Source organism: Orcinus orca, chromosome 1, assembly GCF_937001465.1.
Source record: "Orcinus orca chromosome 1, mOrcOrc1.1, whole genome shotgun sequence".
NCBI lineage: Eukaryota > Metazoa > Chordata > Mammalia > Artiodactyla > Delphinidae > Orcinus > Orcinus orca.
This window is the reverse complement of record NC_064559.1, coordinates 34,568,968-34,693,928: the sequence shown is the minus strand read 5'-3', so window position 1 is coordinate 34,693,928 and position 124,961 is coordinate 34,568,968. Positions and strand designations below refer to the sequence as shown.

At 50.9% G+C, this 124,961-nt stretch overlaps 1 protein-coding gene across 2 annotated transcripts; it reads left to right on the top strand.

The window, feature by feature from the left end:
* The first annotated feature begins 28,514 nt into the window (after positions 1–28,514).
* On the top strand, positions 28,515–92,454 carry LRRN2 (leucine rich repeat neuronal 2). Of its 2 annotated transcripts, XM_049707333.1 has the most exons (3): positions 28,515–28,922; positions 78,936–79,033; positions 88,775–92,454. In XM_049707333.1, the coding sequence occupies exon 3, from the start codon at positions 89,012–89,014 to the stop codon at positions 91,148–91,150; it is 2,139 nt and encodes a 712-aa protein (XP_049563290.1). In that variant the 5' UTR covers positions 28,515–28,922; positions 78,936–79,033; positions 88,775–89,011; the 3' UTR covers positions 91,151–92,454. The 2 variants fall into 2 exon arrangements, with proteins under 2 accessions (XP_049563290.1, XP_049563283.1); XM_049707326.1 differs by lacking the exon at positions 78,936–79,033.
* Positions 92,455–124,961: the final 32,507 nt, after the last annotated feature.

Sequence of the window (124,961 nt, the reverse complement as noted above, 5' to 3'; positions counted from 1 at the left end):
AGCGATACTCAATTCTTTACACGCTTTTTCCACTTCAAGGTTGGATTTGCATCTCCTCTCTCCATGTTTGGAAAGTGTCCCTAATCACTGGAGAATCTAATTACCACTCCTAAGTGAGTTCTCTGTCTCTGTTATGCAGATGTGGCTGAAATTGTGTCAGGCAGGTTTTGTTGCCGTTTTTATCTTTCCTCTGCCATGTCTCCCTACCCGTACCCTCAACCCCTTTCAAACTGGAGTTGCAGTTACCTTTATTTTTTACTGTGAAGGCCCCTGAGGTCCCCAGCTCCCTAACCACTGAAATCGCCTTGATTACCCACTCTGGATCCCAGGAGCCACAAAAGGTCTGCCTCAGGAAAAACAGAAGGAAAAATAAACAGCGTTTAGTGGAATTTATTTTCTTTCTTTCGAGATGCAAATCAGAAGGTTCCAGATGAGCTCTGGGAGCCTCAGTGTGGGGCGGGAGGAAGTTGGCTGTGGGAACAGGAGCAGAGACTGCGGGGGTGGGGGAAAACAGGCCCCTCTGCAGCCTCAGGGGGCACTGATTCTAAGCAGAGTGGGGCGGAGTGGGGGCGCGGGAAGGGAAGCAGCACCAAACCCCAAACTGTTACATTTGCTATTTTGTCTTATTGAAAGTTCCTGGGCCCTCTCTGAGCAGAGACTCTTGGGACACTCTGGCTCATTTCAGCCTTGAAATTATCTACTGGCAGACTTGGCCGTGGAATGTGTGCTTCCCAGGTCCCTAGGAGGGGGCGAGTTCATTGCCCTTGGGATGGTCCAGGACCACTTCCTCAGCTGCCATCTCCTGGTGACCCTGTCTGAGGTTCCATTTGTTCATTCATTCACTCATTAACTAACACACAGAGTGCCTACTATGTGCCAGGCAATATTCCAGGTGCAGGGAATATAGCAATGAACAAATTAGACATGAGCTTCCAATCTAATGAAGGGCGATAGACAATACACAAATGGGTGGATACATTACAGCAGGTGGCAAGGAGTATGAAGAAGAAAATCCAGGATGGAGAGGATAGAGAGTGAGGGAGACGACTCAATTTGGAAAAGGTAGTCAGGGAAGAACTCTGATCAAGGGACATTTGAGCAGAGCATTTTGCAAAAAGTGAGGCTGGAGGTCCAGGCCTGACTCCCCCTGGCCACCCAGATCTTCTACTTGTCTGGATCCGGGGGTGAAAGTGTTGAAGACCCACAGACCTGCCTGGGGGGAGCTCGGGCTCTACCCCAGATAGCTGCGCGACCTCGTGCACGACGGACTCCCAGTAATTCACCTGTTAAATGGGACCTAAAGCGCTACTTGGTGATTAAATGAGATACTGTGTAAGTGTCTGTGGAGTTTAAATCCGTGGACAGTGTGCTAACTTAAAAGCACCTTCTCAGTGCAGGTCTTACAGAAACTTGTGTTGCTTCCTGTAGGGCATAAGGTTGACCCCCTTCAGGAGGAGGTAACTTTTGAGTTGAGAAGGCAGTTAACCCAGGGGAGCGAAGGGGCTGGCAGCCGTGCAGCTGGGGCAGGTGACTGCAGAGGCAGAGTGACAGAGGAGCTGGAAGGGCTGAGTGTGTTAGAGAACATGGTCTCGCCCTTTCTCTCCCTGAGCCCCAGTTCTCACCTTCTCCCCTGAAGAAAGCATAATGTCAGAGGGGTCACCTTGAATGCAATATTTGTGCATATATAAAAATCATTTGCAAATGTGGATCCTTTATTAGTAGTAGCAGATAATTTGTGTCATACCACCCACTGCCTGGACTATCATGCCCTTTGATGACAGAGACCAGATTTTTATTATTTTTATTATCACTTTAAATTTCTGGCACTTTGGTGCATTATGGGTGATCAGGGAATCTTTAATGAATGACTAACCAGTTTTGACACTCCCTTCCTCCCCACTGCTGTGGCATCCACCAAAGGCAGGAGACTCCTTGAAACCAAACAATTTAGGTCTATAACTGGCATGACTCAGAAAAGGATTAAGGGACTTTGGGGATGCAATCCGCCATATGTGACTTCTGGGCAATGTTGGAACCAATGTCCCAAGTTTTCAAGAAGAGAGTGAACTGCAAGGGGCCTCTCTAAAAGAGAACAGATTCATCCCATCCTTACCTCTTATCTGGACTTGAACATGAGAAGCCTAATTGCTGTGATTAGAGAAGAATGAGTCAAAAATTATTCTTCTTTTACAGGGGTATATGTGTGTGTGTGTGTGTGTGTGTGTGTGTGCATTTAAGTTGTGGTTATGGAAGTATTTCTGCAAGTCAAGTATTAGCTGAAGCTAAGAGTTTGTGTTCAGCTGGTTTCCATGGTAACCCATCAGCTTCCTTTGCTTCCCTCTCTCCCCCTCCTCTGTTATGGGTATACTCCTTTTCTAAACAGGAGGGCCAAGATTAGTAAAAGAGAGAAGGGACCCTCATCCACCCCGGCCTCAACTGCTCACAGACATTGTAGCTGAGGAGGTGTTGCTGGAAACCTGAGGTGTCTGCCTGTGGGGCTCAGAGCTGGCGGAGGGACTGATGGGCTCCCTGCTCCACGGTCACCAGCCCCCAGATTCCTGCTCAGGCCCAGCCCCACCCTGATAGCTAGGCTGGTGCTGTAGGCACAACTGTGCCCAGGGACTTAATTACACGCTTGTGATTCTGTTCTTTCCCAGACCAGGTATTGGTTTTTAAAACAGAAGGACAGCAAAGGATTCAGCGGAAGACAGGAGCTGAGAGAGGCAAAGAGAGGGAGAATGACAGACAGACAGGGTCGGTCAAACAGCACAATAACCTTTGACCCTTTGATATTTTGAACAAACAACAGTCCCCAGAGATTACTAGTGAAGGAATAGTCAAAAGACAAGGTCTCAGACTCAGAACAAATGTAGCCTTAGCCCAAACATTTCCCAATTTGCAGGTTACCTATTTTATAATACAAGGTGTATGAACCCATTAAACCTTCCCCTTCCTCCTGCAATGTATATATAAAGAGGGCACCATCCTTTTTTCTTAATATTTTCTAATACAGTTAACTTCTTAGAGCAAGGAGGCACATCCTAAGAATCATAAACTTGAAGTTCTATTTAGGCTAAATGACCATGTGCCAGGCACCACTCTCATGCCATCACATGTGTTAATTAGGTTATTTCATCCCTACAAAAAGCCTGTGATATAGATGCTCTAAGAGCCTTCATTTTACAGAGAGGGAAAGAGAGGCACAGAGAGGTTAAGTAAATTGTCCAAGGTTACACAGAAAACAAGTGGCAGAGCCAGGACTCAGACTCCAGGGTCTGTGTTTATAACCTCTCTACTAATGTGGCTAGAAAAGAACTTAGAGAACATCGTGTTTAACCATCTCACTTTACCTGGAGTAAGGAAGTGACTTACCCAAGGTCATACAGCTCCTGAGCAGCAGATGCCAAGGGCAAGTGCTCAGATAATTAAGCTACAGCTGGTCCCTCCCCTTCTGAAAAAGGTCTGGGGCAAAGATCTCGCCCAGCCCCACCCCTGCTGCCTCCTGTCCCAAGGTTCTTACCCCTTGCTCCCTTGCCTTTGAAGTGTCCCTTGCCGGATGTCCCTGTCAGCCCTACCTGGGTGAAGGGGAGGAGGCTCTGCCCGGCAGTCCTCGGAGAGTGGCAGCACCACCCACCACCCTGCCATCTCTGCCGCGCTCCTCCCTGTCAGATGCCTCCTGGTTCCCAGCTGTCTGTCAGCAGCTGCTCAGGGATATAAATAGCCAGCCGTTGGCAGAGGCAACCCTGGCAGAGAGGGGTGGGGGGGCGGGGGGTGGGGAGAAGATGGAGTGGGGGTGGACAGGCAGTGAAGAGACTCGGGGGTCTTCTTTGGGATCTGAGCCGCTCATCAGAGGGGCTGGTTGAGGCCTGATAGAAGAACGGGAATTGGGGTTTAGCAGGAAGCAGCTAAGCAGAGGCGTGGAGCAGGCCAGCTCTGTCATACATCCCCCGGGTGCCTGGTACAACCTGCATGACCCCAGTTCTTCCCTCTTTCACCTGATTCTTGAGGAAATATAAGGGGAGCTCCTCTCCCCACAGGATTTGTCAGGTGTAAGGAAGCTAATAAAGAGAAGACAGTTCTGGAGCGGACAGGGCTCCTGAGGCCTGATTAAAGCCCAGAGTAAGGACAGAAATAAGAAGTAAAAGGGAGATCTTGGCAAAATTGGGAGGACAAGAAAAGAATTAAAAATTCAACTAACATTTATCAAGCCTCTACCACACGTTGGGTGCTTCCGCACATATCACCCCATTTCATCGTCTCTGTAATCCCAGGGGTGGGCATTCTCTCTATTTTACAGATAAGGACAGTGGGGAGTGAGAAGGAGAAACAAGGAAACACAGGGCTGGCAGATCATCGGGTGCAGTCCTCACTTGCTGCTGAGGAGACACAAGGAAGTTAGGGACAAGCCCAGAGACACACAGCCAGGCAGGGGCAGGGCTGACTGGAGAGAGCTCGGCAGCCCAGCAGTCACGGCACCCTGCGCCCTCCTCCCCGGGCTGCACGTGGCGGATACGGAGTCGGGGGGAGCTTAGATAAAGCTCAGGAAGGGGTTCCCCGAAAGGGGACATTTAACAGACCTATTTTATGGCTTGACAAAGGCTGCCCCTTTGATATCTCTTGGTGTAGGACCGTCTCACACTTCAGTGTACATCAGACTCACCGGCAGGAGGTTGAAATGGAATGCTGAGCCCCCACCCCCACCCCGGAGTTTCTAGATCAGCTAGTGTATGTTTATACGTTTTATTTTCTGTATCTTAAGATGTTTTGAAATCTTAAAAACCCTTCTGGCTGGGGAGAGAGCATGTCCCGGGCTAATCAATTCTTAGAGGTAGCAAAGGGCCCAGCTGGGAACACATCTTCCTTTGATATGCAAACTAACTATCCCAGAGCCAAACCTCTTCTGTTTGGCTGGAACACCCCAAGAGAAAATGCTTCTGCCTCAATCATCCAAGGCCAGGTACCAGGCAACTAGGGACACCCTATCGCTTAGAGCCCACCAGAATTATTCAGGCTAGCCAGTCCTAAACTGTTTACCCTGCCCTGCCCTGCTTTTCCCACAGAAGCCCGGATGAAGGCCGTGGCCTATGCTCTCGCCTCCCTCCTGCCCCTTCTGCTTCCTGACAATGCTTCCTCACGTGACCCTATGCGGCATGCTTCCTGTTTCTAGAAGATGTGAGTATAATAAACATGTTTTCCTGAACCTCTCCTGTGTCTCTTCTTGTGGCTGCACCTGACTCACCATCACATAAAAGAACATAGTTCAATAGGTCTGGGGTGAGCCCTGAGAATTTGAATTTCCAACAAGTTCGCAGGTGATGCTGACGCTGCTGGCCCACTTTGAGAAGGTGGGTTCAAAGGTAACTGGGGAAGGAAAAGACAAATTTGCATAGGGCCCATGAAACTTCTTGAAAGGAACAGGATCAAGTCACTAATCTCAAGTTCAGTAAGTTGTGATGGACTGAGATGTAATAAACTTAGACATCACTGGTGAGGATGGACACCAAGGTCTCCAAGGGAGAAATCCTGAGGAAAGAAGAGTCTAGACCGGGCTACACAGTATGGTCCCCGTACTGGCATCAGTATCCTGTGGGATGAGGTGCAAATTGTTAGGTCCCATCGAAGACCCGCTCATCAGAATCTCTGAAGGTGTGGCCCAAAGTCTGTGCTTGAACAGGCTCTGCAGAATTCTAATACTGTGCCCAATAAAATCTGGGAAGCACTAGTCTAGACTGGTCATCCGGCCTTAATGCTGGAGCTCAGGTTATCTTGGTGGCAGAGTGGCTGATTCTGGCACAGAGTGGTACTGTGTCTAGCAACTCTTCCCTGTCCAGCTACTTAGCTGGTGACCTTTGGGGACAGTGGCTGAGCACACGAGTATACACTCATTTGCGGTATATCAGGAGCCCAAGAGTGGAACATCACTGTGCTGGTCTGTGTAGGAACCTGATCAGCAAGGACATCAAAGCAGCCGTGGAAAAGCACCGCTGGACTGTGGGAGACCACTGTCGGAGCATCATGTCATGAGGCAGTGACAGGAGCGTGGACTGGTCAGGCCCTCCAGTTATCTACTCACCCATCCCTTCCCACTTCACAAGCCCTAGGACTTTTCTAACAATTACAAGGGGCAGGAGTTGTGGAGGAAGAAAGGGTCATCGAGAAAGAGATTCCAGACTTCCTGCTAAATTGGGCAGATGGATGCTTAGAGGATTAACATAAATACTAAAAAATCTGTGACCTGATTTGTACCCTAAGCTGAGGAAGCACATCACACTGGTTATCTTTTGATAAACTTCATATTTTATTTATGTCTCTAACAGAGACTGGTTACTGGTACTTGCAACTGAGAGTTCTGACTAATGGTAACCCGAGGGCGAGGTAAGGAAGGAGGTCTTCTTGTGTGGTGTGCAACCCAGCTTCTTCACCCTGCCCTGAAAGACTGCAGAGTCCATGCACCTGAAGACGATTCCATGAAGGTTTGCTGCAAGAGAGGGTCCAGGCCAGGAGAAGTAAAGATACCCCTCAGTACGAGGGGTGCCCCAGCCTCATCCTGCCTTCGGCACCCACACCCGCTCACACATTCCAAGCCCCCAGGCTACTTCCCACCTCCCGTCTCTGCTTCCATCTTCCACCCTACCCGGATGACAAGTGCCTATGCCTCTTTGAGGACTTGGTTTGGGGACCTTTTCTCAGATTTTCCAGACCTGCCCTGTGATGGTATGGCCATTGCTTCCCAGGCTCCCACTGGACACTATCTGTACTTCTGTCAGAGCACAGACAATCCTGTTTGCCATACTTTAAATCCTAAAAGGCAAAGATTACCTTGCCTTTGTCTTTAGGTTCAGCCCCTTGCAGGGAGAACAAGACCATTACTACCCAGGTGGAATTTATAATCAGGTACGATTTTTATAAAGTTATCCAAATAAGGAATTAAACCCTGAATGATGAGTCTTAGATGCCTGGTATTTTACCAATTAAACTACCAAGACTTTAGCACCTAATCTGACTAAGAAACACCCCTACCTGGGGAGCTCCCTGTTAGATGGGCGAACCCAGCTCCTGCCCCAGGGAACACCAATCTGGTAGGAGTAACACATCTCTTGCCCTCAGGAAGTTCCCAGTATAATGGGTAAATATATTAGTCATGACACTGTTGCCTGCCACTTATGGGTTCCTTTTCCTGTGGTGGGAAATGTGACCCCTAGAAGTCCAAGGCTAAATTGTCCTACAGTTCACAGTCCAGTGGGAGAGTCCCATGTCCTAATATCAAGTCTCAGAGAAGGCACTGTGTGGCCTGGCCAGGTGTCCATCCCTTGGTGGGTGGGGCAGGGTGAGGGGGTGGGCTGGTCAGCCCTACCGATGTACACAGAACAGGTTTGCCATAGGAGAGGGCTCTGGTACGGGGGTGGGAGGGTGGACAGGTAAAAACACTGTCCCCCACTGCTGAGGAAGCTAGACACACAGCCACACCCAGCCCAGATCATAGATGTGGGCATGTACAGCAGAAGCAAGGGCAGATCAATACTCCAGAGTGCACTTAAATGCTGAGGGGGAGCCTGGCATTTGAGGTCAGGTGGCGTTAAACAGGGAATGCTTGTAGGGAGAGGTGAATCTTGACTGGGAATCTGAAGAAAGAGGGCAACAAGTCCCTGGGTCAGAGGTGGCAGAGGGGTCCTTTCAGATGCCTGAGAGCTGGGATGGGGTATGTTGGGGGTGTACTCTGAGGAAGGAGAAGACAATCTCTCAGGGGATGCTGGAGATGTGAGGCCCTAGCATTCCCACAAACTGCGCCCAGGTCCTTTGCCCCGTCCTCCCAGTTACAGCATAGGACACTTTCCCTTCCGAGCTTGGAACCGGCTCTTGGGAATCCACAATCTTGGAAGGACTGGAGAGAAAAATGCATAGCTTTAATCCTTCCAAAGGGAGAGATGGGGCAGGCAGGAATTTAAGTCCCATGGAAATTAGGAATAATGGTGGGGGAGGGGGAATTGAGAGAGAGAAACAGAGACAGAGAGGTGTTTAGCTTGTGAAAGGAGCAGAGTATGGGGTGGGAACAAGAACAGGGGCAAGCCTCACTGTTGTCATGGCAACACAGGCAAATCCAACTGTGCTGTAAACACCACTGTGTTCGAGTCTTTTCCTCAGCCAAAGCCCCAGGACACAAAGGACCGGGACAGCAGAGCCCAGCGTATGAGGATCACCCCCAGAGAGCCTGTGCCCGTCATGTCTGGACACTACCCTGGGCCAGGGGTGTGGAGTGGGCAGGATCATCTGCCCTCCTTTCAGAGGTCACTCTCCCCTTGGAACAGAGGGAAGCCCCTCATGCAAAGTACCTTCATCTACAGAAAGCCATCAAATGGTGTAGTTTGTGCACCCGGAATTGTGGGGCTGTGGGGAGCAGAAGAGGTGTGTCCCATCAGGTGGGTACAGATGGTGGCACAGCTCTGCCCACGCATATCCCATGAAGCCCAGGGCTCATCACCAGGACGAGGGATCTGGTGAGGCGTGGCCCTGCTCTGTCCTCCCTGGGTTGGGGCCTGCGGCTCCCGAGGTGGATCCCTTCAGCTGGCCGGAGGAGGGGTGGACTTAGAGGAAGCTCTGCCGAAGCTGGGAAGCTGAGTTTCCCCTCGCTCCCCTATTCTCCCCACGCCTTGTATTTTTTTGTTCCCTGTCCTCTGCTTATCTTCTTGCAGCTCTCATTTTCTTTCCTGCTCCCTCCCCGCCCACCATGCTGCTCTCCCTCTTCCTCTTCCCCTCTCCCTCTGCTTTAGTCTGCCTTTTTTTTTTTTTAACATCTTTATGGGGGTATAATTGCTTTACAATGGTGTGTTAGTTTCTGCTTTATAACAAAGTGAATCAGTTATACATATACATATGTTCCCACATCTCTTCTCTCTTGCATCTCCCTCCCTCCCACCGTCCCTATACCACCCCTCCAGGCGGTCACAAAGCACCGAGCTGATCTCCCTGTGCCATAGTAGATAGCTTCCCACTAGCTATCTACCTTACCTTTGTTAGTGTATATATGTCCATGCCTCTCTCTCGCCCTGTCACCGCTCACCCTTCCCCCTCCCCATATCCTCAAGTCCATTCTCCAGTAGGTCTGTGTCTTTATTCCTGTCTTACCCCTAGGTTCTTCATGACATTTTTTTTCTTAAATTCCATATATATGTGTTAGCATACAGTATTTGTCTTTTTCTTTCTGACTTACTTCACTCTGTATGACAGACTCTAGGTCTATCCACCTCATTACAAATAGCTCAATTTCGTTTCTTTTTATGGCTGAGTAATATTCCATTGCATATATGTGCCACATCTTCTTTATCCATTCATCTGATGATGGGCACTTAGGTTGTTTCCATCTCCGGGCTATTGTAAATAGAGCTGCAATGAACATTTTGGTACATTTTTGAATTTTGGTTTTCTCAGGGTATATGCCCAGTAGTGGGATTGCTGGGTCATATGGTAGTTCTATTTGTAGTTTTTTAAGGAACCTCCATACTGTTCTCCATAGTGACTGAACCAATTCACATTCCCACCAGCAGTGCAAGAGTGTTCCCTTTTCTCCACACCCTCTCCAGCATTTATTGCTTCTAGATTTTTTGATGATGGCCATTCTGACTGGTGTGAGATGATATCTCATTGTAGTTTTGATTTGCATTTCTCTAATGATTAATGATGTTGAGCATTCTTTCATGTGTTTGTTGGCAGTCTGTATATCTTCTTTGGAGAAATGTCTGTTTAGGTCTTCTGCCCGTTTTTGGATTGGGTTGTTTGTTTTTTTGTTATTGAGCTGCATGAGCTGCTTGTAAATTTTGGAGATTAATCCTTTGTCAGTTGCTTCATTTGCAAATATTTTCTCCCATTCTGAGAGTTGTCTTTTGGTCTTGTTTATGGTTTCCTTTGCTGTGCAAAAGCTTTGAAGTTTCATTAGGTCCCATTTGTTTATTTTTGTTTTTATTTCCATTTCTCTAGGAGGTGGGTCAGAAAGGATCTTGCTGTGATTTATGTCATAGAGTGTTCTGCCTATGTTTTCCTCTAAGTTTGATGGTTTCTGGCCTTACATTTAGGTCTTTAATCCATTTTGAGCTTATTTTTGTGTATGGTGTTAGGGAGTGATCTAATCTTGTTCCTTGGGTCGCACTCTTCCCTCTCCCCACCTGCTTTCTCTCTATTTAAATCGATAGGAAGCCAGAAGAGTAGGTGGAAAAACACCACGCTGGGGACAGCAGGGAGGAACGCTTTAGTGTCATCTTCCTGCCGCAGTAGAAACAGAGCAGAGATCCCGGGAGGCATTATCCCGAGGATGCAGGTCACCTACGCACCCCACCCCAAAACCGGCGTCGTGGCCTGGGCGGCAGGAGACCAAGACTTAGCGGAGGAGAGAGGGGCCGCACCCAGTCCCCTCTTCTGTGTCACCACCCTGCAGCTAACTGCAATCCCAGACCCATGGGAAAACTGGAACTTTCCTAAACGTGGTTCACCTTGGGACTAGCCCCGCAGAAATCCTAGGTATTCTGCATTCGCAGTTTGGCCAAAGCGGACCGAAAGCCTCGTGGACAGCATCGTGTACTGATGAACATGGGAGGGGCAGGAGGCCCAGGTCTCTGCTGTGGGTGCTCCCAGAGTTGAAGGAACCCCCATGCTAGGCCTCTGCGCCGGAAGGCCCTCCAGCTGGGCCTGGCAGGGAGGATGCGGGTCGGTCTGAACGTCTGATGTGGACAGCTTGGTTGGGAAGACTTTCTCTGGAATTGAAACTAAAGGCCAGTAATGAGGAAGGTCCTTTGATTCCCATTTTGCTAAAATAGAAATACTCCTTAAGTTGTAAACCCACCCAATGAGATGGGGACTATTCCTAATGGCCCGTAAACACATTTCCTGAAGCTTACAGATCCTTATCTTTGAGGGGCAACTACCCACCAAGGAGTCCCCCGACACTGGAGAGCTACACTAGATATAGGATAGCCAAAGTGTGTCCCAGGGTGTCACCCTGCCCCTCATAGAAACTGTTGGCCCAAGAGACCCCTCCAGATGCATGCAGACTTGTATCCAGAGTCATATTTAAGTCTCCAGGGTCCTAGAGTATGGACGAAGGGCAGTGAGGAGAGGGACCGTCATGCAGAGAGCCTTCACTCCTGGTCCAGGGCCCCACACTGTGGGGAAATATGGGATCCTGGGTACGCTGGGCAGCAGAGGTGGTCAAGCATCAATCAACAGCATCTGAGGCTTGTGTGTGCATGTGTGTGTGTGTGTGTGTGTGTGTGTGTGTGTGTGTGTGTGTGTAAAATGACTGGATCACATATACCACATAGAAAGAGAAAAAGAGAAGATCAGGATAGCAAGCACAAGTGGTGAGAGCATCCTCTCGATAAGGCCTCAGGGAGCACCTAGCTTCTTTCTGGCATTCACCACAGTCTATACCTGCTGATCGTAACAGTGGTTGTGGTTGTTCTAGAATTCTAGACCTTCTAGAGAACTTTGACTTTCCAGAGCTCTTTCTCATCTATTATCTCATTTGATCCTCAAAGCAATTTCACCGGGATCACTTTCCTAACTTCCTAGATAAAAGCTGAACTCAGAGAGGTTAACTGACTTGCCTAAGGTCACACAGCTTATTAGATTCGATAAAGTACTTCCCGGTTGTTTCCAGTGGGTCAGAAATGTCTTATTTCTCGAAAAGAGATGACGAATTGCTTGGTAGCTCACTGGTCTAAAACACATCAGGTCTAACGTTGGTGTAATACAGCTCAGGAAGTTGCCCCTCAGAACATCCTGGGCTTGGGCCAGGGTGGAATGTGTGGGCAGCTGCCTTGCAGGACAAGAGAGTAAGTAAAAAACTAATATGCCTGGGAAAAAGCAGCGCCTGTAAGACTTGTGTGCTGCACCTCAATGTCAGTTTATTTGCTTATGTGAGTGCACACACGTACACACACACACGTCCCCTGGGCGCCCTCTCCCTGGGCATCCTGGGTGTCCTCTCCCTGCCTACTGGCGTCCCGTGGCCAGGCCTGCTTGAGAGCAGAATCCTCGATCTGAACGAGGGAGCAGCCCCGTCCCTGCTCTCCAGGCTCTCCTCGTGGGGGGTGGCTGTACACACACAGTGGCTCGACACCGGCAAAGAAAACACAAACAAATGCAGAGGAATAGCCCAGCTTCCGGAGCTTTACACAGCCATGCCAGGGCGCGGATAGCAGAAGCAGAGCATGGGACTGGGGGTGCTGAGTCCAGGCAGCTGTGTTTGGGGTTCAGGAACCGACTTTAAGGGTGAGCTCTAGTCGGTACATAAGTCCTGAGGCCCCTCTACAGACAGTCTGCATTGAGCACAGTTGGGTGGGTGCTTAGACACCCCCAGGCTCTGACCCAGGTCCTTAGGCTCTCACTGGGTCTAGGGCAGGAAGGAAAAGCCGCCAGAGACCAGATACTGTCCCTGCCAAGGGGTAGAGAGGAAGCACTTCCCTAGAGGGCTGGGCCAGCGACCTCCTGTGGCCAGAGAAGCTTGGCTACCTGTCCTGGTCGTGCGGAAACCTGCACTGAGAGCCCATCCTCAGTTCCGTCGGGGGATCCCTCTCGGCTAGAGTAACTGGCCTTCTGAACAGGCTGGGAGAGAGGCCACTTCGCAAAGGAGGACACTTAAAGGACGCAGCAGGTCACTGAACTCCTGGAGGCCGGGCCTCCCTGCCGTCTTCTTGCAGCTCTTCCTCCCCACAGGCCTCATTTGAGATCTTCTGGAGGTTGATTTAAATCAAGCTTCACAGAAAAACTCCTACCTTGTATCCCTTGGTTTACGTTCCCTAGGCTCATTTCCTGCTTGTACTTTGGACCACAGTGAAAAGATATAAACATCTCTGTGTTTGAAGAACCTCTGAGGAGCCACAGCCGCTCCCTGGCCCTTCTGTGATTGGGGAAAACACTCGGGGTGTCAGGCACCAGCCTTCCCTGCTGCCTTGCCCGGGGCCAGGGGAGTTGGGAGAGATGGGGTCCTGTCCTGCTTGGGGAGTGCCAGGAGACCAGGGGGGAGGAAAGCTCCCTGCCCCCTGCACCACAGCTGTTTCTGCATTCTATAGCAGGGCACCTAATTTATAAGCTGTTTTTACTGCTGTTGTCGAACAGCCACAAACCAAAGAAATAAGTAGCTGGAGGAACACTGTCTCCGCTCTGCCTGGGCCCTCCCAGTCTCTCTGCAGGGTCAGGGTCTCTGTCTGAAGGGCTGGGGAGCTGAGGTGCTCTGTGACAGACCCTCCAAAATGACCCCCCCAAGCCCCTGTGAGGGGGGAGACACATTCAAGGGGGCTGGTGGGAAACGCATTGAGAGCTGGCTCCCTGCACTGGACACCTCAGCCTCTCCAGACACATGAGGATGTGCCCAAACCTTGCTGCCTCCTGGCTGAGCATACCTGGACTGCCCTGCCGCCCTTTCTCCCCGGTGCTGCTGGGCACAGAAGTGCCAAGCATGATGTGTGGCAGAAGGAAGGCCGTGATGACATTGTCACCCGGGGCTCCATGCTGCCTGGGGACAGCCCGGCCATGGCTCTGCCCAGCCCCCAGCCCTCAGGGCCCATAGTGACAGCACTTGATTATAGGCACTGTGCCCTCATGGGGAACGATGTCTTCTACAAAATGATACCTTAGACTGCTCTGGGGCCCCCTTCTTTTTTTTTTTTTGGGGGGGCCCCCTTCTTATCACGTCTGTGCTGGGCCCATAGTGGGCAGGTGACTGGTACACACAGGGATTAAGCGGTGTGATTCTGGGAGGGAAGGAGCGAGAGCATGTGAAGGAGGCGGCAGGCAGCCAGGAGGGTGCTGAGTGTGAAGGGTGAGGGACCACCCAGGGAGGAGCTGGGAGCACTCCTGTTGGACCCTGGGCAGGAAGGCCGGGGAGCTGGCCATGTCTGACAGCCGCTCTTCTGGGGTGGGTCAAACACAGGATGCGTTTGGTTAGATGTTAAGGCCCCAGCCAGTCTCCCCTGCAGAGAGAAGGGTTAAGGCCTGGCCTCTTCTCCTTAATCACGCTGGACGAGCAGAGGAGAAGGACGGTGTCTCCCGGGGCATCCAGGAGTGTGTCACCCAGCTGAGTACTGAAAACTGAGGTTCCCAGCTAGAGAAGGGGAGACAGCTATTCAAGCCACGGAAAGCTGGGTAGGTCGTGGCTACTCCGTTGCTGAATCCTGTTTGCCATGGCTCAGCACAGATAACAGGTGCAGCCATGGCTCTGAGTCAGGACCACCCTCTCTCTACAGCCACCCAAACCCAAACCACAAGCTCACCTAAACCATTCAGAAATCCCTCTCCCTAGAACTGCCGGCCTAAGCAGCTCCCCTGTTCCCATCCTTTGACCCAGACCCAGACAGAGGTCAGATCAGAGCCCCTCCTGCCCAGGCCAGGCTCTCTCTGCTGATGGCAACTGCACTGTGTTCCACCGGCTGCCCTCACCACGGTCCTTCACTCTTAACCAGCACCACCCTCTACCTTCCTACCCACCTGCCACAGGCCCAGTTAGTCTAGCTTCCATTCAGCAACCTGTGCGGGCCTTCTCTGAGTAAGGAGGATGAGAGGTACTAGGGAAGGAACCCTGAGGGATACCTCATCCCTGCCCTTGAGGGGCTCACAGGAGAGTAGAAAATCCTGGCACGATAGCAGGAGTGATGCCACAGACCATCTAGCTTGACCACCTGATTGTGAGGCAACTGGGAAAATTTAGTGACTTGTCACAGAGCAAGCTGGTGGCAGAGCAAGGGCTAGACCTCTGTGCTCTTTCCAGAATTATATTGTGATATGTATGGATTTGGTGTCAGACAGACCTGGACCTGACTCCCCGTTCTGCCATTTTCTAGTTGTGTGACCTTTGAAAAATTACCCAACGTGCCTGAATCTTAGGTTCTTCCTGTTTAAAATGAGGGGACAAATGCCTTGCTGACAGGGTTCTCATAACTATCAGGGTACGACGAAGCGAAGTGCAAGGCAATGGAACGAACTCAGCAGATGGTAGCGCACGGGAGGCGAACAGTGGAAGAAGGCAGAACGGTAACGGCAGCGAAGGTGATTGTGTGTCAGGGACTCCTTGTGTTCTTTCTGCCATCAATCCTCCAGAGTAAACACCTTTACTTTTCAGGACAGTTGAAGAAAATGAGACTCCGAGAGAGAAAGTAAACTGCCCAAGGTAAGCCAGCTAGCAGGTGGGAGAAGCACCACTGTGGGGTCCACCCTGCAGGCCTGCCTGTGGCTCTCCTGGTCCCTCATATACAATTCCTCTGACTCTCAACCTATGAACATTTATTGAGCCCCGGAGGTTTACAAAACACTCTGGGGATGCAGAGCAGAGTAAGGTGGCATCTTTGCCCTCTAGGAACTTAAAGTTTGGGGAGGAAGGACATAAATATAAAAAGACAACTGATAGTCCAAGTCAATGCCAAATAATTCCCATGTTAATTCTAACCCAGGAGGGATCACAGCGGGTTGGGGTAATCATGGAAGCCTTCACATAGGAAGTAGGCACTCCAGATGGGCCCTGAAGGAGGGAAATGTTCAAGAAAAACAGAAAGGTAGGAACAGACATTCCAAAAGTTGGAAATAGGATGAGCCAATACCTGGAGGCAGGCTGTGTCTCAGTATGGAGAGGGCATACTGAGTCCTGAGTTTACATACCGTCTGTTCATTCACTCATTCATCCCTTTACTCACCCATTTGTTCAACAAATATTTCTTTTCATTGAAGTACAGTTGATTTACAGTGTTGTGTTAATTTCTGCTGTACAGCAAAGTGACTCAGTTAGACATATATATATTCTTTTTCATATTCTTTTCCACAGGATATCGAACATAGCTCCCTGTGCTACACAGTGGGACCTTGTTGTTTATGCATCCTATATATACTAGCTTGCATCTGCTAACCCCAAACTCCCAATCCTTCCCTCCCCTCCCCCCCTCCCCCTTGGCAACCATAAGTCTGTTCTCTAAGTCTGTGAGTCTGTTTCTGTTTCATAATATGTTCATTTGTGTCATATTTTAGATTTCTCAAATAAGTGATATCATATGGTAGTTGTCTTTCTCTGTCTGACTTACTTCACTTAGTATGATAATCTCTAGGTCCATCCATGTTGCTGCAAATGGCATTATTTCATACTTTTTAATGGCTGAGTAATATTCCATTGTATATATGGACCACATCTTCTTCATCCATTCATCTGTCAATGGACATTTATGCTGCTTCCATTTCTTGGCTATTGTAAATAGTGCTGCTATGAACGTTGGGGTCCATGTATCTTTTTTTTTATAAATTTATTTTTTATTTTTGGCTGTGTTGGGTCTTAGTTGCTGCACGCAGGCTTTCTCTAGCTACGGCTAGTCTTCGTTGCAGTGCGCGGGCTTCTCATTGTGGTGGCTTCTCTTGTTGCAGAGCAAGGGCTCTAGGCGCATGGGCTTCAGCAGTTGTGGCATGCGGGCTCAGTAGTTGTGGCCGACGGGCTCTAGGTGCGCGGGCTTCAGTAGCTGTGGCACGCGGGCTCGGTAGTTGTGGTGGGCGGGCTTAGTTGCTCCGCGGCATGTGGGATCTTCCCGGACCAGGGATCGAACCCGTGCCCCCTGCACTGGCAGGCGGATTCTTAACCACTGCGCCACCAGGAAAGTCCCCATGTATCTTTTTTTTGTTTGTTTGTTTGTTTTTGCGGTACGCAGGCCTCTCACTGCTGTGGCCTCTCCCGTTGCGGAGCACAGGCTCCGGACGCACAGGCTCAGCGGCCATGGCTCACGGGCCCAGCCGCTCCGTGGCATGTGGGATCTTCCCGGACCGGGGCACGAACCCGCATCCCCTGCATCGGCAGGTGGACTCTCAACCACTGCGCCACCAGGGAAGCCCCCCATGTATCTTTTGAATTATAGTTTTGTCTGGATATATGCCCAGGAGTGGGTTTGCTAGATCATATGGCAACTCTATTTTTAGTTTTTTGAGGAACCTCCATACTGTTTCCCATTGTGGCTGCACCAGCTTACATTCCCATCAACAGTGTAGGAGGGTTCCCTTTTCTCCACACCCTCTCCAGCACAACAAATATTTCTTGAGCACCTACTCTTTGTCAGGCATTGTGCTAAACCTTGGGGATAGAGAAATGAACAGGGTGTGGATGCTATTCTCAAATAACTCAGTCTAGTTGGCAAGACCAGCGATACAATGTGAAAATAGTAAGGTAGACAAGTTTGAGTGCTAGGGGACCCAGAGGAGTGGTCTTCCATCCATGCCCGTGGAGTCAGGCAAGATTTCTAGAGGAAGTAGTGTCTAAGCTGAAACATGAGGGACACGAATATAGAATGATTTAAAAAACATTCATATTCACCATTATCATAATCGGCATTGTCAAAATAACTTACACTTATTGAGCCCTCACTAAGTACCAGGGGCTAGATAGAGTACTTTACATATATTCTCTTCCACTACTTGTGACATCCCTAGATGCTATTCATTACCCCTATCTAGAGATAAAGAAATGCAGGCTAAGAGTTTTTACAAGGCTTGCCCAAAGTGACATGGCCTGGAAGTGGCAGAGTCAGGATTCAAACTAGGGCAGGTGAGTCTTAACCTTTATGTCCCTAACCATGTACCATACTAGAGGTCAAGAAGAAGCTTAAATCCCATGGCACGCATGTTTGCATACATGTGTACAGGTACGTGTGTGCATGGGTATTGGTTGGGAAGGGTGTTTGTTTAGCCCATTGGAGGATGTTTTCCAGTCTGCCCACAGTACTCCCCAGCATCACTCCAACTGCCCACACCCTTAAGCTCAGACTTCCTGCCCCTGGCCTGGGCTGATCCTTCAGTGTAAACCTGGTGTTCCAAAAGGCCAGAGCACCAACAAGCAAAGGAGCCTCCAGAAGAGACAGAGGCACCTCCTCCTTTTTCCTGAGCTTTCCCCATCCCTTCATTCCCTTTTGAAGAACTGGCCCCAGGAAAAGTAGGGGGCGGGGGCACAGAGCCACAGAGCTGGCTCTGAGTTGTTGCCAGAGCAGCTCAGGTGAAGTCCCACATCTGTTGTCATCAAACTCCTCCAATTAACAAACCAGAACTGTCAATCAGAAATAAATTTATGAAACTCATTCTCCAAAAGAGGTAGCATGGAGTCCCACAGTGGGCTATAGACCAGCTCTGCCATTAACTGTTGCAAGGTCTCAGGGTCTTCACCCACAAAATGAGGGGTTTTGTCCAGGCAAGCCTAGACAGGAGACAGAAAAGGGGGGACATGCACTCCTGGATGATTGTCTACCTTCCTGGGAGCCCCACAAGATCAGGATGCAAAAGATGAGGGTGGGCCTAGATGAGCAGTAAGGAGATGGTGTGCGACCGAGGCAGGACAAGCCTGTGTCTTTCCCTCCAAGAGACTTAGGGTGGGGAGGAAGAACAGAGCTCCTGGGGCTGCTCATGTGGGGTGGGGTGAGGGTGGTTAAATGAATCAAGTCTTAGGATGGCTCTTTCAGCCCCCCCCTACTCTGGACACCCCCTCCCCACACCCCAGGGCAAGCCACATCTTGTATCCCATGCCAACGGCAGGGCGGAGCCTCCGCTCACCAGGAGCGCACCATGGGTTCAGAAAATGCAGACTTGGCCCCAAAATAAAGTGGCAGAAGAAGCAAGTCCTCCGGCAATTGAACTCGGGATCCTCCTTAAACTTGAAAGTGAAGCTGATTAGGCTTAGAATAATCAAATAAACAAAATATGTTTATACTCCTACTTCACAGGGTAGATAATCCACTTAGAATACAATACCCCAAGAGGAGGCATAGGCTGGAAATAGGTAGAGCTCCCAAACCAGATTACAATGATTCTGGGGAAAATGGATTCATTATAGGTTGAAGGGGAGCTGAAGTATTTTAGCTATATTCCTAATATTTAAGAATGCCAGGAGAATCTGGTACTTCCAAACCTATCCTGAACATCGTGCTAGAGATCAAAGGCAGCTCAGGGGCTGACAAACAGTGGTGACAAAGGGTAGAGGTTTTTTTAAAAAACAAAAACCAAACAACAGGAATTGAACACTGGTATAATCCTCAGACCTTATTCAGATTTCACCAATTTTACACGCACTCCTGTGTGTGTGTGTGTAGGTATGTGTGTAATTCTATGCAATTTTATCTCTCGCATGTGTAGATTCATGTAACCAGCACCACAGTCAAGACGCAGAATTGTTCTATTCACACAGATCCTTCGTGCTGCCCCTTTATGGTCACATCATACCCCTCCTCTCCTCTTAAACCACCCCTCCTCCTCATACCCTGGCAACCACTAATCAGTTCTCCATCTGTACAATTTTGTCATTTTGAGAATGTCATATAAACGAAAGCATGCAGCATGTGACCTTTTGAAATTGGCTTTTTTTCACTCAACACAACGCCCTGAGAGCCATCCAAGTTGGTGTATGTATCACTAGTTCATTCCTTTTTGTGGCTGAATCGTATTCTACGGTGCAGATGTACCAGATTGTCTAACCATTCACCCATTGAATGACATTTTGGCTGTTTCCACTCTGGGGCTATTACAAATAAAACTGCTATGAACATTCGTGTACAAGATTTTATGCGAACCTAAGTTCTCATTTCTTCGGGACACACGTCTGGGAAAATGACTGCAGGATCATATGGTAAGTATACGTTTAATTTTTAAGAAATGGCAACTGGGGCAAATAAACAGGCACATCTGGGAAGTGCAAGCACCTTCAGCTCATGGTCAGAGGTGTCCACTAAGTCCAGGCCGGGCCCAGGTGGGAAAGGAACCGATACTTATCGCCCTACAGAGACTGAGACTGCAGCTGACACAGCGGGAAATGGCCAAAAGCAATTGGAAGGAAGAGCTCTCTGGACTCCAAAGCTATCCCAAGCAATCTAGAGAGACCTCAGAAACAAATTTTAAACAGCAAAATAATTCTGGCCTCCAACAAGCCCCTAAACATGCTAGAAAGACGGGCTGCCCAGAATGATTTTCAAGCCATAGCTGTGTCCTGGTAAGTCAGAGCCCTGCACATGAAGAGCACAAGCAGAAGAGCATACCTGTGGGCTTCCCTGGTGGCGCAGTGGTTGAGAGTCCGCCTGCCGATGCAGGAGACACGGGTTCGTGTCCCGGTTCAGGAGGATCCCACATGCCGCGGAGCGGCTGGGCCTGTGAGCCATGGCCGCTGAGCCTGTACGTCCGGAGCCTGTGCTCTGCAGCGGGAGAGGCCACAACAGTGAGAGGCCCGCGTACCGCAAAAAAAAAAAAAAAAAAAAGAAGAGCATACTTGTTCACTAAGCAGCTGTGTCATGGTCCAGCCCCAACCATTCCGCTGGCTCTGCCTCCCTTGACCAGAGGGGCTGCCAAGTGGAAGGCACCAGATCGTTCAGTCACTCCCTCAACAGGCATTTGTTGAGGCCCTACTATGTGTACAGCACTGTGATAGGCTTCTGATTCAACCAAAAGAAACCAGTAGGTGGTCACCATTTGGAGAGAATATTGAGGGCTGTCCCAAGGTACCTTAAGAAAATTAGCATCTCAACCAGCTAGAACTTCTTAACAGAGGGCAGGCTACAGGACATGTGGAGAAGGCAGGGTGTTGGGGACCTTAGGGACAGTGGTTAACTCTTATTGAGTACTTTGTCACCGCCAGTCGCCAGCACTGTGCCAAGCACTTGATAATACAAATGGTCCCTGCCTCATGATGGTTTGACTTAACGATTTTTCGACTTTACAGCGGTGCAAAAGCAATACACATTCAGTAGAAGCCATTCTTCAGCTTTTGAATTTTGATCTTCTTCCAGGCTAGTGACATGCAGTATGATACTCTCTCATGATGCTGGGCAGCGGCAGTGAGTGACAGCTCCCAGTCAGCCACAGGATCACAAGGGTAAACAACTCATCCACTTACAACCATTCCTTACCCTGCAAGCATTCTGTATTTCACTTTCAGTACAGTTACAATCAATTACATGAGCTATTCAACACTTTATTGTAAAACAGGCTTTGTGTTAGAGCATTTTTCCCAACTGTAGGCTAATGTTAAGTGTTCTGAGCACATTTAAGATAGGCTAGGCTAAGCTATGCTGTTCGGTAGGTTATGTTAAATGCATTTTTGACTTTAGATATTTTCAACCTATGATGGGTTTATTGGGATGTAACCCCACTGTAAGTCAAGGAAGATCTGGACTTTAATAGTGTAAGATTCATGCACTATATACTTAATGAATTTCCTACTATGTGCCCAAATGACCGAAGAAGACATTGATTTCACGAGATGGCGGGGAGTGACTTGGACAAGAGGCAAAAGTGTCCCTGAATAGCCCCAGCCTGGCATGGCTGACGCTTTTCTGCTTATCCTGTGCTGGATACTAGGGCAGTGATTCCGTGACTCTCCAATGCAGAGGGGTGGGGAAATTTGATCTCCAATTTGGGACTTACATACAGATTGAAAGAACATATTTAAAATGCTACTACAATTCTAGGTTTGGAAAATTAAAATTATTTTATTTTTATAATAAAAATTAGAGTAAGTAAGGCTTGATAAAATGATCTTAGCTAGTACAGATACAGAGAAAAATAATAATTCTCAAAGAGGGCAAAGTTCTGGGGCGAGATGCTAGAGAATCTCTGAAGGTGTGTGTGCTATTTTTATGCTCATCACAAAGAGAATTTGAGTGAAAAGAAAAAAAATGTATTAGTGGGTTATCATATTCACCTTGACCCTGCCTACTTTCTCAAATAGACCCTCTTCCAACCAAAGTCAGAAAGCACGAGCTTTGGACCACCAATCAGGGGACCTTCGATGCCTCCTGTCCCATCTTTCTTTCACTGATACTGTCCCCTTCCTCCACGAAGCCCTTTGCAATGTCAAGTTGTTCCCCTTTTCTCTGAAGGTTCTACAAAGAAAAAAGCACCTCACATTTTGGAAACTAACAGGAGCCGGCCCTGGCTGAAAAATCCCCTCTTTTGGTGAACCTGTCAGAGGGTCTGTCTGGGTGGTAAGGGTCCTGCCGCATCAAGCATTCCCTTTGGCAAATCTGGTAGCAGAAGGACAGGAAGGCTGGGTAGTGGGAGACCGTAGGGCCTCCATCCTGAAGTACCCATTAAACAGCATCTGGCAGCCCCTAGAATGTTCTAAACCTCAATCAGTGGAAAAGGAGCAAGATCAGCTTCTTTTCTTTGTCCTTAAGAAAAAAAGATACATTCCAGATATTTTCACCGTGATGAAAGAGGAAGAACCGCTGAAGTAGCAAAGGAAATAAATTAACACCATCTCAGCTAAAATCACACATGATTAAAACCTGGATCTGAATGTACTTTCCTGTGCAGAGAGAGCATCTTGAAAATGACATGCGTTAGTCATTAGTCACTCCAGCCTCCCTACTCAGTGTGTGGGGAGATCATCTCTGACACTGCAGGGGGACAGGGGAGGAGAAGGGCTGGGTGCCCGACCCGGGGCCTCAGCTTTCTGTTCTCCCATCTGGAGTCTGAAAGTCCCACTCGTCTGTGACGGGGGCATCCAGGTGAGCCAGGTGCAACTTCTTCCAGTAGCCGTTTCATCCATCTTCCCTTCCAGGGTGGGACCCATCCAGCAGAGGTCTGTGGACCCATCCAGCCTGGGGTCTGTGAAGGGATGTGGACTATTAGCCATTCGTGCGGAAGTACACAGATGTGGCCCAAGGCTCTAGGCTCTCTGCCAGGGTCCTGGCCTGCAAGGAGCCCAGCATTTTGGTCACCTCCTCGGGTCCTGCCTTCAGGCAGATCAGTCTCCCTCAGCTGAGGAAGAGGTGGCGCTAATTTACATCCTCAACTCTCTTCTTTCTCCTACTTTTCTCCTCCTTCCTCTCCTTATAATTTTGCTTCTCCCAGAAAAGAAAAGAAGCCCCCCAGCAAAGAAGATGAGTTTACAGTGCCTGAGGAAAAGAAGACAGAAAAGACTTCGCAAAGCCAAAGGACCCGGGATTCCCACATACAGAGGCTGGTGACCAGTGACAGGCTGTTCTTCATCCCCCCTGAGGTTGAAACAGGAAGAAATGTGGTTTGTGGTAGGAGGAGCAATAAGGATAAAACATAAGGATGACTTTTCTGACAGTGAAGATTTTAATCCCTTTGACATGTGGCTCTCGGGGACTGTGGGATGTCTTCCACGAGAGGCAGAGGAGTTGTAGAGGGGGAAGAAAAGGAAAGAACAACAACAAAAAAACCCAGTGTACTTCGACCAGAGGACATGGGACTGAGTCGGGTTTGAGCTTCTTCCTAGCTGGAGACTAGCTGCTGTGGAGCTCATAAGGACCAAGTGAGACCACACGCTGACCGCTCCCTGCGCAGAATCAGGAGCTTAGAGTCAATTTTATCCAAGTTGCTTATCATGCACGACAATGCCTTGGGACAAGAGAATGGACCAAGCTGACCTCTGCTTGAAGAACCATTTAATCTAGGAATAGGACAGTGTCCAGGCCACGCCTTGCTCAGCCCCCTTTCCTTCCGTCCATTTTAAGGCTTAAGCGTCAAGACGTGGGGCCCAGGATGCTTGCTTCAGGCTGCTTAGCAGGGCTGGCACTAGGGTGAGGAAAGGCGCCTAGAGCCGAAATTTAAGGAGGTGTCCATTCTTACGGTCCTGCATGTGCAGGGTCAGCACCTGAGAGTACGTGCTGCCTTAAATCTTGCTCCCTAGGCAGCTAGCTTGCCTCATTCTGGTTCTAGTCTTGCTGCTCAGCCCTCTGCCTTTGCTGTTCAATGTGTTTCTGGGTGGGGAGCATGTAAGAGCCTTTGATGAAGCTACTATCCCAGGGGGGTCATCTGGACTCATTAGTTTTTACCGATTCACTTCTCTCTAAACCTACGGAGGTCAAATGGAAAGGACAAAGTCAGACAGAGCTGAAATCACCCAATCAATAACACTGTTTGATCCAGGGAACAGCTCAGACACTAACCCCTGCCCTGAGCACTCCAGGGTGGAGACTACCACCCAGGGCGCTAGGGGCTGAGAGGGGCAGGGGGATATATGGGAGGATTTTGTCCTATGCACAGAGAGCATATGAGAAATCTACCATGAGCAAGGTCCTCTGCTGGGTACTCTGGGGAAATAGTAATGAATGATACAGTTCCTCGGGGGAGCTAATAATTTAAGTAGGAAGGCGGGATGCCCAGATAAAATAACTTTTCAGACAAAGTGCAAATGATTGCAAATAAACATAAAGTGGCATAAACAAGACTGTTCCTGCAGAAGGGAAACAGTGGAGTGATCAGAACCAGGGGTGAATGGGAGAAAGCTTCCTGGAAGGAGCTGAATTTTCTCCATGGCTTATAAATTGTGTTTCTCAAAGTGTGGTCCTCAGAATCACTTAAAGAACTGGTCAAAATTGCAGTTCAGGGGCTTCCCTGGTGGCGCAGTGGTTGAGAGTCCACCTGCCGAGGACAGGGGTTCGTGCCCCTGTCTGGGAAGATGCAGAGGACACGGGTTCGTGCCCCTGTCTGGGAAGATCCCACATGCCGCAGAGCGGCTAGGCCCGTGAGCCATGGCCGCTGAGCCTGCGCGTCCGGAGCCTGTGCTCCGCAACGGGAGAGGCCACAACAGTGAGAGGCCCGCATACCGCAAAAAATAAAAATAATAAAAAATTGCAGTTCAGAAGCCCCACTTCAGATCTATGGATGGGATCCAGGAAAGTGCATTTTAATCAGTTCCCCAGGTAATTCTTTTGCTTACACAGTTTCAGAAGCTTCAGTTTACAAAGCAAAAATAGACCCAGGCACTGGCTGCTGGGACAGACCTTAGGAATGATCTCTGGAGAGCCCTGTGAGCTCTAAGACCTATGTTGGAACTAATTCAAATATTGGCAGTAAGACCATAAAGACTTCCTTCTCTGAGAGAAAATAAGAAAGAAAATATAGGGGTCAGAGACAATGCAAAGATAAAAGTACAGGATTAGGATACACGGAGTCCCGGTTTCTTTGCCCTGTCAACCATTTCTGAAATAAAGTGTTCAGAAATGAACACAGTCTGATTGGAAAAGAAGAAAATCACAGAAGTAATGCCATGTGAAAAGGCTGAATTTGAGAAATACTTTACTCTTAACATGTGAGATACCTCACAAGTATCTTCTTTGCAGACTTTGGGAATAAATAACCAAGATTTTATGGAGACCCACGGTAAGAAATACATTGAACACCATGACATAGTACACACATAAGATTTCATGAAACTGGAACAAAAGTGTTAATGAAATATGTTCTATCCTATTCTATTTCATTTTTTTAAAAAGTTCTTATTGTAACTCACTAATGGGTCTCGACCTGCAGTTTGAGAAACACTGAAGTAGACGGGAGGTGAGAGACGGGCACCTTGGGACAAAGTCTTCTTGGCAGCCTACGGGTTACACAATGAGGTGGGTTAAGAGTCAAATGAAAAGGTCTTTGAGGGTCCCTGGCACTGACCTCTCAGGAGGCCTAACCATTCTCCCTCCTGCTTTCAAGTATCTTCTCAAAAATTTCCTCCTCCAGAAAGCCATCCCAGATCACCCTCATCCAACTTCATGTACTCAAATCCCTCTCAAATGTCCCCCATTTGGGCTGTGCATGTAGGCAGCCCTTAATTTGTCTTAAGAGACATATGCACTTCAGAGTTGGCCAGGTGTACCCACAAATGATGCTGCCTGGTTGGGCTGTTTTCAGATTGCCATGGGACACAAAACCCTTGTCCCCCAGCTTCAGACCTCTGAGAGTCTCTCTCTTGCCTAAACAGATTGCGTATGAAGAGAAGGGGAGTCTCTCCAGTCTTCTCCATGGCTCCCTCCTTCCCGCCACAAGAGCATTTCTCCCAGGAATCTTTTGAATACATTACGTCAAACAGAATGGGATTTGGTTACCATATTGCCCAGTTTAGCTGTTTTATATATTCAAATTCAATTTAACAAATACATAGTGCAGGTGTATCATTTACAGTTGATTAAATATGGTATTTATACTTATGCCTATAAAAAGTTGGGCACCAAGACCTTGGTGAGGATTGTAATTTCCATTATCACATTGTTCCTGGGCAAAACCAGATTCAACCTACATCATTTTACCTGCAGTACCTTTTCCAGGAATATAACCCAAGATAAATTTGAGGACTCCCTGCAGTTCCACACAGCTCTGCCATCTGCAGTGTCCTCCTGCCTTTCTGGTTCTCTGTGCTCCAAGGGTGTTTGTGGATCCTGGGAGCTCCCTGAAGGCAGGGGCCAGGGGAAGAGCCAGGTTTTGTGGGGCCCTCTTAAGAAAAAGAACAAATACAAAATTAGGCCCAATGGTGATATTTCTTTAGAACTAGAAAGATCACAATAATTTATGTAAGCCTTGGAAATTCAGATCCCTTCCTTGTGACACCTCTTCGTTCAGTTCACCAGAAATGCCTGCATAAAAATGCTTCCTGTTTGTAAACCGGCCTCCCCTCCTCCCCTCCTCCCCGCAAGTGAACAACCATAAAACTTAAGCTTCATCAGCTTCACCGTGAACATGCCTCTGGCAGGGACCCTGTGTTCTCCTTTCACTGTGGTTCCCCAGTATCCAGAATACAGGGCTCTGTGCTGGCTGAGCCCAGGCAGGAGAGATCAGAGAGTGATGGGCACACCAGGCCAGTGTGTCTCAAAGCAGGGTTCATCTAGCCACTTGAATCAGAATTACCTAGAGAGTTTGTCAAACTGTAGATTCCTGCAGAATCTGACTTTGGGGTAGGACCTGTGAGTCTGCATTTGTTCACACGCTCTAGATGATGCTTAAGCCTGAGGACCACTGCTCTGGGGCCACACTCTCTACCTAGTTCTCTGCCCACAGATGATACAATTCCCTTATCCCTTATGTGTCTTACAGGGTCTGCCACTTAGGAACCAGCAGGGTTCAAATTATGCCTGTAGATCTTAAACTCTCTGAGTCTCCATTCTCCTGTCTGTTAAATGGGGTAAGAGTCAACTCAGAGGATAAAATGAGGGAGATGTGTGAAAAGGCCTGGCATCCAATCGCAGCTCTATAAATTCCCTCCCTTGCCCCCTACCTACAGGCAATCCATTCTGCTCTGCTGGTCTCCACTTTCCTGCATTCTGCATTTGCTAGTCCCTGTTTGCTCTGCCAGTTTCACCTGTCCCTCCATCTGGGCTCAGCTTGAAGCTCAACTCCTCCGTAAAAGCTTTTATGAATAACCCTAACCTATAACAGCCTTTTCTTTCTGTATTTCTACGGCACTTCCTTTGCCTTGAAATGTTAAAATGTGTTTCATATAGTTTCAACTTGTCCCTCTAAGCTCCTTGAGGCCATTATACCCCACAGCAGGGGTGGAGGGTGGGGGCATGGGAGTGGTTTAGGAGGTACAATGAGAACTTAATATGTGCTTATTGAATACATGAAGGTGAGAACCCCCTCTGTGCATACAGAACACACAGACCTTCAAGCCGATTTGATAAAAGCCTCCAGGCATGCAGTTACCACCAGCTGTGCCCTTGGAGAAGACAGAGCCAGAAAGCTCTGTCCCTGTTCTCTCTGAAGCTCAGCTCACAGGAGGCATTGAGCTAAAGCCCTGGATGAAGGAAGGCAGACCAGATGCCACGCCTGGCAGGACTCCCCATCCCTTGGGCTCCACCCCACCTACTCCCCTATGGTTGCTTCTGCAGGCTCTGGTCAGAACCAGAACCAGTAGGGTGTGGCCTGTCATGGACCTGAGCTTGTCACGTCCATTTTGAGTGGTCCAGGTTCAAGGCTCCACTAAGGCATGGGCCTCAGGCAGTTGGCTCCAGCAGGAGACACACTCTCCTAAGCACCGACCAGTGGCGGTGTCCTAGCCTTTCTAAGCCACCAGGTAGCAGCCCAGCACCCGCCTTCAGTATCCTGCTCTCCTTTCCCAGCGTTCACAACGTCCAGCCTGCAAGAGGGGCATCCCCCAAAGCCAAGCCCCTGAGTGGGCTTGCCAGCTCCTGCCTAACACCTATGGAGACTGATATCTTTGCTAAGGGCCAGGATGGAATCTTCCAGAAAGCCAGAGCTGCCCATTTCAGGGGGCAATGCTGGAAGGGCATGAGAACTGGTGGGGGTGGGGTGGATATTCCATACCATTCTTTAGGATGAGCGGTACCCGTACCCATGGACAAATTCTAACCCACTCTGCATCCCTTAGTCCGCTGTTAACTTGGGGGAGGATAACACCACGCAAAGCAAAAATGCTATGCTTATGAGTTGCACCTGTGCTCTAAAAGCTGCTGAATTTCTCCTCCGTCCTCCTGGCCTTTACAAGGGAGTAAGAAGCAATATCAGAAGAGCCGTTCCCTTTCCCCTCTCAGATCCACGTGCTGTGCTCCCTTCCTCTTTCAGACAAGCCTTGCGTGTAAAAGCACGAGAACACCACGGCCCCAGACGCTCAAGCCTCAGCATCTGGCCCCACCCAACTCCTCCCTGTGTGTGTGTGTGTGTGTGCGTGTGCGTGTGTGTGTGTGTGTGTGTGTGTGTGTGTGAAAGGGGCCTCTGGCCACTCTGGAGTTAAAATGGCAGCAGGACTGGAGGGGGTGGGGGATGGCGTGGCAGGCTGACTGGGAGAAGGCGACCGGAGTGGGCTGGGGAGGTTGGGAGAGCCGCGGAGCAGCGAGCGAGAAGCCGGGGGGAGGGGCGCGCGGAGGGGCGCGAGGCGCCGCGGAGGCCTGCTCGCTGCACTTGCGAACGGGCGGCGAGCGGAAGGAGCGCACGATATCAGTCGCCAGCCTCCCGCCGGACGCGCGGGCGCGGCGCGGGTGGGAAGGTGGTTGATCTGCCGGCGCCCTAACCCGGCTCTGCCCCGGGACCACTCCCAGGAAAACTCCGCGGCAGGGAGGCGCCCGCGACCCCACCCCGGCCTGCGCGGGCGGCGCGCGGAGGGAGGGCGGACTGGTCTTCCTCAGCCCAGCCCGGGCCGGAGCGGAGCGGTGCGCGGTGGCGCAGGCGGCGGCCGGCGGCCGGGGGTGAGTGTGCGGCTCGCGACCCGGGGCGCGCTGGCTGGGGGCCGCTGGGCCGGGCGGGCGCTAGGGGAGGGGCGGGCTTCTGCCGCGACGCCCGTAAGGGAGCCAGGGACTTGGGCGGGGAGGCGGCCGCGAGGGGAGAGGGAAGGAGGGCTGGAGACTGGAAAGACGGTTGCCGACTGCGCAGCCTGGACCCGAGGAGGGGGCGCCCAGGCCTGAATCCACCGGAGAGGCCCGAACCGCCGCAAACTGTTGCTGGGCAGAGCGGGGCCCTGAGATGTCGCGGAGCCGCGAGGTGGCAGAGGTTAGGGAGGGCGTGACAGGGGCGGACTCGCCAGGGGAAGCGCTCCAGAGCCCGGGGACTTTCCCTTCCTTGGAGCTTGGGTGTCCAAGGTGGCCTTGGCGTCTGTCCGAAGTATCTGGAACCCGGAGCCTGCCTCTTCCCGGGCGGCAGGGGTCTGTGCGCAGCCTGGGCTGGGACATTCGGGGTGGGGGATGGGCGGGCCTAGGGTTCAGCCTGAGGGCCCCGGGCTCAGCCTGCGGGGCCCGGGAGTGGAAGGCCAGCTCGGGGCCCACCGCGGCACCCAGCCGACGGGAGGGGCTGGCCAGCCACAGGTGGTGCGTCTGTCCTGCAGGCGAAGGGCGGCGTAGGCTCCGGCGGCCCAGCCAGCGGGGAGCCGCCGGGTGAGGGGAACCTGAGCCCCATTAGGGCTGAGCTGAGAAGCTAAAGAGGTGCGGGAGACCTGGACCCTGAGGGTGGGCCCTAGGGTTGTTGCTGTGCTCCCCCTCTGTCCTTGTCCTTTCTTCCCCATCAAAGGAACAGGAAGGAGGATGTCAGCTGGGCTTTGTGCTCTGTTCTTCAGGCTGCCGCAGCTCCGGTCTGCTGGAACCAAGGCAGCTTCTAATAGGGCACCTTGCAGGGTCTGGAGGGGGTGGGCTGGGCGCAGCGCTCAGTTGCCAGAAATGGACCCGTCGGGCCCTCTACTTGAAGACCCCAGAAGGTGCGGTGGTAGAGAAAACAGACAGCCCAGGTCAGGGGAGTAGAGGCAGCTCCCTGCCAGCTTGGTCATCATCATGGGGAGATCTGGGTCTTATCATGCACCCTGGCAGACGGCAGGCTCCCCCTTCCCCGCCAGCTTGGGGTGGGCTCTGGCCCATGTCCTCTTCCTGAATGAGAAGGCAGGGATCCCCTCCCACTGCCCACTGCTCCTTAAAGGTCCCTCCAACAAGAGCACTGGGCATGGGATGGGCAGGGCTGTGTACAGGGCACTGAGGCCCCCTTGCCTGTGGGCCCTGTTGTTATTAGAAAAAAGTCACATGTGGGTGGCCTGACCCACTTTCCTGGCTGGCCAGGTGTCCTTATGGGGAGAAGACGGAAAGAGAACACAGCTAGGGGTCTGAGCCTTCTAGACCACTTTCCTTCCCCTGGGCTTGGCTCACACTGAGTCTCCTCCTTCCCATGCGGGGTGGGAAGGGGGTGTCCCTCTAGACCTGGGATGAGACCTCATTATTTGGAAAGGATGGAACTAAAGGCCTCAGGCTTCAGGGATTGAGACCTGCCCAGGGTCTGGCAGACACCTGGCATCTAGGAGCACCCCCAAATCTACAGCCTCCTCCTGCACAGCCCAACCCAAAGAAGACACTGAATGGCGGGGGGAACTCAGAGGTCTGCTAAGACGAATTCCACCCAGACTGAGACAGCAGGTTTCCTCTGTAACTCTCCACCATTCCTCTCCACTCCCCATTCTTTATTTCCTGTGTCTCCCCCCCTCCTTCCTCCTCCTCTCTTTCTCCTTCACTCTTCACTTCCCCTTCAAGCATTTCTTCCTCTCCCTTTTCCCTCAGACTGCTCTCACTCTTCTCTCACCCTCGTCCTCTCCCCAGACTTCTCCCTCCCTGCTTTCCAGGTCTGTCTCCACCTTTGCCCCGTCTCTTCTATTAACTGCTGCTTCAGCCTCAAGCCAGGAGTGTGCACTTGGCTCCTGGCTCCCGAGCATCCTGACGGTGGGCACACATGCACTGTTAGCTTTGCTGTACCCCCTTTGCAGAGGAGGAGCCTGGGTGGAGGGCCTGGCAGCTGCATTCCCCCTGCGTGACTCCTGTACCTTACCACTTGCCCCTCCTACCTACCCTCTTTTTTTTATTATTATTATTAGAAAGGGGAGAGGAAATCCATTGCTTTTTTAAAAAAATTCATTCATTCAACAATTTATTGAGCACCTACTCTGTGCTTAGCACTATTTTAGGAGCTGAGGATACAGCAATTAAACAAACCTTTATATCTCAGGGCAGAACCAAAGTTGTATCTGGACTTCCCAGCTGATTAGGTCTGTGCTCACCAGGCTGTTTCAAAGACCCACTACTTGTGGGGTCAGTGGGGGATGCGTGTGAACAACCCTAGTAAATTGTCATCTTTATTGTACTGAGTGACCTCTAACATGACAGGCCCATCTTCTTACAGTAAACCAGGTACTGCAAAGCTTACAGACCCAGGGTCATCCTGTCCTTAAGACATTTCTGACCTCAAAGGATGGACCAGTTCATATCTTACCATGTATCTGGGAGGGCTGAGTAGAAGGCCAGTGCTTTAGATGGAGAAGGGAGAAAGAAACATATTGGTTACTGAGTACCTATAAGCACCAGTCTGTCAGGAGCTTTACAGAAATTATCTCATTCAATCCTCCTAATAACCTTCCAAATTCTGGATTATCATCTGCTTTATAGCGGAGGAAATTGAGGACCAGAGAGGATAAACCACTTGTCCCAGGTCACAGAGGTCTCCGTATTGAAATCACTGATTATCTGCAGTTCACTTGGCCCCTATGTCTGTGACATCTGGTAACTTATACAGTTATCTGAAGATTACATTTTAACCAAGTTTTTCAGGAGCATGCCTTGTCGCCTCAGAATATTAAAATATATAAGGATTTGATGAATGGTTGCGTGAATAAGCTTTCTCATGGGATCCGGGAAGGCTTCCTGGAGGAGTTGGGACCCTGGGAGAGGAGGCAGGGAGGGCAGTGGATCTTCCTGATCCCACACAGGTCTGTGACAAACTAGGCAGGCATTCTCTCTCTCTCTCTCTCTCTCTCTCTGTCTCTCTCTCTCTGTCACACACACACACACACACACACACACACACACACACACACACACACACACACACACACACACACACACACACACACACACACAGCATCTAAGTAGAGTTGATGAGAAATTGCCGTTTCCATTCAGGGTCAGTGTGTAGGAGCTTGGTCCATGGCCAGTCTAATGAGTCAACGTCATTGGTGTTCCCAGCCTCCTTGGGCAAGTCTGGATTCTAGAAAAGCTCCAAGGCGAAGAATGGGGGTGGGAGGCTTTCAAGCCTGCGAGAACTACAGAGAAGGACAGGGATAATGGATGGAGGCTGGGTGGGACAGGAAAGGGGGAGAGTGACCTAGGAACAGACAAAGGCAGGAGATAAACAGAAACAAAAACCAGAAAGCAGGAGACATGCACGAAAAGACACAACGGGCAGGACAGACAGTGTGAGGTGGGATTGCTAAGAGAGGATGAATAAGAAGGATGGCTTTATGTGATACTTTCCAGAGGGCCTTGGTCTCTCTGTCCCGCAGCATAGAGGCTGGAACATTCAACCATGTTAGCCTTATGCAGGCCTGTGCTTACTCAGTCAGCCTATCTTTTCTAAGTACCTACTGTGCGTTCAACCCTGTGCTAGGTGCTAGGAACAGAGACAAATCAGGTGTTGCCCCTGCCTTCTAGGAGTCGACAGTAAGAGTACAGATTCTAGAGCCACACGGCTGCAGCTCAGATCCACCCCTTCTAGCCGGGTGACGTTGGGCAGGTTATGTAACGTCTCTGTGCCTCGGTTTCCTCATCTATGAATGGGATAACACTAGTACCTACTTCATAGAGTTGTTGTGACAATTAAATGAGTTCATACATGCACTGAGTTTAGTAAGTGCCAGATAACTATTCTTAAATGGGGGAATCAGTCTTACCATAATGAAACAAGTGCTATAATATAGGGATAAGCAGATAAAGAGGTGACTGTCTCTGTCGGCAGATGAGGAAACGGTCATCAAAGGACATGATATTGGGGCAAGCCTTGAAAAGGAGTCAACCAGGCAGAGGTGGTGGGCCTGGAAACCGTGGGGCCTAGGAATCATGTGTGGAAAGGGGCTGTGTCGTGTGTGTGTTGCCTTCTATAGATAGTAGGAGCATCTCGGACACATCCTACCTCAGCCTCTTTGTTCCCGGTGCTCAGAGCTGAGCTTCCAGTGCGGCTGGCAGGTCGCCCAGAACATCCCCACACTCTCCAGCCTAAAACATTTGGCCTTTGGGCAGGGGACCTGGTACATCCCTGCTGGGATTTGGTCTCGTGACCTTGGCCTCCTAAATGTTCTAAGCCAGCATTGAGCAGTCTCTGCTCCAAACCCAGAGCTGCCATGGCCCTTGTCCTCTGGCTTCTTGTGCTTCCTGGGGACCCAGGAGAAACCTTGGCCTGAGGGACCTGCCTTTTAGGAGGTGAGTTGACCCAGGCTTGGTTTAGAATTCAGTTTCTCTCTGTACATTTCTTCCACCCACACCTTCCCTGCTGCTCAGCATGCGATGGTCTTGAAGTGAATTACAAGACGAAGAACAGGCAGAGGGTTCCTGGGGCACTAACTGTTCTTCGCCTCCACCTTGCACAGTGTAATGGCACTAATTATAGCAGCTGGCATTTACTGAGCACTTACCATGTGCCAGGCACTGTCTATGTGCTTTACCTACATTTTCCCATTAAGTCCTCAAAAAATACCCCATTAGGTAGGTCCTCTTATTATCTCTAATTTAAACATGAGAAAACTGAGACTCAGAGAGGTTCAATAACTTGCTCAAGGACATGTAGCTAGAAAAAAACCAAGGGAGGACTTAACCTTTCTGACCGGTGGGCTCCTCTCCTTAACGCCCCCAGAATCCAGTGTCCCTTGGGCCTGGAGGGTGCTCTGGGGGCATCCTGCCCATTCTTCCCACCCCCTACAGTAAGAAGCTCCCCAAGTCCTGTCCAAGCCAGGGGCTGCCTGTCCCACTTTTGGGACCTTCAGAGAGGGTTTCCCTTCTTTTTCCTCCCAGAGGTCACAGCTCCTGGAGAACCAACATTGTTTCCTCTGCCTCAGCTAAATGCCTCGGAGGCCACATGGAGCTAGTGGCCTCAGAGAAGCTGGACCCTCAGAGTCAGTCCCCAGGGCCGCAGTAGTGGGAACCAATGCACAAGTGACTTCTGGGAGATGTGTTCTCCCAGTGACTGATGTCCCAGTGACTTCTGGGTGGGTGGGCTGCAGACCCCAGATGAGGCGGAGGGAGGTGGGGAAAGCTTGAGATTAGCACTGTCAGTGGGGTGTCTCTAACAAGGGAGAATCCTGTGTCTTGGGAAGAGCAAGTACAATTGTTCCTATTTACAAACATCTCATGGGGCAGATCCTTCAGGAGCAAACATGTGGAAGAAGGGGCAGCAATTATTAGGCAACCAGTACAGGTCCCCCAGGAAAGGCGGGTCTGTCTTCCCTCATTCTACCCCGGGGGCGGGGGGGGGGGGGGGGCGGGTAAGGTAGGGGGAGGAAAGGGGCGAGGAGAGAAGAAAGTCAGGGAAGGTCGTGTTCCTTTACAAAGCGTTCTCAGAATGAGCATCAGAGGCAGGTGACGAAAGTGTCTGTCTTTGGCCTGGGAGGGCAGGGGTTGTAATGCCCAGGAGATGGAGAGACCACAGAGGGCTGGCTGTCGGGCACGCTAGGAACCTAAAAGCTGTGCACACGGAGGGGAGGGACTTGACATGTTACCTTGCCTGGCGGTCACCCCCGCCCCCTCACCTTCTACTTCTTGGACAGAACTCCCAATGGGATGAAGGTCACTGGGGCTCACACAGCTCCAGGCCTCCGAACCTCAAAGTATTTCCCCAGAGCTGGCCCAGGGGTGAAATGGTGGAATCCCACATCTAGGGGGAACCTACAGAATTTCCTGTCCGTTGCCCACCTCTGAGCACAACTGTGCCTCGGCTATCTCAGACCCAGGGTGGGGCTGGGGTCTCTTCATTCAACAAGTATTTATGAAGCCTCTGTGCCAGGCACTGGGCGTATAGATAACAATGAGCAACCAGAGATCTCTAGAGCTTATACTTTATTGTCTGAGGATAGAGTAAATAGTGCAGTTGACCCTTGAACAACACGGGTTTCAGCTGCGTGGGGTTTTTTTCCAATAGTAAATACTACAGCACTACATGACATTTGGTTTGATCTGTGGATACAGAGGAACCGCAAATATAGCGGGCCGACTGGAAATTATATGCAGATTTTCAGCTGTGCAGAGAGAGGGTCATTGCCCCGTTCCCCAACATCGGTCAAGTGTCAACTGTGTATTAGAAAGTGCCAAGTGCTAAAAAGAAAAATAAAGCCAGGAAGGGGGTTAAGAGTGTATTGTTAGGAAGAGGAGACTTTGTAGCTTTGTACAGGGCAACCTCGCTGAGAAGATGACATGCGTAAAGATGAAATGGAGGCAGATGGTAAGGGCACGCCTGGCAGAGGAAACTGCAGGTGCAAGGGGTCAGAGGCAGGGCTGTGCCTGGTGGGTTTGAGGAGGCCAGATCTTGGAGAGCCTGGAGCTGGGGTGAGGAGTTTGTTTCTTCAGAGTAAGATGAGGCTTTGCAGGGTTTAGGGCAGGGGTGATATGATCTGACCTTTTAAAACCCCAAGGTTTGGGCTTCCCTGGTGGCGCAGTGGTTGAGAGTCCACCTGCCGATGCAGGGGACACGGGTTCGTGCCCCGGTCCGGGAAGATCCCACATGCCGCGGAGTGGCTGGGCCCGTGAGCCATGGCCGCTGAGCCTGCGTGTCTGGAGCCTGTGCTCCACAACGGGGGAGGCCACAACAGTGAGAGGCCCGGTACAGCAAAAAAAAAAAAAAAAAAAAAAACCCCAAGGTTTGGGCCATCCATTTCTGCGTTTTACTTGGGTGGCTGGTCAAGAAGTTTTCCAGGCATTGAAGCTAATTTAGTCAATCAGTATTGACCCACCAAGTCCTCACATGATGGGCACTGCCTCCTAGGCAGTGGGGGGGTGGGGGTGGATAGGGGGGAATAAAAAGAAGCATAAGACACACTCGTTACTGGTAAGGAAACCTACCAATCAGCTGGAAAGGCAAAACTTATACTCACAAGAAATAAGGAGGGAATAATACCAGACAGTATTTAAAACCAAGTGCTAAACTGTGTGATTTAGACTATAAATGTTATCAGAACTGTGAGCTCTGTGTGGGAGTATATAGGGAACGTTTCCCCGAGGACGTGCAGCTGATTTGGGCCTTGAAAACCGGGTGGGGTTTGGATCTGCAGAGGGGAGGATTCTCAGGAGGGGAACTTGTGGGTGTGGGGAAGGGTGGCCAGGCCAGGGGAGGGCACGTGGGTGGGAGTAAGGCCGCAGGAGCGTAAGCTGCCCAGGACAGGCACTCTGTCTCTGGAGCAGCCCCTACCCCATCACCCAGGTTTCTCGTGTCCCCTTTATTCTCTCAGGAAACAGGAGAGCAGCCCTGTAGAGAATGGAAACCATAGGCCAGTACTCTGGGCCTCTCCTTTGCAGAGCCAGCTGATCTCTGTCCCTTGAAGCCCTCTTGCTCTTCTCAGGTCCCATTTCCAGCTCTCGAGTTGTTTTCGTAGATGCGCTCTCTTCTAATCTGATGCCATCCACCAGCGCCCACTCAGCCCCCTGTTGTCCGGGGCTCAGTTCTCTGGAATTCCCTTGAGCTCCATTTTTCTACCCTGTCTGCAGCCAGCTTCTCTTCTCCCTTCCTCTCACTGCCTGAGCTCCTCTTTGGTAGGTTACTCCTAGAACATTCCAATTAGTTTCGTGTATGGCAAAATGGAAATGAAATTCTGCCCAAAAGAGCATCCATCCCCCATGAGGGGTGAGTCTCTCTTTCCCCTAGAGAGGCCGCCTGGGTCCTGGGGGTTGGGCTTCCTTCTGGAGTGTGGAGACAGACTGCCCTGGGGTAGAGTGGGAGCATTGGTGGCGCTGTCCCGGCCCCCAGCCAGAGAGCCGGAGCCAAGAGTCGCAAGGGCTAAGTGTTCTGCTCCACGGTCTGCTCTCCCTCCGCTGGGCCCTCAGCAGCCGGAGGAAGGAGGGCCCACCAAGCTCTATCCCCGAGGCTCCCCGGCACAGCCACCTCCACGATGCAGGCCTGAGCCTGGGGCTTGCCTGCAATCCAGAGGAGGTAGAATCAGAGCTGGTTAGAGTCCCTCCTGTAACCATACGCCCTTGGGCGGTTTCTTAGGTTCTCTGAGCCTCAGTTTCCTCACCTATACATCTGGGTTAATAGCACTCACTTCATAGGGTTGCTAACGATAAGAGCTAAGTTGTTGAGTGCTTATGATGTGCCGAAAGCGTTACTGCATTTATCTCACTTAATCCACAGAACGCTGTGCAGTAGATGTTATTTTCCCCCATTTTACCATTGAGGAAACCAAAGCTGAGAAACATTAAGTAACTTGCCCGAGGCCAGCAAGTGGCAGAGTCAGAATTCAGCCCCACATCTTTCTGACTCCAGAGCCCTGGTTCTCAACCACCCCGTTAAACGAGCTAATCTGCGTACAGTGCCTGCTGCAAAGTAGAAGCTCAGTAAATGTTAGTTCCTTTTCTCTTCAATCTCCCCAGGGCCGTACCTCCAAAGAATAGCTTTCTCCTCCTGCATCACATTTCTTCTCCAGGATCCCTTGGGACATATAATAGAAGTAGGAATGGGAATGGTTTATACCAAGGGGGAAAAAAGGGCTGAGAGAGGGTGAGTAATTTGCATAAAATCATAAAACACTAGGGCTGTGATTAATAACTAGAGGGCACCTTTCTCATAAGAATCTGGTTATTCAACCCCACTGGGTTCCAGGCAGTCAGCAGAGAGTATCTTGCAGAGGTGAGAACAGAGGTCATGCTATGTGGGAGGAGAACGTGAGGCCACCATCTCCCCCAGGAGCAAGTGTTGATCACTGTGGGCCTGGAAATGTGCTAGCAGGAAGATTCTAAAACCTGTGCCTTCTGAACTTGGGTCCTGTTTCTGGAGTTTATTACAAATAATCTGGGGGCTCCTCTGGATGGATTTAGGAAGGGACAGTGTTGAAGGTCACGATGTGGGAAGAAGGGCCACTGTCTCAATTTTTTTTTTACTGTCAAATCAGTACACCTTTTGCACCAGGTGCAGTGCCAATGGATGGGGACGGGTAATGGGGAGCCAAGGAAAACAAGGACATGGCCTCGGGGATCACCAGTCTGGTGGGGGAAGATCATTCACATGCAGGCGTGGATGCACATGCACACACAGCTAGCGCCATCTGACCTGACCTGGAAGCGAAAACAAGAACAGATGCATGCAGGGTAATCTGAATGTATGGTTACAGAGGGAGGGGAGAGGAGAAAATTGAGACTGGTGGGTTCTCCACAACAGCCCTCATGCTTTCCTCCCTGGAGACCTCTTTTCTGGTGGACACAGAGACCACCTCTCTGCACACCGCACCAGGACGGCCTAAGCCTGCCAGCGTTCACACTCAATGGGCAGACCCCAGAGTTCCTCTGAATTTCCTTGGGAGGATCCTCCAGGGAGGAAAGGAGGAGTCCAGGCCATAGCATTTAAAACTGATGGCAACTGAGTCCTCTGGTCATGTGGCTTTCAAACATTTCTAGAAATTGATCCATATTTCAAGACAAAGCTATATGTGTGGTAGGCAGAATAACGACCTCCCAAAGATGCTCACCTCCTAATCCCCAGAACTTGTAAATTTGTTATGTTACAGGGCAAAGGGAATTAAGGTTGTGAATCAGCTGACCTTAAAATAAAGAGATTATCCTGGATTATCCAGCTGGGCCCAGTGTAATCACAAGAGTCCTGTAAATGTAGAAGAGGGAGGCAGAAGTCAGCGTCAGAGTGATGAGAAAGACCCGACTGGCCGTTGCTGGCTTTGAAGATGGAAGGGGCTGTGAGCCAAGGAGCGCGGCAGCCTCTAGAAGCTGCAAGAGGCAGGGAAACAGATTCCCCCTTGGCGTCTCCACGGAGGAGCGCGCACCTGCTAACACCTTGATTTTAGCCCAGTGAGACCCATTTTGGACTTCTGACCTTTCAAACTGGAGGTAATAAATTTATGTTGCTTTAAGCCACTAAATTTGTGGTAGTATGTTACCTCAACAACAGGAAATTAATACGGGGTGCTGTAGTTGAAGCAAAGCCAGTGGACCAGAACCCCACTACTTGGCCTCCTCCTGACCCGTGACCCTGGAGGAATCGCTTTCAGAACTCCGAGGCTCTGAAGAACCAGTTTGAAATACACTGTGTCTGAAACACAATCTGGTTATTTTCGCCACGATGAAACCGAGGCCCAGAGAGACGTGGCTTTGTCAGAGGTCACACTGAACTGGTAGACTCAGTCCAGGGCCTGCTCCTGTCCCGTCAGAGATCTCGGGTGCTCACCCGCGTTCGTTCTCATCCGCTTATCCATCTGCAGCAAATGTGTGTGTGCTTTTACCTACGAAGAGCTGGGTGCTGTGCTCAGCACTGGGCAGAAGCACAAGTGAGTTCGACGTTCAGGAATATGGGAGAAAGTGGTTGAGTGCTGGGCCTGCCCTCAGCCCCTCACTGAGGGGCTTCTTCCTCTAGACATAGGCCAGCAGCTCAGGTTGCTCAAGGCTGTCAGCCTCCCTCACCCTGGGGCTGGTCCCCGGGTGGGCCTGGTCATAGCCACCTCCTCTGGGCAGAGATGCAGTTCTATGAAGGGAGGGGGCTTGGCCCGCTGGCCCTGCTGCACCTGCCCTCTTGCAGCACACAGGGCCTTGGGGGAGGGGGGAGCGGAGGTGGCAGAGCCCGGTGCCCCACCTGAAGTCAGCACTCCGCTAGTGCCTTATCTCCCCTCTGCCAGGCGTTTTGGCCTACCCAGCTCTCCCCCACAGCACACCTGAGCCACTGGCCAGCCCCCAAGGCTGCCATCTCCGGGTGTTGGTCTCCATGGCAACCCCACATTTGCCGCTCTGGTTTCTAATGACTTATTGGCATGTGTGGTAATTTGCAGAGCTTGGCAGGCAGAGCTAGGGGAGCTAGTGGCGGGAGGGTGGGGGAAGTGAGGGGGGCTTGGCAGTGGGGAGGACGTTCAAGTTTGGGATGGTGATAGAGACACCCTTTTCTTCCCTCCCCACCCTTCCTATTCCCTGCTGATTAATATCTGCAGTATAGAAGCTGCTTCAGGTCCAGGGCCTCCCCTCTCTGAGGAGCATCAGCTCTCTCCAGGCCCCTGAGTTGGAGACAGATGGACAGACAGATGTCGAGCACAGCTGCTCACCTGTCAGGCAGCAGCAGGCAGGCATGGGGGGCTGACAGCCATGTTCATCCGTGCAGGTCAGACCACTCGTGTTTTCTGACGTCTCCTGCCTGCTCCCTGGGCCCTGAGAACGAGGGTCTCTGCTGGGCCCAGTAGTCTCCCCACCTTGTGGGGAGGGGACAAGGGTGGTATATCCACAGGACAGGTCTTTGCCACGTTTTGGCCTCTCACACGCTCAGAGAACCCAGCTAGGCAGTGGCTGAGCGGGATGCCAGATTGCATAGACAGTGGGTGAGCCAGTCAAGCAATCAAAGGCGGAGAGATGAGCGAGGCCCTGACCCTCTCCACTTCTCTTCAGCAAAGCTTACCCAACCTCAAAACCACTTTCCCAGGGCAAGGCAGCGGGGAGCCTCGCCTGTGTGCCACGCAGTCTTCCACACTTCGCTGCCTCCTCCTTCGCTTCTGTCTCCATCCTGGTCTCTGTTTAGGCAGAGAGGCAGCCTGGTGTGCTGAAAAAGAGCACCATCTTTAAAGTTAGATACGTCTCGGTTAGAATCCTGGCGCCGCTGTCTACCACTTCTTTGACCTTGGACATGTCTCTTAACCTCTCTTTGAGCCTCAGTTTGCTTATCTGTAAAATGGGATTTACATACCCATTTCACAGGGTTGTGGAAGTGAAACCAGCTCACACTTCAATACTTGGCATATAGTAGGCACCAATAAATATTAAAGAATTTAAAAAACAATCTTTTATCTACTCCAATAAATAGGAGCAAAGTGATCAATAATTTAAAAAATTCTGGTGGGCTTGGTAGGGTTTTCTTTTTCTAAGTATTCGAGAATAGTCTTCATTTATTCAGTAAATATTTGCTGAGTATCTACTGTGTACAAAGTACTGGGCCAGGTGCCGGTCTTTCCTAATATTTTATGATTAGGGTGCAGTTAGGTTGCCTGTGCATTCTCTAAGCATATAGCATCTGACAGGAGGTGGAGGGGGAGGCTAGGGAGGGCTAGTGGCAGAGAGAGGGTGGCCCAAGGTCAGCCACATAGTGGATCTTCCATGGATGTCTGAGAAGTGGCTGGCCCCAAGAGAAAGGTCAGCATTGTGAAGGCTCTGTCTGGGTCATGTGCAATGAGACATTCTGCCTGACTCCTCAGAAATGGTGAGTCTGTTTTTAGAGCTGGAAAGTGGATGAAGTGCTCCTCCACTTTCATAAGCTGCTGCTGAGGCTTGAGGGGGCTGCCAGCGATCACCCAGCCACCAGACGGAAGAGGAACAAATGCACCTGCCCCTCACCTGGGCAGCTGAGCGGATCACAGCTCGCTCAGCTGGTGCTGGGAGGGAGGCGAGGAGAGCAAGAGGGAGCTGGGAACTTGGCTTCCATCTCTGCCAGCAGATGGACTTCTGCCTGCAGCAGGAGTCTGTCTGTTCTTCTATCAGCCTCCCCGCAGCCTCTTCCAAGACCGAGTGCCAGAGATGCGCAAACAGAACGTCAGAGACGGCTGGGGCCCTGGAGAGTATCTGGCCCACGCTACCCCGCCCTCTTGTTCACAATATAGCACACAGACACAATGATAGCGGCTCAGGGACTCTGACTGACCCGAGGGCTAAGGGGGGGGGTCAATGTCTCAGCACACCTGTAACCCATCTGTGGCACCCTAACATCGATTGGGGAGCTTTAGTTTAGCCAGTTCCCCCAAGCCTGTCTTTACTGCTGCAAAATCTGAGGCCCAGGGAGGGGAAAGGACTTGCCCAAGGTCACACAGCATGTAAGTGTCATCAGGACTAGGTATACATTTCCGAACTTCTGACCATACACTATATCTATTACCTCTTCTCAAGACTCCTACTTTCTTTTCTGACCTTTCACTCTGGAGAACATACTTAAGGTACAAGGGAATGTAATTTCTCTAAGACCATTATTCCCCTAATCTCATAAAAGTCAGGCTGCATTTCTGCTTCCCCCTTATCATCACCAACCACCCTCTTGTTCAGTGAAGCCTTTGGCATCTGCCCATAGACATCCTTCCCTTTCCAAGTCTGTCCATTGTTTTGGGGGAGATAAATGACTAGATGGGCAACTCACTCTACCCCCAGACCCATCAGCCCCTTCACCAGCTTCCCGGCTCAGCCACTCACTCCCAAGGTCACACCCTAGATCTTGCCGTCACCTGGAAATCACCTAATAAAGCACCCTGCTTTCTGGTCACCACCTCCTGGTTCCCCAGCTTGTTATCTCAGACTCCCACACAGCTGTTTTTTAACCTCTTTGAGACCTTTGGTCCATATGGACGTAGGTCCATTGGGACCTATGTTCTAGATCCTTTGGTCCATTGGCACCTCTGCTTTCTTGCCATCCGTGACCTTCCTCTGACTTCTCTGAGTCCAGATAAATTCCATGTTCCATCACTTTAAGAACTCTCCTGCCAATATCCTAAACTCTCCTGACCCTCTGTCTTTATTGCCCGGTCTGGCAAAATCCCAGTTCCAGATTAATCACTCTGTCTGCTGCTTTCTGCCTGCATCCAGACCACAAGCCTGCTAGAAAAAGACAAAATGAGGCAGGTTGGGACCTCTCAAAATTTGCCATCGCCAACCCAACTTGTTCTTCAGAAGTGCCTGGTGTTCCTACCACATTCCTGTGGTTATCTCCCTCCTGACTCTCCACAGTGACTGTTTCACACCTCCCTCCCCAAAACTCTACCTACGCCCTCACTCTCCGCCGAGGACCTCACCTCCTACTTCACAGAGAAATCGAAGCCATCGGGAAAACACCCTCAACTCGTTTCGCCAAAGCCTCAGACCCAGCTGCCTGTGCACCAGTCGTCTCCCCCTTCCCTCCTGTCTGAGCAGAGGAGGCAGCACTTCCATTGCAGCCCAGTTCTTCCTCCACTTGTGTTCCAGATCCTGTCCTCTGGTCTCCTCAGGAACATCCTTCCCGCCACGCTCAAGCTTCTCCCATCTTCAACAACAACAGAGACCTTCCTCAAGTCCAACTCCACCGCCTGCCGCCTTATCTCCTTTCTTCTTAGGGGCCAGATTTCTTGAAAGAGCTGGCTCTACTAGCTGTCTTCGTTTCTGCACCTCCCACTCCTTCCTCTGCCCCACTTCAGTCTGGCCTCCTCCCCCATCGCTCTACTGAAACAGCTTTCCATATCACTAAGTGCAGGAAACATTTTTTAGTTCTCAGAAGCATTTTTTTACTCCTTTCTGACACTTCTTTTCCCTTGGCTTCTCTGACCCCATATTCCTGGCTCTTCTGGTTATTCCAAGTCTTCTTGGCTGACTCATCCTTCCCTTCTCTATCTTTAAACATTGGCATTGCTTATGGTCTGGTTCAAGGAGTTCTCTTCTGACTGCATAGCTGTCCCTAAGCCATCTCATGAAAGGCTTCTGTTATCAGCCACGTGCAGGTGACACCCAGAAGTACATCTCTAGCCTGCGTCTTTCCCTCTGAGTTCCGTATCCTTATGTCCACCTGCCTAGTTGACTAAGTTGGGAGTCTCAAGAAACTTCAGACTTGGCATATCTAAAGACACAGTCATGATTCTCCTAATCTTCCACTGCCTCTCCACCCGCTGCCTGATCCCCCTTCAGCATTGCCTGGTTTTTGAATGGTACCACCTCAAGCCAGTTCTGTGTACAGGAGTCGTCAACTCTTCCCCTTACCCCCTTATAACCAGTCCATGCCCAGGTCCTGTCTGATCTCTGGAACAGCATCCATGTCCATCCACTCCTTCCCATCCTCACAGCCTCCACTTCAGGCTGCCCTTACCTCTCGCCTGCGCCCTGGAATCCCTTTCTAATTTGGGTGTCTACATCTGCCCTTGCCAATTCAGTCTCCAAATAGCTGCTAGAATGTTCTTTTTTTTTTTCTAAGTGTTTTTATTATTTATTTTTTTGGCTGCATTGGGTCTTCGTTGCTGCACGCAGGCTTTCTCTAGTTGTGGCGAGCAGGGGCTGCTCTTCGTTGTGGTGCGCGGGCTTCTTCTTGTGGTGGCTTCTCTCGTTGTGGAGCATGGGCACGCGGGCTTCAGTAGTTGCAGCACGCTGGCTCAGTAGTTGTGGCACATGGGCTTAGTTGGTCCGTGGCATGTGGGATCTTCCCAGACCAAGGATGGAACCCATGTCCCCTGCATTGGCAGGCGTATTCTTAACCACTGCACCACCAGGGAAGTCCCTAGAATGATCTTTTAAGGACACAAATCTGATCTGGTCACAGCCTCCCATACTCTCAAAACTCTTCAGTGATTCCCAGTGCACCCACCACTGTCATGCTCTACACTCTACACATTGGCTTCTTACCATTCTTTGCTAAGCTCTTTGCCTCATGGTTTTCACACATGCTGTTCCCTGTCCCTTAATCACTCTTCGTATTCCATATTTCTCCCTCAATTCTAGTTAGCTTTCAGATCTCAACTCAAATAACCCTTCTTTAAAAAAGCTTCCCCAGGGTACCTCCAGAATTTTATCACCCCCTGTTAAACACTCTCATAATGCCCTATATGCTTCCTTCATAACACACATCATGATATCTAATTATATAATTGGGTGTGCTTATTAGATAAATGTCCATCTCTGCCACTAGACTGTGACCCCATGAGGGCAGAGACACTGTCTGTTTAGTTCCCAGTTGTAACACTGCCACAGATTAGGCATTCAAAACTTATTTGGGGAGTGAATTAATTAGTGAAAGGTCTTTAAATACAAAAAGGATCTCGTCTCGGGCTTCCCTGGTGGCGCCGTGGTTGAGAGTCCGCCTGCCGATGCAGGGGACACAGGTTCGTGCCCCGGTCCGGGAAGATCCCACATGCCGCAGAGCAGCTAGGCCCATGAGCCGTGGCCGCTGAGCCTGTGCGTCCGGAGCCTGTGCTCCGCAATGGGAGAGGCCACAACAGAGAGAGGCCCACGTACCGCAAAAAAAAAAAAAAAAGATCTCATGGAAAAAGCAGAGAGTGTGACCAGATGACTGCTGCCTTGCCTGTGTTCTGCAGTAGAAGGAAGCAGGGCTGCTTCTCCTCTCCCCTTTCCTTTCCCTTCACTGTCCTTCCCCAGCTAAAGACTTTGCCCAGCTTCAAAGGAGATTTACTCTGATTTTCCAATCAGAGGTGTAGACTCCTCTTTACCAATAGTTCTTTCAGGAACAATAGCAATAATTTTTCACAACCTACAAAGCTCTTTCACGTATATCATGGTGTTTTGATGTTTTTTAATGTCCTTGAGCCACCCGTATGAGGAAGCTGGGGTGTGTGTTACGATCACTGGTTTCACAGTGGGGGAAACTACTGCTCAGAAAGGTTTAATGGCTTGCCTGCAGCCACGGGACTGGTCAGCAAAGAGTTAAGCCCAAACCTGGTGCTTGTGGCCCCACTTCTGTGCTTCTCTGCACCATTGCATATACATGCTTGTAGAAAAGAGGCTGCCCCAAGTTCTGGATTATCCACAGTAGTGGAAGGAGGAGTGGTACAAAAAAAAAAAAAGCAAAAAACCCTACATGGGGTGGGAAGGAGGAGGTGGGTGGAACGTGATGTGCAGTTTGGTTTGTGGATATACCTCCTGTGTGGTTAAGGCCGGTCTACGTGGGCTCTGCAGAGCCTGCACTGGGCCTCTTGCTTTTCTCAGATACTTAGAGTCCCTCATTCAGTGCCAGGACAGAGTGACAGATCAGGCTCTCTGGGTCCCAGGAGCAGGAGGACCTGGAGAATCCAGAGGAAAGAACGAGGGTGGTTGAGGAGGGTGTCGGACAGTGGCCCCTCACCCTCACCTCCGGACGGAGGATGCCTGGGCTCTTGGGGCACACACAGCCTCCCTGCAGTGGCTTCTGCCTATTTTGCAGCCTCTCACCCTACCACTCTCTGCCTTCTAAATGCCCAAGTAAAATCAACTGCCTCTTGGCCTTCCCATGCTGCTCCACACCGGTAAGCTTTGCTCGGCTGTTCCTTCTGCCTGGGTGCCCTTCATACACTCCTCACCTGGTTGACTCTCCCTGTACTTCTTTCCTGACATCTTTCCCGGGAAACCTTCCCCAAAGCCCAGAGACCTCCTCCCATGTACTGAGCACACTCAGCATGCCGTATTAAACATGTCTTTGCTGCGTCTTCCTATCATGCTGGATTGGAAGCTCCTTGAGAACACAGACCGTGACTTACTCACATCGGTGCTCCCAGCGCCTGGTAGGTAGTAGTAACACCACCAACAGCATGTAATGAAGGCTTGCTGTGTGCTAGATATGTTAAGTGCTTTATATTAATTCACTGAACCTTAAGAATAAGCTCATCTTGTAGGTACTATATACCCTATTTTTAGAAAAACTTTTTGTTTCGAAATAAGTATAGATTCACTGGAAGTGCAAAGAAATGTAAAGGGAAGTCCTGAGTACCCTTCATCCAGCCTCCGCCAACATGCACATCTTATGAAGCTATGGTTCAATATCAAAACCAGGGAATGGTTGTTGATAAATTCATAGAGCTTATCCAGATTTCATTTGTGTGTGTGTAGCTTTGTGTAACCACCACCACAATCAAGATACTTAACTGCACCATCACAAGGCTCCCTGGTGCTAACCTTCATAGCTACACACCCCCATCCCTAACTCCTGGCAACCTCTAATCTGCCCTCCATCTCCATGATCATGTTATTTCACAGATGTTATATAAATGGGATCATACAATCTATGTCTTTTGCCATTGGCTTCTTTTCTATCAGCATAGTTTCCTTGAGTTTCATTCAAGTTGTCCCCTGTATCAGTACTTTGTTCCCCTTTGTTGATGAGTAGTGTTCCCTGATAGGGATGTGCTACAGTTTAACTACTTACCCACTGAAGCACGTTTGCATTACTTCATTTTCAAGTGAGGAAACTAACTGGCCCGAGGTCACACAGCTAGTAGGTGGCATTTAGTAAGTGTTTAGTAATAGGCACCTTTAGATTTGTCTGTTGTACTGAGCTCAACTGATGGCGCTTCGTGCTCTTAGTGCCCAGCCTAGTGTTTGACACACAGTAGGCACTCAGGAATGAGCCAGAGAGGATGTGGATGAAATAGCATCTGTAGCAGTACAATTTTTTTTTTTTTACATAGGTAGCAGTAATGTCTAACTTGTCCCTGTGCCTAGACATTCACAAGAGAGAAACACATCCCTCTTGATATCTTACGTAACTGCACTTTCAGTTTTACTTGGAATATCAGAAAAGGAAAATCGGGGCAGTAAATACGATCACATACAGAGGCTGGCATTTTATTGCCTAAAATGCCCAAAGCGATTGGTTCCAAATTACTATATGCCATGTTTGCATGGTGTTTTGCATCTAATTTGCAGGTTGCTCATTTTAGCACAATGCAGAGAAGCCCTTCCAGCTCTTGCTGCTTGTCACCACCACCCTCTCAGCTGCTCCAGGCAGGCTGTGCTGGTGCAGGCTGCACAGACCATGGGTTGGGTCCAGAAAGTGCCTGCCCTAGGCCAAGAAGGCCACCAGGGCGTTTTTGCCTGTAGAAGAGGAGCTGAGTTCTTGCCACTCGGCAGGGGCCTCAGGAGGTTTAATTAAGGAGGATTTGTGGAGCAGTTGGAATCCTCAAGCTCAGGTGTGGAGCCAAATGCGATTAAGTGACTGGAAAGGCCCCACGAGCTATAACTGGTCTCGGTCCCGGGCACCGCACCCCGGGGACGGCTTGCTCGAGCCCCTGTGCCATCCCTGTCTGTTAGAGGTGAGGTGGCAAGAGAGCTAGCCTCAGCCTCCAGGGACACAGTGGGGATAAGTGGGGTCTCCAGGGCGGGACTTTCACGGAGGGAGTTTGGAAACGTGTCCCGTGACCTCAGAGGGAACCTGTGATTTTAGTCCAGTCAAGGCCTTAGCAAGGGCCCTGTGTCGGAGGGACAGACGAAAAGGGTGAGACCGTGGGCCCTGCCCTCAAGGAACTGCTAAGGGTGTTGACCCAGCCTCAAAGCGATTAATTAAACACCAAACTAAATGGTATAGGCCCTAAAGCCAGTGGTAGTTGGTGGAAAGAGAGACGGTGTTTCCTGGAGAAGGTGTCCTAGAGGAGGTGCGACTCGGCTGGACACGGAAGAACAGGCCTGGGACCTGCCTCTCGGGAGCGGTACCTCCTTGACTCCCAGGCTCAGGGAGGAAACACTAGAGGAAAGCAAATACAGTCTGGCAGGAAGTTCACAGAGATTTAACCAAGACTCCAGAGTCATTTTGACCTTTCTGCAGGTCATTTGGGCCTATGTCCTCAGACCCCTGGGAATGTATGGCCACTCTCTGTCATCAGGGCCACTTCAAAGGAAGAGTTGACTCCTCTCCCTAAAGAGAGCGGAGTCATGGGTGGGGAGGCAGAATGGCCTGTTGAGAGGATGGGCTTGTTAGGAGGTGCAGCCAGTACTGGGGTAGAGGGTGTGGCGTGTCTGATTTAGGGCCCCTGTTCTAAGGACTCAAGTTGAAGTTTGGTAGCTTAGGGACTGAATGGAGAGAAAGGACTTGATGGTCACTGTGATGGTGCTGCCAATGGGACAAGAGAGTACTGGGGAGGCGGCCAAGGAAGAGGGGGGAGATGAGCCTGCAGGAGAGGCCGATCCCGGAGGGAGGGTGAGCACAGGAGAGCACAGAAGACAGGAAGAGAGTTCCGAGAAGGAAGGGCTTCTAGCGGTGCTGGATGAGTCCATCAAGAGCTCCCGGAGGCTGAAAGCAGAGAAAATGCTGCTGGATTGTGAAGAGCTGTGAGATTGAAAAGCAGCTCACAGGTGGCTAAGCAAGAAGGCTCTGCTTAGGAGGAGGACCAGACAAAAGTGGCATTTTTATTGTTGGTTTTAAAGGCAGAGAGAGCGTAAGTGAGGGACTGAGTTTCCTGAGGAAGTGGGAAGGGACGAGGTTGGTTTTTAAAAGGAGAAAACCTCTTTCCTTAAGACAGAGGGAAGAGAAGACTAGCAGCTGGGCAGAGGTGTGTGTGGGTAGGGAGGCACAGTGCCGGAGGGCACAGGTCATGCCTGCCCATCCCATCAGCCCCACAAGTCGGCAAGGCCACCTGTCCAGAGGACGGGGTGCAGACGGGGGCACAGTGAGAAGCAGGTCTAGGAAAGGGCTCTGCAGAGTGTACCGGGGCGGCAGCAAGAGAAGAATAAAAGGATTGCAGCAGAGAGGGCCTGGTGGGGCTGGTATCGTGGGTCTATTGTATGGCTGGTCTGTAGGCTTCTCTGTTTTCTTCCTACAGTGCTTTGGAAGGAGAGGACCGGAGTGGGATAGGGAGAATAGCGAATCTTTTAATTGAGGCAGGGGCAGCATTGACGTCAGTAACCTTTGCCTCACTTCCTTGGGCCTGGGCTCCTAGGAGGCCCAGCCTTCTACAGAGACCCTCCCAGCCTGGCCTCCTCCTGTGAACAGCCCAGCCAGGAGGTCCACTCACCTGGCCTTGCCATCTGGGGAGCTCTCCTCTTCTCAAAGCTTGAGGCTATTTCTTCTTGTCCTGACTTATCAATGGATCCGGTTCTAAAAGAGTCCCATTTGCCCTCGCTGCTCTCTGTGCACTGTTTTCATTTTTCTCCCCTCCTCGATCTTGCAACAGCAGCTTAATAGCTGCAAGAGGGTCAGACTGGGAAGATGAATGCTGGCCTGTGGGGGACTGCGTCCTGCCTCTCCATTAGGGACGTGATGGAAGGCGGTAAACAGAGAATGGATAATCCAAGGAAACACAACAGACGCAACAAGCACCTTGCAGGATAATCCAAACAGCATTTCCACTTGTGCTTCGAGTGTGCTGTGATGGCTTGAGTACACCGATTTGCTGGTCTAATTAGGTCTGATTTGGAGAGCACTGGTTGCATCTCCTAGAGGAGAGGCAGCAGCAAGGAGAAACCAGGATGGGCAAAGAATGATTGCTGGTATCGTGGGGAGAAGCCACCCAGTGAATAATCCCCAAGTGCGCACACAAGCAGAATGGAGGGTCCAGGATGGCTGCCCCTATGTGAACACTCAGCACGTCAGAGCAGTCCAGATACTGCAGGGCACCCCAGAACACTGTACTCACGTGTGTTGTATGTTGACCTGTGATGACCAGGTGTACCAGGGAGAATGCCTGGGAAAACCCCTGTGGGTGGAGTCAGGGCAGATGTCCAAGATGACACATCCCTGTGCCTATCTATCTCAGTTCCTAAAGGGCTTTAGTAAAACTAGTCGTCATGAAACCAAGCTGTGCTCTAAGCAGTGGTGTCCCCAGATTCTCTGAGACTTATGACAGGGCTGGACTGTGTTTCTCAGTGTCCAGACAAGGGACTGTGGCAAATTTAGAGCCATATGACTTGTGCTTAAGGCCCAAGTTCCCAGCTGCTTACCAACTGTTTGATCTTGGGCAGGTTATTCTTTACCTGAAGGTCAATTTTTCATCCATAAAGTGGGACTTATACTTGCCTGACAAGATAACGTGTGAGAAAGCGTTTTGCAACTTCTTAAATGTCTGACCTCTGTTGGAGGTTGAGAGGGAGAGGTAGCAGGGAATATGGAAAGGTCGTGGGGCTTGAGTCATACGGACCCGAGTTCAGATTCCAACTGTTGGTAAGTCTGTGGCCTTGAACAAGCTGGTGAACATCTCAGTCTTGGTTTCATCATCGTAAAGTGGACGTGAGTAAGCCAGTCAGAATATCGTGACAATCAAACGACGTGGTGTTTGGAAAGGGTCTGACGTGGTAGATGCTCCCCAAACATTGCGCCCTTCACTCTCCCCACACCCCTATCAATAGCTCCCCTCCCAGGCCTTCAAATCAAGGACGGCTCAGAAGACATAATTTACACACATTTCCAGACACTCCTGCCCTGTGTCTGTCTGTGGAAATGCCGCGTTGTCTGCACCCTCTCCAGGGTCTCCTCTTTAGCTGCATGTCTCAGTCTTGGGTTTCTTCTTCCTGCCCAACAGCAGGTGCTTGCTGAGGAATGCATGGCTCATCGAACACAGTCTCTGGTCCCTATGGAGTCATTAGGCCATACTGTGGAACTCCATCTCTGCCGGGGACCAGCTTTCCCCACCACTGCATCTCCATGACGTTTGCCTGGCCATCCTGGGGCAGGGTGCCCAGGGGACAGGAGTGCTGGAGAGGGCTCCTTGCTCAGAGTAATTCCCTCCCCTGCTGAGGGGGCCTACTCCCTGTCCTGATTTGAGTTAGCTCATAGAGCTGCCCTTCATTTCCCACTACCACTTCTGTCTGACAGTGCTTCCTCTGTGCCGCAGCACGGCAGCCCCTGACCCTTCCTGCCAAGGGTGTCTGGGAGCCCTTAACCATGCAGCTGCCCCCATGGCTCCCAGCAGGGTGGCACTTAGGTCATGACTGGACAGACGTCCAAGCCCCATGTGGTCTTGTCTGTGGACCATTGTCTCAGAATCACTCTTGGTGGGGAGAGGGATGTTAACAATGCAGATTTCCAGACAGCACTCCAGTGTCCAGAAATCTGCATTTTTTATATTAATTTTTATTGGAGTATAGTTGCTTTACAATGTTGTTAGTTCCTGCTGTACAGCAAAGTGAATCAGCTATACATATACATACATCCCCTCTTTTTTGGATTTCCTTCCCATTTAGGTCACCACAGAGCATTGAGTAGAGTTCCCTGTGCTATACCGTAGGTTCTCATTATTTATGTATCTTTTACATAGTATCAATAGTGTATGTATGTCAATCCCAATCAACCAGTTCATCCCACCACCACCCCTTTCCCCTTGGTATCCATTCGTTTGTTCTCTACGTCTGTGTCTGTTTTTCTGCTTTGCAAATAAGATCATCTATACCATTTTTCTAGATTCCACATATATGCATTAATACATGATATTTGTTTTTCTCTTTCTGACTTACTTCATTCTGTATGACAGTCTCTAGGTCCATCCACGTCTCTACAAGTGACCCAACTTCCTTCCTTTTTATAGCTGAGTAATATTCCATTGTATATATGTGCCACATCTTCTTTATCCATTCCTCTGTCGATGGGCACTTAGGTTGCTTCCATGTCCTGGCTATTGTAAATAGTGCTGCAGTGAACATTGGGGTGCATGTGTCTTTTTGAATTATGGTTTTCTCTGGGTATATGCCCAGTAGTGGGATCTGCATTTTAAATGAGCTCCCATGTAATTCTTATGCATCGTAAAGTTGGAAAACCCTTGGTGTGACTTTTTTTTTTCCTCACTTTTATTGATGTAGAACTCACACAGTGAAGCACACAGATCATAAGTGGGCAAATTGATGGATTTGTCCACAGGGTGTACCATACCCCCCACGTTACCCATAGCCCAGATCAAGATGTAGAACACTTCCAGCCCCCCAGAAGCCTCCCTCGTGCCCTTGACAGTCTGACACTGTTCACAGTTCTAGCAACATACTTTAGTTTTGCCAGTTTTTTAATTTATATGATCGGATTTCTTGGCTTCTTTCGCTCCACATTGTGCCTATGCTGCCCACTTTTAAAGGCCCAAACGACGTATCTTCCATTCCCTGCACTTTACTCTCTCCCTCAAGATAGGTAGGTAGATAGGAACAAAGAAAAAAAGGAAAAAAAGAAAACAAATTTTTCCAGGGCCTAACCCTAACCCCCCTCACTGCAGTTTCCTCCCTGTCCCTGCCCCACCCCAGGCCTTGGAGAAATCACTTTTGGTCACCATCCTTCAAGCATTAGCATTTCTGGAGGCTCAGGACCCAGGGCTGTGCCACCGTGGAGGACCTGAACCTGTTCCCCTGCCAGACTCTCTGTCACAGCTACAGGGGACGCGCATTTGTTGTGTGTGGATTGCCAGAGACCAGGCACATTCCAGACAAAATTCGCCAACTTAAGCTACAAACGAAAAGACAAATGAGATGGAAATTGCACAGCACAAGCCTACCCCTCATCAGTAGGGATCACTTCTGACACACTGAGCTGTGCAACCTGTTCAGGCCTTTCTCTGCAGCTGAGGTCAGCAGGGCTCTCCTGGCGCTGGGAACACTAGCTCCTTTGCCCCCAGCCCAGCAGAGGGGCGGCCCGAGAGGCTTTGCGAGGAAGCCGGCCAGGGTGGAGTGGGGTGGGATGGGCTGAGGGTTTACAGATAGAGGACACAAAGCAGATACAGAAACAGGGCAACACAGAAAGAAGATTTCATCATTCCAAAAAGAAAAAAAATATTTTGAACATCTACTATGTGCCCGGCCCCATGCTAGGTGTTCAAACTGTAGAGGTAGAGAAGATCTGCCCTTAAGGGGCTCCCAGCCCAGGGGATGAAAAGAGAGAAAGTGAGATGATGGGGACAGTGACAGAAAAAGCAAGAAGACACATCTGGAAAAGGGGGGGAGGCACTGGAAGGGAGAAGTAGGGATGGGCAGGAGAGCCGAACAGAGGAGCCAGAGCCCTACGACCAGCCAAGGCCAGTTCAAGACCCGGGATGTACTGGAGCCATAGGTACAAAGCAGGGAGGAGGGGGCTTCCCTGGTGGTGCAGTGGTTGAGAGTCCGCCTGCCGATGCAGGGGACACGGGTTCGTGCCCCGGTCCAGGAAGATCCCACATGCCGCGGAGCGGCTGGGCCCATGAGCCATGGCCGCTGAGCCTGCGCGTCTGGAGCCTGTGCTCCACAACGGGAGAGGCCACAACAGTGAGAGGCCCGCGTAATGCAAAAACAAAACAAAACAAAAAAGCAGGGAGGAGGGAACTGGGAGGAGGAGGAGCTGGGCCTGCCTGTCCTGCCTGGACCGGGAAGGGGCAGCTGTGAGGACAGCCTGGAGAGGGAGCACTCACAAACGGCTTTACAGACATCAACTAATTGGTTCTTGGTAAAGCGTCAAGGAGTAGGGCTGACGGAATGAGCTCACCGGTCTGGTGAATGGGGAGAACTAATAAGCAGAATATTTGGATGATGGTTTACTTGCTCTTGTGTGAAGAGGAGTCTCCATCCCTGGGTCTCTATCTTATGCATTTTCTGAGTTGAGGGAGTTGCAGAGAGGCAGGCAGTGCAAATTTGTTTTCATGTGGACTCAAGCTAAATACAATTTTTGTAATAATAATAGCAAACACTTATAAAGCAGTTACCAGGAGCCAGGCTGTCCTAAGCACTTAACTGTATTAATTCATTTGCATAGTAAATATGCTGGGGGCGGGGGATTAGTTCAAAGCCAAACACTAGTGACTTTTTTTTTTTTTTTTTTTTTGCGGTATGTGGGCCTCTCACTGTTGTGGCCTCTCCCATTGCGGAGCACAGGCTCCGGACGCGCAGGCTCAGCGGCCATGGCTCACCGGCCCAGCCGCTCCACGGCATGTGGGATCTTCCCGGACCGGGGCACGAACCTGTATCCTCTGCATCGGCAGGCGGACTCTCAACCACTGCACCACCAGGGAAGCCCACTAGTGACTTTTTTTAATTATCCATCTCCTTCCTTCCTCCCCACTCTGAAAGTTAAGAACTGTTGGCCAGGGGCTTCCCTGGTGGTGCAGTAGTTAAGAATCCGCCTGCCAATGCAGGGGACACGGGTTCGAGCCCTGGTCTGGGAAGATCCCACATGCCGCGGAGCAACTAAGCCCGTGAGCCACAACTACTGAGCCCGCGTGCCACAACTACTGAAGCCCACGTGGCTAAAGCCCGTGCTCCGCAACAGGAGAAGCCACCACGATGAGAAGCCCGCACAACGCAACAAAGAGTAGCCTCCACTTGCCACAACTAGAGAAAAGCGCGCGCACAGCAACGAAAACCCAATGCAGCCAAAAATAAATAAATAAAATAGATACAACATTAAAGAAATAAAAAACGTTTAAAAAAAAAAGAACTGTTGGCCCCTGAAAGAACTCTGAGCCAACTCGTCCTCGCTTGGGTGAGCATGAAGCAGAAGCCCCGGGGGGCTGGATTTGGGAGCAGTTCCAGGAGTACTTGAACGATTCCAGATCTTGGTGGGTCAGACAGGCTCACCCTCTGCCTCCTCATTCTCTGAGCTGAAGTGCTTCGAGCCAGGCCCCATGCTAGGTGCTCAGGACGAGAGGAGACATCTTGAAGGATGTAGCTGGTCATTAGGGTGAGTGTAGCCAACTCTCCAGGGACTGCTCTCTGCCTGTTACCAGAGCCAGAATCCATGTGCATCCCACCACTGTGATGTCTCTAAGCCTGATTGTCACCAGGGAGCTAGTTTCCATAGCGACAGAAATACACTAGACCCTTGACATTCTCAAGAGAGACATCATAGCCTGTCATGAATCCATGGATTAGAGACTACCCTATAATTTCCCCCATAAAATGTAGTAAAGTATGGCTGAGAAATATAATGAGGATGGCTAGTGAGGGCAAAGTCACCTTACTCTCAGCTTGCCGGGAGGTTCTCCTGAATCAGACTCACAGCCTGCAAGTCAGCACTGTGCACTATTTCATGTCAGATCGGGGTTGGTTGTTGCAGTGGAAACCACCTTATGGTAAACTTGAGAATGCCAAGTGTCTGCTGCTTTTCGAATGACAGGAAGCAGAGAGGGACTGCGATTGAACGTGGTAGACTGAACACTCTCTATCTCCACTACCACACGTAAACAAGAGTAAAGGAGAAGAGGTGCCAGCCCATAAGGGCAAAGGAGACCAGAGTGAATCAGTGATGTCTGTGCAGCGTTGGAAGTTGAGAAGCTAACTGACGGCTCGATAGAGAAAGTAAAGCCTAAAGCTCCGCAGTGGAGAAGCCAGTGAGAAACGGACAGACTCCTGCCACTGAACGACACATAGGCTCAGAAGTCAGTGACATCTGAGGATAGAATGTGGATTCGGGCCCCAAACAGGAGAGTGATGCCTCACCCCTTTTCACCACAGAACTGTCCCTGCTTTACCCGAGCAGCATCTTGGAGAGAACTTTATTCTCCAGAGAGACTGAACCCAAGAAAAGCTGGCTTGGGAACATGGGTACAAAGTATGGGTGGAGATGAGGCAATATATTGAAAAATGGGGATTTTCTGAATGTTTGCAAGCCAGATGGGGGAGCCCCTTGACCTATTCCTCCTGTTGGCTCTAGGAATGTTGGTAGCTGGGCAAATAGTGACATTTGGGGGACTCCACTGAAACCTCCCATGGCGAGACCCACACATGCACACAGAGCTTCCAGTCAGCTTCTAAATGCCTCACTCGTAAAAACGAGCCATCAGCCAAGCACTACAAGATTTTTAAGGAAGGCATCCAATATAAAAAAGCATTAGCCAAGGGAGGGTGGGAGGAAGACACAAGAGGGAGGGGATATGGGGATATACGTATGCATATAGCTGATTCACTTTGTTATACAGCAGAAACTAACACAACATTGTAAAGCAATTATACTCCAACAAAGGTGTTGAAAAAAAAAGCATTAGCCAAAATAAAACAAATTGAAGGAGGTAAATGTATGCAGGGAGCAAAAGAAAATGTAAACGCCACCACCATCACCATTGATATCCTCAGAGAAATAAGGGAGGATTTTATACTCACAGAGCAAGGGGCCTTTTAAAAAAAATTGAGATATCAGGAATTCCCTGGAGGTCTAGTGGTTAGGACTCAGTGCTTTCACTGCTGAGGGCACAGGTTCAACCCCTGGTCAGGGAACTAAGATCCCGCAAGCCACATGGCATGGCCAAAAGAGGAAAAAATTTTGTGTGTGGTATAACTCACATACCATAAAATTCGCCCTTTCAAAATTAACAATTTAGTGGGTTTTTTAAATTATTTATTTTATTTTATTATTTTTTAATTATTTTATTTTAATTAATTATTTATATTAATATAATTAATAAAAATTATTATTTTTATTTATTTTTGGCTGAGTTGGGTCTTTGTTGCCGTGCGCGGGCTTTCTCTAGTTGGGGCGAGCGGGGGCTACTCTTCGTTGCGGTGCACGGGCTTCTCATTGCAGTGGCTTCTCTTGTTGCGGAGCACGAGCTCTAGGCACGCCGGCTTCAGTAGTTGAGGCTCACGGGCTCTAGAGCGCAGGCTCAGGAGTTGTGGCGCACGGGCTTAGTTGCTCTGCGGCATGTGGGATCTTCCCGGACCAGGGTTCAAACCCCTGCCCCCTGCATTGGCAGGCAGACTCTTTACTGCTGCACCACCAGGGAAGCCCTTTAGTGGTTTTTAGTATATTCACAAGATTGTGCAACCATCATCACTATGTAATTCTAGTTACATCATCTGTTCAGTCTACCGCGTTCAAAAAGAAACCCCATACCCATAAGCCGTCACTCTTCATTCTTTCTCTCCAGACCCTGGCAACTACTAATCTACCCTCTGTCTCGATGCATTTACCTATTCTGGACATTTCCTAAGTGGAATCGTATAGTATGTGGCCTTTGTGTCTAGCTTCTGTCATTTAGCATAATGTTTTCAAGATTCATCCGTGTTGCAGCATGATCAGTACTTCATTCCTTTCTATGGTTGGATAATATTGCATGTATGGGTATTTCACATTCATCCATTTATCACTTGATGGACATTTGGGTGATTTGCAGACAGTGAAAATGCAGAGAACAAGAATGAACTCTTAGATATTTAAAATATATTCCATTTCCTTAAACGAAAATGATTACATACTTTCCAGATCGCAAGGATCCATTAGGTGCCCAGCACAATTAATGACAAAAGAGCCTCACAAAGACACATTTTAAAATTTCAAAATGTTGGGGATAAAGTGAAGATTCTGCAAGTATCTGAAAGAAAAAGACAGGCTTTAGGATAACAGCAGACTTCTCAATAGAACTCTGGCAGCAAGTAGATAGTGGAAAAATTCCTCCGAACATATGAGGGAAGGTTTTTTTAATCTGAAATTATATTTTCAGTCAGTCTATCAATTAACTACGGAGATTAAATGAGGACGTTTTCAAACATGCACATTTTCAAGAAACTCACCTCTTTTTCAAAAGTAACTTGACAGTGTGCTCCACCTAAACGAGTAAGATGACGTGAAACCCAGGCAGAGGGACGTAACAGTAAGAATATTTACTACTGTAAGAAAAAGCTTGAAAGGACATGCACCAAAATGTTAATAGCAGTTAGTTAGAATTGGGAGGTGGGAAGGGGGATTAGTTAAATTTTTTCCATGTGTTTTTCTCATTTTTCAATAACAGTGCTGCATTGTACCTAAATGACTATATTTTTTGGTATTTTGTTGGCAAATGCAGAGAGCCAAAGGCAGGAGAAGAGGTACAAAGGACAGAGAGGAAGGATATGGCTCTCCGAGGGCCGTTTTGGCTCTCACCTCTGTTAACCCCCACTGTGGGTGCCCCTGTCTAACACATCTCACAGCCCCTGGACCTACGTGAGACCTGTGTCTGTCTGTCTGCCCTGCTAGGCTGAGAGCTTCCCCAGGGCAGAGCTGAGTCTTGTTCGTCTCGTGTATCCCCAGTGCTAACAGAGAGCAGGCACGGAATCAAAGCTTGAATGAATATGTAGAAAGAGAAAGGGAGGAGGAAAACAGAAAAATAGGAAAGAGAGAATTCCCACCAAACATAGACCATAAAGTGAATGAGACCTGGGAGCTGGGATGCGATCACAGTTTTACAGACCTCCGGACCTGGAAATCAGAGAGGTTGATTAGAGATCAAAGAAGGCAGTCAGCCCTGGGCGTCCCCAACCTGGGGCGAGTGGAGCCAACTCCTGGAGTAAATAATGCCCTAAACATTCGAGTTGAAAGGGACCAGTGGTCCCATAGCCCAGGACTTTTATCTTGCAGATCAGATTCAGAAGCTGAGTTCTGGTGGGTACCCTTGCATAAGTCCCTTGCTGCTCTGGGCCTCAGTTTCTTCCATTGAAAAGCAAGGAGGCAAAATGAAGTGGCTGAGGTGTGCTCTGACCCCCTGAGGCTCTTAGAACATACATCCCAGGAGGCAGAGGACCAACTCACCTTGCTTAGGTGTGGAGGCTGCCTAAGGCACACACCTCCACGTGAGGGTAGAGGATTGGGGGAAAGGCTCTGCCTCCCAGCCAGCTCTTTTCATCTGTGGAGGCAGCTTCTGAAATGGATATGGTGCCAGACAGTTTGGGGCCAGCTCTTTCCCCCCAGGAGGCAGACACTGGCCTGGGACAGCAAGTGCAGACCCAGGCACCTACATCAGATTCACCTGCTTGGAAGTGAGTCAATCTTCAGGTTTCTGGGCTCCACCCCCAGGCCTGCAGAATCAGGGACCAGAGGAGTGGGATGGATATTTGCACGTTAACAAGCACTCCAGCTGATTCTTGGGCACACTCTGATTTGAGATATGTTGGATTCAGGGGACTGGGATTCGGGATGGGAGGTTCAGTGCTCATAATCGAAATAGCTACCATTTATCCAGTACCTACTCCATGTGGGGCACTTTTCAACATCTCTAATCTTCACAACAACCACCCTGCAAAGTAGGTATTATTACTCTAATTGTACAGAAGAGAAAAGTGAGACCCAGACAATTAACTTGCCAGACAACACACAGCTAACGAGAGAAAGAGCCAGAATTTTACCTGGGGTCCTTCTTTACTCTCAGACTAACTCTCGCTCCTTGCTTAGGCCAACAGCTGCTGCTTGCGTGCCTCCAGTGTTGGAGGTGACCTGCACTGAGAGGGGGATGGGTTCGTGTAAAGGTGGGGCTGCTGTGGGACAGCAGGACAGAGGGTGTAGAGGAGCCCCCTGGCCATCTCTGCTTTTCCCTTTCCCTCTACTTCTCAGGCTTCCTCAGGCTCTCAGGCATGTTTTGATGGGGCGTGAAGCCATCCATGACCTCTGTCTTCCCTTCTTTCCAGCCTCCTATTGTCTCACTAACTAAAGACATCTCAGATAATTCCCCCTGCTGTGAGCCACTGGTGGTGCGCCAGCATCCCACTAGGGAAAGCAGCAGTAAGCACCTGGTACCCTGGCACTGAGGAGACACCTAGGCACTGGCAGAGGCCAGCTGGAGAAGGAGGCAGAGCAGGGGAGAGAGGAAGTAGCCCAGGGACAGGACTGGAAAGGCAGCGGTAATTAAGCCCCACAGCTGGAAGGAGAGGGTTCTAGAAGGAGCCAGTGCCCCACCTCTGGGCAGGCCCACACCTTAGCTAGAACTGCTCAGTCCCCATTCTGAGCGAGAGTCCCCACAGCTCCATCACCTGCTCCTGTATTTGACAGCACTTCCCCCAGGATGCTTTTAGTGGTGACTCACCTGAAAGCCCCCCACCTCAGAGCCTTTGCCCTGCTGTCCCCTCTGCCTTACAGTGACCGACCATTTGGTTTGCTTGGGACTGAGGGCTTTTTGAGATTCAGGACTTCAGAGTGAAAGCTGAGAAATGGGGACAAATGGATCATCGTACTCTGCCTCCTCCTCCTCATTCAGGTCTTAGGACAGGTCCCTCCTCAGAGAAGCCTTCCCGGCCACCCAGGGTACAGCAGCACCAAGTCACTATCGTATACATTTAGTTCCTGAATTCGTTTTTTATTGCTGCTCTAACAAATCACCAGAAATTTGACGGCTTGAAACAACACGTATGTGTCGTCTCAGCTCTGTCGGTCAGAAGTCCACGGCTCTCCTGGTCTCTCGGCCCCAGGTTCCAAAAGGCCAAAATCAAGGTGTCAGCCAGCCTGGATGCTTCATCTGGAGGCTCTGGGGAGAATCCACTTCCAAGCTCATGCAGGTGGCAGGGTGGAACCCCGTTCCTTGCGGTTGCAGGACTGAGGCCCTGCTTCCTCGCTGGCTGTCAGCTCCCAGAGGCCTCTCTTCAGTCCTTGTGCGTAGCCCCTGTATCTCAGAACCAGCAACAGGACGCCAAATCCTTGCATGCTTGGATTCCCTTTCTGCTTCCAGCTGGACAAAGTCCTGTGTGTTTAAGGACTCGTGTGATTAGATGTGCCCCACCCAGGTAATCCGGGACACTCCCCCTTAAAGTCCACAACCTTAGTTACATCTGCACTGTCGCTTTTGCTATGTAAGATAACAGATTCCAGGGATTAGTGTGTGAAGGTCATTGGAGGGCCATTCTGCTTACCATGTTCCTTCAGAACCCTGTCACTATCGGGTGTTTTATTTACCTATGTATTTATTCTCCATTTACTGTCTATCCCTCTCCTCCCCATGTAAGCTCCACGAGAGAGGGGGTGGTATCTGTACTGTTCGCTGCAGTGTCCCTCGTCCTTTTTTAGTGCTTGGCACATTGGTGTTTGTTGAATGAATGTTATAATGACTATTGGATATGTCAACTTCTGGCAAATCCAAAGAGGCTTCTTAGAGCCCACCCCTCAGCTGGGCAGATGGCAGGAGGTCAGGCAGGGAGACACCTGCAGCTACAGTGGGCCCTCCTGGCAGCTGGGCTGGAAGCCCCTAGCACTGCTGGCTTCTGACCAGCTGCACCTTCTGCGCAGCTGCTTCCCCAGCCCGGCCTCTCTGCCGGTGTTCCCCCCTCCGCCTACCCAGAACCCCCAGACCCTCAGTCTGTCCCTGCCTGAGGATCCCAAAGGGCAGAAGCCTGAGGCTAGATGGCTGCCCTGAGGGGTGGTGAAGAGGCGGAGGACCAGTCCAGGAGGAGGCAGGGACGGCTGGCCTCAGCTGGGTTCAGAGCCAATCCACCTGGGACTTTAAACAACTAATTTCCCCAGTCTGCAAAACGACCATCTTCTGAGGGAAAACAGTTAGCCCACTGCAAATTGTAATTGTCATCTTACTCCTGATTTTAATTTGGACTGATGGGAGGGCTAAGTGATTCTGGCTCCCTCCCCCTCCCACCGTCCCATGGCCCTGGGCCCTCACCTGCCAGTGGGCATTTAACCCTTGGCTGCCCACCTTGCAGAGACTGAGGGATGTTTGGTGGCTGGTGCAGGCCGGGGTTGGGCTGAGCCGGTGCTGGCAGGAGGGAGAAGGAAAGAGAAAGGCTTTGAACGGGCCCGCAGGGGAGCTGCCTGTTTACAAGGCTCCTAGGCAATCACAGTTTTATGGATGGAATTGACTGCTGAATCGCTCCTCTGTCACAGCCAGTTACCTCTGGCTGCGCAGTCTCTGGGGACCCAGCTTCCAGGAGCGTCTGCCTCCCTTGGGCCAGGGCATCTCTGCGTGGCCTTGCTCTTCTCCACCCCCTCAGTGCCCCCGCTGTGGTGAAGCTGTGATTCTCTGCAGCTGGGAGAGGATCCAGTGCCCACCGCCTGCTATTCATGGGGTCGGTGTGACTTTGCATCATTTAGTTCAGCCCCGCTCCTACTAAACAAACAAAGGCCTGGAGGAGGAAGGGACTTGCTCACGGTCACACAGGGGTCCGGCCTCAGGAGGAACACGCAGCCCATTGTGCTTCTTATTGCTTACTTGTCTCTCCTCTCCTTGGGTGCTCCTTTGCTCTCTTGCCCGTGGCTTACCCCCAGCGCAATGCCTGGCATCCTCCCAGAGGCAGGAAATGAGGCGCAGGCAGAGTCCTGAGTCTACCAAGCCCCTCCCCCGACTCAGCCTCACACATGAGGCTGGTTTGATTCATTCATTCACACATTCCTTCATTCATCCATCACAGCCACTGTGTGCTGGGAACCGTGCTACGTGCTGGGACCCAAAGACAAGACCCATCCCTGCCCTCCAGGACTTCACAGCCTCGTAGTTGTCCTGTGTGGAGCTGTTCAGCCCTGGGTCCCAGCCTCCAGTAGGTCGTTCTTCAGTGAGAACTGACTAATCCTGAGCAGCAGCAGGTGAGGGAATAGCTGCTGGCTCCTGGCCCCTGCCTCTGGCTGTGGAGCGACCCTGAGCTCAACCATGTTGTCGAGTTGCTGCTGCTTGAGGAGCTAGGTTTGGAACCAGGAATTCAGGGTCCTCATCCTGGCTTTGCCACTGGCTCTCTCTGTGACCTTCCACAAATCCCCTCCTCCTTCCTGAAGCCAGGGCCTTGGCTCTGGTGCCTCCACCACCGCCTTTGGTGACTCTGGCAGGAGCTCACCCGGCTCCACGCTGGTGGAAGCCTCCCGTCTGGTCAAGGGCATCCTGGGTTAGGGCTGCCACCACCACCCGGTAACCTGAGTCTGTGAGCCTTCCGTTCCTCGTAGGTAAAGCAGGGCAGATGGTATGAGGCCGGCAGGTGAAGGTTTGCACGTCAGCAGGCAGGCATGGAGCACCTTGCATGACCCCTGGAACAAAGCCTGTGGTGCTGCATGAGAGGGCGTCTTTGGTGTGCCCTGGTGGGTGCCACCGCATCTGAGTACCATCCTTTAGTTTGGTGGGAGCACTAACTGGAGGCTCGTGGGGAGGTGGAAAGTGCATGGAAGTGGGAGTCAGGAGGGGAAGGGATTTCCTCTCAGGGCCTCAGCTTCCAGGCCATTGGGTCACGTCCTCTCCCAGGCTTCCACTGTTAACAGGCGGGTCAGCAGCTGAGATTTATCCCCCAGTGAGGGCAACCTTGGGAGAGGCCACAGCTTCATCTGGGTTCCCCCCAGGCCCTTCCGTCACCGCCTCCTGAGGGAGACACAGACGGCAGCCCTCTCCAGCATTCTCTCTGCATCTTCCCCATTGCCTGCCCCTCCCCTCCCCTCCCCTCCCCCCTCCCCCCTCCCCTCCCCCAGCCCCCTCCCCCCAGCCCAACCAGCTCCAGCCCTGTGTTGTTTCCCCACTGCTCCTCTTGGCTTTAGCTGGGCCACCTGCCTGAGTTCCTCCTCTTCCTCCCCCACCCGTGTCTGCCTCCACCTGCTGCCAGATCTCCCTCCTCGGCCTAACCTGAGGGAAAGGCGTGGGAAGGTTGGGTCCACAGCCTCAGGACCCCTTTCCCTTGGAGGGCGCTTAGAGCCCATCCCCATAGGCCTGTCTCTTGTCACTAAAGAAAAGAAGCCAGATGCTCCAGTGTGGCTGGCTCCTCATGGCAGGACATTCCTACCGCAGCCCCTGCTGCTGCAGCTTGACCCATTTCCCTCAGGCGCCTGGGAACCGTCACTGATGTATAGGTTCTCAGATGCGAGAAGAGGGGTGCATTGAGCCCAGCCTTCCCTTCCCCTTGCAATGCATACCTGGTCCTTCACTTTCTGCTCAAACATCTCCCGCTCGCCTGCTGATGGGGTGGACAGAAATGCAGCCTGCTCCCGGCTGGGGGTAGGGAGGGTTCTGCCCCTCCCGAAGTCATTACACTAACCCTCACTGGGATCTCCATCAGTGCTTACCAAAGACCACCTCCAGAGTGTGTTAAGCAGGCAGGTTCCTGGTCTCAGCTCCAGAGAATCCAGTTCCAGAAGTCTGGGTGGATTCCAGGAATCTGCAGGATTAACAAGCACCCTGTATGGTTGTTCTGAACCTAATTCTGGTTTAAGGGGACCATGGACCACCCTCTGTGAAAGGTTGTTTGATCTGGATGTGACAAGAAGAGGTCTGTCCCCTGCTTGTTAAGGCCTTGAAGTTCAGGGTCCGAGAGAGAAGCCATCAGCCCCCAGTCGGACTTGGTCAGAGGCCTGGAGCACTGGCTAACTAGGTCTTCAGGTTGCTGTCAGCACCCTCTTCCTACCTTGGTCCCTCTGGTAATCCTGATCTTCGTCCCTACCCCTGCCCTGGCCTGGGGAGGTGGGAGCCTCAGGAGAGGAGAGGGGCTGGTTGTGGGCAGCAGCTGGGAGCCCGGGCCGGCTCTGTAGGAAGGATGTTTACTTCCCCAGGGATTAGGCGATGCCGTGATGCTCCTGGGTGAAGATTTTAAGGCCTCGCCCACCTTCTTTAGACACACTGCATGAGCAGAGCACTTTGAATCCCTTACTTGGGCTCGCTCGGCTGGGCACAGCCCCAGGCTCCACACCCTGGTGGCGTGGGGGCTTCGGCGCAGCACCCCATGGCCCACATCCCAGCCCGGAGGGCGGTGGTGTCTGCCGTAAGGCACAAGCACATCGAGTCACCCTAGGAGGTCAGGAGCATCACCCCTGCACTTCCTTCCGCCCACTGCTGCTGCTTGCCCCTCACGAAGACTCACGTGAGGAAGCAGGCACGCCGAGGCTGGGTGATTCGTACTGTGGGTCACAGAGCTTTGGGGAGCACTCAGAAGCCATCTGCCCTAATCCCTTCATTTTACCCTTGGGAGAACCAAGGTGCCGAGGGGTAATAGTCTCCCAGATTCTCATGGAGGGCCAGTGGAAAAGCTGAGCAAGCAGCTAATAATTGACGAGGCCAGGAGAGTGTTCAGTCCTGGCTCCCAGGAATGGGACGGGGGAGCCTTGAGTAAGTGGTGGAGGTGGGATTGAACCTAATCTTTCTGATCCACAGTCTGTGCTAGTGCTTGCTGCTCAATAGAAATATAATGTAAACCACACTTGAACATATGGAGTAGCCACATTAAAAAAGTAAAAAGAAACAGGTGAAGGTAATAACATTATTTAACCCAACATATCCCCCCAGATTATCATTTCAAAATGTAATCAGCGTAACAAAGTTATTAATGAGATGTTTTGCATTCTTTTTGCACATTAAATCTGTACAAGCTGGTGTGCATTTACATGTACAGCACTTCTCAGTTTGGACTAGCCACAGTCCAGATGTTCAGCGGCCACATATGGGGCTGCCATGTTGGACAGTGCAGGCCTGTGTTCTTGCTGCCGCTCCTTTCTGCTGAGTCACAGGGTGACTATCTCCCTGGCCTCTGCTGCCCCTGACTTCCTGCTGTTCCCAGGGGGCCGTCCTCCTCTTCCTCTGGGCTCTTTCAGGATCATACTGTTCCCTTCCCTCTCACCTGCCCATCTTCCAGGCCACCTCTCTCACTCCATAGCTCTCTCCTGGAGGACTTGTTGTCAGACAAGAAACCTTTCAATAGTTGAGACAAAGGTGACAAATGTCCTCATTTACATTCAGGTTCTCTCTGGCTTTTTGGGCCCTGTTGAATGGCACCTCTATCAAAGCATCTCACTTGGAAATGTCAGTGTGGCTTTTGGTAAGTCATCAGTCACCGTGATGGCGATGACGGAACAGTGTGGTGGTGTGTAATACGCTGCGGGACGGCTCTTTTGCAATTGCGCAGTATTTTGTTTATCCAATGGGGCATGAAATCTCTCTTGAAGGAAACTATTAACCTGCCACGCCAGGCTCCTCAAGGCCTTCCTTTCCACTTAACTTTCCAGCCTCTTTTTTTGCCTTCTTGCTCCTTGGCTACCTGGAGTCAAGAATCTTGCTGTCACCACAGGTTTCCTGGAACCTTCTCCCACTCCAACAGGAGGCAAGCCAGCTCCCCTCCAGGCACCCGTACAGGAGCCGGAAAAGCTGCTCAGCTGCTGCAGGGCCCTGGCTCTGAATCCAGGTGCGGGGGTTGCCTGTGAAGCTCACCTGAACCTGAAACAGTTCCCGTGTGCAAGGAACGCCAGCCTTCCTCACAGCCGCTGTTCATTCCTGGGTGTGATTGCTGGTCCTGCCTCCCTTTACCCCTCTCTCCTTCCTGCCCTCCCCCAGCTCCTCCAGAGTCCCCAGCAGACTGTGCTGCTCCCCGGCTACACACACTCACCCAGGTGCTTACGATCCCGATTTTCTCTCAGTTTCCAGGGAAACAAGAGTAGATTTTTGAAAAAGAGCACTAAAAATTTAAGAGAAACAGTAACGCATGCAAAAAACAAAAACCCAAAAAGCATAGAAGTCCCAAGATTTTCCAGATCACATATTTCTGATCAAAAATAAAGGTACTTAAATCTGAGATGGGCTGGTTCAGTCCAAGCAGCTTGTCCCCGGCTCCTTCCCCTCATTTCACCCTTGTGTCTGGACTCGCCTCTTTTTTCACGGTGGAGGGCTTCCTCCCCTCCCCGCATTTCCTTCTCATGCTTTTGGGGTTGAGACTTTGGCCAGGTAGTGCAAGTAACCAAACATGGTGGCATAGAAACAGGGGTGGGCTGAAGCCCCCTGAGTTGTTCATTGCTGTGCTGAGAGAGCCGTTCCCCACCGGTACCTGGAGACTGTGACGCCTGCTCAGAGGCTTGCCTTGTGGACCTGAACCCCAGTGTGGAATCCTCTGACCCGCATCCAGACACGTGGGAGGAAAGGCTGTCCAGACCTTCCTCCATCCATTCTCTCTGTCTTTGTGGTCGGTGAAGAAGTATCACGCACGCGCACATGCACGCACACAATCTTTCAGTGTGAGCCTTTCTCCATTCCTGTTCCCTCTGGGTGCTGTGTTATGATCTCTACAGAAGACAGTATCTTGTGAAGAAAAGAGATCTCGTTCTAGAGCTGGACCAACCTGGCTCCCGTTTCAGCTCTGTGCAGCTTCTTGCCTGGCTCTGGGCCAGCGAGTCACCTCTGAGCCTCAGTGTCCTCATCTGTGAAATGAGTCGAGGACGCCAGCCTCACAGAGCTAGCCCTAACACTGCCAGTGCTCACGATGGTTAATTCCCCTCCTCCTCCCCTTGAGTAGCAGGTGCACCTGCAGGTGCAAGGTAGAGAAGGTTCTGGGGTGATTGGCAGAAGCCCTCTGCCCTGACCCCGTGGCTTGAAATAGACAAGTGCAGAATCCAGATGGGATGAGCACATCAGCCTTCTCATCGTCACCTGCTACTCATCTAGTCTAGACACAGGGTTAGGCCTTCTCCAGCAGGACCCAAGCTGGCCACCTTTTACAGATGGGGTGGGTCTGCCCCCCTTCACAGGAAGCCTCCCGTTGAGGACAACCCCACTGCCAGCCATGGGCCATCACACCATTTGTTCTTTTACCCCAACTGGCATTTGTTGAGCACCAACCATGTGCCAACCCCTGTGTGAGGCAAAGGGGAAGCCAGGCTAGAGCAGGCCCAGCCCCTGCTCTGGAGAAACTCAGGCTAGGGAGGAAGACACTCCACGGCTCCTGCTAAACTAGGGTAGGTTCTGGAGGAGCAAGAGGGGGGAGGGCAGGGATTGTCACCACGAGGTGACAGTTGAGCTGGCACGGGAGGATAATTAAGAGCTCCCCAAGCAGAGAGTGGAAGGGCATTCCAGAGCAACAAGTTCAAAGGCCTTGCAAGCGCAAAAGAGAACAGCCAGTTGCTATACAGTTCAGGGAAAGAGAAGAGGAGGGGAGGCCCTGGAGAGGTGGGTGGGGATGGATGGGGTGGCTGCTACTAACGCAGCCAAGGGGTGTGCCCTTTTCTCAAGGAGAGCCAGTGGCCTCCCTCATCACAAGGAGAGAGATGGAGAGGAGAGGCTGCACGATACACAGATGGAAAACCTAGATGGCAATTATGGGATGTCAGGAAAGAGCACTGTGCAGAGGAGAAGGGGCCTTCTGGCGACCCATGAAGGATTGGGAGATTCGGGTCAGTGTGGGCAGATGTGGCTTCTGACTGCCATTCACGTGTTACCAAGAAGCCCTTCTCCCCTGGGGCCCCTTTTCTCTGATATTGCAGTAGTGCAGCAGGAGGGTGTAGGTGTGCACGTCCCTATCCATGCCTGCTGTGAAAAAGAACTCATTTATTGAGCTCCTGCTGTGTGCCAGCACTGTGCCAGATTCTTTGTCAGTATTACCTCATTGAATCCTCAAGATAACCCTTGAGGTGTTATTCCCATTTTACAGATGCAGGAACTGACTCTCAGGTTAAGTAATTTGTTCAAGGTCACACAGCTAGTTAGAAGCAGAAGTAGGATTTGAACTCAAGTCTTTCCTATTCTGAAGACTTTGTTCTCTCCACTCTGCTGTGTAGAGCATTTGGCTCCCAGCTTCCTGAACCTGATCTCCTTCTAGCCCCTGGGGTTCTGGAGGGATTTTTATGACATTGATGCTGCCTTCATTATTAGAAGGCTGTCACTGGGGTGACAGAGAACAGCAGATATGGAGCTGTCACAACGGGAAAAATGAGGTGACGAGGAAGGCACATCATCACTGCATCTAGATGAGAGGCGGCCACAGCTCCGCCTGGCAAAAGACTCCCTGTCACAGTTCTGCTTCAGCTGTGTCCCCAGACTCGTCCTAGCCCCCCTCTTCAAGCAGGTAGAATCCAGCAAAATCTACTGCTGTTTCTGAAGGACGAAGAGACCTTTATGGAAAGGGGCCAACCCATCATCTTTAGAACTGACCAAGGAACCAGTAGAGCAGTGCTTCTTAGCATTTGGGGGTCATAGACCCCACTGAGGATCTGATACAAGCTATGGACCTTCTCTCCAGAAAAACGCACCCATACGCTCACGCTCACACATGTGCACACAAACACAATTTCAGGTATTTTCCAGGCTCTTCAGTCCATCTGTGGACTCGAGATTAAGTAGGCTTTTTCTCTCTGGAGATGCTGGGGGAATATGTTTACGATAAGCACAGTTGCTGACTGTGTTTACCCTTCTGACCTTTTCCTTGTCCTGCAGCTCCTGGAGGAAGCAAAGGAAATGTATCAGTAACTCAGATCCAGTAATTGCTTTTCAAGAATGTCTTTGGAGAGGTTGAAGCCACAGGCCACAGGAGAGCTTTGGCTTCTCTGTATTTAAATTGCTCAGAGTCCTTCATGTCTATCAGGGCATAGGTGGGCTGCCCAGGCACTGAGGAGTGGGCTCTGTGTCTAAAACTCTGCCAGGATGCTGGCTCCCGGAACGCTGGGAGCTCCTCCTTGCACTAGGCTCACTGGAGAATGCTTTGGAGGAGAAAGCCCGTTGCTGCAAGGCCCTGAGGTCCTCCGCCTCCTCTGGAAGTTCCTGTCCCTCCCTGGCGGGAAGCACGTGCGCTCTTAATAGAGCTGCCTAATCACTTGTTTAAACTAGACATTTGGTGCGTAATGACTCCTGGCTGGGATCAGAAAAAGCCATCAGCCATCCTCTGCAGGGGCCAGACCTGCCGGACGTGGTTCCATTGGCTGGAGGAGCAGGGGGTCGTTCTCCCTAAGGCAGTGCCCACTGTGTGGGAGCCCAGAGATGGGGGAACTTCTTAAGGTTGGGCAAAGACAGCTGACACCTTGCTCCCTTCCTTACCAGTTCTCCTGCTCCGGGACACAGGGTGATCCCAGAATGTGATGGAGTGAGAAGGTGGAGAGGCAGAGCACCTGGGGTGGTTTCCCAGCTCTGCTAGGGGCACTCAAAGGGCAGCTTCTGGGACCAGTCTCCTGTGCACCTGACTTGCCACCCAGCTGGAGGAGACAGAAAATCTGCCAGTACCTAAGGCTTCCCAGGCTCTCGGGTATGGCTAGAAAGCCAGCAGATTTGCTATTTGCCCAGAGTTTTGAGATCTGGGGAGAGAGATACTGGAGAAATATAAGCTACAGCTGAGTTAATTATTATTATTTTTATCATTATTACAGACGAGAATGTTCCCCTGTTAATTCCCTGGGAAAATTACTGAAAATGAGCTGGCACCGCCCAGGCTTTGAGCCCAGGAGAGCAAGCAGTGGCAAAATACAGCCTCCAGATCTGCTCCCCTCTTAGCTGTGTCACCTGGCCGGGCACCGCGCCTCTCCCCAACACACAAGTGCACACATGCACACACACAGACACATGCACACAAACATGTGCAGCCCAAGCTGCTCCAGCAGAAGGGAGGGTACGTAGACCCTGGAGCACTTGTTCTTATCTCGGTGAAAGAAAACTGGCCAGGCTATATAGCAGAGCCCTGAGAGTTGGAGGAAAGACCCTCTGCTTTAGTTGTTCTGGAGATTTCTGTTGATAAGCACTTTTGCACACATGCATCCCATAGGCTCCCTCACAGCCTGGCAGTTGGTGTGCTGAAGAGTGAGGGCTCAGCATCACGCAGTGCTGGACCTGGATCATGGCTCCTACACGTACTAGCTGTGGGACCTGGGCAAGTTGCTTAACTTCTCTGAGCCTCCATTTCCTCTTCAGTAAATATAACTACCACTATCAGGGGGTTGTTATGTGGGTTAGATAAGAATGAAGCTTCGTGAAAGGCCCAGTACAGAGTAAGTATTCAATGAATTTTACCTACTAAAATTCAGAGAAGATATTCTTATCCCCATTTTACAAGTGAGAAGAAACGGGCTCGGTGAGATAGTCCCATAGTTGGTAAGCGGTGGAGCTGGGATTAGAATGCTGCTGTTTCCCTGGGAGATTTACATGGTGGCAGTATGGACTTGGGCATCCTCCCGCTGCTGCCAGCTCGTCCTCCCTGGCCTGCCTGCACACATGGCCACCCCTCTGGGGACTTCTCAAAGAGGTCACCTGGACAGCACCTGCAGCTGTGGCTCAGTCTCTGCCAGGTGGGGGTGAGGGAGTGGGAATGGGTAGAGGAGACCCGGGAGCCAGGAGGAAGCCTCAGGGCCTGGTGGGGGCAGGGAGACGATGGTGATGGATGAAGAGCAAAGTGGGGGAGGGGTGAGAAGAGCGGGGAGCGTTAAGAAAAGAGGTGGAGGCTGGGAGAAGACACAGCCCCACAGCTGGCTCCTGGGGAGCCCCGTGGCTGGACTCGTCTGGCTCCGTTTGCTGAGTCCTGAACGCACCTTCCAAGAGGAGCTTCCTGTTGGGTAACAGTAAAGCATCCTTAAGCTTGGTGGCAAATCCAGCCATTAAATTTATTTTTCAAATATAATGTGATTGAATTTATGGTACATGAATTATATCTCAATGCTGTTATTTATATATAATTATGTAATAATTATATATACATATATATACCTACATATGCATATACATGCATATGTATAAGTTTATATATATATAAAATGGGGTTGTTAAGAACACTGGTTCTTACCCCTTCCTGGTTGTATGAGCTTGGGCCCGAGGCTTAACTTCTTTTAGTCTCAGTTCCCTCATCTAAGGATTAAAAGAGGCGATGAGTGGCAAGTCCCTGGCAGAGAAAAAGCCCTTCATGGAATTAGCTAATTGTTTTGCATCTGTTTTAGCGGGACAAAGTGTATGCCGTTGCCCCTAGTTTAGGATTAAGGAAACTGAGCCCAAGAGAACTGTCTACAGGTCTGGAGGGCAGGCACTGGGTGGAGCTCGGCGAACGTCTGCAGAGTGAAAGGCGTTTCGCCCCTTGCTGCTACAGCTCCGGGCACCCGAAGAGGCTGAGGAAGCAGGCCCTGTGGCCCAGGGGCCAGCTGGATCCCAGGGGGACAGTGGGCCTCCCCAGAACTGCTGGGGCTGGGCTGGACTCCCCTAGGCTTGCTCGCACAGGAGGGACTCTGACAAGCCAGGCGCTGAGAGGGCTGCCAGGGAAGGGAGGCCTCAGGGTGGGATCCTTGGCAGGCATGCGAGCCCCAGACACGCTTCCGCAGCCGGGAGGCAGGAGCCTGGGTGGGCTCCCTCTTGGGGCAGATGAGCTAAAATGCAGTTTCTTGGCAAGACAGGCCTTTTTTATTTCAACCTGTCTCTCACCCAGGAAGTGCTTCCCCACATCCAGCCACAGCAGCCTGTGGTCTTTCATCTGGTTTCCTGACCTCTGGTCCTTAGAGGAGATGGACTTGACTTCAGGTCCCAGCCAGACACTCTCCCTGAGGCGGCCAGGAGGACAGGTTGGACCCCCTGAACGTGCCAGCATGTTCTCAGCACACGCGCTTGGGTGTGACCTTTCGCGAGGCACAGTCACACATTCTAGGTGTGGTGGGTTAGGAGGTCAGGGTCCTGGAGAAGGCCTAGTCCCACCCCGGCTTCACCCTGGAATTATTTTCCTAGCTGGGCGCCTGGAGTGGAACCCATTCCAAAGGTTGAAACAGGAAAAAATCACCAGCCTTAAGAGGTAACAGGGAGCAGTGTTGTGAATCTTGGCCTCTGCAGTCAGCCTGTCTGGGCTTGCTTCTCTGCTACATACTACTTACAAGACCCTGGGCAGGCTTCGTAATATCTGTAAGCCTCACTTTCCTTATCTGTAGAATGGGGCTGCCGGAAGTTCCTACTCCGAGGGTGTGGGGGGATTCAGTGAGACCCTGCATGGGAAACACTGAGCTTGGTGCCGAGTGGACACTGAAGCTCGGGTTGGAGGCCTGGCCCTGAGATAACGCGCTGAGAGTGCCCTGTGAATGGTGATACACCCACGGGGTCAGTGCTGGTGATCATACCGCCCAGACTGCAGCCAGCAGACCTTATGCCATGGCCTGACGCTTGGGCTGGGGGGAGCAGGCAGTCACAGTTGGGGTCCCCCTACATTCAGTGAATGCATTCATGAAGCAGAAAGGAGGCCAGAAAAAAGCAAAGAAGAGAAAAGAAACCCCAGCAAATTCTCCTCTGTCCTCCCCCAGCTCTGCAGCTCCTGGGGGAACTGAGCTGCATAATACAATGGGATTTAATAAAATGCCTTTAACTCACAAAGTTTGTCTGCTGCCAGCTCCTTAATTAAATTGCCTAATGCTGCTTTGCGATGGCAGCACAAACTCCTGTGTTTAAAGAGCACGGTGTTGCCATGGCACTCCCCCGACAGGACGAGCCAGCTGTGGAGGAGCATACAGATGAGACGTGGGGCCTGGCCCCTGCCCGCAGTATCCAACACACACACACACACACACACAGACACACACAGACACAGACACACACACACACACACACACACACACAGACACACACACACACACACACACACACACACACACACACACACACACACACACAGACACTCTCTCTCTCTGCAATAGACTCTGGTCTGGTTTTCCTGGGAAATGATTTAATCCTTGCTAAGAAAGAGGAGACTCGGGGCCATTTGACCAGAGCACAGCTGGCCAACTGGTACGGCAGTGGGTCCCAGGCCCAGCCCTGCGAGGCCTGGGCAGCCAGGTGTCCCCCTAGCCGCCCGCTCCTACAGCACGCAGCTGCCTCCATTGCCCCTGGTGCACCATCCAGATCCACTTGTCTCCGTGTGATGAGGCCCAAGAAGGGTGGGTAACACTGGATGAGAGTCTGATTGGTTTGATGAGAAAGGTGGAGGGTGGAGGAAAGAGAAAATCACTTGCTTATGGATTTTTCCTTTAGATGCAGTGTTTCTCAGCCCTAGCTTCACGGTAACACCAGTTGGATATTTTCCCAATATTTTATTATGAAAAATTTCAAATATACAGCAAAGTTGAAGGAATTTTACCGTGAGCAATAATATACCCACTACCTAGATTCTACCATTAACCTTTTACGAGACTTGCTTTATCACATCGCTTTCCATCTATCCATCAATCCATCTTATTTTTGGTGCATTTTAAAGTAAATTGCAGACATGAGTACACTTTTCCCTAAATTAACAACTATGGAGTTCAACTTTATTTTACAGTTTTGTTTTTCTTTTGATGTAAAATTTACATACAAAGAAATCCTGGGGAGTTTTAATTCCATGCCTGCATTGTACCCCCAGAGATTGATTTTAACTGGTCTGGAGTGGGATGTAGGCATCAGTATATTTTAAAAGATCCCCATATGAATCTGTGGTGCAGCCAGAGTTGGAAAACAGAGATGACAGGAGACAAAGGATTGTAATTTTTTTCTCCTAAGGAGAATGTGGAGCTCTGGTTGACCTGTCCCCTGCCTATCCTTCCAACCCCACTCCCCTTTCCCCCTGGTGCTCTCCGTGTGTACATCACATGTCCATGTTTATGCTTCTGTTAGGATGGAACTCTGTGTACATGTGAATCCACTCATTCTCACGTTAGCCTTATAAGGTCTCATATGTCCCAATGGCAAAATCCATATCTGTTTCAGATATTGAATGAGTCACAGAGATGAAGCCAAACAAGTTCTCTTATGATGATCAGGGTGCTACGATGACCAGGATTGTGGCAGCAGTGGATGGAGGGATAATGATGCTAGTGGAGGGTGTTCAGAGTGATGTGTGGTGATGACAGTGAGCGAGGGGCCCCTAGTGATCACAGCTGAGGACAACCATGACAGTGGGGCGGTGATATTGGTAGAGATGGTGTGCTGTAGGTGGGGCGACCACCGTGCTGGTGAATCTCAGGTGACAGCATCGTGGTGGTTACCATGTTGATGTTTCCCTTCCTGTGAGGGCATTGTGCAAACAGACGCTCATTCGCCACACTGATACACATCTGGGAAGAATGTTGGTTGTCATGTGGCAGGAAGCTAGCTTGGTCCCCACATTTGAGAACCCCACTGCTGCAAGGTGCAGCTCCTTCCAAAATTTTGAGAGGCCACCTGAGAACCTTATCCCCCCTGGAGCCCTGGAAGAGGCCCCGACAGAGAGGCAGCAGCCCCACATTTAGCCACCCTGTTCCGTTGCACTTTAACGAGACAGCTCCAGCATTAAGTATGAGGGGATCATTAGGAACGTTTATTTAAGATGAACAGCTCTGAGCCAGGCGGACTTGGGATGCCAGCCATCCCGTGATCGATAGAGATTTTATTTGCTGCCTGCGTGGTTTCCTGTTCCTTTCATGCCCGGTAAGCTTGAGGGAGGAGAGAGGAAAGTGCTCTGGTTCCTCTCTTAACCCAGGCAGTAGAGGGCAAAGGGATGCAAAACCCCAGCACTCCTATCTCTCACCACAGTACTTAGCTGGCACCCCTCTGCATTGCCCTGGGCTACGGGGATGAGAATGAGGTTGGGATGCTAAGATATGCTACTTTAAGTATATATATCAAATATATATTAATATGTATATATGAATAAGCCCAGGAATTGATGCTGAAAAATACCTTAATAATGTTGTCCAACCCTTTCATTTTACAGATGAGAAAGCGAGGGCCAAGTGGACAACAAATAAAATCTCTGTTGAGAACGACAATAAAAATACTCTTCGTGTATATAATATCTCTAATGAGGCAAAGACACCTCACACCTGTGATCTGATTGGATCACGCCCTGGGAGCTGGCAAGGAACTTCCTGCCCATCTGACAGCTCCTGAGTCGTTCCCAGATTGTTTCCACTAGCAGTGAGCCTAGGTGGTATTTGTGTAGCACTCACAGCTCACAGCATATTTCACACTCATGTTTTCATTAGATCTGAACCAGATCTCTGGACAGAAAAGATGGAAGGAACTAGTCTTATCCCCGTTTTTCAGAGGCGAAAACTGAGGTTCATGGAGGTTAAGCATTTTGCCAAGCTTGCACAGTTAGTAAGTGGTAGAGTGGGAACCAGAATCCAGGATCCCAGCATGAGTTTACTGGGGCTGCCGTATCAAAGTACTACAAACTGGACTGGATGGCTTAAATAACAGAAACTTAATTGTCTCAGGTACCGGCGTCTAGAAGTCTGAAATCAGTGTGTCAGAAGGGCAGCAGGACCAGGCCGTGGTGTTTCTGAAACCCGTAGGGGAGACTCCTTCTTTGCCTCTCCCAGGCTCTGGTCCTGGCTTCCCTGGCTCGCAGCTGCAGCACTTCAATCACGATCTCCATCACCACACTGAATTGTTCCTGTGTCTCTGTGTCTGTGTCCAAATTTCCCTCTTCTTATAAGAACACCAGTCATTGGATTAGGGCCCACCCTAACCCAGTATAACCTCATCTTTACTTGATTACATCTGCAAAGACCCTGTTTCCAAATTAAGGTCACGTTCACAGGTTCTGGGAGTGGGACTTCACTGTATCTTTTGAGGGGGGGGCACAATTCAATCCGTAACGATCCCTGACCTAAGCCAGTGGCCTTCCACAATGCAGTTTGCGTCCTGTGCTCCATCCCATTCATCGTCTTCTGCTACCAAGGACGAGGTACTGCCCTCTCCTGCAATGCAGAAAGTGGGGCTGGCTGGGAGCACTTTTCATCTTCTGCTCTTGCCAAATGATTACAAGCTACTAAGGTGGACTCATGAAATATGGGCAGGCTTTTTGTCCTTTTTATTCCCAGGCAGTAAAAATCATTAAGGCTTGCTCTTAATTAGTTTCATTTCGAAGCTTCTAAATATTGATTTAACCTACACTCCTTTGTACTTGCTGTAGTCACTGAATTATGCCTGTTATTGATCGTGAGATGGAAGTGCTTCTATCCACCGGGCCCCGGGCCCTGGAAGGCACTGGTCCCCCAGCGGGTGTGTGGGGCTCAGAAGGCATTGATGGGCTTGGAGGAAAGAAGCCCCTGCCGGATTGGAAAGGGCCTTCCCTTAAAGAAGGGCTGTTCAGCTTAGGCCTGGGGCCAGTTTCTTTCTCTTGGGCTGGCCCAGGCTCAAGGGAATTTGAATAAGAAGTCAGCTGGAAATCTCCCATTCCATTCTGGGCCTGAAGAGAGCTGGGCAGTGGGAGCCGGAGGAGGGTGATGTGGGGTCGGAGCATAGAGCACGGGCTTTGGCAGCCAGCCAGACCTTGTCTGCTTCCCGGCTCTACCAGCTGGGTGTTCTTGTGCAAGGTACCTACCTATCCTCCACATCTGTGAAATGGGGCTAGTAATCCCCACATCTTACTGTGGTTTTGAGCATTGAGGGCAACCACTCATTTCAGAGCCCAGCCCAAAGCCTGGCTCATAGGCAGTCCTTGGTCAATGGCTACCATTATTAACATTGCCGTCCCACTGAGAAAGTAAGTCTGGACTTGGAAGCATACTGTCTTTTAGCCCTGGCTCCGTTACTCGTTTGCTGTATGATCTTGGGCAGGTCACTTAATATCTTTTCCATTAAAATGGGGATAATGGCATCTATGACCTTGCAAGGCTATTGTGACTATCACTCAGGATCGTGGAGATGGAAGAATTTAGATCGCAAGGTGGTGCAGCCAGTCATAATAGATAGTATTGATGGCTATAGTAGTCGCTGCCTTAGATGCCCTCTGGGCTGCCCTCTGCCTCCAGTATCATGTCCAGACTGTTCTGGCTCCAGCCTCTCCACCTCACCTACACTCTTGGAAACGAAGGGGGACCACTCAGTTCTTAGAGTTCACTTCATCATTTTTATCCCAGCACCTTTGCTCCTGGTGTCCCCAGTATGTATAGAATGGTCTTCTACCATCTGTGCATCTGCTGACCTAGGCAACACTTCCCTGGGAGGTTTTGTTAAAAACAACCTTATTGAAGTACATTGCATACCAACAAATCTACCCATTTTTAGTGTATAATTCAATGACTTCTAGAAATTTCCTCACAGAATTGTGTTCTCTCCTCCAGACTATGCCCCTGTTGCTCTTGGTAAGTGCTTCTGTGACACCTCTTATCATACTTTAATAGAGTGTTTTGTTTTGTTTTTAAATTTGTGACTCCCGCCTGCCCTCCCCATGACCTTGTATCCCTATCCCCTCACAGCGCCAGCATACAGTCAGGGCTCTATTAATGCTCATTGGGTAGAGAGCTTCCTTGTGGCTGGGACAGAGAAGGTGAGAGGGGTCTGGAAAACTCAACTCTTATCTATCAGGATAATGATAAGGAGTTCATCATACACATAGGTTTTGTGTATTTTTAATAGCTTTTTATTTATTTATTTTTGGCTACATTGGGTCTTTGTTGCTGCATGCAGTCTTTCTCTAGTTGCGGTGGTCGGGCTTCTCATTGCAGTGGCTTCCCTTGTTGCAGAGCACGGGCTCTAGGCTCATGGGCTCAGTAGTTGTGGCACACGGGCTTCAGTAGTTGTGGCTCCCGGGCTCTAGTGCGCAGGCTCAGTAGTTGTGGCATGCAGGCTCAGTAGTTGTGGCTCGTGGGCTCTAGAGTGCAGGCTCAGTAGTTGTGGCACACGGGCTTTGTTTCTCTGCGGCATGTGGGATCTTCCCAGACCGGGGCTCGAACCCGTGTCCCCTGCATTGGCAGGCGGATTCTTTTTTTTTTTTTTTTTTTTTTTGCGGTACGTGGGCCTCTCACTGTTGTGGCCTCCCCCGTTGCGGACCACAGGCTCCAGACGCGCAGGCTCAGCAGCCATGGCTCACGGGCCCAGCCGCTCCGCGGCATGTGGGATCTTCCCAGACCGGGGCATGAACCCGCGTCCCCTGCATCGGCAGGCGGACTCTCAACCACTGCGCCACCAGGGAAGCCCTGGCAGGCGGATTCTTAATCACTGCGCCACCTGGGAAGTCCCCACGTAGTTTTAATTGAACGTTCCTAGCCGGCACTGTTCTCGTTTACAGAATTCTAATCTCATCTGGAGGGTCCTTGGAGGTAATCTAGCCCAGTGATTCTCCATGCGCATACATCAGATTCACCTGGATGGTTTCCTCAAACACAGGTAACTAGGCCCCACCCTCTGAGTTTCTGATTCTGGAGGTCTGGGGTGGGCTTGAGAATCTGCATGTCTAACAAGATTCCAAGTGAGCTGATACTGCTGGTCCAGGGACCTCAACTTTAGAACCACTGCTCTAGCCCCACCTCCTCATTTCACAGATGGGGAGCCCAAGGGCTAGAGAAGTAAGAGGACACACTCCAAGGTCTGTCTCAGGCCAGAACTAGAACCCAGCCCTGTCCTGTCCCATGTCCTTCACCACCAGTTCTCATGCCCTGACCTATCCTTCCCACCCTGACTTCAGAGAAGCTGGATAGGGGCACAGAAGGTCGGACAGGGCTTCTGACAAATGCTCTCCACAGGCCTGACCCCGAGCTGGGGAGGGGTGATGGGGGGGCTGCTGCGGGAGAGGCCAGCGGGACTGAGGAGGGGAGCAGGGGAAGAGGAGGGCCACGGGAGGGGAGCGCGTGAAGGCGTGGGCAGCGCAGGCCTGGAGGAGGCGATGAGGACTGACGGGCCATTCTTACTGCGGTTGCGGATGGAAAAAAACCCACTGCGGGGCCTCAGCTGTAGCCATTTATCTCTCAGGCCTGCCCGAGACAGCTGACAGAAGGAGAAGGCAGTGAGCCACACCGAGACCAAGGCTCCTTCCGCCTCGTGATTTATCCCGGGGCTTCATCTGGCAAACCTGCTGATGAAACGAGTCTCCTTTTCTCTCCGCCTCATCAATTTTCATTCTGATTTCATTTTCTTTTTCCGTTAGAAGAGCTTTGGCCTTTCTCCTCGTTTAACTGGTCTGTTCCCCATTTGCTCTGCCTCTTTCTCCTCAGCCACCCGGGCCCCAAACCCTCTCCCCAGGCATTCCTCCCACTCTCGCCATGCCTTGGTGCTCCTCTCACTATTAGTTCTGGGCTGATGAGTCACAGAGTTGCCCTCGAGGGACTCACAATCTGAGAGAGGAGTTGAGCATCACAGTGGATATGGGTTCTTCAAGGATGGGAGAAGGAGAAAGGGATTGATTAATGGAGCGTGGGCGGTGGTCAGGGAAGACTTCAGAGGGGGACGGTGTGAACTGAGACTTCAGAGATGGGAATACACAAGCGGTGACACGGACTTGTGGGCGAGGCCCCTGCATGTGCAAAGGCACGGGGGCAGGAAAGAGCATTGCTTGCATCTATCTGAAGGCTTCCCTCTCCTTCCGCTGCACCTAACTCCCAGGGATCCACTGTGTCTGAAGGGCTGCAGGAGGGCAGCCTTTCAAGAATGCTGCAGGGTCTGCCCAGCACCCCCGGCTAATTCTAGGAAGGGCAGGGAAAATTATAGGGAGAGAGGTGGGAGAGGCTCGAGGTCAGTAGCTGGGCTTGGCTGCCCCCCTGGCTTGCGCCTGCGGCCAGTGTGGAATGTCCGCAGGCTGCGGTCAAGCTGGGACATTTAGCGCTCTGCTAGGAGGGGCCCTCTCGACCCTTCCAAGGAGCACCTGGGCAAACAGAGGAGCTGCTCACCTAAGGCAGGAAGAGTGAGCTGTTGGGTGAGAGTGTGTCAGACATTGGTGATCTGTAAATGAACTGAGTTCTAGAGCCTTCTCGAGTCCTAAAGACTAGAACTGGACCCTGGTTGGAGGCCCCGGGGAGTACTTAAAGTTGACCCAGGAGAGGGCAGCTCCGTCAGGAAGGAGTGTCAGACTGAGATGGAAGGGTTCCTAGGAGAGGCTGCCTGCGTTACAGGCCACATGACCATGGACAGGCCGTCTGGTGTGGGCCTGGTACACAGGTGGCCTGGAAGCCAGGGGCTGTGCCTCAGACCAACCGAGGTGGATGAAAAGGGAAGAGCGCTCCGGTGAGCGCCAGGCACTTAGCAGGCATCATCCTTGCAGATTTCCCCCCATGAGGTAGGCTCTCTCCCTGCATTAGAGAGGAGGAATCTGAGTAAGGATGCTCGAGGTCATACAGCCAGCACCAGGATTCGACTCCAAAGCCCTCCTTTGAACCGCTAACCTAAGATCTCAGAGTGTCCGCAGGATTTCCAGAGGGGGCGCCTGAGGGAGTCCAGAGGGGGAGGTTCGTCTTAGGGTGGAATCCAGAGGCAGAAAGTTAAGTCAGAAGTGCCTTCCCAATCAAGGGAAGGGCTACAGTGGCCATGCAGTGGCCAGAGCCAGGGCAGGGGAGCCCGGGCGTGTGCCTATAGGAGGTGCGCTCTGGACCTCCTTCACGAGGCCAGACTCAGGTCCACCTGCTCTTCAGGAGCTCTGAAGCAACCAGCCCCCTTCTGTTCTCGGGCCCTGCCCTACCTTGCCTTTCTCTCTCTCCTTCCGCAGGTATCTTCTGAGCTCCTACCATGCGCCAGACTGTTGGAGGAACTGGCCACTTGGAGCACAGTTCTTCCCCTGAGGGCCTCACAGTGTGCAGGGAGAGACAGACAGACAAGTAAACAGCCAGTGTATGATGGAGGGACGCTGAGGCCCCAGAGGAGCCCAGGAGAGGCATGGAGGGGTCAGAGAAGGTTTCCTGAGGATGGGCAGATAAGTCAGCAGAAGGCTGGCGACGCGCGGCGGTGGAGCTCAGCCTGGCGCTGCTCTCCAGGCCCCTGCAAAGCTGGCTCCACTCCCCTGAAGCCTCTTTGGTGCAGTGCAACCAGACAAAAAATGACTGTGAGCTACCTACTGGCGCCTTCCACTCCTACTTAAGAAATAACGAGGCAGGCTCCCTTCCAGGCAGCAGAATTGCAACGCCCTCTGTCCAGGGCCAGTCCAGAGGCCTGGGAATGTAGATATTTCTTCCTGGGAACAAGTCCCTTCCCTCCCGGGCCGGGAAAGGGTTTTTACTGGAACTGACTCTTCTCATTGCAGAGGGGAGGGGAGGGCAAGGGTAGACAAGAGAAACCTCATCCTTTCACCAGGAGATGCCCTCTATTTTCCTCCCTTCTCTCCTCCGGTCTCCCCAGTATCCTCCACTCTTGGAATTCAGCTTCTGGCACCAGAATCATGGAACTAGAAAGGGCTGGTGTGTGAGACACAGCTGGGTTCACACTCAGGCTCTTGCACATTCTAGCTGTGGGACCTGGGTCTGATCCCTTGTCTGCACTGAGCGTGAGGCTTCTCTTCTAAAAAGTACCTACTTACAGGGTTGTTGGGAGGATAGGATGAGGTATCTCTAAAGTGGCCAGCAAATAGAAATCCTGCACACAGAAGGCACTCGGGGGCGTCGTATCCTTTCTCTGACACTTTGATTTATGTCATCCTTCCAGTGGCCTCAACTAGAGTTGAAGGGACTCACCTCACTCAGAGAGGCTCTGCAGACTCATCATTTTCAAGCTTTTATAGCTGCGACTCAAGGGCAAAAATGCATGATTTTGCATCACATCCATCTGTACACAGGTGTGTGTGTGTGTGTATGTGTGTGTAAAACAGAGGGGAAAAATTTCTCAAAACAACTCTTAGTCTAGCTACATACAATGCACTCTATTTTCTATTTCATTTTTTTAATGTACATTTTTATCCACTTTAAACTGTTTTCATGACCCACTAATGGGTTGCGATTCATAATTCATGGCTGTAGAACACCTCCCACCCTTACCAGGAAATTCTGCACTGCACTAGGCTCTGAGAAGACAAAAATAAATAACAAACCATCCTTTCCTCCAGGAGCTGACAGCCTGGTTGAGAACACAGGCTCTCAGAATGACGATAAGGAAGGTGCTGTTACCGTGGAGGTCTGTTCAGAGTCTCCGGGACTGCGGTGGGTGTAACCACCCTTCTAGGAGGGCCTCTGGGAACCTGTCACAGAGGAGGTGGCATTTGGGATGGGTTTTTACGGCTGAAGAGGAGTTTGATAGTTGAAGTTGGGGAGAGGTTTTGCTGGTTGAGTGAGAGGCCCGCGGAGGAGAAGGAAATAGCAAGTCTAGTCTAGGAGGAGCATGAGGTGCCTGGGAATGAGAGGGTCACTCAAAGGTGAGGAGGCTGCTGTGAGAGTCAAGACAAGAAATGAAAAGGGAACGTTAGCATGAGCACTGTGGTGGGTGTGTGTGAGGTGGGAGGGACGTGTCACCATGGTGGAGATTTCCAGTCTTGGAGACTGGTGGATGGCAGTGCCTCCTGAGCAGGTTTGGTGGGAGATGTTGGGCTTGGGACAAGTTGAGTGCAAGGAGCCTCTGAAATGGGCGAGTGGAGAGGTCTGGGGCAGTTACAAGTGAGTCCGGGTCTCTCCTTCCTGGTCACTCCCCAATTTGTCCTCTGCCTGGTGCCCCAGATTCTGTAATCAAAATACCTAGGGGTCTGGCAACAAAAAGGGCCCAGCAATGCTGCCCCAGGAGGTGGCCAAGACCCAGCAGGGCTTTGGGGAAGGGCTGCCAGGAGGTTATCCTGCCATCTTCTTGTCTCAAGGCAGCATGACACTCACAGGCCCAAGTCATAGGATTCCAACCGGAGAGGGGACCCTAGGGCATAGAGCAATTTCTAGATACGGGAGTTGTAAAACAAGAAAGAGGAATCAGTCTCCCTTCCTGGAGATCGCTGATTAAGTGTGAGACCCTGAGAAGCTATAGCCACTATGAAGCAGGAGGATGAATTAAGTGAATTTCAGGTCTGAGGTTCTGGCGTTCCCTAAAGCCAGAGTCAGCTGTTTCCAAAGACCCTGGTTCCAAGTTGCGATGGAGAAGGAAGGGGAATTCTGGGCTTAAAAGATGAAACTGATGGATGATGATAGAAGTCAGGACAATGGTTAACTCCAGGTGGGGGCTGGACATTGACTGGGAAGGGCCACACAGGAACCTCGGGAGGGCTGGAAATGCTTATATCTTGCTGTGGGTGGTGGTTGTACTGGTATCTACTAAGGTAGAAGTTCATCAAGCTGTGCACTTGGGATTTGCGCCATTTATGTACTCTCCTGGACGTACGTTACACCATAATAGAAAGAAGAAGTTTAGGACGAAAGGTGAGAGACGAGAAGTAGGGGCTAAGGTGGGAGGAGAGGCAATGGTGAAGGGGGCAACGAAGGCAACTAAGAGGCACGTCATAGGCCTTGCATCCTGGCTCCTCACAGCAGTTCTGTGAGAGGGTCTCATCCTCACTTCCCAGCTCGGGTCGTCTAACTTTGTCCAAGGTCACCCACAGTGAGCGGCAGAGCCAGACTCAAACTCTGATCACAGAGCCCAGGCTCCTTCCGCTCCACCACTCCTGCTTTGCATAAGTTATTTATGGAATTCAGACTCTGGAAGACTAGATAAATGCTGAGGTCTCCTCCAGCTCTGAGGTCCTGGCTGTCTGTGATTAAATGAGAGGTGGGAGTGAGGGGCCATGCTCACCTCTCGGGAGGAGCGGAGGCCAGGTGTACAGATGGAGGGATGGCCTCCCCCACCTCTGCATCCCCCAACCCAGCGCTTATCTGCTGGTGAGGAGGCCGGAGTTTATCAGTGCTACACTCAATTATGCTGCCCTTCTGTCTCCGCAGCTCAGGGAGACCTGGCACTGAAGCAGCAGCGAAGGCCAGGCAATTGATCACTGCCACTGGCTGTTCCTCCCTCCAGAGGGCTCCCAGCTCAGGGGGGGGCTGGGCAGAGGCTGTGGGGAGGGGAGAGGAGTTGGGGGAGGAGAGGCTTGGCATCCAGCAGCCCCCTGGAGGAGCAACGCTGTCAGTGCTGGCAGGAGCCCGGGACTGTACTGGGGGCAGGGCCAGAGATGGAGGAAAGGGAGAAGAGCAGCTCTGGCTGCTGACGTCAGCTTCTCCAAAATTCTTCATTTAGGGCTTTGCCAACGGTTGCAGTTTAATGGGGAGTGTACGGGATCAATTCCATACTTTCTGCTAAATCCAGAGCCGCTGCCGGGAGGAGGTGGGTCCGTTGGGGCTTGCAGAGCCAGCCCTTCCAAGAGAAACTTTGCTCCTGGAGCGGGCAACCCTGCTTCCCCTGTCACTGACGGTCATGTCTCCAGCTGTCCCTGAACAAAGAGGAGCAACCAGCCCCCAATCCGAAGGCAGGCTGAGGTCTCTGTGCAGCCTGCTGGCTCTGTCTGTCCCTGTGCTTCCAGGCCCAGCCACACACTCAGAGGAACAGGGTCTTCCCCATGTGTCCCCCAAGGAAGTCACTCTAGCCAGAAATGAAGGAATGGTGTCTGAGGGGCCCCCTCAGGGAGCGTTGGGGAGGAGCAGGGGACCCATTCGTCTCTGAAAGGACTGGCACCTGAAGCAGGCATTCTGGGCCACCAGCCCTGCACTCTGCTCCTGTTAAGGCGGGCGTTGAGCTGCCAGGCAGTGAACCTTGGCTGGGCTGGTGGGGCAGGTTACAGAGTCAAAGACCTGGGTTTGAATTCTGACCCCACCATGTCAGAAGCTGTGCAAGCTCTGATGTGTCAATTAACCTCTCCTTGCTTCAGTTGCTTCCCCTGTAAAATGAGACTAAACAATCCCTCTCTGTCTGCACACAGGGTTGATGGGAGAGTTACACACTTCACAATTTGTATCCACTCACCAGTACCCTCTGCATGCTCAATCCTACACTTGGCTCACCGGGAACACAAAAAGCATGCAAGACATAGCCCCTACGGCAAAGAGCTTGAAATCCAGTTGGGGAAAACGCACGCGTGATAGTCTGAACTCCTGCTCACCCCGGGAGATTATAGATAAAAGACAATTAGCTTTCTCTGCAGCTCCGGGTCCCAGCAGAAATTGCTAATCAAGCCTGCATGAGTGGGCCATGTGCAAGACAGCCTTCAGTGGTGATGGCAGGTGAGTGGGCAGCTCTGAGTTCTATCTTGGAAGGGGCTGTGTGCTCAGCAGTGACGGGGAGGACTTGTCTGGGCCTTTGCCAAGCCTTGGGACCAGAGGTGTGTACGAACATGAGTCATCCAGCCGCTGCCCGTCTCTGGGCCGCTGGTCGCCGAGCCCCAGCCCGAGGCTCCTGGCTGAGCGGCTGGAGCTCTGGCTCACCACCCGCCCCCCAGCCCAGCCACAGGGGCGAGGAGGAGGGTGAGCCTGGAGTGGAGGGAAAGGCGAATCTCTGGACGTTTTTAATGAACTTTTAAATGGCTTCTCTATCCCATCCATACAGTTGAGCATCAGTAGGACAAAGGTGCCAGGACAGAGATGTTGGAGGAGGAACCTGGGGCTCGGGCAAGGTCTGAAGGCCCTCTCCACCCACTGCAGCCTCCTCTCCCCTTAACGAACTGTCTTGGGCTCTCCTAATCATTTTACATTTTTGGTCCTGCCAGAGTGGCACTCTTAAAGGCGTGACGTTTTATCTAGTCCCGCTCACAGCTCCCCATCCCACCTGGGGGCGACCCTGGGCCCACAGTGGGCAAGCTTAATAGGGGCTTGTTGAGTCCTGGGATCCAACTTCTATCCCCCACTAAGAAGTCCTATAGCTGGGGAGCTTCCCAGCCCTGGGAGATGAAAGAGAACTAAGCCTTGCTGAGCTCTCTGTGTGCACCACACCCAGTCCCTTTAATCCTAATGACAAGCTCATTTTACACATAAGGAACAGATGCTCAGACCAGTGAACCTTTCCCAGGGTGCTCTGGTAGGAAGTGGTAAGTAACAGTGAGATCTCTTTGCTGGTGGGTTCTACTTTCTTGGGTGAGGCCTGGGCAGGAGGCAGGAGCCTCTGGTGTGTACGTGTGGCAGGACCACAGCCCTAGTTCCGTGACAGGGTCATCCCAGGACTCAGCCTGTCCCTGCTGCCTCTCCACTCACATAGCGCACGGCAGAATCCCCCCCACTCTTCCTGACCACCGCTCACCGGCCCGGGTGGCTGAGTACTCCAGGCTCCCCTCTGCACGTGGATGCGGGTGTGCACGTGTGTTTGCCCTGAGTTTTATGTGTCAGTGTACACAACACCCCCACTCAAAACCTCTGTGCATTTTAAGTCATGTTGTTTTTCCCACCTTCAGAAATAGCTGCAGAGGAAGGTGGGAAGTAGTCGAATGTAAAGAGGCGTGCCGCTCCCTTGCTCGAGGGAGGCCTCCAACTGCTCCCCTCCCCGGCCCCAGCATCCTGCAAGTGGGATGAGGTGGGCAAAGAGCCCCGCTGGCCAGCTGAGAGGCACTTGCCTGGAGGGTGGTGGAAGACAGCTCCCAGCTTCCTGCAGCTCCCTGATAAGGAGTCATCTCCTCAGGGGACAAGAATGGGCACCCAGCCTGCTGCTTCGGCAGCCAGTACAGCTCAGGGTATCCAGGGTAGGTTCGGGCCAGATCTGGGGGCAGAGAAGTACAGTGTAAATGGCACAACCTCTGAATTCGTGTCTCCCGACATTTACCAGCTGTATGGCTTGAGCCGAATTCTTTAACCTCTTCCAAACCTCAGTTTCTTCATCTGCAAACTGGAGGTATTAATGCTTATCTTGTAGACTCTTTATGAGGGTTAAATGAAATAAGACACAGTCTTTGAAAGGTCCTGGCAAATAGCAGGCATTCAATAACTGTGCACTCCACTGATGTCTGCAGCTGGAAAACTACCCAGTCAGACCTCCACTCAGGAGTCAGACCAGGCCCAGGGGCCCCCTTTGGTTCGCCCTTCTCGGTTCTAGGCCAAGGCTGGACTTTCGTCTAGGGCGAAGCATCTTGGCCATGGGTTCTTCTAGAGAACCAGGATCGATTGTCCATACCCAGGAGGAAGGAAGAGCAGGGGCTTGGATTCTAGACTGGAGTGGGGGTAGGGACCCAACCTCCTGGAGGAAGGGGCCCTGGGACCACAGAGATTGATTTATACGATCAACCCTCACTGGGCACCTGTCCTGGGCTACAAGCGTGATGATGAGCGAGACAGGTCCCCAGTTGGGGAGACATTTCCACATGATGTGATCAGGGCTGTGACAGAAGAAAGCATGGAGTACTGTGAGAGCACAAGGCAGGCCCCTTAGCCATCCAGGGGTGGGGAGGGTTAGAAGCAGCTTTCTGTAGGAAGCGACTGACCTTAGGTTGAGTCTTGAAGAACAACTGAGAGTTGTCTGGGAGACAGGAGCGGGGGGTGTTGGGTAAATATGACCTGAAAGGTTGGTCACAGTGAGTCAGTAGGATGGCAAAAGCCAGGAGAATTGGCTGAGGCCAGATCACATATGGTCAGGACTGAGGTGCTCAGACCCAGGCTTCTTAAACCCACCAGCTCCTGGCAGTTTGGCTAGGCTACAGGGGAAGGGAAAGCCCCTGCCTCCAGGTAGGGAAGTTGGCAAAAGCCAAAGCTGTCCCCTATCCCAGGAGAGCCTAAGCAGACCCCAGGTGACCACCCCACTTCCCCAGCCTGTCTGGGTGTGGGGTCAGGGTCCACTGCCTTTCAACTTGCCAAGTCCTGGGAGCGCACCCTGGAATCTAGAAGCCGCATTTGTTTCTACCACCCTCTACCCACACTGCTCCGAGGGATGTCTGAAAACTGTCGCTTTATTTCCCATTCACTCAGTGAGGAGAGATGTGAGGAAGGTTGGAGAATCTACTCCACATCTCTCTGGGCTCAGAAGGACTCTGAAGATGACAATTTCAGCCATCCCCTCTCCTCCACACACACACACACCTTCTGCGAGTTATACTGGAAGCTTCCAAGGCTCAATCTCTTGCCCCTTCCTTGAAGACTCCCAGTCACTCCCCCTGCAGATCAAAGAAAAGGACAACAAAGCCTAAGGACTGGAGGACAGAATCCAGGAGCCCTGGCTCTGATCTTGTCCACCCCTCTCAGCTCCTTTGACCTCTTGAGTCAAACAGGGGAGACACAGGAGGAGGGAGTAGATTCTGCTTCTCTGCAACCTCCTTAACTCTGCATCCTCTTCTTCCAGGGCTGCCCCGATGGGTCATGGCAATGAGTGAGCAGACCGAGCGCCAGTGGACAAGGATGGAGAGCCGCACCCAAGAGGGCAGGAAGTGATGCCCACCCATCCCCGCATAGAATGACTGCCCAGGGAGAGTGGTTCCCCGGGCCCTGGCAGGGCTGCTGACCCTCAGCCTGCAAAGCGCTAAGAGCACAGGGACTCCAGACTCTTCTTGTGGATGGTCCCCTGCCCTGCAGCTCCACCATGAGGCTGCTTGTGGCCCCCCTCTTGCTAGCTTGGGTGGCTGGTGCCATTGCCACTGTGCCCGTGGTACCTTGGCACGTGCCCTGCCCCCCTCGGTGTGCCTGCCAGATCCGGCCCTGGTATACACCCCTATCGTCCTACCGCGAGGCCACCACCGTGGACTGCAATGACCTATTCCTGACAGCTGTGCCCCCGGCGCTGCCCGCAGGCACGCAGACCCTGCTGCTACAGAGCAACGGCATCGTCCGCGTGGACCAGAGTGAGCTCGGCTACCTGGCCAATCTCACAGAGCTGGACCTGTCCCAGAACAGCTTTTCAGACACCCGAGACTGTGATTTCCGTGCCCTGCCCCAGCTGCTGAGCCTGCACCTGGAGGAGAACCAGCTGACCCGGCTGGAGGACCACAGCTTTGCAGGGCTGGCCAGCCTTCAGGAACTCTATCTCAACCACAACCAGCTCTACCGCATCGCCCCAAGGGCCTTCGCCGGCCTCAGCAACCTGCTGCGGCTACACCTCAACTCCAACCTGCTGAGGGCCGTGGACGGCCGCTGGTTCGAGATGCTGCCCAGCCTGGAGATCCTCATGATCGGCGGCAACAAAGTGGACGCTATCTTGGACATGAACTTCCGGCCCCTGGCCAACCTGCGCAGCCTGGTGCTCGCAGGCATGAACCTGCGGGAGATCTCTGACTACGCCCTGGAGGGGCTTCAAAGCCTGGAGAGCCTCTCCTTCTATGACAACCTGCTGGCCCGGGTACCGCGGCGGGCGCTGGAGCAGGTGCCTGGGCTCAAGTTCCTAGACCTGAACAAGAACCCGCTCCAGCGGGTGGGGCCCGGGGACTTTGCCAACATGTTGCACCTCAAGGAGCTGGGGCTGAACAACATGGAGGAGCTGGTTTCCATTGACAAGTTTGCCCTGGTCAACCTCCCTGAGCTGACCAAGCTGGACATCACCAACAACCCCCGGCTGTCTTTCATCCACCCCCGCGCCTTCCATCACCTGCCCCAGATGGAGACCCTCATGCTCAACAACAATGCTCTCAGTGCCTTGCACCAGCAGACAGTGGAGTCCCTGCCCAACCTGCAGGAGGTGGGTCTCCATGGCAACCCCATCCGCTGTGACTGTGTCATCCGCTGGGCCAATGCCACGGGCACCCATGTCCGCTTCATCGAGCCTCAGTCCACCCTGTGTGCCGAGCCACCAGACCTCCAGCGCCGCCCAGTGCGGGAGGTGCCCTTCCGGGAGATGACAGACCACTGCCTGCCCCTCATCTCCCCCCGCAGCTTCCCCCCCAGCCTCCAGGTGGCCAGTGGAGAGAGCCTGGTGCTGCACTGCCGGGCGCTGGCTGAACCAGAACCCGAGATCTACTGGGTCACTCCAGCTGGGGTTCGACTGACGGCTGCCCGGGCAGGCAGGAAGTACCGGGTGTACCCTGAGGGGACCCTGGAGCTGCGGAGGGTGACAGCGGAAGAGGCAGGGCTGTACACCTGTGTGGCCCAGAACCTGGTAGGGGCTGACACTAAGACGGTTAGTGTGGTTGTTGGCCGGGCTCCCCTGCGGCCAGGCAGAGGCAAGGGATGGGGTCTGGAACTCCAGGTGCAGGAGACTCACCCCTATCACATCCTGCTATCTTGGGTCTCCCCACCCAACACAGTCTCCACCAACCTCACCTGGTCCAGTGCCTCTGCCCTCCAGGGCCACAGGGCCACTGCTGTGGCCCGCCTGCCACGGGGCACCCACAGCTACAACATCACCCGCCTCCTTCAGGCCACGGAGTACTGGGCCTGCCTGCAAGTGGCCTTTGCTGATGCCCACACCCAGTTGGCATGTGTATGGGCCAGGACTAAAGAGGCCACTCCTTGTCACAGAGCCTTAGGGGACCAACCTGGGCTCATAGCCATCCTGGTTCTCACCATCCTCCTGCTGGCAGCCGGGCTGGCAGCCCACCTTGGCACTGGCCAGCCCAGGCAGGGAGTGGGTGGGCGGCCTCTCCTTCCAGCCTGGGCTTTCTGGGGCTGGAGCACCCCCTCAGCCCGGGTGGTATCTGCACCCCTTGTCCTGCACTGGAATCCGGGGAGGAAGCTGCCCAGGTCCTCAGAAGGGGAGACACTGTCACCACCATTGTCACAAAATTCCTGAAGCTCAGCCTGTTCTCAGCAGCAGAGAAATAACTAGGACTACTTTTTACCAGAAGGGAAGCCATCTGGGCCAGGTACCCTGCCAGGAAAGTAACATGGGTCCACGTGCTTGAGGCCTGGCAGCTGGACCAAGACAGCCAGCTTTGTGGCCCTAGGGGGTGCTCCTGCGGCCTCCAGAAACGGCCCTTACCTTCTGAGGGCTCCTCCGCTGCCATTTGAGGAGCATCTCCAAGGAACAGGAAGGACCCTGGCTAAAGCTGCCCACCTCCCCAGTTGTCTGTGTGCCCAGAGGCTCCTGGGCCTGGATGTCCCCCGCCTGTGTCCTCAGGCCCTTGGCCCACAGGATGCGCCCCCTCCTCTTCTCTGTCTCTGTACAGTCTCAGTTGCTTGCTCTTTCCCCTTCTGGGCAAGAGCTGAAGGAGGCCTCTCCTCCCCACCTCGGGGGACTGCTCCCAAAGTGGGGCCCCAGTTGGATCAGGAGGACACGTGGGAGAGGGATGCCCAGGAACGCCTCTTCTCGGCACCCTTCTGGCCTGCGCTCTGAGGTTGACTTTCTATAGGCAATTTTGTACCTTTGTGGAGAAATGTGTCACCTCCCCCCAACCCAATTCATTCTTTTCTCCTGTTTTGTAAAAAATAAAAATAAATAAGAATAACAATAATAAGGGGAGGGGAAGGAAACAAAACAAAAATAATCCTTTGAATACTGAGTATGACTAAAGAGCTCTCTGCTCTGAATCTCTTAAAAGCCTGAGGGTGACAGAAAGGGGCTGGAATGGGAGAGGAGGGAGGAGAGAGAGAGGAACGTGGTGCGAGAGAGCACAGTTTTTCCCTTTAGGTTTGAATTCTGACCTGCCAGGCGCCTCTGGGCCTGCTCCCCAAAGGGCCTGGAGATCTGGAGAAGAGAGACAAAGAGCAGGAGAGGCTGGCACGAGAGGAAAGAAGAGACAAGGAGAGGGAGGGAGAGGAAAATGGAGGAAAACCTGGAGATGGAGAGAGTGGAAATTTCCATCACCAAATGTTGTCACCCCTTCTCTTTCTGTGATAAGCAATTAACATGCCAGTGCATGGGAAGCACTTCCCATCCTATTTCTAATTAAACCCAAGAGGCAGAGTCATGCAGAGAATTGCAGATCATCAAGACAGCAAGAACTTGGGCTCACTGGGGCAGGAGAGGGTTGTGGGGTGACGGAGGATTTGGGGAGGGGAAGGCTGTGGGACAAGAAAATTGCTGCATTTATCTTTCTGGTCCATTTCAGTATAAGCTGCAGTGAGCCTGGTTTGCTTTTGCAGTATTTTTTTTTTCATGGATTGACTTCTTAGGACCAAATGTGAAGAGAAACATCTTTGGAAAAGCAGAAGAGCCAAGGGGAGGGGCTGCTGCGGCAGCCGAAGGGCGGTTCCAGAGCAGAAGGCCGCTGGACCACAGCTCTCGTTTCTGAGATGGGTCTCTTGAGACCGAAAAGAAGCACCACGTGAACCTGACGTCTTCTGCGCTACAGACACGTTTAGCAGACTCATAGGAAGCGGGGTCTAAGTCACGCTAAGGTTGCAAATGTAGACACAGATGGAAGCCAGACCAATAGAGCATCAGGCCCCATGGAACCTAGAAAGAGAACACTCACCCCAAGCCAGACGATGATGCTTCTCTCTCGGTAAACACAAAGAGAGCAGGGTTCTCTGAAGACCTTCAGCAAACAGCCACTTTAGAAGCCTTTTCCTCTTGGGCAGAAGGGTTCTCACACATCAGCCTGCATCAGAATCACCTGAGGGCTGGCTGAACACAGACGGCTGGTCCTACCCCCAGAGTTTCTGATCTAGATTTGGGTGGGATCTGAGAATTGCATTTCTAACAAGTTTGCTGCTGGTCTGGGGACCACACTTGGAGAGCCGTGGAGCTCCAGCCTGCGGTGGTTAGAATGTTTCACTTCCTCTGTTCAGGGTCGCAGCTTTTCTCTACACAGCAGTACAGGTTATGGTCCCGTGAGAGAGTTGGGGCGGGGGTGGAAGATGGCCCCTCAGCTCCTGCCCGCTCTACTGCTGGGCTGCTCGACCCCATTTCAAAATGACAGCCCACTGCCCTGAGTCACCAGGCTCCAGCCACATGTGCTCTTTCCCATGGGCAACTTACGTGTTCTTTCGGGGAGGGAGCTGGGAAAGCTTTGGGACCATCATAGCCAAGTTCCGGGCAGCCACGCCAACTAACTGGGGCTGGCCTGTGGGATCCAGCCTACTTGCCATTGGTGAGGGTTCATCCTCTGTGATCCAGAGGCTCTGTGGGGAAGAGGCAGGCCAGGGCCTGTGCTGATCATGGAAAACTGAAGTTAGAAGTCAGCGCCTCTCCTGTCTAGGGTGAAGGGCAGGTGCTTCCTTTCTTGATGGGCCCACATGGCAAGGAGAATCCTGGTGCTGGTCCCTGAAGCACCCACAGCCCTGTAAAGCCTGTGAGCCCTGCAACCCTCTCCCATCAGCTCCTCCCCTGCCACCCCAGAACTCCTCTAAGACCTCAGGGTTCGGTCACAGCAACCAAAAAGTGACCCCAGCACACATTAGATTCTGCAAGCACGAAATACTTGTAAAGGTACCTGCGGTCGGAGGATGGAAAGGCTGGAAGTTGAAAGACATCTTTGCTACCCTCCTTTCCCGAAGACTCCTCGGTTATAGGCAGGAAGCCCTGGGGGAACCATGGAAGCTGTGAGCCCTGAGGAAGAGGGGTGCAGCTCTGGCTCCCAGTTTCCATGTCCTTAGGGGCTCCCGGCACTGAGCCCTTGAAAATGAATCCCTTCCTGGGTGGGGGGAAGGCAGTTATGGTGATTTAGCCTTTCTCTCAGCCGGATTCCCTGGTCCTGAGCATGTGGCTGCCCCAGAGCGTGAGGTGAGCCGGGGAAAGGACGTGAGTGAGTGGCCTCTTCTCCTGGAAAGAGAGCTGAGCTGCAGTTAGCTTTCAAACTAGTCTGAGTGCGTGGGCAACTAAACATGCTGGGTTTAAAACAAACAAAACGGCTATTTAGCCTGGTCTCTTCTGGACATTTAAGGTAGCTTTTTTTAAACCCTAAATAGAAAGCAATATTTATCACTGTTTGAATTTTAAGTTGTTACAGAGAGCCTGTCACTTCCATCTATTGAGATGATTTCAAAACCCAGCTCAATTGTTGACTGTTTATGTCCCTGGCGGGAGCATGCCACTGCAGGATCCTATCCTGCCTTTCTGTCCTCAGCCGCGGCCCAGACAGATGGTGGAGCAGACTCGGGCCAGGACACAGTTCTGTGGCTCACTACCACAGCAGCCTTCCTACCAGCCCGACACGGGCCCATCAATCAACCCATGTGAGGTGGCCGCTCAGCCAGCTGTCAGTGCAAACCACTTAAATACACTCTCTTGCAGCCCACGTTCCTGCACTCTCCCAGGAGGCGGACTTCCTGGAGGGCTGTGCCAATAGGAGGAGAGAGTGTGAGGCAGTCCTGGCAGCTCTCATACTAGTCCCTGTATCGCAGAAGTCAATGAGGTTGGCTGATCTAGTGTAAGGTGACCAACTGGGACTTTCCTGGTCTCAGCACTGAAAGTCCCTTGTTTCAGGACCTCTCTCAGTGCTGGGAAAACCAGGATGGTTGGTCACCCTGGTCTAGTGACCTCTTTCTAAGTGTTCCAGGCACCTTCCTTCTTCCCATTTTCCCTTCTGCCTCCCAATCAACAAATATTTAATGAACGTGACTATGCGGCTGGCACAGTTCTAAGAACTAGGGATGCAGAGAAAAATCTCTGAGCCCATGGACCTTGCATTTTAGTGAGGGAAGGAAGTTGATGAACAGGACAAATAAGTAAGAATATATAGCATGTTGGGTAGTAGTGAGTACTATGGAGAAAAACATAAGTCAGGGAAGAGGATGAGTCGGGATAGGGGGGTTTACATAGCGGGGTTCAGGAAAGACCTTGTTAAGAAGCTGACATTTGAGCAATGCTGTGGGGGAGGGAACCAACCAGTTATCTGGGGGAAGAGTGGTCCAGAAAGAGGAAAGTAAGGGAGAACGCCAAGAGCAAGGACGCTGTGTCCGGAGCAAGGGGGAGGGGGGCAGGGAGAGGACCTGGGAGACCTGAGGGCAGAGAAGTAGCCGGGCGATCATGCTGGGCCTCATAGGCCACTGGAAGGACTTGGACTTTTCCTTCCAGTAAGAGGGGAGACACTGGAGGGTCCTGAGCAGACGTGGCATGATTTGGCTCAAGCAGATCCCTCTGTTTGCTAGACTGAGAACAGAGCATGGACGTGTGGGGTGGCCGAGGGCAGAAGCGGAGAGGTCACTTAGGAGACCACTGCAATAATCATCTCCATTTAACCATCGCTTCTAGAACTTTGCTGGGGGTGGACACGAAGTGTACCTCTCTTTCCTGAATCTATCTTTTCCCCTATTTTTGAAAATCAAAGCCACATTTACTCTTTCGCAGGATCCTGACCGCTCTCTCTCTCCCCACTGTTCTTCAAGGCAGCTCATGCAGACCAAGGCTCCTCCATCACATCTGCTAGTTCTGTCAGTGCCTCATAACAGAGACCAGAACTTATGTAAGGTAGTGAGGGATGATCCTCACTGCTTTAATTTCCATCTTAATTGTGTTTGTCGTTCAAGCAGTCAGTCATTCCAAGGGAGAGACAGCAGTGGCAGGAGTCGTTATCCTGCCTCTTCCCTGACAGCGCCTCGCTGTGGAGTGTTGCAAAGACACTGCAAATGCAATGTGCAGACAACGCATTGGCTGTTCCAGGCCTGACGTCTACCTTCTTTCTTGATGATTTCACCAAAAGAACGCTTGTGTGTTCCTCATAAGTTTCACACATGTCAGATCAACCTGTCCTTAGCCTTCCCAGTACGATTGTTACCCATTTGGGCTATCCTTTTACAGATGCCCTTTGATTAAGAGTATCTCCTTGTAATTTTTATAGAATGGTAATAATGCCTAAAGTCAAGCATTTACTATGTGCTAGCCACCCTAGTAGGGATTTCACACGCACCACTTCATTTCAGTCACAGCTACCTTATAAAGTGGTTACAGTTACCCCCATTTTACAAATTTAGATTATCAGAGCCCAGAAAGGCTAAAGGACTTATCCAAGGTCACACAGCGAGTAGGTGGCAGAGCCAGGATTCAAACGCTGTCTGATTCCAAAAGCTCTTTTCTAACTACTGCTCTGCTATATTCAAATGTATACGCGTTAAAAGTATGCCAGTAGTTTTCGAGAACATGAGAACTTCTAACATCTGTGTGCAGATTTTAGAGCACTCTGTGCAGCCACATATATTTTTAGACGCTGCCCTCTTTTTTTAAACTCAGGATAATTTGTGGCTTTATTGTCAGGACTTCAATTTTAAAACCTCTTGAACTATATTCTCTTGAGAATCACAGCTTATAATTCTTCTCTCTGAATTTTTGGAACATGTATTTTAGAAGCCTGGGTGTCTGATTTTGCCCCCTCATCCTTTCCTTCCTTAGATACTGTGAACTCTAAACTTCCACAGCGGCTTCCTCTGCAGGTTCTGATCTCCCTCCGCACCAACTGGTTCTTCTTTGTGGATCAGAACTGCATCCAGAGCAGCCCTTGCCCACGGGCTTCCTTTTTTTTCTGAGCTCAGACGTCGGCTGGCCAAGTCAGGAGCTCGTCGGAGGCTCAACATTGAGCCGAGCAATGCACCAAGCAAGGATCTAGGTGGCAGGAGTCCTGTCCCTGCTCCCTCTGGCCTCTGTGCCCATTTTATAGCATCAATTAGAAAACACGGTCCCCATGGCCTCCTCCTGACCCAGTGGCCCGTATCATTCTCATACCACAGGGCCCTCCTGTGCCATTCTCCTTTCATCTGCATGCAAAATCTGGCTGTGCTTGTTGTGAACGTCCATTGCCTAGCTACAGCTGTGAATCAGTATCCCCACCCTCCACCTCCACCACACACTCCAAATCTTTGTGCCCCTCCAGGTTCCCTTTCCTATAGTCCCCAGCCAGGGAACCCAGAGCTCCCCTCTGCCTCATTTGTAGAAATTTCCAATTGCCATAGTCCCCACCCCTACTGTGCACAAAAAGAGACCTGGTTGTCTTGCTTGTGGATGTCTTAGAGCACGAAGGGCCAGTGTTGGAAATGGCAGCTCCCTTAGCAACAAGAGAACAAAAGTAGGTTGAGGAAGTGCTAAGGCACTATTCCTCATTCCTTCATTGCTACCCTCAGAAATCAAAAAGGATCAGGCTATCAGCCTGTGAGGAGGGAAGAAAGAACCCAGGCTCAACCTACATGATAAGAATAAGGGGCAGTACGTGGTGGCACATTACTAAGTTCATTGATACTTACCCTCTCTTGCTGTTAATAATAACTCAGTGAGTTATGCTGTACAGATATGATTATTATTCCCATTTTACAGGTAAGGAGATCGAGGCTTGGAAAATTTAAATAACCAAGGTCACACAACCAATAAAGGTAGAACTGGAATTTGAACCCAAGTCTTCTAATTCTGAATTCCCATGCTCTGCTCACCTACCCACACCATGTTCGCCATCAAAAATAAGGAGTGAGTGGCATGCACTCCTCTCAGGGCGGGGGGACGCGGTGTGAAGCTGGATGGAAATCACCAGGTACTGACTACAGAGACTAGAGAGGAGATGGAATCACTTGTACTAACAAGGATCACAGAAGCTGGGTGGGCAGGAGCCAGACCCCACAGATGGACTCCCAGGACTGTGGAGGGGGCGCTGGCCCAGGCAGAGGAGCCACAGCTGAGAAGGGTAAGCGGCGGCAGTGCCTGGCTCCGGGGCTCAGAGGCCACTGCTTGGTGAAGTCCCACCTCTCACAGCTGAAGCCAGCCTCACAGAGTCATCTGGTTTAGGCCCCTGCCTTCTAATAGCCTGGGTATCATTATCTCTGTTGACTGCACAGTGAGAAGAGGAGGGGAACCAGAATCTCAACCTTTTGGCTCAGGGCAGGGCTGGACTAGGGCCCTCCATCAGAGCCAGTCATTCAAAGATGGAGAGTCCATGGGCGGCTGTGAAGGCTAGCAAAGTTTTCTGTGCACATGCATACGTAACGTTTTCTGGAGAGAGGGCACCTTGGATTTAATAAGACTTTGAAATGGGTCAAAAACCCCAGAAAGATCAAGAATTACTGCATTAGAGGGTACTACAGTCCCACTCACAGCTGTAGAACTCGAGACTCTAGTTGGGAGTTGCCAAGGGAAACAGAGCCACCCACAACAATTTGCAGGTCTGTCAGGGAGGATTAGGTTGAGGAACATTCACCATCTCTGCACCTAAATGGATTCAGATTTGCTTACATAGACATTTCCTTTAAAATAAGGAAGATGAAGTGAAGTCTCAGTGTTTTCATTTGCAAAGCAGGGGCTCCTATGTGTGCTCCTAACGTTCAATCAAAGCTTCAAGCTTTTAGCCCATCAAAACCTACAAGCTCCCTAGAACTCTGCTGCACCGCCCACATCAGCCCCATGGGTCCCCCAGCCCCGAGAACCACATGAGAGCTCACTCAGCCACTTAACAACATCCATCTGACAAGCATGTGCCCCGGGAGGGCACAGGATTCACCCAAGTGCCTTGGGAAACCCAGGCTCAAGCCCTTCTCTTTCATCTTGAGTAGATTAGAATCATCCATCCTGTTCTATTTCTCCTTTACTCCTCTTCCCCAATTCCTCAACTTCTCTGACCACCCCCCCACACACACATGAGCTGTGTGCACACGTGCGTGTCCATGTGTTTGCACAAACACACACAACTTTGTAAATGTCATTTGCAGCTCTGTTCCAGTCCCCATTCTACACACCATTTGCCAGAAGCTATTTTAAGCACCTAATAAAACTGTTTTAGAGTGAATCCTGGGATGTTCTGCCCTTTGCTTCCCCAGGGCAAAAGCATTTGGGCTCCAGATGGAGCTACTGTTGGCACCAAGTGAAGAGAAGGAGAAAGAATCGACCCAGGATCAGCAAGAGATCTGTCTCCTGCCCATAAGCAGTGTGGTGTGTCTACACAGAGACATACACCTGGATTTAAATCCCTGCCGTGATCTTTACTATCCCTGAGACCTTGGGGTGCTGACTACACCTGTCTGCCTCGTCTGTGAATGAGAGCTGCTAGTACCTCTATGGTTCTCAGCCTGGAGCACACGTCAGAATCACCTGGAGTGGCGCAGTGGTTGAGAGTCCGCCTGCCGATGCAGGGGACACGGGTGCGTGCCCCGGTCCGGGAAGATCCCACATGCCGCGGAGCAGCTGGGCCCGTGAGCCATGGCCGCTGAGCCTGCGCGTCCGGAGCCTGTGCTCCGCAACGGGAGAGGCCACGGCAGTGAGAGGCCCGCGTACCAAAAACAGATCGCTGTAGAATCCCCTGGAGGGCGGTCAAAACGCAAATTGCTGGGCTCGACCTCGAATCTGGAGCGAGGCTTGAAAACCTGCATTTCTAACACAAGCTCCCAAGAGGGCGCCGCTGCTCCAGGACCACGCTGTGAGAAGCAGTGACCTAACTCACGAGTTCCTGTGAGGATTAAATGAGAAGATAGATGTAAATCACCCGGCACCTAGTCAGGTAGCAGCAGTTCTCAACCTTGGCTGTGCAGTAGAATCACCTGGGGGCCTTTGACAGCTAGGTGCCCAGCGACTGCAGACCAATTAAGTCAGTCTCTAGAGGTGAGATATAGATATTACTCCTTTTTAAAAAAGCCTCCCGGTGTCCTAAAGGTACAGTCAACGTTGAGAGCCGCTGTAGCAGAAGCTCAATGCATTTGAAACACACTGTATGAGCTGCCCAGCTGCCCCTCTTTCCAGGACCTCTAATCTTTCCTCAGAGCCCCATTGCCCGCTCCGGTTTCCCTGGGAAGGACGGGGGGAAACTTAACCTTGGCTTTGGCTGCTGGAGTGGCCAGGTGCTGAGGACCATTTGGAAGATGAGAACCGGTTCATTCATTCAATCCACCCGGTCAGTCATTCATTCACTAACAGTCAACCAAGCTGCTATGACTGTATTTATGAGGTGCTCGGGGACATGGGGATGAAAAGAATCCAGTCCTGTCCACAGGAGTTTGTACCCTAGTACAAAAGATGTAGAATAATCGCCTCTCAGGTTTGGAAATGTTCTCTGGCCTCAGCTCCCACCCACCACAGGAGTTCTCTCCACAACGGCCCCATCATCTCATCCCAGATTTAATGCTTTAAGTGACAGAGAGCTCGCTAGGCGGCCCATCCAGTTTAACGATTCTACATTTTAAAAAGTTTTTCCTTAGACTGAACTGAAACCACAGCCCTGTGACTCCCACTCATTAGCTCTAAACTCTGGAAGAAACTCACCCCAAGCTATCCCTTCCACATGCAGGCTCAGCTGTGTAGAAATGCCTTCCATGGTCAGGGGAAATTACAACTGCAAACTGAGAGTATGTTCCTAATTACTATCAAAGTGTCAGAAGGGCAATACAGAGGTTCTTGTTAACTATTAGCTCGCCAGTTCTCACAGGTGGTGCTGGGACACAAAAGTCAACATAACACAAAAATAGTTACTAATGAACCTACCACCCTCTAACCTTAAGCCCTCACTCAATTTTGTTCTTTCCCGTTTAACTGCAGTCTCAGCCTGACCCAACACCTGTGGCAAAGGTCTTTGTTAGCCTCTGCTGGCTGTGGGCAGTTACTACCACACAAAACAAATAAGAGACAAACCAATTGCAAAGTGAAATTGCATATCTTGCCTCCCGAAATGCAAACGATGTTGACCAAATCAATGTTAGAGAAGTATTTAAATCACCCACAAAGCTATTGAAACAATAAGACCGGGGTGGGGAGACCAATTAACAACTGAAGAAGAGAAAATCAACAAGTATCATACACAGCAGTCACCTCAAAAGTAAATGATTTGGAGACCCAAAATTAAGAGAGGCCCATGGGAAACGGATGCAGCCCTGTAATGTTTCTATAAAATGAAGACCCTCTTTAAGACCCCGCTTCAAAAGTCAGACAAGAAATGAAGAGTTTTCCCTCCAGGAATCTATCATTTGGTTAAGGAATCAAGTTTTAGCTAATAAAAGAGTTTCTATATTGTGCCAATAACACAAGACAGCGATGATCAAGAGCTGAATTGAGGGGCACACAGCTCCTGAGATTAGGGGAGGACAGCCCAGTGGAGACTGGAAAGGCCAGGGAAGCCTTTGCCAAGAAAAAGCTTGTTTTTCAAGAAAGACACACACACACACACAACCCCTCTTCCCTCCTGAGTCCTCTGGTTACTCCCCATGTCCTAGTCAAGAGGCCCAACAGCTTAGGAAAGGCGAGTACATCTAACCTACCCAGCACACTGCAGGGTTTATGGTCAAGAGCCCGGGAACATAAACATGCAATGGACCACACCAAATGGCAGAGGAAGGCTGAGGAACCCCTGAGGTGGCGGAGAAAACACTCGAGCCCCTCAGTCCAGCCCACCTGGGTGTGCTGCCAGCAGGCCCATGCCCAGGACCCCAGTGGGTCTGGCTGCGTTAGCCCGAGGGGGACGTGAGGAAGGCCAACGGCGCATCTGAGCAAAGAGGAAATCAGTGGCAGCCTTCCCCTCTGTGCTTTTTCCCCATATGGGTGAAAAGGGCTTCCTAGTCATCATCCCATCCATCCCTGGCCTCCAGCTGGACCTCAGCTACAGTTTTCTGGAAAGTAGGAGAAACAGGGAGGCGGAGATACCCCTAGATGAGTGTGGAACCAAGGCAACTTCATGTGTCCCACCTCTCAGCCTCCCCACTATTTTTACTAATATCAAGGAGAGAGTAAGTTGAAAATATGTGCTCAGAGGAGAGACTGTGTGTGTGTGTGTGTGTGTGTGTGTGTGTGTGTGTGTGTGTGTGTGTACCTGGGGCTGCTCAGGGGAGGAGAGTCAGAATCTGGGTTGACCTCTCACTTCCTACCGCCCTCAGAAAGGGGGAGCTGCTTATACCACCCCCACCCGCCTTTCCCTGCTTTGCCTTTTGTTAAACTTAAATCACCTGATTTTTAAAATTTTCATTTGAAATTGTGGTTTAAAACACACAACGCAAACTGTAGCGTTGTGCACAGTTCTAAGCGTACAGCTCAGAAGTGCCCAAGGCGCTCACACTGTTGTACAACCATCTCCACATCTTCCTCATCTTGCAAAATGGAAACTCTATCCCCTTTCAGCAACGACTCCCCATTTCCCCCTCCCCGCAGGCCCTGGGAGCCACCACTCTACTTTTTGCTTCTATGAATTTGACTATTCTAGATACCACAACAATACAGTCTTTTGTGACTGGCTCACTTCATTTAGCATAATGTCCTCAGAGTTCATCCATGTGTAGCACGCGTCAGAACTTCCCTCCTTTTGAAGGCTGAATAATATTCCACTGTATGTATACGCCACATTTTGTTTACTCATTCATCTGTTGATGGACACTTGTGTTGCTTCCGCCTCTTGTTTATTGTGAATGATGCCGCTGTGAACATGGGTGTGCAAACATCCCTTTGAGATCCTGCTTTCAATTCTTTTGTATATATACCCAGAAGTGGGATTACTGGATCATATGGCAATTCTATTTTTAATTTTTTTGAAGAATTGCTGTGCTGTTTTCCACAGCAGCTGCGCCATTTTACATTCCCACCAAGAGCACACAAGTGTTCCAATTTCTCCACCCTGCTTTGCTCTTAAGGAGTTGCTGAGAATGAGGGGCTCCCCAGAATCTCTGGACTTGAAATGAGAATCCAGGACCTCAGAATGCCTGCGGTCCTACCCTTCCCGGCCTTCTCAGAGGTCTCGTGGTCATCCCTCAGCCCCTGAGGAGCCTGCTCTCCAGCAGGCCAGGGAAGGACAAAGAAAACAAAGTCTTCCAAGGTAGCGAGCAAACACCCAAGAACAATAGCGCTCAAGTAACCGGAGCACTCAGCAATGGGACTGATCTGGGTGAGGACAGGAGTGAGCTGCCACCCCTACCCTGAGCTGCACCGGCAGCTGCACCGGCAAACAGAGCACAGGGCAAGGGGGCAACGGGGGAGAGGCTGGCTGGGGAGCGCCTTATTCTCAGTGAACGTGGAAGTCCAGGCCACCGTCAACTCTCCCCTGAACCACCACAGCAGCCTGCAATGTAGCCTCCATAGGGCTTCTTCAAAAATTCAAATCCGGTCCTCTCGCTTCCCTACTTAAAATGTTTCATGGCTCCCACTGCCCTCAGACTAAACTCCTTGACACAAAATCACTGCCCTTCACGACCCAGCCCTGCCTAGCTCTCGGTACATCTGCTGCGTCACTCCCTCCTACTCCGACATTTAGCCACACAAATGCATTCCAACTGCTAGAACATACCACACTCGCTGCCTCTATTGGGCCTTTGTACACAATGTTCTCTCAGCTTGGAACATTCTCCCTCACATCACCCTCCTTCCTCTATTCATCTAAGTAGTTCTAGGCACCCTTTGGATCCCAACCTAGATGTCGCTTCCTCCACTACCTCCCGGATTCTGAGTCTCAGTATTACCATGGGGGCATGGCAGGACTCTGCCACTGGTGTGTTCCCTGGAGACTCACCCATGTTCCTGACACTAGGTTCTGTGAGCAACGGCCTGCAACCTGGCCTCCCAGCACCTAGAACACAGCATGGCCCAGTGTTGGTGCTCATTGCATGAGTGAATGAATGTGTGAATGAAGCCATGAAGGCTTGAGTCCTGAGGCTGACGAGACCTGGGAGGCGCAGGGGGCCGGCAATTTCGACCTTCCACCGTCCACCTTTTGACCTCTTTCTTGTCTTATGGCCTTTACTGTCCCCAAAGTTATGGGGAAATGAGGATAGGCCAAAAAGGGGGCAGGGACCGTGCAAATGCAGCACAAACTCTGGAGTTCCTTGGGAGGCTGTTCCAAAAGCCTGGGTTATCAGGATATGTGAATTTATCTGGCTGTCCCCTACTCCGTGACACTGAGTAATGAAGAGTTTATGGTTTCTTCCACCCTCCCTGGCTTCCCAGCTTCTGCCCAGTCATCACCTCCTGCCCCTCTCTGGCCCCCCATTGCTAGGACACGGCTGTGATCTATGGCCATTCGCCCAGGGAGCCAGCCTGGCCAAGGGACCCAAGGCCCCAGGTACAAAAAGTGATGCAACTCTTGGAGCTAGGCTCTAACTGGCCATTCCCCATGAAGTGTAAATATTTAGCAAGACAAAATTCTCCCCTACAGCATCCTGAATCTTCCCCCTGTAGCTGATAAACAGCAAGTCCCAGACCTGGGAACAATCAAAAGAGAAGAGCAGTGATTCAGGGGAGAGGAGCACAGAACGGGGTCCTCCCCCTATGCCCGTTCTCTCCCCAGGGCCCCCAGAGTTGCCGCCCTGGGAACACTAGCATTAGGGAAGTTTGCCTACATACCACTGTCATTATCACAGAGCCCACGCCATTTCTGCTCTCCAGTGCCATCCTCTTGTGTGGCAGGGGGGTGAAATGTGGCCCTTCGTTTGTCACACAGCTAGCCAAGGGCAACGTCGGGTCAAACACCCAAGATGCCCGCCCTCACTTACCAACGGCGCTGTGGTAGGTGAGGGCGAGCAGAGCCCACACCGCCCTTCCTCTCCCGTGGGCACCTTTGGCTCTCCAACCCCTACCCATTCTGGGACTTGGGAGGGTCAGATAGAGTGTCCAAGGCCTCTCACCCTCCTTCTCTTCTGTGCATCAGGAGCCACATTACATCTTTTTTTTTTTTTTGCGGTACGCGGGCGTCTCACTGCTGTGGCCTCTCCCGTTGCGGAGCACAGGCTCGGGACGCGCAGGCTCAGCGGCCATGGCTCACGGGCCCAGCCGCTCCGCGGCATGTGGGATCATTGCCGGACCGGGGCACAAACCCGCATCCCCTGCATCGGCAGGCAGACTCTCAACCACTGCGCCACCAGGGAAGCCCTACATCTTTTTTTTGTTTAAAGCATATATTACTTTTCACAGATTTATTTATTTATGGCCACGTTGGGTCTTCGTTGCTGCGCGCGGACTTTCTCTAGTCGTGGCTAACGGGGGCTACTCTTCATTGCGATGCGCGGGCTTCTCATTGCAGTGGCTCCTCTTGTTGCAGAGCACAGGCTCTAGGCACGTGGGCTTCAGTAGTTGTGGCTTGCGGGCTCTAGAGCACAGGCCCAGTAGTTGTGGCACATGGGCTTCATTGCTCCACGGCATGGGGGATCTTCCCAGACCAGGGCTGGAACCCGTGTCCCCTGCACTGGCAGGCGGGTTCTTAACCACTGCGCCACCAGGGAAGCCCCCGACATTACATCTTAATTAGGAGGAAATCCGAGGCAATTAGTATGGGGTCCCCTGCAAGGAGCACCTTAACTGAGAGCGACAACCACCCCCACACATGCAGGGGCCCCAGAGCACTCCACCTGGGCTTGCATGAAGCTGCTGCCGGCCGATGCCTGCAGCCTTGGCCCAGGTTACAAGAGCCAGGCTTTGGGGCCCCCTGAGTTCCACGCAAACGCAGCCTCCTTGGTTATCTATTTGCACGGGGGGCTGGAGAGATGGGGGGACAGTCCAAAGGCCATCTCATGTGCAGAGCTCAGCTCAGCCTGGAGGAGGGTATTTCCAGTGAAATGAGATTCAGTTACACCCATGAGAAAGAAAAGGCCCAGATAGATGAGGTTAAGACAGGTGCTCAACAGCTGTTCTAAAAGATTACTCTGCTACATCACACAGAAACACATGCATGCACACACACACACACACACACACACACACACACACACACACACACACCCCATAGCTCCACTACAGAAAGTGTCACTTAGCATCATCACACAAACCAGGACCAGCCAGCTTGTGTGCGACCTCTCCTCCCTCCCTCTCTGCCCAATACATAGATCCAGAGACCGGAGTCGCAGATGACTCAGGCCAGACCCAAGGGGGCTTGCGGTTCTTGCCCTCTCATAATAATTCCTGCTTTGAGCTAAGCTCCACGGTAATTCAGCCATGCAGGCCAGAGCAGTGGAAGAATTTGTCTTGCCAAAAAAAAAGCTAATGGGAGGCGAAATGGCATTAATAACAGTAGAGTGTCTAGACAGGAGGCACTGGTCCGGAAACTCTCTGACCTGGTCAGGCCTCTCCTTACCCAGCCTAAGAGCCACACGCAAAGGGCATTGGTAACTTGGGCCCCCTTCAGCAAGGGCTCCAGAGATCAGGGTGAGGGTCTAGAGGAGAGCTTTCCCCAGCTGCAGCCTGGGAGAGCCATCTTCAGATGGCTGGGGGCAGAAGAGAATGGTTCTCAGAAGGGCCTGTGAGCTATAGGGAGGTAGGTTTCCACTCAAAGGGAGAAAATTGTCTAACAGTCAAAGCTGGCTAATGATAACACAGTCATCTTGTAAGGTGGTGAGAGCTCTGTCACAATACATATTCAAACAGTACAGCATAGTGTCTGGGAGCTTAAGCCATGGAGTCAGACACATCTGGCTTCAATTCCTGACTGTCTACTTACTCATTGTGTGATTTGGAGAATGTAACTTGAAACTGTTTGTTCACTGGTACATAAGCATAATAATTACCTCCTCAAATTTTGAGGCATATGTGAGGTTAGTGCATGTAAAGTAGTGTACCTCACAATAGTAAGCACTTGATAAATTTCAGCTAGAACTATTCTTATATATAATAACAAGCAAAAACTAGGTGGCTACCCGTTGGGGAATGCCAACAAAGAGAGTCTCAGAATGGTTGGGGATGGGAGTAGATAATCTCTGAGATCCCTTCCAACTCAAAGGATATACAGATCCACTCATTCATTTTTTTTCCTTTCCTTTTTCTCATTCAACAAATGAAACTGCTCTGTGACAGAAACTATACTAGACCCTGAATAGACAAAGATCAGAGGATGCCTCACCTCTTCCTTCCCTCTGAGAGCTCTTTAATCATTTCTTGCCTTAAAGCCCTCCACAGCTGGTCAGAAGGATGAGATGTTGGCATGCAACACACACACACACACACACACACACACACACACCCCACCACCACCACCACCACACTGCTTTGCCCTCACCAACATGACAGACACTGAGTCCTACACAAAGCACAGATGTTTCTACACTTGGCTTTTCATCCTGTAGCTAGCTCTGGCTCATATGCCACCTCACAGGCTGTCTCTGGACCCTCCTGATGGCCCAGCCATGGCAGTAAGAACCCTCTTCCACAAACCGGTTCACCAGATACCTATTCCTTGGGTAAACAAACAAACAAAGGGCTGCAGACCTCCACCATTACAAATGTGACCCTGGTTTGCAGGGACTCTCATTCCACTAGGAATAAGTATCTGTTCCAAGAGAACAAACCGTAGCCCCTCCGTGGATCAGGAGCTACATTATATCTTAATTAGGAGGAAACCTGAGGCAATTATCTGAATTAACCAACGTGGTCTAAAGGAGCCCACAGGTCCCCCTAGATTACGGTACAAGTCAGGAGCTCAGGGTTGGTTCCTGCTTTAGGAATGTTGGGCATTTAACAATGGCAGTAACCAGCTTGGTTTTGGTGAGAGGATGTGGCTGAGCCATGCCAAGCCTTCAGCCTGGCCACCACGGCCACTCCGTTCACAAGTCCACTGAGCAAACGCTGGGGGTGCTGAGGGAGAACCTTAACTAACATCCACAAAGTGGACCACCTTGTCCGCCTGGCTACTAGTAGGAGCTTGGTCAAATCCACACGGAACACAAATAGTTTCATATTCTGCCCATTCTAAGAGGCCTGTCCACACATCTTTTTTCTAAACTTCCTTGTCACGAATTCTTGAATCTTATCCCTTCCAAGTTTGTGACCATCTGGCCAAACCATTAGTAAAGCACATGAATTAGTGAGAGAATTACCTCAGGCCATCTCTCTTTCCAAGTAAAGTAGTCAACAAGTTGTCCTGCTCAGAGCACTCCCACTGGGGCACTCCAGAAAGAGCTCCAGTGCCAGGGGAGTTGCCTTCGGGTGGGTGTCACTGTATCAGGAAGAGTTCTGAAGAGCAGTCTGGGCTGTCCTCCTCAGTCACCTCCTCTTGAGGTCACAGGTGTCGACTGAGGAAGAGGTGGCAGAGCAGATCAGCAGTGGGCACCCTCAGAGTGTGAGTGACTTGTGACGAGAACTTAGATGCGCCACTAGTATTGGCTCAGTCCCGCCGATGCCACCTGTACCTGATTACGTGCGGAGCGCCTCTGGGAAGGCTGAATTTATGGCTTGTCAGTGGTGATGAGTAGTTTTGGTTGTAAGGTCATGTGGTACCCAGTGGTCAGAGATGTAGTCTATCAGGGCTGACAACAAGCCAAAACTACTTCTCAAAAGCATAGCGAGCTGACAGAGTGTGCTTGTTCCCAAAGCCACAGGACCTCCCCTGGGATCGTGCTACTGAGTTTGCCACAGGTTCCACAGAGCGTCCCAAAACTGGTCCCCAAAATCCAGAGACCGGCTCCGAGTCGAGATGGAGTAACAGAGTCAGGATTTACCCTCCCACCTTAAACAACCAAAAACCAGAAAAAATATGTGAAACAACTGTTTATAAGACATGGCAGGGCTTCCCTGGTGGTGCAGTGGTTAAGAATCCACCTGCCAATGCAGGGGACACGGGATCGAGCCCTGTTCCGGGAAGATCCCACATGCCGCGGAGCAACTAAGCCCGTGCGCCACAACTACTGAGCCTGTGCTCTAGAGCCCGCGAGCCACAACTACTGAGCCCACGTGCCACAACTACTAAAACCCGTGTGCCTAGAGCCCGTGCTCTGCAACAAGAGAAGCCACCTCAATGAGAAGCCCACACACCGCAACAAAGAGTAGCCCCTGCTCGCCTCAACTAGAGAAAGCCCGTGCACAGCAACGAAGACCCAACACAGCCAAAAATAAATAAATAAATTAATTAATTAATTAAAATTATGAATAAATAATAAATTTTAAAAATTAAAAAAAAAAGACATGGCATACCAGGCAATGAAGGGCTACGATCTCTTTGAAATGGGAAATAAATAAGGTCATCCCTATAATTGCCCCAGTTCACTACCTTAAGAGAATCTCCAGGCCACAAGTGGGGAGAGGGAACCCAGATGGATCCTGATGGGCTTCCTGAGTTAAGGAGCTGATGCTGAGAGTACAAGGCAGGTAGAATTCATAGGACAGAAAACTGGAGAGGAAAGAGCTGCACAGAGGGAGAACTCTGGAGATCTAAAGCGAATCCCCTTCAGGTACTCAGCTGAGTACTGATCAGCACGTACACGTGAGGAACCTCTTCGAGGCTGGGGGAAGAATAAACCGAGGATTAAAGGGAACAGTGCTGAGCCCTCACACAAGCTGGGAATAGCACTGGTTCCTACAGGCCAGACCGGAAAAGCCCATGATTCATGAGCACTGAAGAGAGTGCATAAAAGCATCTTGCCTCAGTATCTAGAGATGATTTCTTAGCTTTCTCAGTTGACATTTTGGGCTGTATTGCTTTATTGTATATAAAGCAATATACAATATTGTGCTTTATTGTACAATAATTCTAAACATTATATATCTTATAACAGAGCCTCAAAATACATGAAGCAAAAACTAACAGAACTGTAAGGGGAAATTGACAAGCCCACAATTAGAGATTTTCGTACCCCCTCTTAATAACTGATAGAACAAGTCAGATAATTAGCAAGGATATAGAAGATTCGAACAACACTATTAACCAACTTGACCTAATCCACAATTACAGAACACTCCACCCAATCACAACCAAGCATGGATCAAGTAAGCAGGAAACTGTTATCGAGAGAGATTATCTTCCGGGCCATGAATAAAACTCAATACACTTAAAAGGATTTAAGTCATACCAAGTATGTTCTCTGACCTCAATAGAAATAAATTAGAAATCAATACAGAAAAATACCTAGAAAATCCCTAAATATTTGAGAACGAAACAACACACCTCTAAATAATCCTTGTGCCAAAGAAAAGGAAAACTAGGAAGTATTTTGAGTTGAATGAAAATTAAAAAACAACTTATCAAAATCATTGGTTTCAGGATAGTAGGACTTACATTGATTTTTATTATTAATCATAACAACTAAAATTTGTTGAGCAGTTACCATTAAGTGCCAAGCATATGTAAGACCTTTACATATATTATCTCATTTAATCCCTATAAAAATTTCATATTACTAGGGTACTATTATTATTCCCATTTTATACATGAAGAAACAAAGGCTTAGAGAAACTAAAAATAATCATTGGGGTGCTGCTAAAGCAGTATTATGGGGGAATATACAGAACTAAACACATAGCTCAGAAAAGAAGAAAGGTTGGGGACTTCCCCCCACAGTCCACTGGTTAACACTCCAAGCTTCCACTGCAGGGGGCGCAGGTTTGATCCCTGGTCAAGAAACTAAGATCCCACATGCCGCATCATGCGGCCTAAAAAATAAAAAACTCAGAATGAAAAACAAAAGAAGAAGGTTTTAAATCCATGCTCCAAGTTTACTTCTATCACGTGATCTGCCTGTATCTGCCCCACAAGAGTAGGTGCTCTGAGGACTGCATCATGTATTGTATCCATCCTTAGTCTACCGACCCTAACACAGCGCCTGGTCCACCACAGGCCTCCAGAAACATGACTTGACCAAAATTCCACCCTCACTGTTCTCCCTATCACAGGAGCTAGGAGAATGCCTCTGGACCTAGCCTTCTATTCTGTTGCATCTGGAATAAACAAAATTCTGGCCCCATAACATGGCCCAGGGAGCCTCTGAGGACTGGCGATGGGCCCATTCCCAAGCCAAGTCTGTGAGGGAAGACAGAGCCAGCCACCCTGACCCTTGAAAATCCACCGAGCTCTTTCCCACCACAGGGCTTTTGCACCTGCTGTTCCCTCTTCCCCCAACTCTTCCTGTGTCTGGCTCTTTCTCACCATTTTAGTTTCAGTTCATATCTTCAGAAGGGCCTTCTGTGCCTGTTACCTATAACTCCATCTTTTAGTATCATCACTGGGATTTTGTTTTGTATTACCACCCCTCCCCCAGTGGATCCAGTCCTGGTGAAGCTATCAATCAAGGTGGCTTGGTCTCCCCTGGCCAAAGAGTTGAGGACTTTCTGTCCCTGGACTCACAACAAGAGAACACTGTTGGGGGACCTCTCTCCCAAAGGCTACCCCTGAAGAGACTGTCTATTGCTGCCACAAAATAACCCTGGTTCCTGTGCCTTCCCTTATTCTTTCTCTCTTTTACTCTTTCCCTTGATCCTGTGAACTCCTCTTATCCTTCCAGAAATTTCCTTTTGCTGAGTCAGCTTCTACTGCTCGCAGTAAAGGACCCTGATACTAGTGTCCCATCCTCAGTCATTACCTGTTTATTCCTCTGGAGGCTCACCAGGTTCCCGTTTGCCATGTGAACAGTGCTTCTCTTAAACAGCAGGGGCCACAGCAATGGCTTGACTCATGCAAAGAACAAGTTAGCCCAGGGAACCAACCCTGTTGATTGTGGGTATGACATCCAGGTGTCCCCAGGGAGAAGCAGAACATTCCCCAAAGCTGCTCGATTATATTTTCACCATCTGGAAAAATTACTTTTATACGTGACAACAGGATAGCAAAATTTTCTGATACAGGGTGACTGGGAAAGGCAGGGGCGGTTGTGGGGGGGATGGATTCCCCGAGTGTCTACAACTACAGAGACCCCAGATGTGGTCAGGACTGGGTCAGATGAGGAATGGGGGCAATGACCTTGGGGCCTCTTGGACGCTCCACTGTCTTCCCCTAAAAAGGGCTGTGGCTGAGTCAGAGCTGCTGGGGATGACTGAATCTTTTCAACTGATGTCCTAGACATCTCAGCAGTAATTATCTCCAGCTTAGGCTGTCTCTACCCAAGGCAGCTCAGTATTAATGTGCCCTGTGTTGAGAGTCCGCCTGCTAATGCAGGGGACGCGGGTTTGTGCCACGGTCCAGGAAGATCCCACATACCGCGGAGCGGCTGGGCCCGTGAGCCATGGCCTCTGGGCCTGCGCGTCCGGAGCCTGTGCTCCACAACGCGAGAGGCCACAGCGGTGAGAGGCACGCGTACCACAAAAAAAAAAATGTGCCCCGTGGCAGCCTTCCAAGAGCCTCTCGCAAAGAATTCAGGCTTTGTCCCGCCAATTATCTGCCTGTGCTGCTCATCCCAGAAGGAAGGAGGGGCTGGGGCCGAGTAGCATCTCTCTTCCAGAGTCCGTTCAACAGTCAGTCAACAACCATTAAGGAGCCCTTCTGAGGCAAATGCCTATTTCATTCACTCTGATCTTTAACCACCTTCTCTCTCATACTATTTCCTAGTTGTCTCCTTCTCTTTCTCTCTGAGTCATTCATTCAACAAAGATGACTTTGGAGCCCGATTTTCTGGGTTTCACCCCAGCTCTTCCACTTACTAGTTCTGTGATCTTGGGCAAACTGTACCTCGGAATCAATTACCCACTCATGGGGTTATTGCAGAGAGCAGATGAGTTAAATATGTAACCTGCTTTGGAGGGTTTCTGGCACATAGCACTGTAGATGTATTTGCTATTATAATAACCATTACTATGTTCCAGGCATAGCACTAGCTCTGGAGATAAACAGTGACCAACGAAGAAATTCCACCTGCCCTCATGGACCTTACATCTTAGCAGGGAGCCGCATCTTATGATTGTGACAAGTGAAAGGAAGTAGAAGTACACGGGCTGGGAGAGATGTAATGGGGGTGGCACCTGAGTTGAGCTCTCCCCTCCCCAAGGAAGCCTCATTGAGTTGACTTCAGAGGACGGTGGGAGTTGGCTGGACAAACAGTTGGGGGGCCTGAGGTGGGAGGAGCATCTGAGGAAGTGAAAGGCCTATGTTAATGGAGTTCTCAAAGAGCAGGGTGGGGAGGAGATGAAGAACCTGAGGGAATCAGGAGTCAGGAGACCTTGGTGTGGGCCACGTAAAATTAGAGTCAACACCAAAGACATGAATCACAAAAGAAATAATTGATAAGCTGGACTTCACTAAAAATAAAAACTTCTGCCCTGTGAAAGGCAAATCAAGAGAATGAGAATGCAAGCCACAAACTGGAGGAAACTATTTACAAAGGATATATCTGATAATGGACTGTTATCCAAAATATACAAAGAACTCTTAAAACTCAACAATAAGAAAATAAATAATCTAATTGAAAGATGGGCAAAAGATCTGAACAGACACCTTACCAAAGAAGATACACAGATGGCAAAGAAGCACATTAAAAATTACCCTGCGGAATTCCCTGGTGGTCCAGTGGTTAAGACTCTGTGCTTCCACTGAAGAGGGCACGGGTTCAATCCCTGGTCGGGGAACTAAGATCCCACAGGCCACGCCGCACAGCCAAATAAATAAATAATTTTTTTAAAAAGTTACTCTATGTCACATGTCATCAGGAAAATGCTCATTAAAACAATGAAATACCACTACACACTACACGTTAGAATGGAAAATACTGACAACACCAAATACTGGCAAGGATGTGAAGCAATAGGAGCTCTCGTTCATCGCTGGTAGGAATGCAAAATGGTGTAGCTGCTTTGAAAGACAGTCGGCAGTTTCTTACAAAGCTAAATTTATTCTTACCGTGTGATCCAGCAATCGCACTACTTGGTACCCAGAGGAGTTAAAAACTTACATTTACACAGAAATTTACACACAGATGTTTATAGCAGCTTTATTCATAATTGCCAAAACTTGGAAGCAAACAAGATGTCCTTCAATAGGTGAATGGATAAATTGTGGTCCATCCAGGCACTGGAATATAAATCAGTGCTTTAAAAAAAACAAAAGAGCTACCAAGACATGAAAAGATATGGAGGAAACAGATCCATATAACTAAGTGGAAGAAGCCAATCTGAAAAGGCTACGTACTGTGTGACTCCAACTATATGGCATTCCAGAAAAGGCAAAACTATGGGGACAGTAAAAAGATCAGAGCTTGCCAGCAGTTAGCGGGAAGGGAGGGAGGAATACGTGGAGCCCAGAGGATCTGGGGGGCAGTGAAACTACTCTGTGTGACACCACAATGGTGGCTACATCTCATTATACATTTGTCCAAACCCACAGAATGTACAACACCAAGAGGGAAGGAACCCTAAGGTAAACTATGGACTTTGGGTGATTAAGATGTATCAAGTTAAGTTCCTCAGTTGTAACAAATCACTACTCTGGTCAGAGATGTTGATAGTGGGGAAGCTATGCATATGTGTGGGTAGGGGGGATTTGGGAAAATCTCTGTACTTTCTGTTCAATTTTGCTGTGAACCTAAAATTGCTCTAAAAAATAGTCTATTAAAAGGAGGGGACCTCCCTGGTGGTCCAGTGGTTAAGAACCTGCCTTCCAATGCAGGGGATGCATGTTCGATCCCTGGTCCGGAAACTAAGATCCCACATGCCTCGGGGCAACTGAGCCTGTGCTCTAGAGCCCGTGTGCCACAACTACTGAGCCCACATGCCTTAGAGCCCGCACACCACAACTAGAGAGAAGACTGCACGCGCTGCAACAAAGATCCCATGTGCCGCAACTAAGACCTGATGCAGCCAAATAAATAAATAAATATTTTTTAAAAGCAGGAAAAGGAGAAAAAAGTCAACCAAGGCAGCAACAGTGGAGAGGGAGAGGGAGAGGGAGCCAAACTGAATATGTGAACGATGAACTGGGGTTAAGGGAGAGAAGAGGCTTGAGGATGACTCCCTTGTTTGGCCCCAGGCCCTGGGGGTTTGGTGAGGGTCTGTTGGGGGAAGAGCCAGCCTGGGAGTGTGATGTGATCATTTCTGCCTTAGACATGCTGGGTTTGGAAAGTGTGTGAAACACCCAGGCAGGGGTATCCAGCAGGCATTTAAATTTATGGCTCTGTGTTGTACGGCAGAAACTAACACAACATTGTAAAGCAATTATACTCCAATAAAGGTGAAAATTAATTAATTAATTAATTAATAGCTCAAAACAACAAGGTCCTACTGTATAGCACAGAGACCTATATTCAGTATCCTATGATAAACCATAATGGAAAAGAATATTTTTTAAAAAAGGATGTGTATATATATATATATATATATACATATATATATATATGTATAACTGAATCGCTTTGCTATACAGCAGAAATTAACACAACATTGTAAATCAACTATATTTAATTGAAAAGAAATTTTTTTTAATTAAAAAATTTATGGCTCTGAAGGTCAGAGATGAGGGAGGCATCTACATATAAAAGATGGTTTAAGCCAGGAGAGTGGAGAGATTGCCCTGGGCAACATGAAAAGACAGAAAAACAGGAGGCCTGGTTTCTGCAGAGGTTACGCATGGTCCTTCTTATGCGTCCCAGCCACACCCTGAGCCCCCAAATTGTGCCTTATTACCAGTCCCCATCAAAGCACAGGCAGCTGGGGCTCCCCTATCTTTAGAAAAGAAATCTGGTCAGACTTCAGGGCCCCAAGTTTAGGTGGAGTGGGTTTGGCCAACTGAGAGTGGGGATGGAGGAGGGGAGATGCTTGAGGGACAAGGGAAATGTGGCCCCAGCTGGGAGGGAGGGGAGGAGAACAAACAGGAAGGGAAAGAGGTGGTTGAGGGAAAGGAAAGGATGGGCTAAGGTGAGAAGGAAAGACAAGGCCAAACCCACCCAGCATAAATAGCTTTTGTAAAAGAAATCTCCTGGAAGCTAGCATTTACCTGTAGTGGGAAAGGGAGCTTCTTAGCAAATATATGAATGCAGGTATGAGTGTAAGTGCAGGTATGAATATGGATAGCAACGGACATAGAAATGCATGTGGATGCAGACGTAAACGGAGATGGGGACGCGTGGATGTAGTACGCATCCTGGTGAGGAAAAGAGCACTGGGGAAAAGGGCTAAAAATAAGCAAACCGCTGGTCTACCGTCCTAACAAATCTGTTTTCATTTCCTTGTGTGCCTTCCCTGTCCATGTACAAGTGTGCATAAGATTTTACCTCCCTGCAATCTTAATGAATACGGAATTCTCCTTTCTGCTCCCCGCCACGTGTACACACACCTGAGAGGCAAGCCCCTCGGCAGTCGTCTGCTTTGGCCAAATGTTTCAGACTCTAACATTAGAGTCAATTACCAGCTGAGGGAAGCAAAGCTGTGCCTCACCCAGCAAAGTCCCGGACACCAGAAAGCAAACTCCTCCTGGAGTCATCTCCTCCTGGCAAGTCCCCTCCCCCTCCTAACACCCCCACCCCAGCTCCGACCCCACCCCAAGCTGGGCCCGCTCTGCGTTTGTCTTGGCCTCGGCTTTGAGTTTCCCCATCCTTCCTCCTCTGAGTGCCCACTGCTCCCCCCAGGCTCCAGTCACTCACTCCTCCCCCAGCACTGCATTGCCTCCCCCCGCACTAGGTTCCTCCATCCGAGGTAGCGGGCAGGTTTTTCCACAGTTGATGGTCCCTTTGCAATCCCTGCTCTTCCTTCCTGCTCTGAGCAGCTGGGAAAGCCAGCGACTCTACGTCTCATGTAAGCGCTTTTCCATGTCATGTGCAATCTGTGTGGTATCAGTTTTACTGACTGCATGTCCTCTACCTAACCATTGCCTAGGGTTGGAAATGTTGGGCAACTACTTTTTTTAAAAAAGGGAGGGTGGGCTTCCCTGGTGGCGCAGTGGTTGAGAGTCCGCCTGCCGATGCAGGGGACACGGATTCGTGCCCCAGTCCGGGAAGATCCCACATGCTGCGGAGCAGCTGGGCCCGTGAGCCATGGCCGCTGGGCCTGCGCGTCCAGAGCCTGTGCTCCGCGACAGGAGAGGCCACAACAGTGAGAGACCCACATACCGCTAAAAAAAAAAAAAAAAAAGGGAGGGTTTTCCCCTTGAAAGCGTTCCCTATGAGCCTGAGACATGGGGAGGGGCGCGCTTCTCCCGATCCTTGGGCAGTTACATCCCAGAACTGTGGAAAGCCCGAGACAGTGGGGTTGACCCGTGTCCTGCCTTATCTGCCCTATTTCCCTGTAGCCCCAGGGGAAGCCTTGGAGAGGGCCCCAGTCCCAGGGACACTTGGATCACTATCGCTCGATTTGCCACATTGCTTTATAGATGCCTCAGGATCCTCCCTCCTCTGGTCACCACGAGGACCCTAAGGGCCGGCCATGTTCTCCTCATCTCTCTGCACAGCCCTCAGCTCAGTCCCGGGCACATTGTGATATGAATACACAGAGCAAACACGAAGGGAGCACTTGCTCTCTGCCATGCACAAGCGCCTTACGCACATTAATAACCTAAGAGGTAGGCCACTAGTATGCCCATTTTACTGATGCTGAGACTGAAGCCCAGAGAGGTTAATTAACGTGCCCACAGTTATATGGGAAAGAGAGACCCAACTCATTTTCAGGCTCCTGAGTTTCTAGGTGAAACTTCCCTGAAACATTCATATAGCAGCAGAAATCTGGAGCCAGCTCCAGGTCTGGAAGGGATGGCTCAGAGGAAACACTGCCCCCAGCTCTGCTTCTGTTGAGCAATAGATGGCCTCAAAGTATTTAGAATTTCCCCAGAGTGAAGTAATGATTATAAATACCTTTATTACAATAGGACTTGCACTGCTTTTACATAAACTTTTGAAAGCACTTTCCTATCAAATCTCTTTTTATGTTCTGTGAAGAAGGCAGGGCAGGTGTCCTTTCTATTTCTGTAAAGAACCCAAAGCCCCACGAGAGGGGACTTATCCGAGGTCACAGCATGGTGAGGGCAGGAACGGTGTCCGTGAGCTGGAAAGGCTTTCAGAATAGGATGGCGCCCGTCTTTACTTGTGGAAGAAGCCCTCCTTTTGCCATTTGCTCTTGGCTTGAGGCCTCTGTGCTCAGGGCCCAGGTCTCAGGCCCGGCACTGCCTGTACACCAGCCTGCCCCCTTCTTGGAGGCAGAGGCTGAATTGCCAGCACTCAGAAGGGTGCCAGGTTGGCAAAGGTCTCCTCTGCCTCAGTGGCTGCACCCTGCAAAGCCAGCTTTATGAAGGAGGACCAGCAGTTATTTCCCACCTAAAACACTTGCAAACACCAGACCCTAAAGTGAGCTTGCTCGGTGGGACCTGCCTGAGTATCTCTGTCAATCTGTCATAGAGAAACCGACCCCTCCACCCAGAATGTGGCTGAAACCAGAGCCTGGGTGTCACAGCAGCCTTACCGCCACACCTGTAAGTCCAGGCTGAGCTGGGAGGGGGCACAGAATGAGACAGACAGTCCCCGGCTTCTCAGGAAAATGCGCAGTTGGGATGTCTGTACAGTAGTGCATGTGCACGCTTGGGAAACCCCCACCAGATGTAGGGGAATCCTAGAGGGTTGGCTGCCCAGCAGCTTCTTTTCTAGAAACTGCACATCCACATGGTTACAGCGAGACTCCCAGGGGCCATGTGCCTTTCTCCCCAGCCCCCACTTCCAGCTACATGATTGGACCAGCAGCAGAAGCCCATCTGAGTTGGGCCAATCGGAGTTCTTCCCTGAGAATTTGGATTTAGAACCGAGAGATCCCAGCAAGGTCTGGTTTTCTCACAAACAAGACGGATATAAACTTCAAGAATGTTGGTGCTGGCCATTTTCCTCCATATAGGCAAGGATACAGAGGAAGGCAGTCTGTATCAGGAGAAAAGAATGAGTCCGACCTGAAAATGAAAAGAGAAGGCCCAGTAGCATTTATACCCTTGGGTTCTCTGATACTCTAAGATTCTTCTAACAAAGGCACCATTTTTGCTTAGAGTTGGTTTCTGTTAATCGCAATCAATAAAAAGTTAATATAGGGCTTCCCTGGTGGCGCAGTGGTTGAGAGTCCGCCTGCCAACGCAGGGGACACGGGATCGTGCCCCAGTCCGGGAAGATCCCACATGCTGCGGAGCAGCTGGGCCCGTGAGCCATGGCCGCTGGGCCTGCGCGTCCAGAGCCTGTGCTCCGCGACAGGAGAGGCCACAACAGTGAGAGGCCCACATACCGCTAAAAAAAAAAAAAAAAAAGGGAGGGTTTTCCCCTTGAAAGCGTTCCCTATGAGCCTGAGACATGGGGAGGGGCGCGCTTCTCCCGATCCTTGGGCAGTTACATCCCAGAACTGTGGAAAGCCCGAGACAGTGGGGTTGACCCGTGTCCTGCCTTATCTGCCCTATTTCCCTGTAGCCCCAGGGGAAGCCTTGGAGAGGGCCCCAGTCCCAGGGACACTTGGATCACTATCGCTCGATTTGCCACATTGCTTTATAGATGCCTCAGGATCCTCCCTCCTCTGGTCACCACGAGGACCCTAAGGGCCGGCCATGTTCTCCTCATCTCTCTGCACAGCCCTCAGCTCAGTCCCGGGCACATTGTGATATGAATACACAGAGCAAACACGAAGGGAGCACTTGCTCTCTGCCATGCACAAGCGCCTTACGCACATTAATAACCTAAGAGGTAGGCCACTAGTATGCCCATTTTACTGATGCTGAGACTGAAGCCCAGAGAGGTTAATTAACGTGCCCACAGTTATATGGGAAAGAGAGACCCAACTCATTTTCAGGCTCCTGAGTTTCTAGGTGAAACTTCCCTGAAACATTCATATAGCAGCAGAAATCTGGAGCCAGCTCCAGGTCTGGAAGGGATGGCTCAGAGGAAACACTGCCCCCAGCTCTGCTTCTGTTGAGCAATAGATGGCCTCAAAGTATTTAGAATTTCCCCAGAGTGAAGTAATGATTATAAATACCTTTATTACAATAGGACTTGCACTGCTTTTACATAAACTTTTGAAAGCACTTTCCTATCAAATCTCTTTTTATGTTCTGTGAAGAAGGCAGGGCAGGTGTCCTTTCTATTTCTGTAAAGAACCCAAAGCCCCGCGAGAGGGGACTTATCCGAGGTCACAGCATGGTGAGGGCAGGAACGGTGTCCGTGAGCTGGAAAGGCTTTCAGAATAGGATGGCGCCCGTCTTTACTTGTGGAAGAAGCCCTCCTTTTGCCATTTGCTCTTGGCTTGAGGCCTCTGTGCTCAGGGCCCAGGTCTCAGGCCCGGCACTGCCTGTACACCAGCCTGCCCCCTTCTTGGAGGCAGAGGCTGAATTGCCAGCACTCAGAAGGGTGCCAGGTTGGCAAAGGTCTCCTCTGCCTCAGTGGCTGCACCCTGCAAAGCCAGCTTTATGAAGGAGGACCAGCAGTTATTTCCCACCTAAAACACTTGCAAACACCAGACCCTAAAGTGAGCTTGCTCGGTGGGACCTGCCTGAGTAACTCTGTCAATCTGTCATAGAGAAACCGACCCCTCCACCCAGAATGTGGCTGAAACCAGAGCCTGGGTGTCACAGCAGCCTTACCGCCACACCTGTAAGTCCAGGCTGAGCTGGGAGGGGGCACAGAATGAGACAGACAGTCCCCGGCTTCTCAGGAAAATGCGCAGGAAAATCCCCCACCAGATGTAGGGGAATCCTAGAGGGTTGGCTGCCCAGCAGCTTCTTTTCTAGAAACTGCACATCCACATGGTTACAGCGAGACTCCCAGGGGCCATGTGCCTTTCTCCCCAGCCCCCACTTCCAGCTACATGATTGGACCAGCAGCAGAAGCCCATCTGAGTTGGGCCAATCGGAGTTCTTCCCTGAGAATTTGGATTTAGAACCGAGAGATCCCAGCAAGGTCTGGTTTTCTCACAAACAAGACGGATATAAACTTCAAGAATGTTGGTGCTGGCCATTTTCCTCCATATAGGCAAGGATACAGAGGAAGGCAGTCTGTATCAGGAGAAAAGAATGAGTCCGACCTGAAAATGAAAAGAGAAGGCCCAGTAGCATTTATACCCTTGGGTTCTCTGATACTCTAAGATTCTTCTAACAAAGGCACCATTTTTGCTTAGAGTTGGTTTCTGTTAATCGCAATCAATAAAAAGTTAATATAGGGCTTCCCTGGTGGCGCAGTGGTTGAGAGTCCGCCTGCCAACGCAGGGGACACGGGATCGTGCCCCAGTCCAGGAAAATCCCACATGCCGCGGAGGGGCTGGGCCCGTGAGCCATGGCCCCTGAGCCTGCACATCCGGAGCCTGTGCTCCGCAACGGGAGAGGCCACAACAGTGAGAGGCCCACGTACCGAAAAAAAAAAAAAATTAATATAGTACAACTCAGTTGTTCTCAACCAGGGGTGATTTTGTTCCTCAGGGAACATTGGCAATATCTGGAGCCATTTTTGGTTATCATAACTGCAACTACTCATCCTACAGTGCACAGGACAGCTCCCACAACAAAGAGTTTTTCAGCACAAAAGTAGATGGTAGCAAGGTGGAGAAACCCTGGTGTGACTGAATGTACCATGTATGTCTAAGGCAAGAGCATCATCATATAAAAGTAAGTTCTCTGGGCTTCCCTGGTGGCGCAGTGGTTGAGAGTCCGCCTGCCGATGCAGGGGACACGGGTTCGTGCCCCGGTCCGGGAAGATCCCACATGCCGCGGAGCGGCTGGGCCCGTGAGCCATGGCCGCTGAGCCTGCATGTCTGGAGCCTGCGCGTCCGGAGCCTGTGCTCCGCAATGGGAGAGGCCACAACAGTGAGAGGCCCGCGTACCGCAAAAAAAAAAAAAAAAGTAAGTTCTGTGTCTCCATTTAAATGGTAATATTCTGGTGGTGAGAGTTCTCAAGCATTGAGAGTGAGAGGAGTGTGGGTTAGTGCAACCTCTCAGAAGAATCATTTAACAATACGTATATCAAGATCCTTAAAATGTTCACTCTTAGATCCAGTAATTGACTTTGTAGAATTTATTTGTGGTAGAAATTCTTAATTCAGAGATATACACAAATATTTATACGGAAGGATGTTCATTGCAGCTTTATAATGGTGAAAAATCTTAAATATCCAACCATTGCGTATTGGTTACATAAATTACGATACATTCGTGTCACAGAATAATATATGTAGCACTGAAGATTATGTTTGTAAAGTTTACTTAATAACAGGAAAATGCTCATTATGTTATGAAAAACAAGAATATAAAAATTTTGATACATATATGCTGTAGGGAAATGTATCAAAACATTAATCATGGTTATATCTAGAGAGTAGGATCACAGCTAGGTTTTGTTTTCTTAATTTTAAGAAATATTTTCCAATTTTTCTACAATGAAACATGTATTACTTTTATAATTAGGAAAAATTAATACCAAAAATGAATCCTAAAGTCAGAATTGAGGACAGTGTAGATTTATTCAGTTATCCAAAAATAAATATATACATCAAGAACCTTCCATGTACCAGACATCGTGAACAAAAGACAAGGCCCCTGCCCTCGCTGGGTTTCTAGTAGAGAAGGGGAAGCAGCCTGGAGTTTCCAACCACTTTCAAATTCACCCTCATAGAAATCCTTTAAAAAGACTTCATTATTAATAGTTAAATATCTACCATTTATTGAGAGATTACTGTAGAAGTACTAGATGTCTTACAGTTTGGATCTCATGATCTCTGCACAACACCCCAGAGAAATATGGTCAAGTCTTGGTCAAGGTCACGTGGCTATTGGCAGTGGTCAGGATTCAAACCAGACCCATTTATGCTGTGAACAAATTACCTGTCCACTCTGCTCCCTTCCTCAGTGACTGAGCATTTGTGAGCCTGAACCAGGTGAGGTGGCAAATGGGGGTCCTCAAGGAGATTTTAGAAAGGGACATGCAAAGTAGGCCACAGACCAGGTATCAGGCTAACGGGCCAAGGGTCAGTTGTTTGTAGTGTCAGGGAAGGCGGCAGAGTCAGGGGTCAGCAACACTGTCACAGCGGTGCTTGAAGCATCCCATGGGAAGGAAGGATGAAAATCTCCCTCTTCCTTGGTGATGGAGAAGCCCAGGACAGGTGGGAGTGGAGAGACTGGGAAGCCCCAGCAGTGAAGCTGCTGGCTTGTGATCAACGGGTTAACTTTGTGAACTGAATTAAGTAACAAGAGTGGATGCCTGGAGTGGAGCAACTTGGTTGGTTTGTGCCCAGGACAGAGGGGACGGTATCTGCACTTCCAACAGCTGGCTGACCGGGTAAAACACTTCCCTCAAAGCCCAGGTCACTGCGGTTGGCGGGGGCGTCCTGGCGCCTTCAGTGGCAGAGGCAGAAGTGGAGAAATACCAGGCAGCCTGAGCTGATTTCCAATCACAGTCTGGCTCCTTGGTTCAGATATTTTGTCCTGAGAGGCAGAGAAATTTCCAGGAAAAAGCCCCAGGCTAGGAACCCAGAGGCCTGAGTTGGAACCCCAGGTGGACCTCATGTCAAAGGACCAGACCTTGTCACATAACCCCCTGAGCGCCCATGTCCTCAACTGCAGACAGAGAATCACAGAGCCCTCCCTGCCCCTCCCGAAGAAGCCAGTTCTCTTGGGGCCTTAGTGTCCCCTTCTGTACAGGGGAGGTGATAACAGCACCTCCTTCTCCCCAAGTAACACATAACACCCGCCCTGAGAAAAAGCCTGGCGCAGAGGGACTTTGCTGCTGCCGCTGCTGTTTTTAGGCTAATTTGAGATAGATGTGGAAGTGCTTTGAGAAACACAAAGCACTCCATGTTCAAATAAAAGGTGTTACTTCCATTCTTCCTTCTTCCCACCTGGGTCCTCAAAACATCCCTCTCCACACCAGGCAGCTGCATTACTTACCGGTACAATCACCCCAAAACCTGCCTTGAGCTCCCTCCTGCCCCATGTTCTCCCTAATCTGACCACCCCTTCACCTGGCTGACTCAGACCCCCTCCCCCTGGCTGACCCTGAACCCCCTCCCCCTGGCTGACCCTGAACCCCCTCCCCCTGGCTGACCCTGAACCCCCTCCCCCTGGCTGACTCTGAACCCCCTCCCCCTGGCTGACCCTGAACCCCCTCCCCCTGGCTGACTCTGAATCCCCTCCCCCTGGCTGACCCAGACACCCTCCCCCTGGCTGACTTGCTCCTGCCTGGCCCACAAAGCCCCGTTCTGCTTCCTCTGCTCTGGAAGCCTTCCCTGACACCCCCAGACTGGGCCAGGGGCTCTTTCTCTGGGCTTTGCCAGCACCTGTGCTGACTCCTAGCTGAATATGCTGTAATTTTCTGTTTTCACATTTTGTTTTGTCTTTTTTTTAGTCTCTTGCCCTCACCAATTCCCCTCCCCTCCCCTCCCCACTCCCGACCCCCACCACTATGAGCTCCCCACGCACAGACAGGTGTCCAATGTGTCTTTGTGTCCCTGGAATCTGGTGAAGTCTAGGCATATGATTTTAGGCTCAGCAAATGTGTATGTATTTGAATGAATGGGTAAATAATGTATATGAAATCACTCTTGACAGTCTTAAGAATGATTATTTTTAATAGTTCATTCCACAAATACTCATCGATCACCTGCTATTCTTTGCAAAACCTCTCCTAGGTGCCTTAGGCAATGCACATGAGTCCCTGCCCTCAAGGAGTTTGCAGGGGAATGGGAGAAGCCCTAGTGTAACTTTATTCCCTACAAACTTCAATAGCATATATATATTAGCATAAAGATGTGCTATGAAACAGGCCCAGGTGACATGTGGAAGTACAGTGAGGAACAGCTCTGCGGTGGTGGTGGTGGGGGGCGGCTTCGGGAAGGCTTTCTGAAGGAGGGGGTGGCTTGAGCGCTGCCTGTCAAGGAGCCTCGGCAAAACCTGTGGCAGGACCCAACCCTCCCCCAGCCCTGGCCCATTCAGTCTCACAGCCCGGCCCTGCCTCCCTGAAGGCGGCCAGCCCGCCTCAGCTCCCTGAGGCAGCCACCCCGGGACCACAGGGAGCCCTTGCCTGAGACCTCTGAAGCGCCCCCTCTGGCCAGGGCCTCAAGGCCAGCAGAGGCAGAAGTTGGTGGAATAAGGCTTTGGAGATACCAAACCCTGGCCCTGCCACTCACCACTGTGTGGCCTGACATGTTGACTTTACCCAAGGCTCAGTTTCCTCATGCATAAAAT

Bases quoted from the DNA above. Each gene is read 5' to 3' on its own strand.
- LRRN2 (XM_049707326.1), top strand. From the start codon at position 89,012: ATGAGGCTGCTTGTGGCCCCCCTCTTGCTAGCTTGGGTGGCTGGTGCC.